The sequence below is a fragment of the Camelus bactrianus genome, chromosome 30, assembly GCF_048773025.1.
Source record: "Camelus bactrianus isolate YW-2024 breed Bactrian camel chromosome 30, ASM4877302v1, whole genome shotgun sequence".
NCBI lineage: Eukaryota > Metazoa > Chordata > Mammalia > Artiodactyla > Camelidae > Camelus > Camelus bactrianus.
The window spans coordinates 21,344,639-21,488,817 of NC_133568.1; the positions used below are offsets into that span (position 1 = coordinate 21,344,639).

A 144,179-nucleotide genomic window follows, 5' to 3' on the forward strand; every position below is an offset into this window, starting at 1 on the left:
GAATGATTGGATACTTGCCATATCATGAAGATTATGAAAGGCAGGACATGAAATTCATAGATAGCCGGTCCCCAGATTTCCTCAGAGCCATTCCCTGCCCACCAGCACCAATATCAGAAAGCACCATCCTGCAGCAAAAGGCTTGGACTTGAGTCATTCAGAGCAGCCACAGCGCTCAGGCACACGTAACTTTACTTATTAGTGTTTTTACCATGGCGGTAAGTACCTCTCCATGCCGCTGAGTCAGGAGCTTACAATTTTAGAATCATTTGAAATAAATCAGACTGCTAGAAAGAAAGAAGTCTAATTAAAATTAGAAAAAAATTTTTATGATTCTTTGAGCCCTACGTATTATCCTGTCAGGTGTTTGGTACTGTCTGTCCCAGGTGTTACAATGACTGACACTCTGACAGGCTGGAAAAATTATTGGTGAGTTGATCAATATTCAAAGTACTTTTCCACTACTGAAGGATCCCAAATCTGCAATTTCAGCACAAAACGGGTATACCTTCCTGGCCTCCGTCTAACCTCTCAGGGCTGTTCCACGATGAACTACGGCTGTTACACGATGAACTACAACTCTTCCTCGACTTATGATGGGGCTACATCCCAATAAACCCATTGTAAGTTGAAAATATCCATAAGCTGAAAATGCATTTAACACACTTAACTCCTCATGGCTCAGCCTGCCCCACCTTTAACACGCGTAGAACACTCCCATTAGACTACGGTTGGGCACAATCATCTCACACATTTCTGTTGTGAAAGAGCATGGCTGCTGGGTGCAGAGTGGTCGTAAGCATACCAGTTGTTCACTCTCGCGATCACGTGGCTGACTGGGAGCAGCGCTCGCGCCACTGCCCAGCCTCAGGAGAGAGCACTGGACTTCATACATCACTAGCCCAGGAGGAGACCAGAATTCAAAATTCCAAGGACAGTTTCTACTGATTGCATATTACTTTTGCACCATCATAAAGGCAAAAAACCCAATCCTGAGCTGGAACTGTTTGTATTAATAAATAAGTATGTTTGGCATAATTGAATCGAGTGATTTCAAGTGAAACTGTCAGTATTTCAAAAATAACATATAACAGCAGAAATGCAGGACAAATAATACTTACTTTTTAAAGAAAAACAGGAATATTTTAGTTTTTTAAATGGCTCGTGGATATCTGTCATATAATTTAAAACTGATACATATGATTGTTACATATGGATTTATCGACCTATTTGTTTAACAGGTTTCATGTGTGCAAAACTTTCTCGTAAGCAAGTATAAGCAGGAGAAGTTCCAAGTTCTTCTACTGATAAACCACACGTGGCGCTTGCAAACTTTAGTGTCCATCAGAATCACCTGGAAGGCTTGGTGTTTAACCACAGATCTCTGGGCTCAACCCGGGTATCTGACTCAGTAGGTCTGGGGTGAAGCCAGAGACCAGGAACTTGTATTTCCAACAAGGTCCCTGGTGATGCTGCTGGTGGTCCGGAGACCACACTGGGAGAATCGCTGCTGTGAACATGAGCTCCACTTACCGGGGGGCCATCTCTGTTGTTTACGCTGGCACCTCAGTTGACACTCAACAAGCAGGTAAGTGAAAGTACCGCTGAAAGCCATCCAGATACCTGCACACTTTTGTTACAAAGAAGTTTTAATAGGACACCTCAGAGTACAAAATCATCTGTATTTTGGGTGCAAAAACAGTTCACAACAGGCTCAGATGCCTTCATTAAAGCAAAATACTGGTTCTGCCTTATTAACAAAATTTATTGCTACTAGATCTTTTTATTATCATGTTTTCACCATTTTTATGGATTTCGCTACATTTGATTATTGCTCTCCATTTAACTTACATTTCAGAGGATCTGCTTTCCTGCCCCAGCTGGGGGAGGGCCACTGAGACTCCTTGCAGAAACAGCGAGTGCCAGTATTCTCATCATTGCTTTTTCTCTTTTTCCCTTCCTATTAGAACCACTTACTCTGCTTGCAGATCTGTTTCAAGCAACCACAAACAACTTATTCTAGGTAGCATGCAAAATACAGTTTTCCATTCCTGGAATAAGTTCATCTGTAAATTGGCAGAGGCTGCCATTCTTCTGCGCCAGGCTGTGTTTGAAGTCCTATGTGTGAACAGCTCCGTTAATTTCTCCCAGTAACTTTTGTTTAAAAATTTTTTTTGTTGAAGTGTAGTTGACTTACAATAAACTTTTACATACAGCTGTTACTCTGAAGCTGCTTCGTGTCCAATAAGAAAATTTTCCTTTGTCTGTTACTTATGGACATGGAAGGGGAGAGGAGACATATGAATGCTATGTTTGCTGTGCCCTGGTTGACCTATGATCCACTTATTTTATAAATGATAAAGCTGAAGTGATTTTTCTATAATCACAAAGTTAGATCCATGAGGTACTGGGGATAGCAAAATATGACTTACAAATATTAGAAAAAATGATAAAAAAAAATCCAGTGAGTTGAGTTGGAGTTAGAATCCATGTGTTCTGCTTCCTAAGGCAGTACCTTACTTTCCCCTCACTGCTTCATCTAGTATGTTCAGAGATGTGTTTTTTATTCATCACCTACGAATGGAAAGCATACTGTTCATACTACCAGTAGATAATTCTTTCAATGTCCTGGTGGAAGTAAAGAAGTGAGAGGTGAGACCACCTCACAGTGGTGTTTGTCCTTACTCTTTCCACCTCAGAATGAAACGCAGCGGAGGCTGGAGCTCTCTAAGCCAGAAGTGGAACCAGGTACATTAACTCAAGACATGATCTCCAGGCAAACTACTAGAGATACTGGTTTCTACCTTTCTCCACCTCCTCAGTCCTCATGCCATGTTGACGTTGTTGCACAGGCTATGGCAGGCTTCAGGCTTCACACGGGAGTGAGAAGGACTGAAAACAAAGCACAGCCCGGGAGGCTTACGTGAGGAAGGGTGATGTTTTTTCTAGTGATGGGAGGTGTGGTAAGTGAAATACTGAAGATGAGCCCCTAAGACTGCCGTTCCCTACTTACTCAACCAGATGCGAATCTAGGCACTCTTTTGAAGGGAACTTGCAGATGGAATTAAAGTTATAGGCTTTGGATGGGCAGGCTCTAAGTAGGTAGATTCATGTGGTCCTGAAAAGGGGAGAAGTGTCCAGCCGAAGGAAGATGAAGAGGCAGGGAGACATGGCAGAAGGGGAGGGAGGAGAGACCAGAAGTCCTTGATGGAGGGAGACCGTCACAGACCTGTTCTGCAGTGGCCTCCAGAAGCTGAGGACTCCCAGCCAACAGCTAGCAAAGAAACACAGACCTGTCCTGTAAGTGTGAGGAACCGAATTCAGTCAGCAACGTGAATGAGTTTGGAAGTAGATTCTTCTCAGAACCTACCGATAAGAACCCAGCCTGCTGACAGCTCGATTTGGGCTTTGTGAAACTGGGAGTGGAGAAACCAGTTGAGTCAACCTGCTCTTCTTATCAACAGAAATGTGAGTCATTTCAGCAAATATGAGTGTCCTTACATCACTAAGTTTGTGATAACTGGTCCCAACAGCATCAACGGCTAATGGGGGGGGACTGAGTAGGTGTTAGGACTCAACATTCTGCACAGCCCTCGCATTTTATCACAGCCTCTTAGGGCTAGGATCCCTAAGGATCTTTGTATCTCCTATATCTGGTTCAGCCTTTGGCACCTGAAACCGATATAATATAAGCACTAGGATTGCACTTAATTTTTGCTTCTTACCATTTATGAACACTGACATACTTAACATACATTAAACAATCGAAGTCTCATAGGATCCCCTTTGCCGTAGGTATTATCATCATCCTCATTTACAGAAGAGGGGGCTGAGGCAAGGTGAGTTATCCAAGCAGGCTACCTGCAGAGTCTACACTCAAACCACGACGCAGTGTTGCTATTTGCTAAGTGGGTACGTGGACACTCCAGAACATCAGAGAATTTTGGCATTTGCCCCTGTTGAAATTTCCCCCACCTGTTTTGCAGTCACTCATTAGTTGCCCCTATGCAATGCCTCCAAGCTGTAGCTCAAGGATCTGCCATCAATGATAAGCAAGCACTGTATGCCATCACTGGAAAGATGTATCTTTGAAACGTTGACTTATGAGGTATTTTAAGTCTCTCCAAAGTGCTCCAACAAAATTCTTTCACCTCGTCCCTACTTTCCCTGTGGTTCTCCCACGTGTTAAATGTTTCAAAAGTATCAACTGGCATGAGAGGGAGCTGGGGAACCTGTTCTGTTTTCTAGGAGGAGGTGTCTCACCTCCTAGTGTGCACTGACAACAGGGCATATCACTGAATGCTGATGCTGCTTGCAGCTGGGTAACACGCTTGAGGTGTATGTTCTTGTCCTGATTTGCTTTTCTTTCTGCCATCAGAGCAACTTCTCTGTCATCCCGGCCTAGGAGGAAGTATTTATAAGGGCGGAATACAAAAGCAAAAACATTTCCTTGGAAGAATTACTGATCTGTATTATTCTAAGGCCTTATACAACACCAGGAAGGATTTAAGATAGGGTAAGGAAAAAAGAATTTTGTGAGTAGAACAGATGTAGATGAAAATAACAGAAGGTTAACAGGGTTTTCTCTCTGACTCACCTGGGGAGACATTAGAATTATGGAGAGAAAGGGGTCTCTGGTTCTGAGCAACAGGCTCTGCAAGGAGGTGCTGCACCTGGGGAGGAGGGGCTGTAAGGGTCATCGTGGGATGCGTCCTAGCCAGCCCTCCCATGGATGTGACACTCTACGTGTGGCACCGGTACAATGCAGGGTTGCCTCACCTGAATGCAGACTCGCAATTCTATGTTTAAATTTCTGAGGAACTGCTATGCTATGTTCCACAGTGGTTATATGATTTAACATTTGTTTTCTTTTTCAATTTGATGTTTGCTGGGCTGTAAGTTAAGACTTAAATGGGCTTCCCATTTAAGACCATATCTCTAAGTCTAATTCACAATGACAAGCATACAGAAGACACAGTAACATTTGTTGACTACATAAGTAATTAAGTTCCACATGTATAAAATGCGACCTGTCCGACAAAACTGGAGGCATCAGACTTCTTGACTTTAAACTATATTATAAAGCTGTAATAATCAAAACAGTATACACTGCCATAAAAACAGACACATGGACCAGCGGAACAGAACTGAGAGTCAAGAAATAAACCCATGCATATATGGCCGGCTAATGTTTGACAGGGGAGTCAAGAATACTCAGTGAAGAAAGGAAAGTCTCTCCAATAAATGATGTTGGAAAACTGGATATTCACATCTAAAATAATTCAGTTGGACTGCTATCTCACACCACTTCCCAAAATCAACTCAAAATAGATTAAAAAAAAAAAAAAAACCTTAAAGGTAATGCCCGAGACTGTAAAGCTCCTAGAAGACAACATCAGGAGAAGGCTTCTTGGCATTGGTCTTGGGAATAAGTTTTTGACTATGACACCAGAAGCACAAACAACAAAAGCAAAAGTCAACAAGTGAGACTTTATCAAACCAAAAAGCTTTTGCACAACAAAAGAAACTACCAACAAAATGAAAAGGCCACCTCAAAATAGCGGAAAATATTTGTAAACCATACACTTTATAAGGGGTTAATATCCAAAATGTATAAGAAACTTATACAACTCAATACTAAAAAAACCAAACAATCTGATTAAAAATTGGCAAAAGATCGGAATAGACGTTTTTCTAAAGAACACATGCAAATGGCCAACAGGTACATGAAAAGATGCTCAACATCACCAGCCCTCAGGGAAATGCAAATCAAAACCACGGCAAGCAATCACCTCGCACCTGTTAGAACAGCTGCCATAAAAGAGACAAGAGACAACTCTCCGAAATGCACATCATGGTTTCTCTTAGTTCCCAACATTCCTTTTCCCATTCTGTTCACCTAACGCCTCAAAAATAAACGTAAGCCTTGATTCCTGCGTTTCCTTCACATCCCACATTCAAAACTTCAGCAGATTCTTGGTTTAATAGAAAAATAGAATCCAGAATGTACTCACGTTCCCTGACTTGACTGAAGGTGCTTCCCCCAGCAGGACCGGTCACACTGTGAACCGGGAGGCAGAGGCAAGAAGAAATGAAGGGACTTCTGTACCGACATCCCTATGTTGCTGGAAATTTCATCAGGACCTGGACAATAAACAAAAAGAAATATTAGAGGCCTATCCTAAGGGAGCTCGGTTCCATATTCACTCGCAGACCATAATGGAAGGCAGCGCCTCCCCTGCCTGCGTGGCCTCCTTCCGTCCGTGTCTTTATTCCATTTTCCCTTCTTTCCTCTCTCCTACTTTCCCGTTTTCTCTACTTACTCTTAATGTACTCTGCCTTTATGTTATCTTTTAGTTTATTACTTGAATTTTTATAAAAGATATTATCTAAATTGCATAAATCTGCCTGTTCCTGCCAGTTTAGTTCCAATGTTCACAAATCTAAACAACCACATTGTCCTGCGCACGGTCCAAGCAGCTTGTATTTGGTAGCTACACTGCTTCCTTTCTATTTATTTATTTCAAAAATTATTTTTCCCTAAACTCAGGTGAAATAAATGAAGAAGGCCCCCCTCAGTGAGCAGGAGACTGTCAAATATAAACTCCCTTACTGACATTTTCTTCTCCTTTTATTGGGGTAGGATGTGACACAGGTATGAAAAGTAACCATTGCCTAAGTGAACTAATGAGTATATTAATATTTATAAGGTGATCATTAAAGCATTAACTTTAATTTGAATGATAATGCTATGGGCAGACTTGCCACTGTATTCATTTCCATGCTCAGACTCAAATCCTGTAAAAAACATTGCCCAAACTAACCCCGTCTTCAACTGAATATGATGAACAAAGAACTTCGCTAATCACTGCTGGAACATGATCTTGAATTGATTGCACTGTGGGAAGACAGTCTCGCTTTTATATATTATCACTGTTTGTTTAATACCTAGGGCTTTAGAAAAGAGAGAGAGACAAAAATTAGAGAAATATACACTGTACCTTCACCATAGCACACTTGTTGGAAATCCTCATCCCAGAAAACGTTTCAAATAATGAAGAAAAGTGAGTCTTTGGTGATATAGGGCAGTTCATTTTAGAAATACATGACAGAAGGGTTGAAATAACTTGAAGTGTTATTTAATTATTGGTTCACTGAAATTATGTATTACAATAATAGCTGTTGCATGTAGTGTCGTTATTTTAAATTACTGGTGGTATAAACACATTTTTATGAGTCCATAAAAAAGTAAATTCCTTGTACCAGGGGTTATTAAAACTAGTACTATGCTGTACTTCTTACATATTTGTGAACTGCATTGGGAAACAATTGTAATTGTGTGTATTTATTCAAAGTAATTTTTTTTTACAATTTTTGTGGTATTTGGCTATAAACTCTTTTCTTGGTCAGTTATTTTGATAAGAGTACTGTGCATCTGAGATCCAAGCATACAGCCTTTTGTACATATTATGCATCATAAAAATCAAGATGATGATTTCTAACTTGTTTATAGTTGTGAAAATTAAATGCTTACGAATATATAAAGTGTCTTAATAGGGCTTGGAACCTAGAGGTTGCAAACAAATATTGCCCACTGTCACCACCATTGCCATCATCTTCAGTATGATTACTCTTAGCAGCATTATATTCTATATAAATATTTGTTTATTTCATACTTGTACTTAAATTTTTTTTTTTCTGTTTTAGCCTGCAATTACAATTTACTCAAAGCTACTTTAAGGCAGAAGTCATCTATTTTGCATTTTTAACTGGAACCTAAGACTGTGCTGAGTGCACTGAAAGTGTTCAACTTAATTCGGTTCATCAGACATTCATAAAATGTTAGATTTGCCCCTCGTGTGTTTAAAAGCAGGCCTAAGCTTCATTTGGCAGCCCCAGGCTACACAATATCCTCTTTTCTGTTTTGTCAATGTGATCACTGATTAAAGTGTGCAGAATAAGGAAGCATGGATAAAGCCAATTCTGTCCTTTTGAACATCTCTGATTCTCCTTCCAACTTAACCTTTTGCTCTTTTTTGACTGTCTCAGAGCCCAGTGCTATGTTTCGGACCCTTGCTTTTCTCTGATTCTCTTCCTAGGCTTCAATAAAGTTCTGGAAATGTCCTGATATGCAGACTTTCTAAATTAAATTGAGCTTCACTGTAACTCAGCAATTGTAATAACAAAATGGTAGAAAGAGTTTCTTTTCCATCACCCTTTCCCTTCAAGGTCTAGGAAAGCACGATGTATAAGAGAAGAATTTAGATAGATATCCACAAGCATTTTCATTTAGGCACTGTGAATGTTGAATAGTGGGGGCGTTGCAATAATGATAATATTGTCTATTAATTACTGATCATTTGCCAGGCATTTTGAGTATATTATGCATATTATCTACTTCATTCACATAACAACTTGTAAGATGGATGTTATTCAGTTCAGAGAGGTTGAACCACTTGCCCAAAGTCATATGACTAATTAAGAGGTAGAGTTGGGATTTACAGCACAAGTTATTGTAATTTCAGAGTTTATTTTCTTTCTACTCTGCTGTGTTACACATCTATTTTGGGTTGTTATCTGTTTTAATTCTTTTATACCTTTATATGCCTCTAATTTTATAATTTTAATTGCACTTCCAATCACAAACTTGATGGCTGGTTTTAACTTCTTTTTTTTTTTTTAAATTAAGACTTTAGTTTTTTCAGAACAGTTTAAGGTTCACAGAAAAATTGAGGGAAAGTACAGAGAACTTTCCAAATACCCCCTTGTCCCACACATATGACCTTCTCCATTACCAGAGGTGTGTATCTGTTACAATTGATGGATAGACTTTGACACATCAGAATCAACCAGAGTCCACAGTTTATATTAATTTTGCTTCATTTTGAAATTGGGAAGAATCATTGTGGTCTTCTTCCCCTTCATTTTTCTATTCTATCTTCATTTTTCTCTATTTTCTTTTTTCTTTTCTGTCTTCATTTTTTCTATCTATCCATCATCATCTATCTACCTGCCTGCTATTGTCATCTATCTATAATTTTCTTTATGTTGTCTTATGAAAATGAACACCCCTCTTCACTTCTAAAGCTAACCCTTTAGTTTTGACTTTTGTCTATATATGGCCTTACCAGCCTTGGACTTTGTCCTCCATAAACAGAAGGCATTCTAGTTTCCTCCTCTGTATGAATGAATGGCACATCTGACTCTCCCACCCTGCATGAGAGGATGTGAATGACACCGCTCCAGTGCTGTCCTTGACTCTAACCTACGTTTGATTGTTCTTTTAACAACAAGTGTGTCTGAAGATTCTCAGTCCACGACTTATGCTCCATACTTCATTTCAGACTTTCTACCAGGCCCCTCCAACCAAATGTCTCAAATTCAACTTACGCTCTTCAATTTATGCTAATTCCCCTATGTCCCAAATCAGGTAATGTCATTCTTCCCAGTAACTTTTGAGTCATCTTGCCCTTTCTTCCTTAGATGCATTAATTCAGCTCACATCAAACCCAAATAATTTTGCTTTTAAAATGTCTCTATCTCTTCCTCTTAATTTCTATAATTATTTACCTAACTCAGGATTTTATCACAACTTGGAAAAATCCTTTAAATGACCTTCATACTGAGCTCTCTGCCCTCCTCTTCACATTTCACAGATAGGATCTACTCATTCTGCTGCTAACATCTAGCTCCAGTTTCTTGTTCCTGTTTCATCTATTGACCATTTCTTGATTTCCCTCTACCTTTTTCTTTCTACACTAAACTTTATAATTTGCTCGTTAAATATCTTAGATTCATGTATTTCTTTTTCCATTGTGATGTTCATCTTTTTTCTACAGTGGTTGAAACTGTCAGTCATTCTTCAACGTTTATGTCAAGTAATGCCTCAGTAAATTATTTCCTCATCTGCCAAGTAGAATTCATGTTCTACTTGTTCAAATTCTACACTCCTCTCCACCATGATTCTGCAGCAATTTGCACATAGACTCTAATACTATAGCAATGTTTTGCTACCATTTTATTTGCAAACATATATTATAAGCTCTATAAAGTCTAAAATTAATCATAGTCTACTCATTTTCTTTCCCAAGAACATAAACACAAGTTAAAGTACATCCTTGATACTCAATAATTGCTGGGAACTTATCTAAAAGGCCTGATCCTGGGAATCAATCACCTCATAGGTAACTTTTTTACTATAAGAATTTTTTATAGTGATATTTGCTCACTGCCTTCTCTCACTCACTTTCTACTCTGATGCACACATAGGAGAAATCACAGGCTTTAAGTGCATTTAAATGCCACCGGTATAATTTATAGCCAGTGATGTTGGGCCTAATTATTTAGCTATTTTTGCCTGATGATTTCTTCATTCGAAAGCTGGACATTTCATTGTTCTGAGGATTAAATGAGATGACATATGTGAGCTGTTTTACAGGACCTAAAACATATGCCATACTTTGTACTCATAACTATCCTTCTTCTTTGCCTCTCCTTACTCATCCAGAATTCAGTTCCCTATCATTATGATACACTGAAGCTTCCCTAACATTCTCCCAGTCAGAAATTCTGATTTTGTGTCTTGATTTTCCAATATTTTATATATGATCATTTAAAAATTTGATTCTGGTCTTTTGGAAGGCATATTCCATGAATTACTCATATATTTTCAAAGCACTCTGACTAGCGCTCTATATGTGCTGGTAATCAGCCACATTTTCATGACTGATCAGCATTATTGGAAGATGACATCATGTGCCAGCCCTTCTGGGGACAGCGGAAGCGACTACAGTGCATGAGGCCTGAGTCTCCACTTCCCCTAAAATTCTTACACTAAACCCTAATGCCGAAAATTTATGCTCCTGGCTTAGCCAGTTTAGAGAAACAAAGAGGAAGCAGTAGACTGAAGAAAACTGCATTAAAAAAAAAATTGTATCCCATTAACAGCGTGTATTGAACATTTATTCTTAAAAAATGTATTGAAAACAGATTAGATTTTACTCTTTAATTATTTTTAATAAGATATCTATTTCATTTTGAAACATCTATATCAATCCTGAATAGTAATATTTACATACTATATATGTATAATAACATACTCAGTAGTAATAGTGTAAGCAATTCTTGTTTATCTACTTACTCTTATTAAAGAAATAAACTTTCACGTTATTAGAGGAACACATTCTGGGGATCTAATGCATAGCATAGTGACTGTAGTTAACAACACTGTATTGTATTCTTGAAAGTTGCTAAGAGAGTAGATCTTAAATGTTCTCAATGAAACACCATCAACAACAGCATGGTACCTATGTGAGGTGATGGAGGTGTTAACTGACCTTACTGTGGTAATCATTTTGCAATATATACATATATCAAATCATCACATTGTACACTTTAAACATAAATAATGTTATACATCAATTGTATTTCAATAAAGCTGGAAAAAACTAAAAAAATATGTAAGAAATAAAAGGAAATTTAAATCTAAGACAAGTGTCAGAGGAGGCTGTCTTAAAAATGCTGTAATGCATAAGTTTGAAGGAAAGTCAGAGTAATGGATTAGAATATACTGGACAATTGTGCTTTCTGATTTAACCAGAAGATAAATTCTGAAGTATGACCTTTCATGACAACGATGGCTATAGTTCATGAAGAGTTCACCAGGTATTTTAACTCACCTCCACATTGAATCCTACTGTAAAGCCCATAAGTCAGGCGCTGTCATCATTCTCTCTGTATAGACCAGGCATCGTCAGCCTAAATAATCTGCCCAAAGTCACAAAGCCAGCAAGTGGTCATGCAGTTCCTTGAACTCAGGTTGACCTCAAAGGACAGGCTCACAGCAGCTCTGTGCTCTTCTTACTCTGACTTAAATTTGAGCTGACCTGAGAACGCTCAGTAGCCTTCTGACCTTCCTATCTATAACTCACCTACCATAGTTTTAGATAATAAAAGGCAATTTAAAAACAAAGACTAGATTGCCACAAGTGCCAGATTTGTAAACTTGCTTCTTTATCAAAGTGAAGCCAATGAGGGTTTCAAAGAATGAAACTTGAAACAATGCTGGAGATGACGGTTAGACTCACAGTTTACTCCACCATCTAATTTAGAATGCAGCAGAAATGTCACCCCTGACAGTTGAGGCTGAAAAGGCCATAGATGTCATAGAGCCCAGCCCCCTAATTTTATAGAAGAGAAAATTGAGGCCCACGGAGGTTAAGTGACTTGCCTAAATGACTTGCAATGAACAATAGCAAGAAAAATTACTATTGCAAATACGTAGTATTTCAGGTTTATTATGGGTTTTCGTGGGTTTGCTTGGGAATATAACTATTGTTTATATCATTGTTTTTGCAGGCAAGTAAGTGGTAAGAAGTTCAAAAAAAAAAAAACCATACAACCTCACTCACTAAGATGTAATATAAGAACTAAGTAGCTGAGGCAGGATTAGAAAGGTAGGTAGAAAAGAATTGGGGAGATTGAGGAATGTGAGAGAGAAAGGAAATATATGATTACAACTGCCAGATACAAGTGCCATAGCTTGTGCTAAACCCATAGTTTTTTTTAATAACTGAATAAGTACGTTTTTAATTAAATTGCCTGAACTTGACACAGCTCTTGGGAGAACAATACAACACTGCAAAAAAAAAAAAAAATATATATATATATATATATGGCATGGTGTTCCTGTGAACATTCTAGACTTTTTGCAGCAACAGAAACTGTAAGCCCAAATTAATATTTTAACTCATTTCAAAATTTGATTTGTAGTGCTTACCATATACAAAGTGCTCATGCATCTGGCTGTATATTGTATCATATACTCTATTTTGAGTCTTCACATTTTCTTCATACATTGCCCTACTAATTTAAAACATCATATAAAATTTCATACACAACTTCCCTTGAACAAGTTTATTTTTAGCTAAGGAACAAGGAAATTAATTATTTGGGTAGTTGCTGCTCTTAGCACTTAAAGCATTAACGGGAGGAAGGCGAGAACCACAGGAGAACAAAACCACTGGAGCACACCCAGGAGTGTACGTTGATGTGGTGAGTCTTCATAATCCAGGAAGAGGATGGGAATGGCCCAAGGAGCCTGCCTGCACCTTGACCTCCTCTCCTACAAAGTCACAGGCAGGAAAGGCTCTGCTACTGCCTTTGCAGGATTGGTAATGACTCCTTCATCCGCCTTCCCTGCTGCAGGTAACGGCTCACCTATGCAATTACCTTCTTTTGTCTTCTCAGAGTTCAAGATAAATTATTTCAACCTCTTTGCAGGGGGCATTTGAAACCAAAGTTATTTTTAGGGAGAAATACCTTTTTTTCATGTAAGATGCAGAAGCTGTTGCTCCTCAGGCAGCTGAAGGAAAAGGAAAGTCATTTCAAGTCCTTTTAAAAGGTAGATCCTGATGTTTAGCTTGAGATCAAAGAGAAACTCAGGAAAGGAGGGGAAGCAGAGGACAGAACAGAATATACAGCACTAGACCCTTTGAAGGCACTGCCATTACATTTATGATCTTTGAACTCAGCAACTTATTACATGAGGATGAGCTGAATCCCTTGAAATTGAAGCTAATAAGCAGATAGCTTGAGCAGTGAGTGCTAACTTTAGAAACAAGAAAGAAGGCTACATTCTTGAACACGATTAATGCAGACAGACTTCTGCTTCTACCTGTAAACACACCGAAAGAGATGAAAGCGTTTTCTGGTATTTTTGCAGTCAAAATCATGGCTTTTGGCGGAACATCGTGCAATTCTTCCAGCCCTCATGGAGCCTTTTTGGCACAGCATTCTGTTAAACACTCACCTCTGGACTCCAGCTACCTGGATTTGACTTCCAGTATCTCTACTTATTAGCTGTGAAAGCTTGAGCAACTTGTTTAACTTAAAATTTACTTGTGGATACAAAAGGAAGGTTAATAGGATTAGGGCTGATTTTGAAAGGTTGCTCCTAGGATTAAATGAGATAAATGTCTGCCATATCGTAAGTTCTCGATAGATATTAGGTATTATTCACCACATTCTGCGGCAAGATGATTTTCCTGTTGAATGACTTCATTTTTCAACAGTGTCACAGACAAAGTTGCCCTTGTTTCATTACCCAAACATATTTAGCTGAAAGTATAGTTTAAACTATAATTTTGCACAAAATTACTTACAAGGGTGGTGTACACCCAACAGACATGCTGGTAGCTAAGCCTTGACACACCACGGACGGCTCTTGTGCCGAGAGGAAACTGATTCTTCCTCTCTCTGCTTCCTCTAACTCTTAAGAGGTAAGACAAAAGACCAGAGGGGTTTTGGCATAAAGGCAGGTTACCTGGGGCTTGTCCTTATTCCTCATCAGTCAGTGAGACCGCTGTAAGGTTTCTCAGTACCAGGTATTGATCTCAATTACATCCCGATTGTCTCCTAAATTTATCCTACCTGAAGCGATGGAGACTGGAAATCCATCACATTTTATTGCCCCGACTACAGGGACACCCACAAGATACAATTTCAAAGCAATAGGCACAATGTCAGGTATTTCATAGCGCAGTTTTATTCCACAGGGAAAGGAACGACTGTGAGAACAAGCACTTACTGCATTCCTTCCTGTCTCTACGTCACCTTTGCCACGGTTGATACATATTTATCAGCTGCTAATGTGAAAAAATGCATGTTTTTTCCTCCTTTATTTTCTCTTTAAGTGGTTCTGCCAACACGATAAGACACTGATGAGATTCTTAAACATGGTGGTGAGTATTTACAGAAAAAGGAAGGATTCAGGGCTGTAATTAACCATGTATTAAGAGGAAACAATGATAGTTTCATCGTGTTTTTATGTATTTTAACAAATTCTGATTGAAACCTGTGGTAATAGTATGATTTATCCAATTTGTTTGCCATCTGTTAAACATGTATGCTAGGACTTTGATTTGGATACAAAGTTAAGCTTGATATGTCATTACAGTAACAGTGCTTTTAAAGGTCTCAAAATTCAAATAATATTGCCTGCAAAATAATCTTCTTAGATATGATATGATACATTTTGATCCATGCCCTTTAAGTTTTATTCTAGATTAATGTTTTTATGTACCATGTTAAAGTTATTTGTTTTCAAGTGAGCCTTAATTGGACTAAAATTTCTTTTATTCATTTAGAGTCTCTAATCTTTAGCTTACATTTGACTTTTGGTTATGTTCATAAGTCACATTCAATGTCTGGGGATGAAGATTTTTCTACCACTGTAGGTACACAAAATAATGTGCTATAGAGCCTGAAAGCAATTCTGAGAGAGACAGGCCATTAATTTTTTGGTCAATGGTGACACTACTGAAATAACAGATTATCTTCTGAAGGTGACTACTGTGTCAAAGGGGTCAAAAGTCACTTGAGCACATATGTTTCAGAAGAGTTGTTAAAAATATCAGTGTCAGAGCACCTAGACCTCTCAAGCTCCCTTTAAAACATAATAATCTGTTTCTAAAATGGGACAGACCTCTGAGTTCTAACAAAAAGTAAAATTATGATTGTTCAGGCACTAAACTGCTAGTGAAAATGGTACTCTCATTAACAGTCCAAGATGTAAAAAAAAATTTTGAGTGTTTCAGTGCTAAACAGACAAAATGTTTGCTGAGCGCCAAAATATCAAGAACTCTATATTAGGTACTATTTCTGGGAAGGAAAGACAATAATTCTTTGGGGAAAGCAACTTTGATTTTCCAAAGTTACTTCCTTCTCCCCTAAACTCAAATTACTCCTTGTATGAACTTCTGTTTTGCCACTTATCTCAAAGTATTTAAATTCTGCATATAGGTTTCTGCCTCTCCCACTAGACCCTGGGCTCTGTTAGATCAGGGATCCTATCCCATTCATTGTGGTGTCTGCAGGATCTTATGCAATGCTCACCCATAGTGTAACCTTCCGAAGTACTCGATAAATGAGTGAATGCATGATTCACTGAAAGCAAGATATTTGAGCCAATATATCTTTTACCTTCAAAGAGAGGAATGTAATAAAAATAGATCCCAGATGGAATATGGAAAACAGAATTCTAGCATTTTCTTTGTCATGAATCTGTATGTCACTAAGTTCTTTGAAATTGAAAGACCCACATCTGTGATAAAAAGCGATCTATCTCTGAGATGAAGCAATCCCTGTAAAGCGCACAGGGACTCTGCGAGGGGAAATACTGTATATAAAACCTTTGGGGACTTCTGATCTCAGTTTTGACATGTAGAAGCCTTGGAAGTCACCACTTGTATCCTTAAAACAAGTAAAAGCTAAATAAAGTGAAAAATCAATGGCTCTTCTTACTCTGTCAGAGAACTAAGATAACTAAGGTTACAGCATAAGACGCCACCTCAAAATCTGGGGTGACGGGTGAAGGCAGAAAGTCAAAGCCAAAATCTGCTGGGGGCTGAGTGTCCACTAGCTGGAGGTGAAAAACCTCAGAGGAGGGGACTGGAGGCTTGGGGAGCCTGAACAGTTTCATGGGCTTTGCCTCCAGGAATTCCACCAGGTTCTAACCCCAAAGATCCCAACCCCAAAGATCCCAGTTGTTGCCTCATGGACCTCATGGGAGGAGTGGGAGAGAAACCACTGTAAAGTACACCCCAAATCTTCCACAACAAAGGCTTGCTTTCTGGGGGAAAAGACTTAACCAGGGCATTACCCCAGCTGGGGAAGGGCATCCTCCCCAGTTTGGACACTTCCTGCTTTCCTGCCTAAGACAGAAAGAGCCCCTCCACTAGAGAAATGCTTGTGGAAGTCACAAGTTTGAGACAAAGGGCCCTTGAAAACTGAAATGTAATCACTAGATTATAGATAACTTGCCTTCTCTCACACGTTACTGCCCAACAAACAGGGCTCAAGAATAAGTGTGCATTAGAGCAAGACACAGACTCTAAGGAGGAGCATGTAGAGAAACCCAACGTTGAGAGGAGACAAGGGAATATACTCTGAAGAGAACAATCATAACAATCATAACAATTACAGGAGTTGGGAACTCCTGCAAACAGTAAACACAACCCAGTTCCCAGCCAGACTGACACAGAGCCTCACACTCCAGGTCTATTCACCCCACCGCATATTACTCAACATAAAATAATTAGCTTTCAATAAAAAAACTACAAAGAATGTCAAAAGGCAAAAATATACTCTGAAGAGACAAAAGAAATAGCAGAAACAGACTCAGACACAACATAGAATTGAAACTATCAGAGAGATATTTTAAAATCACTATGATTAGTATGTTAAGAACTGTACTGGAAAACATATACAGCATTAAGAAATGTGTAACATAAGCAGAGGAAGTGAAGCTCTAAGAATCAAAAGTAAATGCTAGAAATAAAACATACTGCAATAAAAATGAATAAAGCCTCCAATGGGTGCATCAGTAGACTCAATATGGCCAAGGGGAAAAAAAAAAAAACCAGTGAGCTTAAAAATATGTAAATAGAAATGTCTCACTTGAAATACATGGGCAGTGGCAGGGAGAAATCAAAATAAAACTATTTAAAAACTACAGAGCTATTTCAAAAGGCGTAACTGTGGTTAACTGGAATATCAGAGGGAGAAGAAAAATGGAAAGGTGAAGAAAAAATTATTTGAAGTAGTAATAGCTGAGATTATTGCAAAATTAATGACAGAGACCAAAACAAGAGATCCAGGAAGCTCAGAGAACACGCAGAAGACTAATACCAGAAACTACACCTACGCATCTCATGTTCAAACTACAGAAAACCAAAAACAAAATGTTGAAAGAAGCCAGAGTGGAGTAGGGAGTGGAAAAACTTACTTTAGAGAAAGAAGTAAGTATAAGAATTACAGAGGTCTTTTCATCAGAAACTGTGCAAGCAAAAAAATAACAAAAACAAAAACAAAACTACGGAGTGAAATATTTAAAGAGTTGAAACAGCAACGATAACAAAACCCCACTAACCTGAAGTTATTTATACAGTGAGATTATCTGTCAAAAGAGAGCTAAAAACTTCTCAGAAAAAGAAAATCTCAGGGAGTTCATCACCAGACCTGCCTTGCAAGATACTTTAAAATACATTTTTCCAGGAGAAGAAAATGATATAGGCATAAACTCAGATTTTATAAAAGAAAGTGTTGAAAAGGGATAAATGATAGCATAAATAAAAATAAAACTGTTTTGTTTTTCATTCTTCATTGAGGTAAAGAATAACTGTTTAAAGTAATAATAGTAACAATATATTGGGTGATGAAAACATGGATAAGTGAAATGAGTAACAGCGATGTCATAAGGAGTCGGAAGGAAAAATCAGGAATGCCCAGCTACAGGGCACCTGTACTTCCCTAGAAGCGGTACAGTGTTATCTTAAAGTAGAGTTACATTGGTTAAAAATGTGTATTGGAAACTCTGAAGTGACAACTAAAAACATTTCTTAGAAGTATAATGTACAGCATGGGAATAGAGTTAATAATAATGTCATATCTATGTATGGTGACAGATGGTCACTAGGCTTATTGTGGTGATCATTTTGTAACGTATAGAAATATCAAATCACTATGTTGTGCACCAGGAACTAACGTGGTGCTTTACGTCAATTATACTTCAACAAACAAACTTACAGAAAAAGAGATCAGATTTATGGTTTCCAGAGGCAGAGGGTGGAGGGTGCTTGGATGAAAGTGATCAAAAGGTACAAACTTCCAGTTAGAAGATAAATAAGTATGAGCAATGTGATATACAACATGATTAATATAATTAAAACTGTTGTATGTTACATTTGAAAGTTAAGAGAATAAATTCTGAGTAGATGTCCACCAAACTTATTGTGGTAATCATTTACGAGGTGTATAAGTCAAATCACCCTGCTGTACACCTTGAATTTATACAGTGCTCTGTGTCAACTGTATCTCAATAAAACTAGAAGAAAAACAGTGTAACTGATACGCCACAGAGCAATTAAAATGGAAACATATAAAATGCTCAACTAAAACCACAGAAAGCAGAAAAAGAGGGGAGAAACCAAGAATGGATGCAACAAATAGAAAAATGGCTACAAATATAGTTGATATGAATCCAACAATACTAATAATCCAACTATATACTACTATAATAATAACATATGTATTCCATTCACTAAATGTGATCAATTAAAAGAGAGATTATCAGAGTGGATAAAAACACAACAAAAAACAAGACCCAAGTATATTCTGTCTACAAAAAAAAACCTATTTTAAGTATAAAACTCAGATAAAAGTAAAGTATGGAGAAATGTATACACTGCTCATACTAATTAAAAGAAAGCTGGACTAACTGTATTAAGACAAAGTAGACTTCAGAACAAGAAAAGTTATTAGGGATAAAAGAGAAATTACTTAATGATAAAGGGGTCGATTTTCTGAGAAGACAAAAGAATCCTAAAGTGTATGCACTTAATAACACAGTATCAAAATACATGAGAAAAAAGTAGTAAAACTGAAAGGAGAAACAGAAAAATCCACTCTTACGGTCAGAAATTTCAACACACCTCTCAGTAATCAACAGATCAAGCAGGCAAAAAACGCAGAAAGAATAAAGTTGATTTGAGCAGCACCATCAATCACCTTGATCCAGTTAACATTTATAAATTACTCCATCAAAAAAAAAAAAAAGCAGAATATATATTATTTCCAAGATCACAAGGAGCATTCACCAAAATAAGCAGACTAAAAGGATGAACATTTGCCTACACAGAGCTTACATTTCTCTAGGAAAAGAGAAACATAAGACAAAGTCAAAAGTATATAATCAAATGGCACTATAAGGGGACACTGAGTGGGATGATAAAGTGGAAAATAACTGCACAGGAGGAGAGACAGATCTGTGAATAGGACAGTCAGAAAGGCATTCTGTCAAGTGTCCTCCACTTGAGAGGAGACCAGAATGGAGTGCAGGAAGTAGCCACCTCAGGGGAGCAGTATTTCAGGGAGCCAGAAAAGAGAGTGCAAAAGGGCCCCAGGAAGTGTGAGCTTGCTGTCTCTGAGGAACAGCAAGCTGGCCAGTGAGGCTGGATCTGTATCAAGTGAAAAAAAAAACGGAGTTTCCAAGGAGAGGATCACTTGCATCCATCTTTTTAAACCATAGCGGGTATTTATTCCCACTGAGATGGGAAGGCTCTGGGGATGTGATCAGATGAGAGACGTGGTCTGACTTATAATTCTGGCTGCGGAGTGGCGAACAGGCTGTGGGGAAGGGAACTAGCAAGAGCGGAAGGAGGGAAAATCATTAGGAAGTCACTGCAATTTGGGCGGGTGGTAATGGCAACCTGGGTTACAGCCTTAGTGTAGGAGGAAGTAGAAAGTGGTTACATCAGGATATATTCTGAAGGTAAAGGTGGCGGTGCTTGCTGATGGATAAGATGTGAGATATGAAAAAAAAAAAAAGAGTCAAGGGTGACAAGGATTTTGCATATGTATTGGTGTATATTTGAATATGTATAACTTTTTATACATATCAGTAAATCTGAACATTTAATCCCTAATACAGCAGTGGTAAACACGTGGGAGATCTTTTAGCTCCCTGAGGACTGGAAATGGATCTGCAGTGTCCACCACTGCAACCCCACATCTCAGAACAGTGCCCAGGACATAGCAACCATTACAGAAATTGGTTAAAAAAATTAATGGAAATCAGTGATAAGAAAAGAGTAGTCTTAATGTCTGGGTTGAATAACACATGACTCCTTCAGACTAAAAGGGCTTGATTTGAAGTTTGGAGGCATTCTGAGAAGATAATTTACTAATGAGTAGTCTCCCCAAATCTCTGGCTAATTACCATGGATTTATGAAGGCACTGGAAAAGTGTAGCTTGCTCACTGCTTCCAACCACTAGCGACTGTAATAAACGGAATACCAAAACATGCTATATGTGTGAAATATGCATGATCGAATTTTAGTTTAAATTTTGGTTTTGGAGCTTTTGCTTTCTTCAGAGGGCTTAAATGAGCACAATTAACATAACATTAACTTTTTATCAGCACAGACTTCAGTTTTATATTACTCTGACCTTAGTCTTCAAATCCCACTACTAGTTTCCAACTGCCCCCCCCCCCTTTTTTTTATTAATAATGACCTTTGGAGCTCTCTTGTCATCTCCCTGTCTACCCATTTCTCTCATTCCATTTCCATCTATTCTGCTCTCCATTTGCCTTTTCTGTTTGTTTTTCACTCCCCTTAATATCCATGTCCGCACATCTAGTATTTGTTTTTAATGGTTTTCTTTTTGTTCCTCAGGTTTTTATTCAGTCTTCCCAATATGTAGTTTTACCTACATTAGTTGCAAATCCCTAACTCAATTTTTAGAATCGGATGGTATCATCCAGCAAATAACTTGAGATGGAGATAATGAAATGTATATACACTTGCAAACCTTTTTCTTCTCTCTTAATGCAGGCATTATTGCTTTTATGTTTATGTTTCACATGAATCTTGAGTTGTTAATTCCAAGAACATAAAGAAAAGGATTCATTCTGTCCTTGCAGCCCAGGGTTGTGGAAGTGTGAAGGCCAAGGGGATGAGCTGCTCAGATCTTTGACTGCACTGAGTGTAAATGACACAGGGCTGCAGCATCACTGATTTCAGTGGTGGCTTTAGTCTACAGACCAGGGTCTACAGCAGGGGAGGCAGTCACAGAGCTGGGCTGGATGCCCTCCCCCAGAAGGTGACTGAGACCAGTGCTTCTGGTAGAAGCACTTAACCACCAGAAGCCAGGAGGCCACAGTTACCTGACAAAGTAGGAGGGGCAGCCAGGGTGTGTGACCTGCATGGAGTTGTGTTCATACTTAATGGATTGTGGTGCCCTTTGGGGTAAAATACACAGGCAGGAAATTATCACAGGTGCTGCTTAATATTTTTTAAACAAACAAAAATCAAGAATGGAGGAGCAGGGGGCTGAGCTTGGTCATTCCAATTCAAAAATTTAAAAGCCCCCTTCTCAACCCACAGACCTTAACGCTTCTTAATCAACAGATTCAGAATCCATTGCCAGAAGATTCAAGACCATAGTAAGTGATAATTCTTCCAGTTTTCTGAAAAGGCAGTAAAACGATTTACTCAGTGGAGAAAGGGGACTAACCAGCTAATACGGGTGTTTTGATGACAACTGGTTACAAAATCTGGTTACAAGGTCTGGGACCTGGAGTCCCAGAGCATCATCACAAACCCCCTTCTGTTACTGCCTAAGGGTACATTGTTAATGTTCACTGACCCTGGGCCCAGTACGTCCACAAACCCATCAGTGGTCATTTCTCGAGTCCCTGAGAGTGTAATTGGAACTGATATACTTGGCATTCGGTGTGGCCACTATATTAGGTCTCTCTACTGTCAGATAAGAGTTATTAGAGCGGAAAGGCCAAGTGGAAATGTCTGAACCTGAATAATCCCACTCACCTTCCAACTTCCACTCAAGCAAGATAGTAAATTAAAAAAAAAAAAAGCAAAAAACCCCAATATTGTATCCATGGAGATTAGCCACCATTAAAGCGTAACTGATGCAAGGGTGTTGGTTCCTATGATATCTTCATTTAACTTGCCACTCTGACCCCAGACACTGAATAGACCCTGGGGAACAACTGCAGGCCACTACAGGCTTGACCCAACCCAAGGCCAGGTCACAGCTGCTTTGCCAGATGCAGTGTCATTGCTGGAGAAGACGGAAGAGGCCTCAGATATGGTCTGTGGCCACTGCTTTAGTGAACATCTGAAGGTACCTAATCTCACTGAATGCCGAAATGGCCTTATCACGGCTCAGCTGAAAGACTAACTCAGAGGCAACACTGTGGAAAAATGGATCCCATCCTTCAGGATGTGGCGTATATATCAAACCCAAGATTTCTACGTGGTGCGATGTTCTCCATGGAATCCAGTGACCTTGGGATGGAAGCAGTTCTCACAGCCTGGGTTGGAGGTCCTGGTCCCCCAAAAGGGTGGACTCCTTCTATATCAGTCTTCTTGGATTTCCATACAAAAAGACCACAGCCCGGGTGGCTCAGACAACAGAAACTTAGTGTCTCACTGTTCTGGAGGCTGGAAGTCTGAGACCATGGTGTCTGGGCTGGTTTCTGTTGAAGCTTCTCTTCTTGGTTTATAGGTGCCCGCCTTCTTAGATCCTCACACGGCCTCTTCTGTTTGTGTGTGTAGAAACAGAGCTCTCCCTGGTGTCTCCTCCTTTCTCATGAGGACACCAGTCCTACCAGATTAGGATCCTATTCTTATGACCTCATCTAACCTTCATTACCTCCTCACAGGCCGTATCTCCATATATAGCACAATCGGAGATTAAAGCTTCAACCTATTAATTTCGGGGGAGCACAATTCCATCCATAATGCCTGCCACAGGACACATCAAAGTTCCTACTGCACTACAAGCTGTAGTTGCCCACAGGACACTTTAGATTCATTGCGTCCAAGAAGAGGGGTCATCCAAACGACAGAAGGAACTGATCCCAATCAACAGGAGGAGGAAAGGCTTTTAAACAAAGTGAAGAGGTTGGAATACAAGCTGAACCCAGGTGATCCACCTTTGCTCCTACCAGTGTGCCCTTGCCCCAGCATGACTATGATTAGACCCTAGGCAAAGAGGCGTGTGCTTACCAGCACGTTCATTTCAGATGCAAAATACCAGATGTCAAATCTTTTTGCAAAACTCACAGTCCTCACATTTACAAGGGTGTTCACTGCAGCATCATCTTTGGTGGCAAGGACTGGGAAGCAACGTGGGATTACATCCTTGCTAAGAGAAGAGCTGGGAAAAATGTGTTGGGTGTACCCTATGGAGCACTGCACAACTAGAAGGAGCAGAGAATAAGCTGAACACATAGACAGGCCTTAAAGTGTGGCATTTATATAAGAAAGTAGAGAAAACAATATATTCAATAGAATAGTAATAATGAAAACTAAAAACATCTACCTACTCAAAGAGAATGCACATTTTAGAAGATGTACAAATATACATACACACACACCCCACATTCGAATGGTGGTCTGTTGTTTAGGAGATTGAGAGGGGGACAAGTGTGTGTTTAGGGATAAAAGGAAGAAAAAAACAAGTGATACAGGGAAACTGAAACACTATTCATGCCTATCAACTACATTCTAGCAACCACATCGTTAGGTATCCAACACTCCCCGTAAATGCTGCTTCTAAAGCATCCTTTATTCCAATACTTGCAACATTTGTGTTCATGGTGGATTGAGCTGCCTGGCAATCCCAGACATCTCAACACATTTTCCGGATGAATAGCTGGATGTAGGCGATGACTCTCTACATCCTGCTTCACCAACTGCTTATCATCCACTTTCACTGCATTTGTACAGATTGTTCAGCTGACACTTGGCTTTAGTTTTCTGCTCACAACTCTCCCATTCCCTTTCCCAGTAACTTTCCCAGTTCTTATCTAGTTGTAAAGAATGCATAGTTATACGTAAGGTCAAAAGTTATCACCAGTCACTAGTCATCACGTAGTTTATATAGGAGATAGGCTTTAAATGTTTATAAGAAAAACTCATTAAGAGAAAGTAATATTGCTGTTCTGCAAAATATACCACATAAACATTACACCCAAATTACTAATTTTGCCAAAATTTGAATATCCTAGTCCCCACTTTAAACACCCCATTGGACTGAACAATTTTGCACTAGGATTTCCCCAGGACACAAGAAGCTATTGTTACCAAGTATGACTTGGGGACTCTGGATTTGAGATGCTCCCTGTTTACATATTGTTCAGTTGCAAAAACATAATATGACCTCTACGATAATGTATCCTTTAGGATAAAATAACCAGTTCAATACTCCACCTTTAGCTAATTTACAATGCCCTATGAGGCTTAACGAGGCTGCTGTCTTTTTTCCTTGCATGAACATGAGAATTCACGTTCTGCACTGAAACAAAATTTTTCATTGAATACATTTAACAACAGAGGAATAACTCAAGGAATCACACAACTATTGGACCAAGTTAGCTGGATAAATAAAAAGAGTACAAGAGAACAAAGCAAACGGTGCCTCAGTAGGAAAAATAAAAACAGAAAAAATAATAATCTGACGGGAACTATTACCTCAAAATTTAATATGCTAATCAGGGGAGTCAAACAGTTCTTCTCCCTAAGCTCAAGCAACTTTTCATCAAGGTGAATTTAGCTTTACTCTGTGTTTTCAAGTTAAAACAAAAAGTTAATTTGGACTTGGTGAGATGAAAATTCAGGGTTATATGAAAACCTCAAAAGAACTGGCCCATTTTGTCCTCAGGTTTCCTTTCTGTTTTTTAAATCAGATTTTTACTGGTTCTTGATCTGCCAAAGTTGCCCATTTCTTACAAGTTCTTTAGTAATACTCAGTTTAGAACAAAGTTAATTCAATAGTCAGAAAATAATGAAAAGAAATCTTTCCTCTTCTATATTAGAAACGGCTTCACAGCAGACAGAGCAGCATGAGACAATGAACAATGGATTATCAATCAGGGACTTCCACAGTTCTGAATTCAACTTAGGCTGAAATTAACAACATGGACTTGGGCAAGTGCTAATGCTCTGAGCCTCAGTTTCTACACCTGTTAAGCAGCCACAGTGGCCTAGGTCAGAGGCCCTCAACCTGAGGTCCACGATACCTCACCGCAGTCCAAGGTAACCCTTGGGGGTGAGGTGAGGAGAAGGGGAATGTGATCCTAGACATAAAATTATAACTGCTCAATATTAATGAACTTCCATCTGAAGTTTAGCATTTATTTCAATTCTGAATAGAGACAATAAACCACAGAGATATTAGCAGTATCTGTGATTTTTATCAATAACAGAAGCCACAGATATTTTCCTATCACATTAATATATTATAGATCTTTCAAAACATCACTTAAGCTCATTACTGCTTCAAAATTATAGTAGTATTTAGACTTACTGGTATATCTTGTCATTTATGTATCAGTAAAGATAAATTATCATCTATTTACACACATATTAATAATTCCACATATTTTACATTATACATTTAAAAACATTAAGCATACTAAAGATGTCCATAAACTGCAAAAGAGGTCCAGTAAAGATGGGAAACCCCTAGGCTAGCTGAAGACAATAATCCCTTTTACCTCTGACATGTCCTTTTAAATCCCATAAAATGACACTCTGTTTCTCCAAGACTGAAGAAAAATAACCAGAAATAATTAACGTTCTATATTTTATGGATACCTTATGTGACCTCCTCTGGTCAGGTGATGAATATGAATTCTTCCCCTAATTCAATTCTCTTTTTCGGTTCTGGCTTTTTGCTGACAAAATACAACCAAGAATCAGCAGTTAAATGAAAGTCAAATTGTAGGCATTATGTGAATGGCCCAGTAAGGAGACATTTACATCCAAAACAAGTCTCCCCTATAAACACTTGATTGAAGAGAGTGTCTCAAATGGGCCTCCTTCTGTTCTTTTCCCACCACATCAGTCAGTCAAAGAATAGAGGTAACAGTGAGCATCACTGTGGTTAACACACCAGGATCAGGAGAACTTCTTCCCTTGACCTTAGAGGGTAAAAGATAAGGTCAGGCATCATGTTATACCTTAGCAGAGTCAAAGAGGTGGGTTTTAGACTGATCGTTGATTTTAAAATACAATGACAATGCCCACTAGTAATATAGCCAAATAATAGTCTATGTATTACAATATATAGAGAGTGCCTGCTATGTGCCTGGCACAGTTTCAAGTACTTGCCATCTACTGACTCATGAAGTCCTTACAACAAACCTACAGAATGGTACAACGTTGAATCTTACTTTGCTGTAAAGAAAAGTGAGATATAGAGACATAAGGCAAATTATTCAGGTTCACAAAACAGTAAGCAGCAGAACTGGGGATTAAGCTCAGGTCTGCTGGTCTGGCCAGTGACTCCAACACATTGAGTCCATGCTCTCATCAATCAAGCTGGTTCCCTGGAGTGGGGACGGAGTGGCAAGGAACATAGAAACTCACTCCACCAAATTCTTCCAAGTTGTTTTAATTGTTTCTACCATTGTATTTGGTAGGAATATGCAAACTGTGGGCTTTCAACATGAGTAGAAAGATAACTCTCATGGCTCAGAGATCTAAATGTAAGACACAAAAGTATAAAACTCCTAGAAGATAACACAGAAGAAAGCCTAGACAACCTTGAGTATGGTGGTGCCTTTTCAGATATAATACCAAAGACACAGTCCATAAAAGAAATAGTGGGTAGGCTGGGCTTCATTAAAATTAAAACCTGTGATCTGCAAATAAATAATATCAAGAGAATCAGAAGACAAGCCAATGGACTGGGAGAAAATATCTGCCAAAGGTTTCTGATAAAGGGCTTGATCTAAAATACACAAAGAACTCAAAAACTCAACAATAAGAAGGCAAACAAGTCAATCTATAAATGGGCTGAAGACCTGAACAGACATCTCCCAAAAGAAGATATACAGATGGCAAATAAGTACATGAGAAGATACTCCACACTGCATGTTATCAGGTAAACACAAATTAAAACAACAGTGAGACACCACTACACACTTAGCAGATTGGCCAAAAAACCCTGAACACTGGCAGCACCAAACGCTGGCGAGGATACGGAGCAACAGGGAAACTCCCCCAGCGCTCGTGGGCATGCAAAATGGTGTTCCTACTTTGGAAGACAGCTTGGCAGTTTCTTAAGAAACTTAACAGTTTTACCATACAATCCAGCAATGGTACTCCTTGGTGGACATTTACCTGAAGAAGCTGAAAACCTGCACATGGATGTTTACAGCAGGTTTATTCATAATTGCCAAAACTTGGAAGCCAACATGAAGTCCTTCAGTAAGTGAACAGATAAATAAACTGTGGTGCATTCAGGCAGTATAATATTAGTCAGTGCTAAAGAAAATGTGCTATCAAACCACAAAAAGTCATGAAGAAACCTTACGTGCATATTGTTAATTGCAAGAAGCCAGTCTGAAATGGCTACTTACTGTATGATTTCAGCTGCATACATTTTGGAAAAGGCAAAGCTATGGAGGCAATAAAAAGATCAGTAGATGGTACATGTGGGTGTGGTGGAGAGATAAATAGGAGAGAAAATACTCTGTGTAATAATTTAATGATGGATATGAGTCATACATTTGTCCAAATCCATAGAATGTACAACATCCAGAGTGAAATCTAAGGTAATGATGTGTCAATGCCAGTTCATCCCTGGTTAAAAAAAAAATTTGTTTTTTCCAAGTACCATTCTGGAGAGTGATGTTGATAATGGAGGAGACTATGCATATGCGCAGTCAGGGACTTTAGGGAAATCTCAGTACTGTCTTCTCTCAATTTTGTTGTTAACCTAAAACCTGCTCTAAAAAAATAAAGTCTGAAAAACAAACAAACAAATGGTAAGAATGATAACCTTCTCTTCCCATCAGACACAATTAGGAGAGATTTCTATAGCAGGATACCTAAGGAATTCTACTACTCAGTAGTTTCAGCATAAAGCAGACATCTGAAGTCACTATAATATTCTGGACCATGGTCCTTATTTTTCCAATATTGACATTATCTATACTATTAGCTTAAAAAATAAATACAGCGTTGTCACTAAGTGCATATTGGTTGAGGTCAGCTGAACAGGCAAAAGACAACAGAGCACTATTCACTATTTATGCAATGTCTCTAAGACTTGGTTTCTTTATTGTTAAATGGGTGTATTAATGCCTAATTTGAGGATTTTTATAAGAATTAAGCCAAACAAAGCATGTTTAGTGATGATCAGAGTATTTGAATGTTAACAGAAATGTGATGTTAACATTATTATCAATATTATATTAAATAATTATCCTTCTGCAAGAATTGGTTGGGGCTTGATTTCGGTTTGTTTTTGCTTTTGCTTTTCCTTTGTTGACGGCATGAGAAGCATTCGATTTTAAGTTGCTTCTGCTTATTTGTACTAGCCAACTGCCCAAGAAATGGACTTGGCCCCATCAACCTGATCCATGGAGTCCTCATTTAACTCAGGTAACAGTTAGAGTGGATACTATAATTTTTAGTGAAATGGTGCTGTGTCCTGAGGAAGGTGGAAGACAAAATATCCAGTATCTAAGGGGGACAGTTAGAATAGTAACATCATTTCTGTAATATGACCTGTCTGGTGGAGGAGATGAATAGCAAATTGTTAGCTCCTTTTTTAACACCTAAGCCTGTTCCTTCTTCAGCCCGAATCCATCATCAGTGAATAGTCTCATCATTTTCAACTAATGGGGTAAGAATGAAAGGGAGCATATTTTCAAGGTTTTCCAACTGTTAAAATACAAACATTGAGATCACAGGGATTAAAACGGCTACATTTGCAAGAACGGTTTATCTGATGGATTAAGCAAAATGGGAGATGTTTGTCTAGAAAACAAGCTGCTGATTCTTCCAAGAAGAGGCTCTCGGCAACCTGCCCTCACCCTGTTTTGCTCTGAGTTACTAACGCTTTCTGCTTAGTCTCTACCTTATGCTGACTAACTGAGAAAAGCCTGGCCTTTCCTCTAAACCCAAAGCCAAGTTCTGATGCTCAAAATGAAAGACACTTTGTAGAAAGCAACAAATAACACATAACCCACTTCTTCATTTGGATCAGTTAAAGCAGTTTTTAAATTCTCACCATAGGCCAAGCAGATTTTATAAATAGATATAAATTAGGTAACATATTTCAGAGTAATAGGAGCTAGAAAATCTAAGATCTCTGGAAAACAAAACTTCATGGAGGACATGAATATCACTTCAGAGTAGAAACAAATGAACAAAAACAAACAAAAGACCAAAAAAAAAAAAAAAAAAAAAACCCCAAAAACCCACATCCCCAAACAGTATTATTTCACATTTCTAGGATCAATATTAGGTATATTATCCTCTCTGCCATGAATGTAATTTTGAATAAATCCATCTGAACATTTCAAAGTAGAGATTGTTCTAAAGAAACGGTCTACGCATCGGAAGGGGAGACCTGCAAGCGGCTCTCGTGCTGTGCGTGCTGCGGGGCCGTCTGTGAGCTCTGGAGCGTGCGGCTCTGTGTTTGCTGCAGACAGATTGCGACAGTCTGACTCCGAGGGCGCTTACATCAGGGCCATCATTTTTGATGTAGATTGGTAATTGCCCAGCATGCTGTCTTGAATTCCATCTCAAGCTGTTTATATTCCTTTTCACTAATTCCACCCAATGTTTTCATAGCTTCAGTCACATTAACAGTGGAGAGGCAGCTAGAATGCCAAAGTATATTTTGAGTTATTAAATTGATTTATATCTTCTTTATTGCCTAACAATTATTAAGGCTAGAGAGAAGAAGAATCCATAAATTCGGGATTAGAGCATGTTCTTGTGCCCAAAAGGAAAGGTTTACAGTTGATCTCATCCTCAGATAAGTTTTGGAGGTTGTCTTGATCCTGTTATAGGTTATCTCATTTCTTCATTTCCTCAATTATTCAATCAACAAACATTTATTGTATTCTGTGAACCAAACATTGAAGATTTAGGGGCACAAAAATGCAATAAGCATGATCTCTCTTCTCAGGGAACTTTTAATATTCTGGGGAAATGCCTGAGCAAATCAGCAAGTAGAATTTGGTGTGACAAGTTCTAGAGGGAGATAACTACGAATAACTCTGGAACAAAGCATTTTATCTTATATAGGCATACCCAGAAGACATCACAGGTTTGGCTCCAGACCACTGAAATAAAGGGAGTCACTTGAATTTTTTGGTTTCCTGGTGCATGTAAAAGCTATGTTTACACTATATTGTAGTTTATTAAGTATATAATAGCATTGTGTCTAATTAAAAATAATTTATTGTTAAAAAATTCCAAGACAATTATAATAGTAATATCAAAAATCACTGATCATAGATCACCATAACAAATGTAGAAGTTTGCAATATTGCAAGAATTAGCAAAATGTGACACAGAGACATGAAATGAGCAAATGCTGTTGGATGAGTGTGCTAACAGACTTGCTAGACTCAGGGTTGCCACAAACCTTCAATTTGTTAAAAAAAAAAAAAGCAGTATATTCAAGGCACCATAAAGTGAAGCACAAGAAAACAAGTAAGCCTGTAGACTGCTGATCAGTCACTGACTATCCCGTAAGCTCTGGTCAAAACGAAATGAGCTTGATATGTTATCAATAGTGTAATTTGAGTGTTTTATCATCACAGCCCTAGAAAGGGCACATGAAATTCTTCCACCTGTACTGCCTTCCTCATCTCTCCTTACCCATCCCCACTTCTTCCTTTGGTCAACTCCAGACCCCTCAAGTCTGTACAAACCCAAGCAGTCAGATGTAAGGTCCTTTCTTGTTACCAAGCTAATACTGCAAGACTGTGTGATGCAGACAGGTATTCAAATTACTTTTGTCTCTACTCCTTAAATTTATTTATAGAAAAACATACACTTTTTAATGTAAACTTGATACGTAAAAGAAAAATTAAGGCTGAAAAATGACAGGACATTAACTGGAGTTGCAGAGTAATTAGTGTGTCCTGGGGGGAAAAATGGCAAGCATGAACTTTCACTAGTTCCCTATCTTAGTCAAAACGAGTCCTGCTTCTGTACTTACTCTAAACCCTATCCTTTTGAATGGTACATCACGTTACATATGTAGAAGCCTGTCTTAGCTGGGGGGGGGGGGGTTATAACAAACTACCGTAGACTAGGTGGCTTGAATAACAGAAATCTATTTCGGACATTTCTGGAGGATGGGGAGGTCCCAGATCAGGTTCTGGTGATGGTCCTTTTTCTGGTTTGCAGACAGCTGTCTTCTCTTGTTGTGTCCTCACACAGCAGAGACAGAGAGAGAAACATAGGTCTCTCCTTATAAGGGCACTAATCCCATCATGAGGGCTCCAACCATATGACCTACTTACCCCCTAAGGACCCTGTGTCCAAATGCCATCACATTGAGGATTAGGGTTTCAGCACTGAATTTGGGGGAACATAAACTTTCAATTTACAGCAGAGTCCTTTCATAAGAAAAAAAAATATATGCAACTTGATTTCCCTGCAGTATAGCCTGGAAAGTTCAGTCACACATAGGGATCTGTTAAATAAGTCCTTTTGTACACAGCCATTCTCAGAAGAGCTACTGGTAAAGTACAGTTTTCACTTTCAAACACTAATAAACATGACGGCACCTAATTGCAGACTAGCAAAAACATCCAGTAATTTTCTTTAGCAATACTGTGTTGGATAGCCAACCTGGAAATAATCAATTGCATCATTCTAAGTCATGTTTATAAGCATTGATGTCCACTGCAAGCCTACAAGTGTTATATTTTTCCTTCTGACTTTCCACTTTAAACTACATAGCTGAAGTCTGAATTTTGTTAACCTAACTACTATATATTTTAAATAACAGTAATTTCGTTTGGGAAGTACAATCTTAACATTCCAGGAATTTCAGTATTTTTATAATTTGAACATGCTTTTATCTTAATAAAATGGTAATTAGGAATTAAAATATTGGCTCTGATTTTTACAGATAAAGCTCAGTTGTACACTATCTAGATCTAAAGATCTGATTTGTTCTACGTAACAGATGAGTTGGGTTGCACAATTAAGTTAAAATAAAGGGATGCATAATCAGCAGCTTGGTAAAATATATAAATGAATCAACTCAATAGCTAATATGTTTTGTAATTATAATGCTTTTACATAATTAATATTGATCTTTAAGAAAGGGTTCTCTTATAATGTTATGTTTTGGATGGTTTTGTCCCCCCAAATTCATATGTTGAAATTCTAACCTCCAAAGATCTTTAGGACGTAGGGTCTCTGGCAGATGCTTAAGTCATGAAGTTGGGGCCCTCATGAGGGAGATTAGTGCCTATAAAAGAGGATCTAGAGATCCCTAATTCCTTCCACCCTCAAGCTCAAAGGCACTAGGCACTGGCTAGGAGCTAGGAAGAGGGCTTTTAACAGAACTGGACCATTCTGGTGCCTTGATCTTGGAATTACCAGTCTCCAGAATCATGAGAAATAAATGACTACTGTATATAATATCTGCTGTTTCCCAGTCTGCGGTATTTTGTCATAGTAGCCCAAATGGACTGAGACACATGTAAAATTAGCCCATCTTTTATTCACCAATTTTCAACGGTAAGACAATTAATGCAATTAATGTTGAGTGTGTGGCTGCTTTGATTCCCATTTTCTTCTACCTGTTCCTTACCTGCACTGAAAACAAAGAATCAGCTCCAACTGTATAATGTCAGCTCTCCTTTCCACACTCTAATGACCACAAACTTAGTTTCATTAAGATATTATTTAAATTTATAATTTTAATTTAATAGGTACTATTTTAATTTAAACATCTCATGACCTCAAATTCATAATAATGGAAAAGACACAAAAGTAACCTGTTTTTAAAGAACTTTCTCATCTTTCCAAATTATCAATATCCATAATTTCTAATGTAGCATTTCATTGAGACACTGAGTATATGTATGTAGGTAAAGATACAGTCTTAGAATGTGTGTTTGTATTTCTAATTCACAATGGTGTGAGTTTTTTGGAGTGTTTTCCATTCTTTCCTCAGCCTACAAAAGAGCAAAAAGAATGGGACGGCGTACTGAAGATCTCAGTGCACAGAAGACATCAACATTTATCTAAAACACAGGAAGTGGATAGACACCTGCCAAAGGATAACAGAAAGCAGAGGCAATGATTCAGAATAAACAGAAAGCTTCAGTGAAGGATTTAATTGAGCAGCCTACAGAACATTTCAGAGGCTCTAAGTCTAGAGTCAATTAACTGACTCCCAAGGACAGAAGTAAAAGCAAGAATTCAGCAGGTGTGATCGTTGAAATAGTCTGTATAGAACAGCTGTGTTGGTAGGCTTTCCACGCCTTTCTTCCTTTTTCCCCACTCCTTAATCACCATATACATTAAGCCCTGATAACATTGTAAAAAAATTGCTACAGGGAGAGCCTAAATACTGCTCTGCTCTAAAGAAAACCAGGGCTCCACTGGTGATATGACTGATACCAGGGACAAGGAAGGGAATGATGAGTTGTGCCAGGAAAAAAGTGCTTAAAAAAGAGGAAGAAAAAGGACATAAGGGTATATCCAAACACACTGAAACCAGCCAGCATAAAAAATTTCCAACTGACCAAATCTATAGAAAAAATGAACATTCAATGAATACTAACAGTAGTGTATTCATTTATATGTATTAAATGTACAATTCCTCTAATAAAATTCCATAATTCGACTGATAACAAAACAAGTAGCCAAGCAAGCAAACCAATAAACAGATGCAGAAGACATGACAGATTTAGACGCATCATTTTACAGCCATTATGAAAATAATTATTCCAGGCAAGGATCATTGATGGATGCTAAAATCATTGAATACAATTTAATGAGGAACAAGATACTTATTTAATTCAACAATATATCTCCTTATGCTATTTAGTACCTGCAAGTTGAAGACACTTTCAAGAAAAAAAAAAAAAAACCTTAACCAAAGGATTGAAGGTACCATTATCTATAATGGGTCAAAGCAGTGCCTTCTGTTGTGATGCACTAAGAAAGAAAAGATGTCACCTGAATGTATTCCTACAAAATATACATGACCTGAATGTAATCATGAGGATGCATCAGACAAATTCAATTTGAGAGACATTCTAAAGAACAACTGTTTGTGCAATCTTCAAAACTGTCAGCAAAAGGCAAAGGAAGGTTAAAGGGCTTGTCCAAATTCAAGGAGAATTAGATTTTGAAGCACGCCTGTGGCAGGCATATCTTAGAAGACATTATTGGGAAAATTGTCAGAATTCAAATATAGACTCTGTATTAGAAAACAGCATATTGATGTTAAATTTCCCAAATTTGATTATTTTAAAGCAAGAATGTTCTTTTAGAAACATTAGAAAATATACTGGAACACTGAGGGTAAAAACACATGATGTCTGTAACTCACTCATTTTGGTTATATCTATGTACGTATTTATCTATCTTTTATTTGTAGATAGATATACTAATATATACATTAGCATATGTGTATATAAATGTATATGAATGAGAGCATGAGCACAAGAAGGAGAGAAAGCAAGTGCATCAAAGTATTACTAATTGGTGAGCTGAAGTAAAGGGTATCTAAAATTTTTTGTATCATCCTTGAAACTCTTCCATAAAATTGAAACTGTTTCAAAGAAAAAAAAACAGGCTTAATTAATTTCCCTAAAAGTGTGAAAACACCAGATAAAGTAATTACATTAAACAAGACAAAAAATGGAAAGAAAGGGAAAGGAGGAGCAGGCAGCGTAAGGATACTAAATTATCTTCCATGACAGGGGCATTGCCATTGATAACCCAGCACAGAGAGGTACAAGCAGAACCCAGTGGGAAAACTACCAACAGGAGGTTCTGAGAAATGGGACTTTACATGGGGAAGGTCAGAGCAGAGACTGTGGCTTCTCCTTTTAATTCCTTTGTACTACATTTAGTCAGTAATATTAAAATCATGTTCATGTACTAAATTGATAAAAAAAAATAGCCAAAAAAAAAATCACCAGTATCGGCACTGGCATAAGGTAATATAAACTTTTAGTTTATCTCTATATTTGGATTTTGAATACTTTGATAGAGCTTTAAGGACCATTTTCTTTTCTTTGTAACCAGTTTTCACATCATGTTGAGAATGGAATCATTTAATTCTAAAGCAAGCAATTACTGAGAAAAGGTATGAAATAATCTCTGACATTTAAATCAATAACGTGAGTGCCTTGAGAATTCCTCGAGGTATAAAATGGATGTGGGAGATGAAATCTTGGGGGATTTGTGATGAGTAGGTAATGTCTCAGTATCAGAAGAGTACCATTTGAGATCTTTCTTATTTTTCTAGATCAAGTTAATTACTATAGTACTAATGAAGAATTGTATGTCTTCAGCCCTGCCTATAGAGGGCTCTTTCTTCTTGGAGTTGATAGGCAACCAAGCACTTTCCATTATATAACAATACAGTGGGCAGGACAGGGACCTCCCTGCAATCTCCTCAGCCTTCCATCGTTGAAAAGGGAGTCATACATTTTAATGCCAAGACAACCAGTCAGTTCCACCAAAAAATCAGTTTTGAGTGGAGGAAATTCAGTCAGATAGACAATTTGATGTAATTGGGTCTTACTGTTTTGGAGATTTTGTTGCTCAATCAATCAGAGATAATCTTGGGCAGAACTGTAAAGTCAGTAAAATTAATTTCTGTATTTTTTATGATCCTTTTCCTTCTCTCCTAAAGCAACTTCCCCCACCCCTACCCTGAGTCCAAGCACAGCCTATCCAACTCTCTGTCTCTCTTACTTCGTCTTTGTTTGTCTAAGTCATTCATCACTGGTCAACTCTATTCTTCTTCTTGTTTGTTTGTTTGTTTAACACAACCACCATTTATTTGCTTGCAATTCTGCAGTGTGGGTTGGAATCAGCTGGGTGATGACTCCTGTTGGTCTTGCCTGGGGTCATCCATGTGGTTACAGGCATCTGGAGGCTTGACAGCTGGACAGTCTCACTCACATTTTTGTTGGTTACCTGGGGCTCTTGGCTGGGATACTTTAGTTTTCTTCCACGTAGCCCCTCAAGCAGGACAGAATGAATTACTAACATGGTGGTGGGAGCACTCGAGAGGGCTTGGTGTAATGGGAAAGCACTTAGCAAGCCTCTGCTTGTGTCATATTTAGTGGCTTCCCATTGGCCAAAGAAAGGGATGTGCCAAGCCCAGAGTTAGTGTACAAGGGACTACAAAGAGTAGAAGGCACTAAGGGACATCAATTTAACCATCTTCCATGCTACCCCAGTACAATTAGAACCACAGCCATGTTTTGCATTTTGTTGCTGGTCTCATATACTTTTGACATGTAAGCTCATGTAAGTTCCTGACTTAAAAAAAAAATCCTGGCAAGCTGAGTGCTGAGAGGATATGTGCATCCATGCCCACCCCTACTGCAACACAAGTGCTTCACCTATGATTCTCAATAGCTTTATCTTACTAAATAAAACATCTCCTCTCTGCTCTAGTTTTTCCTACTTCTGCCACCAAATACTTTGATTTATGTAATAAATGCTTTATGTGAAAGGCCCTGGAGCTATGTCTCTGCACAAGAAAGGCAGAGTTCTGCCTTCACGCACTGAGTGCCTCGTGGAGAAGATGAGCATCCAGTAACCAACCCAAATGCAATGTTTCCTCTGGAAGGGGAAGTGCAGGTGCTGAGAGGGCCACAGCAGAGGTACCCACCTGACCTGCAGAATAAGGGAACGAAAGCCTGGAGCAGGAGAAGAAGTAGGTAAAGCCAAGAAGAGTTATAGGTGGGAGGGGGATAACATTCTAAGTACAAAGAAAGGTAGCTTGTGAAGGAAATAAAAAGGGCCCCCAAATGTTTGTGATATACAAGGGAAGCATGTTTGAAAAAAGGCAAGCAGGAGCAAAGCTGTGTACCATGTAGAGACCTCACATACCATGTGAAGAAACTGATGCTCATCCTGGGGAAGAGTCCATTGCCACTAGGCTCTCTCGCCCTTCCATCCAGCCAGGGCTCTTTATCTCAGCCGTGTTTCTTCTCCTGCCCTCCCCCAAACATTTAAAGAGTGTGCTTACATCTCATATGTCTCCTTCCAATGTAGATATGCAGGATTTTTATTTAAATAATATATTATTGTTTAAAAACAATAATATTCAGTAGTTTTTTTTCCCCTGGAAAAAAAAATAAAAACAGAAAAGCAAGAAAATAGGAAGCAGCTGAATTTGTTAATCATGGATGCTGAGGGAGAGACAGATGGGATGCTAGAGGACAGGAAACCCAAAAAGGTCTTCATTCAAGGTTATGTGCTTGTTCCGAGCACAGACCTCCAGCCTGGAGGGGTCCTGGTCCTGGACTGTTTTCACTGTGTGCACACAGTGTGAGGAACATGTGTGAGGAGAGCGAGCCCCATCCAGACAGTAAGAGGAAAATTACCCAATGTAAAGTCTGATTAGAAATAAAAAATAAGAAGAAAACATTTAGTAAACATGTGCAAACATCCTTAAACGGTATAAAAATGATAATTATAAGCATCCATGGAAATGCTATTTTATCCTTAATTTTTTTGCATAATAAAATATAAAACATGGAAACAGGTTGCATTTTTGGAGTCAAACTAGTAAAACTCACTCCTAGGTGAAGAGTTGAGCTGATGATAGAAATAAATAATGATACTGTGACTACATGACTAGACCGTGATATCACCAGAGCACAACAGGAAATTTGGGCTCCATCTCAAGGCCTGACGACTAAAGATTTCGATAACAAAAAAAATCTCAAACAGAATTTGTATTGCCTGGAAAATAGATTACACTGAAAGAGGAGTTTGCTAGGTTATAGGAAAGCAGCAGAGAGAAAATGGGTCAATATACCATTTTAGCTAATTGAAAAAAACCCCTGAGTTTGGTAAATTGTGAATATTTTGGTTCCTGAGAGGAGATGGTTTTTTTTTTTAAATGGATGAAATATTTAATTCCCTCCATCCCTCTCTCTGTTTCAGTTTACTGAAAGATTATTTGTATCCAAAGAAGATTTGTTTATTCTGAGCGTTTATATACTACTTCTTGAGTACATCTGACTTTCTTCTCTGAACTTCAAAAATTAAGAGGACTCCCTAGTTCTGAAGTAACCCTCAGATCATTAAAGCACCCTCACTGGCACTAATAAAGCAAAGTCTCTTTTGACATAAAAGCACTGAATAAATAATTCTGTGATACTTTAATTCAACGATGGTTGCTTGGATGTTGTCATTCTCCAATGTGAATTAATTTTTAACATAAGGCATCTTAAAAGTTGGTCTCAACATTGTTTCCTCCCTTGTTATTTTTGATGGGTTTGTAAAACTACCTTCTTCCAAAATCTAACAGTGAATGAGTCCATTTTCTGAAGTGCAGGGAAAAAAAAAGTTTCTTCCCTTTTACGTTGTTTTTAACATACACAACTTCTTTCTGTAGTCTAGTGTACATATATTTTTCCATGTTTTCTTCCTGAAATCACTAATATGTGTTGGAGCTAGAAGATACCATGACAGAAAAAGGAAAGGGCAACAGTATCTAGATGATTTTGTATTAAAGTGTAACACACTGATATTTTAGAAAAAACTTTGATAATTTTATTTTTTTATTTTCATATTATGTATATTCTAGCATGATAAATGATAAAATATGTCTAAATACGTCTAGAAGTATGTTTCAATTCTGTAAGTCATGGCAAAATATTTATATATATGTATATGCATATACATATATAGAAGTAATTATTTTTAGAAAAATTATAGTCACCTTCATTTATTGTTAAGTAAATAGTACGATTTTTACTTAAAAAATAGAAAAATATGAAAAAGCTTAAATTGGTCTTATTTTATAAAGTCAATTTTCAAACACAGTATATTTTAAAATATCTTTTTATCTTTTTCAAATTGGTTGGGATACACACTAGAAGAGAGTACTATCTGGAGAAAAATGTAAATTTTGTAAATATGTCATTTTATACAAATGTATTAAATATTTTATTCTATTTTGTGTCTGCTGGCAATAGATATAAGTAATATTAACAAAATGAGACTTTAATAAATCTTACAGTCTGTAGCTTGGGACCCTCAAAGCTGTAAAAGAAAATATCTCCATGTTTTTTGTGTCTATTCTATGATCCTTGTGGTTCAATAAGATGCTTGTTTCTAAGCAGCAGTGTTAAACAGAGTAAGAGTAATTATTATTGACACATAATGTAATTACCAATAATGTATTGGGTTCAAATGAAGAGGAACATTTTAATCTTCACATGAAGCAATTGATGTGTTTAGCTCTCATTTGTGTTAATGGCAAGTATTCCCATGAATCTCAGTGTCAGCAGAAAAGAAATACACTCTAAAGAACCCTCATCAGAAATTCAAGCTGTTTTATTTAGCAGAAAGGAGAACAGAGCTCCCCGAGAAAGCTCTATTTTTTAAATGAAAAGCGATTTCTTCTCTATCAAGCATAACCAAAGGCTCCCTTCCTCTCCAAAATGTCCTGTGTACTATTTTCCACTAAAGAGGACTTGATTCCTTTTGGGTTTCCTGTTATAAGAAGTGAAGCTTTTCTCTGAAGAAATAAATCATTTGAGCAGAATCGTTGCCAAAAACGTGCTTGTTGAAGATTCCACAAAAATGGAATCTTCTACATTTAAAACTGAAGAAATGAATAGAAAATTATCTTTAGATTCTAGTTTCTTTATTTCCCTCCATGTTTGTTTTCTGGTGGAAATAAAAGAGTAATTATTTTTCCAATATTCATATTAGGACATGAGAGCAAAGACATTAGAATAAAACCATAGCTTTCCAGATGTCCCCCCTTGGTATAATTTTCCTGAAATCAAAATTTTACTCAAGTTATATTCTATTTTAAAAGCAAATCATCAATTTTCTAAGCCATATCTGAACTGACTTAATGACTAATTCAAGCAAATATTTAAAATAAAACAGCTTGATTCATTTTAATTATTTACAACATTTTGAATAATATTCAAATATAAAACACCACCAAAAAAATTCCTTTTTTGAGACCCTTCAGGGAACCATTTTATGAATAGATTAAAATTATTTGTAATGAATATGTTGTTTGCCTGTAAGTAAAATAATACTTCTAAACTATCCCCAAAGATCTGTGAAATAAATTGTGGTACATTTAGACAACAAAATACTGAAGAACATATTGTAAAAGAATATTTAATATCTTGAGAAAATATTTATGTTCTTTATTAGACTAGCAGAATACAAATTAATATGTAAAATAGATTTGAAATATGTAGCATCAAGTATACATAGTTATATAATTAGTTTTATCTTTGAAAAGGGGGGAGTTTGAAATATAATAAACTATTAAAGGTGTCTATGATGGCATGGTCAGTTCACAGGGGATTTCTATTTTTGTCTGCATGTATTTCTGTACTGTACAAACCTTATACAATTAATAGAAGCTGCTACTGTAATCATCAAAAGAATGCTTTTAAATAATTTCTTGTAGGTAACATATACCCTCTGCAATATTTCCTATATATGTAATATGGTTGATTATATTTTTGTCAGATATAGTACACAGATGAACTTCTGTGTATATTAATCCCTACTGAAATGATCACATGTCAATTAATAACCCTCAAATGGCAATATTATTGCTTCCCTTTTGAATTAAAAACTTTCCCATTAATATAACATAATTATTTTATATAAAATTAGATATAAGAATCCCCAAATATTTTGAGAGAAGTATAAATATAACCCTTCAAACTCTCTAAAATAAGACATAGTGCTCACCTGTTTATTAAGAATTGTAAATGGAAGGACAGAGATTAACTGATTTCTTCTAAGATAAGCTAGTGAATTTGACTTGCAAGGATATCTTGTTTTCCTTCCATTTGAGAGATGTTTCAAACTGATTAGTGAAACTACGATATCGAAATAACAGCTTCTGTCAAAAAGCTTAGTGAATCCTGTTTTTAAAGACTTCAGCTATGGATCTTTATAAATTTTGCCAGTCTGTTCTGAGAGAATGATACCAGAGCAGAAAAGTAATAATTAGAAGAGACTTTTTGAATTTGGTTGGCCAGGTTGAGGACCCCAGGTACTTAAAATATGGAATATTATACTTTTCCAGCAATTTGTTAAGCACTTCTTTGGAAGACATGGAAAGGTAAAAATATAAACTTAAGTTTGTAATGTCTACCAGCCAGAGGCAAACCTTCTTACCCAAGAAAACAGAAAGATTGGAAAGTAAGAGGTTAAAATTCTCAATGTAATTACATGATAGCAAAAAGAAATGTCGGGCCATAAAATTTTTAAGTGGCTCTAATAATGCTATCTGAACAACATGTAACTAAATTCTATCATTTTTCCCAAGGAAAAGACTGTGATTCTAGATCATGTAAGGGTGTGATGAGAAGGAAAACTTTACACAAAGCCAAATTCATTAATCGTAAGGTTTGATAAAAGGTAGAGTTGTGTAGGAAACACTTTCATAGAACAAGATACCTAAAAGACCTTCACGAATTTTAGACGTGATGTGATACTGTGGAAAACATACTGGATCAGAAATTAAAAGATGGAATCTTTCAGCTACTAATTAGATGGACGTATCTACAATATTTTTGGACCTAATTTTTTTTTCTTTATCTGTGAAATAGGGCTTAGAAGAACTATTTCCATTCAAGATTTACATATTGTATGAAATAATTATTGTCCTTTATTTTCCTACATATAACTGGGAAGAGTTTTTGCCCATGTTGATAAGTCTATTTGGGATATATTTTAGATTTTCTTCCCTTAAAAATCCACTGTGGCATGTAATACAAGGTAAAATTGATCTTCAGTTCAATGTAACAACATAGAATAATTTCCCACTCTTAATGCTATATGGGATAGGCGAAGACCAATGTAGTGAACCATGAATTTCCTACAAGATAGACGAGGTGTTGTATCACTTAATGAAAAAAAATTGTTTTTTGTGTAGGGCACAATTTCAAAAGACCAGGAAATTATCAGACAATTAATATAGGAAGAAGCCACAGTTATAATAGTAATAGCAATGAGGGATAATATTTTCTTCATAGGAGAAAATATCCATTAATTTTCTCCAGGCACCATGAGTTATGTTCATTTCAGGTTGCCTTTTACAAACCACACAATATGCGAGGCTTTGGCAACACAACAATGATTTTACAGACAAAGAGGAAGTCATCCAGTTACAAAAGGTGCAGACTATGTGCATTTTTCTCTTCTATCAAAGCGCCTCTAATATGAGCAAAGAAAATGAGATTAAAGGCAATGATGGATGACAAGTTTGAACACGTTTTTACAGAAAGGAGTCAGATACAGAAGAAGTCACTGACTGCATACAGCAGGCGGCTACAGAGGGGCTATGTTAGTGAGAATCAGCAACGTGCCAGATTGAGGACCCCAGGTACGGTGGAGGTCAAGGATGAACTCTAAGAATGGAAACAGGAAGATTCTGAGAAAGTCCACATACTAGCTAGCCAAGCCCCAATCCAGGAATAAACACTGCACACACGTACACAATATCACAGAGTGCGAAGTATTCTCTGTAGCCTCTCCAAATAAAAGGCGCTCTTGGACTGGCAGCACACAGCTGGTCGCCTTTAGGCGAAAGTGACTAGTGTACAAGGCTGATCCGCATACAAGATTTCAATCAGCTTTTTTAGTCTTGTTCTTATACAGGCATAGATAGCCAAAAACTATCAGATGTTTGAAGAATCTTCTACAATGAAAGAGAAAAGCAAAACCAGCCAACCAACCAACCCACCAAACCAACCACACAAACAGAGACCAAGGTTTGTGGAAAAAAGGTAATTTAGGGAACAGACTAAAACCTTTAAATATATTTAATTAGTACCTTCAGATAAACAAAGATATTATATCCCTGAAATCAGGGTAAAAAGGAACAACCGACAACAAAATAGATAACTATTAGAAAATTTAAAAGATAAAAAAAAATTTGAAAAGAATTCAATAAGAGGTTTTAAATATTGGAAAGATGGAACTCAAGCACATGGGTAATATTTAACAGAGATAAATCTTCAACTACAAGAAAAGAAATTCAGGAGACACTATCTGAATCTTATGAACAAAGAAACGTCAGAATATGCATATTATTTAGAACAACCAAAAGAGTTGACCGTGTTGCCTCTGGGTGTCAGACGTGGGCATTAGGAAGGATAGAGAAAGGAAACTACTATTTTTTTTAAGTGAAACATTTAGTCCTTTAGAAATATATTTACATTATTAGACAAAAGTGAACTTCCAGTAAAATAAGCAAATTTAAAAATGTATTAATATGTTTAGCATAAATTGATGATTCAGGACATACACTGGAGGGGGAAAGAACAGAAGGGCACTCTAAGGACATGGAAATTTCTACAGTGGTAGAAGATATATTATTGAAAATAACTGCAAAAAAAGACAGTGACAGTACAATTTGCGTTTAGCTCCTGCACACCTCTTTTATTATGAGGGCGCTCATTGCCTTTGACTTGCGTTAACATCTCACTCTGGAGGTGGCATCACTTTTCTTGATGTCCTTTACCAGCTCTTTATTCTATTCTCTACCCAAACTTGAATAGTAACATCTCTCAAATTTTACTATTAAACATTTTTCCCTTTTCATTCCAAGCCCTCTTCTGAGGTGGCCTCACCCACATTTAGAGCATTGAGCAACAGCTGTGATGCTAACTGACAGAATGACAGATCTGGTTCAAGTCTCTCTTCTGGGTTCTGAACTTTTACATCCAACCGTATACTAGACATCATTATTTGGATGTCTTCAAGGTGCCTCAGATACCTCAGAATCATTATATACAAAACTGAACTCATGGTATTCACCTCACCAACACATCTTCCTCAAATGTTTTGATTATTAGTGAATAGCAAACTTAACTACAGTGCAGTTCAAACCAGAAGCCTGGGAACTCTCTTTGCCAAGTCATCCTCCCTCTCATTATCAATGTGTCATCAAGGTCTGTTGATTTTCACTTTTAAAGATCTCTTCAGTGGATCTATCTTCCCTATATAAACTAGCCCTATCTTACTTCAAGCATGGCCAAATTTAAAAAACTGAGTGTTTTACTTAATGAAAAAATATTGAATAGAATAAGGGTAATGGATAAGGATGGTGATTAGTTCATCTGGGAGTCAGAGGAAAGTGGACAGGCCTTGGAATCCCTGCTGAGGAGAGTACACTAAATGTTACATCAAGTCTGAAGCAATCATGTGTTTCAGAAGCATTTCTCGCATATATTCTTCAGGTTGTTTGCAGGATCTTCCACAATATTTGTCCTCAAACTAACATTACATGTTAATAAAATCCTTTATAATTTGCTGAAAGTAGTTGTAATAACACAAGAAGTCATGTAAGCAGACATCTGATACCTACACTGGTTTTTGATGATGATAATGATGACAGAATATAGAATACCCATTCCTGAAATGCTAAAATACATTTCCCATTTAGCTCACGACTCTATGTGTAGAAGGAAATTAGCTTTCACAAGTAAATCTTGTCATTCTTCAATTTTTTAAAGGTGGGAGACTCTTTCTCTGCAAAACAGAAATTCAGTGCTCCCAGGCAGAATTGCCAGAGTATCTCATTTTCATGGAGACTCCTAAGTCTCTGACATAGAAAAATTTCCAACATAGTCCAATCAGTAGACACTCAACTAGTTCTACTTGTCTGAAATTAAAATGTGGCAGGACAGAAGAACAAAAGTTCTTGGGAAACTTGTCACTTTCACCATCTTCCTTGCATGCAATCTACTCCCCCAAGAACTGAGAAGCAGAACTCATAGCAGTAGCAGGATGAAAAGACAGCTCAAAGGAAGGAAAAAAATCAATGGGGAAAAAAAAAAATCAATGTGAAAGTTGTAAAAGGTATACCAATTAGCTCTCTAATATATGGCCTTTTGAAGTGCCAAAGAGGATTTTTAAGTGCTACTTTTTATTTTTATTCGAATAGACTCACTGCTAATGGCACGGAAGCAATCATGCGAAACCTAACTCAAAAAAGAGCCTTCAGAAGATAAAGGAGTATTTATAGTCCATATGATGGGTCCTTTATATTCACACCCAGTTTCTCTTGCTTCCTGTGGGCCAGCTTTCAATGCATGTGGACATACGATTCTCTGTTTTAATCTCTTGAATAGGGCAAAAGGCCAGAATGGATTCCATTATTTGTACCATTCCCCGATACTCTGGAATACATTCATATTCTCTTACTGAAACATCATTAAGGAGTTAAATTTTTAAAAAAGAGTACTTTGGGTCATAGACATAATAAGAATGAAATTTTATTATTATTTAAATGCCACTTGAGTTCTCTCATTTCTGATGAAGAGTATAATAAAAATACTGAAGAAGATAGTGTTTCTTATTCATTGTAAACCATTCACTCCCCTAATTAAACCATTACTTACAAAGATGAGAATGATGTAAAAATTGTACTTGGCATAAAAAATCATGATCAGTGTCTAAGTAATAGCCTGTACTTACATAGTCCTTACCAGAGCCCAACACTGTTCTAAGTGCTTGTTACCCTGTCAATTCCTCGAATCTTTACAACTACCCAATGAGGCAGGAGCATCATTACTGCCCCCATTTACAGATGAGGAAACAGTCATAGAGGGAGTAAGTAATTAGCCCAGGGTCATATGAGCAATTCAACAATGTTTCACACAAGCTGTTTGGCTCTGTGCTCTGAAACACTCCGTTGCTTTTCAATAAAATGTCTTTGATTGCTAAAGGTCATAGGAATTTATTTTATTTAGGGTAGAATCATTAAAGTGGCACACTAACAACAACTTACCTTAAAAGCCTGTGGATTCTAAACCAGTGAGTTGGAAATAATAGAAATGATCAAAAAAAAAAAAATTCTCTTTGTGCTGTTTATCCCTGTATCACAGAAGCGACAGGCAAAGAGCAGACATTAAATGACTATGTGTTGAAGAGTTAATTTAATGGGTCAGCCCTGCTACATGCCATAAATGCAGTAAGGGGTTATTCTGTCCTTCTTCAGCATTCTCCTGCTGTCCCTGAGACTGTGCAGTCTCACAGCACAGCAGACTTCTCATGAAGAGCCATGCAAGGAAGCAGACAATGGTGTGAACTAACTAAAGTGCTCCAAAAAAAAACCCTGACAACTCAGAATTCTATATCCAGTAAAATTTTCTTTCAAAAGTGAAAGAGAAATACTTTCACAGGCAAACAGAAACTGAGGGAGTTCATCACAGTGCGTCTGCCTTGCGAGAAACGTTTTTTAAAACGTTTGTTGGGCAGGTGACGTCTGTCAGAAACTATAAGCTACATAAAGAAAAACGGAGCTATCAGAGAAGGAGTAAAAGAAGGGAAATAAAATATCTTATTTTTCTTATTCTAAATTGATCTAAATGGTGGCTGTTTGTCTATAGTAATAACAATATATGGATGATTACATTGTATGGATAATTGAAATGAATGGCATATATAAAAAGTGGTGACAGGGAAGATGGGAGAGCTGGGGATTCTCTGTTAGAAGGTACATGGACTACACATGAAGCAATATGGTATTCTGAAATGTAGACTTAGATTAGTTTAAAATGTATATTGCAAACTTAAAATTTTTTTAAAGTGTACTTGATATGCCAGTTATTGATAAAATGAAAACAAACAAATGCTCAATTAAAACCAAAGAACTCAGAAAAAGAATGAGGCTAGGATGGAGAAGCAAATACAAATGTAAGGAACAGAAAGAGTTACAAACATGGTAGTTATAAATCCAGCCCTATCAATAATTACATTATGAATTTCACAATATACATATAAAAGACAGGCTGTAAGAGTGAATAAATAAAGAATACCCAAGTTTATGCTGTATACAAGGACTTATTTTAAATAAGAAATAGATAGGTTCAAAATAAAGGAAGGGAGAAAGTTATGCTATGCTAATAGTAATCAAAAGAAAATGGAAGCAGCCACATTACTTTCAGATAACGAGAACTTCAGAACAAAAACATTATCATTCATGTACCCAACAAGAGTGCCAAAATACATGAGGCTAAAATGTATAGAAACGAAAATAGAAGCAGATAAAAATTATAGCTCAACTTCAACATACCTTTCTTAGTAATATAAATATAAAAATAGTGAAGGTAGAAAATCAGTAAGGTATAGATGGCTTGAATAGCATAAGTTCAACTTACTTAAATGAAATTTATAAAATATTATAACTAACAGCAAAAGAATATATTTTCTCAAGTTCACATGAAACACTCACCAAGACAGACCACAATGGAATTAAACTAGTAATCAATAACAGATATTTGGAAAAAATTCCAAATATTAGGAAATTAAAAACATTTTTAAGTAACACATGGGTCGTGAGGAAGTCTCAAGATAAATTAAAAAATACTATGAACTAATGAAAATAGAAATAAAACATAAAAATTTGTGGAATGCAGTGAAAGCAATGCTTGGCAGGGTGGGGGGGGTGGATTTATAGCATTAAATGCATACAGTAGCAAAGAAATGATCTAAAATCAATAACTGAGCAAGCCACCACCTAAAGAAACTAGGAAAAGAACAATTTAAGCATCCATCAAGTAGAAGAAAATAAGTAATAAGATTAGAGTGAAAATCAATAAAATTAAAGTCAGGAAAATAAAAGAATTTTTTTCAGCTAGTTCCTTGAAAAGACCAATAAAATTGTAAACCTATAGTCAGAGTAACCCTCACTCCCGCCGCCAAAAGAGCAAAATTTAGAACTTAACAATATCAGAAGTGAAGGAGGGTCATCACGATTGGGCCCATGAACATTAAAAGGATAATAAATTAATACTATGTACAACTGTCTGCACACAAATTTGATAACAGAAAGTACCAAAGCTCACACAAGGAGAAACAGATAATCCGTATAGCTCTTTTTCTCTTAAAGAACTTGGATCAATATTTAATAAACTTCCACTAAAGAAAACACTAGGCCCAGATACTTCCACTTCTGCTGCATACAGAAATTGTGCCAAATTCACGGTTTCTTCCAGAAAACAGAAGAGGGGACGCTTACCCATCTGATGAGGCCAGCATTATCCTATTACAAGAGCTAGACAGAGACGTTACAAGAAAGGAAATCTACAGATCAGTATTTCTCATAAACATCAGTACAAAACTTCTAAACAAAATGTTAGTATAATGAATCCAACCATATACGAAAAGAATTATGGATCACGATCAAGTGGGTTTTATTCCAGGTATGAAAAACAGGCTCAAATTAAAAACCAGTGTAAGTCACCATGTCTATGGTAACTAAGAACTATTTTGCATGGTTGAGAAAAACATTAGGCTGATACTAACTGAGACAGATTCTACAGTATTTGTCCAAATTCTTAGGGCATTAAAACCAAGAAATTTCTGAGAAATTGACACAGTAAAGAGAAGCCTGAAGGAACGTAATAAATAAATGTAATGTGGTATCTTGGATGGCATCCTAGGAAAAACCAAGATAACTGAAATACAGTATGGCCTTTAGTTAGCAATAATGTATCATTATTGGTTCATTAATTGTGACAAAAGTCCCATTCTAATACAATCTTTCAACAACAGGGGAAAGAGTACGGAGTTTATAGGAACTCTCTGTACTACTTTCACAATTTTTCTCTAAATCTAAAGCTATTCTAAAATACTTAAATTATTATTATTATACAAAACACTGGAGGGAAACTGTGTTATATTTTAGTAGAGGCTGCATCTTCAAAAATGAACATGTATGAATGCTATAATTAGAAAAGGCCACTTAAGAAAGATAATTACCTAGAAAGAGTGTATATTATGGTAGGCATACAGTCACATCCATGTCACCTTTGGCGTCTAACTACTATATTTTTCTTAAATAGGACCATTCAACAGTATATTAGTTGAGAATATTAAAAATTAATACTATTTTTAAAAGAAAGAAAATTAGTAATTATGTAAGTATTCCTCAGACCATTTAAATGAGATCCTCAGATTTCTACTGACCCCCACGATGAGTCTTGGCACTTGTTCCCTCTTGAATTCCCTGCACAGCAGTAGAACAGAAATAACAACTTTAATTAAGATCACATCACTCTTTTTTTGAGTTAATATTTTATTGTCCTTCCCTTTAATAAGCCTATCCTAGAGTTACAGTTTCATTTTAATGGGCAGAGGAAAAGAAGAGAAGGAACCTAACTTCTACAGCAATTAGACTTAATACATAATAAGAGAATTATTAGTAGCAGCCAGATCCCTGTTTCTGTATTTTACATAATTTCATACCCCTGGGAACTCAAGCCTTTCCAGACCTATGGCACACGTATTGGTTCCTTACATTTAATCTTTTACAATCTACGTGTCATTAGCCAGATACCTGGTTATCACAGCAAAAGGGCTAAACGCACAGTAACAAAAAGCAGAAAGTAGCAGGAAATAAGGCCCATCTAAAGTGTCCCATGCAGTGGTTATTCCAGATTTTCCTCTTTGTAACTATCGGACAAGTCATCTTATTCCACTGAGTCTATGTTTACACCTCAGTAAAAAGGACACAGTCATTGTGCCTAACTTGTATGCCTATGCGTGAATTAAATTACAAAATGTATGTAAAGCTCTTAGTATGTATGTTTTCCAAAAATGTCACATACTAGCATTTCTTTAGATTTATCAAGACTAACTACTAGAAGAATACTGAGGAAAAAAACACAAATTGGGGACCAAAATAAGGAGTACCAATTCAAAATATTAAAAAAAATTACATGAGAAACTGAAAAACATTAGCTTCGAGAAGGGTTTCACACAGTCATTTCGTAGTGCGAGGCTGCAATCTGGTTCACTGCAATCTGGTTCTCATCGTCCATCTTTTTGAAGCAAGTTTTTAATGAGTAAAAATACAGACTATTTTAGAAATTCTGCAAAATGTGAAATAACATGGAGGAAACAAAACGGGCACCACCCATACTCATATTACTCGAGATACCCATTTATAAAAGTCTGTATGAACCAGAATGCTTAAGTATAAACCAATCCCCAAACCTCAGCTACATAATGGAATATAGAGTCATTACCCACTCGGGCTACATGCCCTTGGGGAGTAGGGTCCTCACCTGCGATCAGTTAAGCCAAGTGCGTTAGGATACCTACTTGCAAGGGAATAAGTCAGGCAATCCCCCCAAAGGCTGGGAAAAACGAAAATATTTGGTAAATATTTCTAATGATATCATTTGGTATAAATCTTTCAAATGATTTTCCATTTCATGTGTATTTGCATATATATTTATTTTGATCTCTATTTAAGCAAAGTGGAGACGATACATTATAAACACATTTTTAGTTTCCATTTTTCACTGAACAATTTATTTATTTCAATTTCCTATGTCAGTAAATTTTACATGAAAAAAATGATTTTCATTAAATTCCATCATATGGATATTATGTAATACAGTTGGATTTTGCAATATTATTAGACATCTAGTTTTCTTTCAATGGCTTCTATTTTGAACAACCCATGATGAAAATTCTCATAAATAGCCCTGCATATTCTTCTACTTCCTAGACAAATAATGACTAGGTCAAAATTATGAACATTTTAAAGACTCTGGATATAATTTTTCAAACTGTTTTCCAGAATGGCTATCAGCACTAAGTGGAAATACATACTAAGTGCAATCTCATCAGTATTAACAATAAGAGGTTAAAATCTTTGCAGATTTGATGGTAGGAAATGTTGAATCATTATTTTAGCTTAATTCAACTCATGTTTATTGAGATTTACTAATTGCCAGATGCTCTTTTAGTCACTGGAGATACAGGAATGCACAACATGAGTAGCTTTCATGAACTTGCAGTCTAGTTGGGATAAAAAACTACAAACAAGAAAAAAGTACATTTACTGTATTTTTACATCATATAATATAAATAGACTACATACATAGCATTTTACATAATATATAACATCTATTGTATCTACTATATGTATATATGTCATCCGGGGGTTAAGAGTACTATGCAGACAACCAGGTTTATTTTATGAAGATTGATCAGAGAAAACCTCTCTGATAAGGTGACATGTGAAGAATGACCAATGACCAGAAGGTAATGAGAAGGGAGGCATGCAGGTAGTTTCCAGGATCTGAGTCCTCCAAGCAGAATAAGCATCAAGTACAAAGTCTCTGAGATGTGAAACGCTTGGGAAGTAGAAAGAAGAGCAAGGAAACTCCTCTAATGAGAGTGAGGAAGGGGACTATGTCTTACGGGGCCCAAGAGGTGGTGGAGGGGAGGGGTACTCCTTGAAGATCACCTATAGCCCCACAGGCTATGACAGGGACTTCAAATTTTATTAAGGAGGGACCCAGCAGAAGGAGCAGTGGTATGACAAGGTCTGAGTTTCATTTCTTTTTATTTTTAGTGACAGTGGAGAATTCTTCATAAGCCTACTGTATACATTAATTTTAAATATTTATAAGCAATTTATATGGGCCATTAACTATTTTCATCACTTTTGCAATTTTTCCCCATTTTTATATTGAGTTTTAATTTTCCAATTTGTATGAATGAAAATCTATACTTTTTTCATTTTGATTATTTATAATTCTTTTGTTTCAATATAATTTAATTATGTGCTTTTTAAAGATTTTTATAAAATAGAAAAGTTTTTATCTTCATTTAATTCCAATCGACGTCCTTTCTTTATAGTTCAGAATCAGAACACTATAAAGAAGATAAAAATAACTCAAAATCGTACTTCAAAATAATAACCAAGAAGATTTTAACAGATAGCTTTTGATAAGTATTGTTTCTGAATTTTTCTTTTTAAACTGATTTTTCTCTCCATTCTATCAGTGGGACCACATGTTAGTAACTGGGAGCCATCTGGTAGTACAAGTCTTGCATGTGCAAAGAAGCCATCAGACTATTTGCGAAAGAGTTCAAGTAACTAGATTTTTGTGTTGTTACTAAAAGAAATTATTTGCTTTAGATTGTTGTAGAACAGTTGGAAATATTACAAATTAATGTCTGTTTGAGCAATTATTACTATTATTGTAAACATTGTTTCATTCTTTTGATTTCTAAGAACCTACCAATTTGAAAGAAAATTCAATTGATTGTTTAATTCGGAAAAAACTGAATCTTTCTTCCCAGGATCATGCTGTTATATCTCTCTACTTACTCAAACCTCCTTTGCTATTCCCCAGGGAGATTTTGTTCTTTTGTTCACATCCATTTTTCATATTTCACTTTACATTTATTTTTAAGTAGCACATGTACATGTATTAGTGAATGTGTATTTTATTTTAAATGGTAAATATTTTCAATTGAGACTTTTTATTTTTAATTTTACATTTTAGCACATCATCACCAATTTTTATAAATTATACACAAGCAGTTCATATACTTCATTTTTTTTTTATGATAAAGGGGTTGAAAAAATACATATCAAATACCTTGATATTATTTAGATACCTTACAGCAATTAACATGTTTTGAATCTCAGACTACACTAAGTGGTGGATACTCTTCTGAAGAGGACACATAAAACAAACATGTAAAATATTACATAAAAATTTAAGGAGTTGCTGGCTCCTCTAAAAGAAAATCATGGATTCCTTTATGTCTACTGGCCACTGTTACGAACCTCTGCTCCAAATCTTACTTCTTTACATGGTACCTAATTAAGCAGTCAAATCCAGAAAAAAGATAAACATTAAAATTTTTAATTATGATTAAAAGTTATCAGACTTTTAGTACCTCTAATAATTGAGGCATATATAAGTAGATAGTACATTGTGCACTGAATAAAAACTTTAAAAAATTAAGTCTGCCATATTGTGCCTTCTCCAGCACCAGCACCTGGTGTTAATATACATTACCCCTTTGTTCTATTTAGAATAATCTTATATTCATTTATGTGTGCTAATTTTGTTTCTCGTTTTCCCTAATTTTTAATGAATTTGAATAGTGTTTTACTTGATTTTGTGGCATAGTTTCTGCATAATCACAGGATGTGCAAATAATTTAATTGGCTCATTTCTAGCATGTAATTCTTTGATTTCTGCACTTTCATCTCATTGCATTGAATTATATTTACATAATATTATTAAGTAATTATGATAAAACTAGGTATTTATTTAACTGTTCTGATTTTAATGAATTTGCCTTATTGTTTACCAGAGGTTTAATGGTAATTGTCACTTTGAAATAGGTATTCTTTATTTTGCTAAAGTTCGTATTACACATTTATATGATTATATGATTTTTAAAATTAGGAGTAGTTCACTAACCTCTTTTATCAATTTGTTTAGTTTGCTTTTCTCTATCTGTTTTTTCAAATCCTCAGCTCTGAGTGTATTACTGTGGTTTGACTTTTCGATTTAGAGAAAAAGAAGCTCTATTCTTTCTCTTCCTCTGCCTCCTTTCCACAAATATACAACCACCACTGCTACCAAACAGAAACAAAACCAACTAAATGCACTCCCATTATCAGTAATTCCTGCTTCCCTCAATTCGGTATCAATCATGCTACATCCGTACATTGCTCAGAAACAACAGTGCAGGTGACATCGTTGATATTACATATGAATGAAGGAGCGATTTGATTGAGAGCATAAGGTTATGTTTGCTAACCCACAAAACTCTTCCTGATGGAGACCTGATGCAGCACAGGAGAAAACAATGGAGTCTCCTGATATTTCTCAAAGATGCAGGACAATTTTCCCTGACTGCCAAAATAGCCTTTAGTTTACCCTGCTCTTAATAAACTCTTCTGTATGAAAGGCACATCTAGTTGGGGGAATGCACAAGGCAGATAATGAACTCTCCAGATGTTTGGGTTTGAAGGCTGCTCTTTGTCTTATTGCTTGTTTTGAATGTAGTACTCTTATGTTTTAAATATTTATGATAAAATTATCATTTAGAAGACTAGGTTTAAGAAAAACTGATTTCTTCAGGCATATAGTGAAGTTGTTTTTTTTTTTATCATTTTAACAGTGCAGAATGTGACCAGCGTCACTTTTAAGATTACAGTTTACACCCTTTCCAAAAAAAGAAATAACATAAAATATGACATTTGATACAAAAGGATAGTTACTAGATTATCAGCTTCTTGTTGGTAAAAACTTGACTATACTTTTTTCCCATCATGCTTAACATAGCTTTTCCATTTGGTAGAAAATCAATTTGTAATTATTATCCTTCTGCTTAATACTAGTGTATTCTAGAAGCAATGAACTATTAGTTTAACCACTGTTTGGCTTCCCTTTTGGTACCCTGTACAGATCAGCAGTAAAATACAAAAGGATATTGCTCTGTAAACTAAAGTGTGTACAGATTTATTATTAATTATTGTTGGGTTCACTGTTACTTAGTTACCTGAAAGTGTCTGCTATATTTTTTTGAATGACTGGTGTCTATGTCTCAGAGAACAAAATATGTTGAGATTTCTGCCCCACTCTTGATTCCTTCTGAGATAAAAAGCCAACGTTGCTTACAGTCCATCAAGATAATACCTGCTTGACTCAGCCCAGGCAGGTGAGAGAGCAGACAAGCCACTGAGTACTGAGGGTTTTAAAAGCAGGATGCAGACAGATATTAGAGCTGCATTACCCTGAAGTTTATAAGCTATGGGAAAGAATCAATCAGAATTTAGGATTTTATTTCAAAATTTCATCCAGCTTAGATTGTCTGTAATGGAGTCTGAACATCTCTCGAAATAGCTTGCCCTGCTGTTCCACAAAGTGTCTGAGCACTGATGTTATGGGTGAAAGTAATTCTTACAGTGATATTACAGCATGTGGACATCTTATCCAACAAGTGTATACAACTAGCTTCAGCCCATCATCCTCATAGACTCTGGCCCTTTTTGTTATGTGTCAGGTTAGTCCCTCTGCAGTCTAATTGCTCAAATAAGGAAAGGGAAGTGAGAACCTCAGAGCTGAAATTTAAATCCAGGCCTGTTTGATGCTAAGCCCGTCAGTTTTCTAGTATTTCCTGCTATGCAGAGAAACCTGAACTCTATTTGTTAATCTGAACAACTTTTTTTCCCCAAGAATTTTTCTTTTTACTAGAGTGTTTTTTTTAAAAAAAACTGGGATTGATAAAAAAATATTTTCTCTTCTCATTTCTTTCTGCCACTGTCCAGGCTCTGATGAACACAGTAATCAACATAAAGTTACCCACAGAGTGGCAGAAAAGTGTGTAAATAACACAGAGCCCTGAGTACCTGCCAGTGAACACCTAAGAGGTAGACCTTCACTTGGCAATATTCCAGGTTATCCCTGATAATTGTTCCTTACCCATCCTACAGTAGTAGCAGTGATGAATGAAATAGTACAGACCATTACACTCTTAGCAAGCATTGAAATTGTAAAAATTAAAGTTTTCAGAATATTATCTTTTCTTAGAAATTAATCCTTACTATTGTTACTATAACTCCAATGCACTGAATGCCCCTTGGGTGCCAACTCTTTATAACCCATAAAAACAAAACCAGAAGTGGGTTTTATCATCCCCAGTGTCCAGATGACAGAACTGAAGTGCAGAGAGGTCAAACCCCTTTGCCACCAGATATTACTAGTTTGGTGTCTTGACACACATTCAAATCCAGATCGGCCTACTGTCATGGCCTGTACTCTTCCCGCTTTACCCGGCTGCCTATTGAACCAAACAATAAAATTCAGGCATCAGGAAGCTAATCATTTAGGCAGCCACCGAAAACATAAATACGTTTTATTTGCACTTTGTAGTGTCTTACACGTATAATCTCACTTAATTCTCTAACCTACAGTGGCTAAAGCTAAGACTATAAGGAGGAAAAGTACAGAAAGATGGTGTAAAAAGAAAGTGCCAGCTTTGTACGGAATCACTAAGGGAAAGAAGGGTCACGCTGCCAGCTGTTGCTGTGCTGTCTGTCATCAGGTTTTGTAATATGGTGTAAACACTAGGGTCTGTGACACTGAACAAGGAGGGAATAGCTTATTACCTCCAAAAATAGCACAAATGCCAAGCAACTTTAACTGGCTTAGCCTCAGGAAATTCCTCCATTCTCTAAGAATGTAAGGTCACACTAAATTATTTAGAAACTTAAGGCTTGAGTGTATCAAAAAACTAAGCCTCTGTGCATTATTTTGATGACAGTTGAGTAAAGATTTTCTTGTTCTTGTGTCATGTTTTCTATAGAGTCCTTATATTAAATTAGTTGCTTTTATAAAAAAATAAACATAATATTCTTATTAAATGAAAAGATGAACTATAGATATACTACTGAAAAACCTACTTGGCATATTCCTCTGAATTCAAAATAAAGAAGCTATCTCCCAGGCAAGGTTGTCTACGAAATGTCATTCCATAGGGAAGACTTGAAATTAAATTATAAATCCCCAAACAGAGATTTTATTAGAGTGGAAAACTTGGCAGAATCTTAACTACAGAAGCAGAATGTGGCAAAGGCTAGGATAAACCTAGCTCTGTAAGATTCTGAAACAATTAGTGTAACAGAGGAAAGAAAATATTAATTCAGGATAATGCTATGTTTGTTCATATGGCTTTCTCACTAAAATGACTACAGTTTCCTTTCATAAAATTAATTCTGATAATTGATAATTCTCTTTGAGATCCTGTATATTTCAAAACAACTCTGAAGAAAGTTTGTGAATTGGGAAAACTCTTCTGTTTAAAATAAAGGCTGTTTGCTTTTATCGAGAAAAAAAAAATCTCCAAAACTTAGACTTGACAAATTCTGACGTTTTCTTCAAAAGGAGGGAGAGGTGTTTATGCAATATTCATTTCCCCACTTCTGTTATCCAGACGCCTCCTACCTAAATTGACTGTAACTTATCTGTCAAAGCAGTGTTTTTCAGACTTCAGCAGTGGGATTCTATGTTCAAGGAAAGTTGCGTATAGAGACCTGATACATAAAATGAATGGAAGGGCAGCCAGATAGTTGACGAGTGGGAGTTGGGATTAGCAGCAAAGTCCTCCTCTGATGGTTTCCAGCCCTTTCTCCTCAGCAGTCCCAGGAGCCTCCAAGAAGACTGTGAGAATAAAGCCTCCAACCATAACTGGATTTGACCTGTTTAAGCTCCATTCCATTTCTTATCTGTCCTGAAATGGCTTTCATGTTTCCAAACTCCTGACATTTATTAATCTTCAGGAATAACCAAAAACATACTAATAAGCAATAAATCTTTTTTTTTCTGTTATAGGGTGAACTAGAAGTTCTAAAGTTTTCTGGTAAAGATATAATACTAATAGTATGTATTAACATTATGTACAAATACTCCAGCAAGATGATATATTTCAATACTTGATCAGTCAGGGTTCTCTAGAGAAACAAAATCAAGAAGTTTTGTGTGTGTGTGCGTGTGTGTTCAGAGATTTATTTTAAGGAACTGACTGATGTGATTGCTGTAGCTGGCAAGTCTGAAAACTGCAGAGCAGGGCTGCAGACTGGAGGAAATGAGGCTGCAGTCTTTAAGTAAGAATTTCTTCTTTTTTGGGACATTTTAGTTTTCTTTTCTCTTAAAGCATTCAACTTATTAGATGAGGTGCACCCATATCATGGAGGATAATCTTCTTTACTTAAATTTAATTTATTGTAAATTTTACCACATCTACAAAACACCATCCCAGAAATATTGAGATTAGTGTTTAAATAACGAGGTATGACAGCCTAGACAACCCAGCACAGGAAAATAACCATCACAAATAAAATGTAAAATGATTTCTCCTTTCAACATTTCAAGCAGAAATTCAAATGTCCTATTATATATTTGATAATAGGAAGCTTTAAAGAAAATACTAACACAAAATTAATGCTAAATAAAATTATCTAACAATTTAAAGAAAATATGACAATTATTTAATACTTAAAATTTACTGCACTTAACTTGAAAAGTTAAAGTACAAAAAAAATTGGAATTGCTCTATTGGATAGTTGCTTTTTGTTTCACGACAAAAATTACAGATGAAGAAAATTTTGCTAATAAGTAAAACCACCGTGGCCGGGTACTCTCTCAGGGTTTAATACACTTGAATGACCTACCAGGAGGGCCTGCTGCCGCCCTAATATTCCATTTTTCCTTTCTATTAACCCTACCATTTGTGAGTTACAGAAGAGAAGGACACTCCACTCAGCATCATGTTGTTCTGCCCAGTCTCGCACATCATGACCTTTAAAATGTGAGCCCCGATCACTGTTTATTTGAGGAGAGGACCCCTACACAGTACTCACCCTCTCCACTTCCCTGATGGCAGCGGGTCGGTTTCCACAATGACAGGAGAAAGCTTAAGTGAGGTCAGATTGGGAGTCCACATAAACGAAACCTCACTGAGAAAGAGCAGGCCGATGTAACCAATTTGCCAGTGTCTTACTGGACTCCTTTGGCAGTTGCCCTGAGTCGTTCAGAACACACAGGCCATGCTGCTCGGCATTAACTGAGTCACTGTATTTCAAGGGCAATCTGGCATCCTTGGCAGTAGACCATCGCTCCCAGGCGCTGTGGTGGTCACGCTTCTTCTGCAGCCCATCTGCTCTACCTCCTGAAGGGTCAGTTGTGAGGGCTCGCACCCAGGCTAGGGCATCAGACTTCTGCTTGCCAGGAGGGGTCGATGTCTCAGCAGCTGGGACTTGGAAAACAGTGAGGACTGCCTCAGGCTCTTGCAGGTGAACCTAAATGTCTTTCCACACATCCTGAAAGAATTTATTCATGACAATCAATACCACCACCACCCCAGTCCTGGCTTCCCACTGTCCAAGCCAGAGGGTCAATACCTTTAGAACAGCACGGTGGTCAATGTAAAGGGTTAGTGGCCAGGGCTGCTCTCCCACTCTGTCTACCAGCCCAAAAGCTAGCAGAGCGGTGGACACCTTCTCTAACCTCAGCTCTTCTTCCAACTTCTTAACTTGAGCTTGAGTCTCTCCAAGCTTGAGACAATGGTTTGTCCTGTGTCTTCCCCTCTCTCATGGATCTAAGAAGAGTTGTTGATTTTTCAGCCCGTTCATGGTTTACTTGTCAAAACAGAGTGGAAGGTTCCAAGTTCCTTACGTGTGTCTTGTCAATTCTTCTTTATTTGTATACTAGTTATCAACTGCTATGTAACAAAGAACCCCAAGACAACAAATATTTTTTTCACTGTTTCTGTGGGTCAGGGATTTGGGAGCAGCTTAATTGGCTGGTCCTGTCTCAAGGTCTCTCACAACTGTTGCAGTTAAAATGCGAGTCAGGGCTGAAGCCACGGGAGTCTTGATTGGAGAAAAATCCACTTCCATGCTTGCACATGTGATTGCTGTCAGTCACTTTCTAACCAGAGATCATGAGAGGAAGGTGTCATGACAGGCAATGATTCCAGGGAAAGGTGAAGGCAAAGCAGATGAGGATGGAAAAGTACCTGGATGCCTTGCTAAGCAGCCTGGCTACTGTCCTCCAGTGGAGAACATTTGGAGGTTTTTAAGCAGTGACATGACTTGATGCACTTAGTAAAAATGTTCATAGAAATGGGAAATTAGTAGCTTCATAGTTCAATATCAAAAAGTGGTAAATGGCAGGTGCGGCAAAAGGACCTGAGTCAGACCTTGTGTCAAAAGTTACAGAAGGCTCAACAGAATTCACCCGTCCATCTGCCTGCAGACCTCAGGAGGCTTTGAGCCTCAGCAAGTTATGCGTCATTCTCTCATCTGAATTAGCCTCTGAGCTAGCTTCAGCAGCTGCAGACTGCATCCCTGAGCTGGGCTATGCTATACAGCAAACATCTAAGCACACCTGTTGTTCTGGATGTTTTCTGCAGCTCATGCAATAAAAGGAGCAAATATGTATCAAACACTTACTAGCACCGTGCCTGCCTTAAATGCCTTACATGTATTAACTCCTTGAATCCTCATAAAAGCCCTCTATTACCCAAATTTTGCTGAGGCATCAGACGGTTAAGTGGTCCATGTCTGCACAGATAAGAAGTGGTGGAGCTGAACTGCAAGCCCAGGTAGTGAAGCTAGAGACCGGATCTTAACTCTTGCATTATAGCATTTTCAGGGAAACCGCATAAACACCCAGGCTTGAAATTGTGCTTAGATAAATTAAATCTCCACCGTAGACAGCTCAAGGGAAGTATGCATAAACAAGTTAATCTAGAAGTGTGGTTAAGATATGCCATGATATATTTAATTTTTCTAAAGAACATTTTCCCTTGAATTATGTTGATGCCAACAGGATAAGAAATGGGTTGTCAAAAGCTGCATTTAAAAAGGCAAAGTGCCATTAGGTAAACATCTTAGTATAATACTTATGAACATGTTAAGCAGCCTGTTTTGTTTTTTCCACCTTTGGAATCACTGAACTCCCAAATGTCTTTAATTTCACATTTTCTGTAAGACTATATACCTCTATCTTCTCAAATTAAAACTGTATGATAGCCCACATGATTATTTCATTATTCATTGAGATATAATCTGTATGTTATTATAGATAAATTACACTGCCACATGGGTCTGGCCTAAAAGTAGAAACGACCAATAAAAGTGATAGACTGATACTGATAATCAGTTTTTCTTCTATTATGTATATATCCTAGGCCAAGTGGCTATTATATATTAATCTAAATATAAGTTTGAGTTTATTTTTCTCAAAATGGGAAACTGCTTAACTCATTTAACACACGCATCCTCAACTTGTTAATTTCCAAATTGTATTATTATGGCTATTTCTGACCTACATGCATTTCTACTTAATGAGGGCCTTAGGTGTTAATTTTGATAATTCTCAGCTTGTTGTATGAAGAACAAACTTTGTCTTTAATTAGACTCATACAGAGTTTGCATCATAAAAAGGAAAAACTAAATCTCTTTTGCTTTATTAAATTAGGTGTAAGAACCCTTTCAAATTTATAACCTTATTTTTATACCAGCTTTAACAAGTTTGGGAGATTAAGGGCATTACTTCTTGAGCTAAGTTGGAAAGAATCAGATTATTTTTTTTAGAGTATGTTACAGTGTTCTCCATAACTGCCCAGTATGTCACAAATTACGTTCTTCCACGTTTTATTTTTAGAGTAGAAGAGGGTAATATAAAATTGCCAACCCACTGTAATTCCACTAACTTGCATTTTAACCAAAGTCTACAAAATGCAACTAGGGAAGGCCCCTAAAGATTGCCTAGGCACACATAACGGGCAGCCATGTTTTGCAGCACGCACGCAGCCATCAGGGAAGGGTCCAAGTAAATCACTCTCCCTGTGGCACTGATCAAACTCAGGGTTAACGCTGACTCCCGCAGCTGTAACGCAGGGGCCCTGGGAGCGCCTTACATAATGTAGAGTTTCCTTCTGCAACATTCCCAACAGGTGCTCATCCAGCCTTTCTTCCCAGCTCAGGGCCTCTGCTCTTGCGTGTCTCTCTGCCTCACGGTAACTGTGACCTGACACCTTTATGGAGCTACAGCCTCAACTACCTTTAGGTCTTTGCTCAGAGGCCTCCCCTGATAAGTGAAAGAATGAAAGAAAACCCAAGCAGCTCTGGGGGCGGCACGCTTTTCTGTGGGCAGGGCATTCCACCCTCAGGCAAACACCTGCTGCAGGGAAGACCAGCCGCACTAATCTGCTAGGGCTGCTGTGACAAAATACCACAGGATTAAACAAAAGAAATGTATTTTCTCACAATTCTGGAGGCTGAAAGTCCGAGATCGAGGTGTTGACAGATCTGGTTTCTCCCGAGGCCTCTCTGCTTGACTTGCAGACAGCTGCCTTCTCACTGTGTCCTCACGTGGTCCTTCCTCTGTGAGCACGCGTCCCTGTTGTCACTCCGTGGGTCCACACTTCCTCTCCATATAAGGAGACTAGTCAGATTGGATTAGGGCCACCCTAGAAGTCTCTCTGTAACTTAATTGCTTCTTTAAAGGCCCTATAAAAATACAGTCACATTCTGTGGCTTAACGTGGGTTAACTCTTCAATCCCTATGAATTTTGAGGGGCACGGTTCAATTCATAATATCATTCTTTGCCCAAAGGATGCTTTCTTGATTCCCACAACTCAGCACCCTCTTCTGTCTCAACACTTGTCTTTGCAGCATTATCGCATGCCCTTCACTGCATGACATTTAACTGAATTTATTTCAAAATGCATGCTAATTCACTGTAGCTGATGAGGGATTGTGCCTCTCAGATTTTCCACCACAGTGAGAGTGACTGACTAAGGGCCTCAGCTGCGGTGCTCTCAGTCCTCCACTGCATCTGCACCAAGGTGACACTCCCCTTGGCTGCTCCCAGCCAGTGACCAAATGTGGCAAGGATGCTAAGGCAGGCTCTCCTCTATGAGATACAGTCCTCTTCTGGCAGGGGGTGTTGGCTTGAAGATCTCCCATCAGTCTCATTAAACTGTCTTTGAACTGCACCGCTGTCAAAGACCTCCCTTGCCCTGTCCTTACCAGGGTGAGAGCTACACGGCAGCCTGACGGCTTCCCATTCTCGTTCTCCCTCTAAGGCATTTCCCACAATAACCTCTTGCACATCTAATCATCTCGACATCTTATTCTTGGAGGACCTGGACAAATTACATCCACATGTGTGAATGACAGATGCCTTCTCTCTTCTGAGAACATGACTCAAACAGAGAGAATGAATTCCAGAATGGAAATTCTAGCAGACAAGGGGGAATATATATTTCTGAGAGTCTAAATACTATTGCAATAATGCAAGACTTATGACCAGTAAAACATGAATTTAGTAAACATGTATTTCAGATTTCTGGATAAATCATTAAGTATTTTAAAACAGTTTTAAGTCCCACAAATTTTCATTCTGAACACAGTAACATTTTATTCCTCTTTATACTTATGCTAAATATATGTATTTTTTCTATCAAAATCATCACCAACAGGGGTCCAGAGGAATAAGGCCACATTCTAAGAATAAGACCCTCCCATCTGGGCCTCTATAACTCTATTAGCAGGCATAAAGTCGGACCTATTCCCAAAAAGTCACACCCTAGCTACCACTGTCTACTTTGACACCAGCCAGAACTAATCTCATTAAGGCTATTACCTGTTTATGTCAATCACACAAGGAGTTCCAAGCTTCCAGGCTTTCCCTCACTGCGCACATTTTAATCACTATACATCTCTGCATATCCTTTATTTTTTTTTTAATGTCCTTGTCTTGCATCTTACCTAGCTCCTAAAACCTCTCCAGTGAGCCCTCTGGAATTTATGGCCCATCATAAATAAAACTCCCATGTTCTCTTTTCTAAAAATTACCTTCAACTCCACTCTAAATGGAACTTAAATCTCCCTTAAGGATGCTGCTGCCTCTGCAGGCACTCAGGTGGAAGCTGGTTTAACGTCTCCCTCGGCCTCCATCCCAGTGGGTCTGAATTTGGGTAAATGTTCTTTTTGTTCCTCACTGCCAATTTCAGACTGTAATCTCTCTATGGTCCTAAAACCCTATAACACTGATTATAAGGTCATTTACTCTTTAGACACATATTTCCTCTCACGCACTAAATCTGCCCCAACCACAATGGTCTCCTTAACCTTCTTTAACCTCGCTGAAAAACCCCATTCTCAGAGTCATAGTGCTTTTTACCCCCTTCCCTATAACATGCTCTCAGATATATGTGTTGACTAATTTGGAGTACTCTCTTATTTTCCTGGAAAAAATCTCACCAAATTTTAAAGAAACCTACCCTGTCCACAACATTTAAAATTGCAACCACCTTTCACTACATTTTTAACCAATCTATTGCTTCTTATTTTTCCTTCATGTCACCGTTTTTATCTGCATCTTCCATCAATAATGTAAACTTCAAAGACACAGATATTCTTTCCTGTTGTATAACCAGGGTCTGCTACCCAGCAGGTACTAAATAAATACTTATTGAATGAATACAGTAAATTGAATTTATTGAAGCTATAATCTCTCTCCTCTCCAAAGAAGGGTAATTTAAATATTCTTTTAGGAAAAATAATATTGCTTTCTGTCTTATTCAACATATCTCTATTTCTCCTATGTACTTGATGCACTGCTAATAGTACACACATGATAAAAGCCCAATTTCTTACCTTGAAGAATTCTCTTCCTAACTGTACAAACAGAAATAAATAAATATACATATTTAGTCATGATCATGGGAATAACTATCTATGCATACTCAGGTTTTAATTTCCTCCAGCAATTCTATGGAGAACAGATGTGAGGAGGGCAAAACAAGATGGGGAAAGCAATTAGAAATGTACACAATTGCCCAAGTGAGAGATGAGGGCAACGCGGTGTTAAACTTACCAGTGGAGGTGAAGAGGGGCAGGCAAGTAGAAAACGTTTAAGAGGTAAGATTAGGAAGGAAGATTTTTCATAATATTTAAAGAGCAAGGAAGACACAAAAGACAAAGAGAAGATAACGAAGTCAGTTGATAAAAAATAAGAAATTTTCATTTTGCCTGATTAACGTTGATGCTTATGTGACATAATTAGAAGACTATATCCAGGGGTCTTGCTTTGAATATAAAGGTTGGTAGGGAGGTCTGGGATGGAAAAATAAAATTGAGAGCTCCTAGTAGGTTTGTGGGATACAGTTTAAAACTACAGGGGTAAATGAGATAGTTTAAGATTTATATATAAAGTCAGAATAATAGTGAAACAATAACACTGGGAGCAAGAACTTGGAATACTCATGGAAAGAGGACTCTTTTAACTGAGAGAGAATAAGAGGTCAGAGAGTCCAGCCCCTAACAAAGACAGCAAACTGCATAGTGGGGTATGATGCAAACTGAGAGATTAGAGAATGTCAAGAATGAAAAACAAAACAAACAAACAAAAAACCAGCATTCCCAAAAGCAGCGAAGAAGTTCAGTAAACTCAGAAATGAAACTGGATTCCTAAGTAGGAGACCACCAATGTGCGAAGGGCATCAGAGCACTGAATGTGAGGTGAAGCTGTGAAGGGTGTGGCAACAAAGCTTTTGTTAACTGTAGATGGAAGTAAGAGCTACAAAGTTAACAGCAGCTGGCTGGCAACTGGCCAGCAGGAACTCGAGCACATTTACAGGCTAAGAGGAGGAAGTGGAAAGGAGAGTGTTGAAGAACAACAGAAAGAGTAACTGGCAGAGAGTGAAACATTCTGGATGCAAGGACTGGGGGAGGGCGGGTAAAGGGCTGAACTAGAGGAGCTAAGGACCAAAGGACCAGGAGTGACCTCAGGTATGGATGTAGATTGGCTTGTAGGAAGGGCATTGGATAGCTGATGTAAATTGACACTGATGGTCTCATTTAAAGAAAAAATTAATAAAGGAGATAAGTTTTCTGCTGATAATTGTAGGCAGTGTTTGAATACTAAGTAAGTAAAACATCTGTGAAAGCTTGGGATATTCATGGAAGGGAATGTGAGAGAAAGTAATCAGAATGAAGCCATAAATTTCTTGGGGAAACAACCTGTATGTCATATCCTCTAATGATCCTCAGCCATTCCCATCTGCAGATGACAGGGCAGGCGTTGCTCCAGACTCAGAGTTTTACTAGGAAAGTGCAGTAAAATAAGAACTGCAATGTGATTGAGAGACCTGAGAGGAAAGAAGTTGAATCAATCAGCTGTGTGCTCCAGGTGGGACTGGGAGGAAGGAGAGGGCCGCAGGAGTTGGCAGATTGCAAAAGGACAAGGGGATCAACAATCTCTAAGTTTCTTGCAACCATAAAGTAGAAATGGTATGTGCTAAATCATGGGAGAATTGGAAGGATAAGAATGTGAGATCTGAGAGAGGGTTACTGGAGTAGAATTTCTTGGATAAATTTGTTTCAGATGATTTCACATTCAAGGAACTGTCTGATAAGAAAAGGGGTAAATTTTATGAGACTTAAGGATGTCCATGAATTTTATGATAGGTAGAATTCTGGAATCAAATGAGAATCTAGAAATGTTCTAGCTGAATCTCTAGACAGGGAATCTGAGAGGTAACTTATTTGCAGTCACACAGCTACTTAGGAGAAGAACCTGGATCAGAGTAAGTTCCTTCTGATGAATAGGGTGGATATTTGTTTTAATATCGCCTCTTGCTGTCTAATACTGGGGAGTATGTTGATATCTTCTGATTCTTTCTACACAGGAATTTAGGAGTCAAGTGCAAGAGGTAAGTGGTAGAGTCTTTGTAAACAGTATGTCTTAGGAAAAATAAGGAATGGTAAGAAATGAAACCATTTTTCTTACGCTCGTGAATTCATTCTACATTTCTCATAAATAAAAATTCTACACCTGAAATATAAAAATACCTACACATAAAAATATATACACCTTATAGAGGAATTGTAAGGCTGTTTAGAGACTTGGATGGAATTTATCTTTGTCTTTTATTACTTTCAAATACTAGTCAAACAGAAAAACCTGGTAAGTGTTATTATTAAAAAAGGAAAACATCTTACATTTACATATTGAGTTGTATGTATTTGCATAGTGTTGCTGTAAATATTTTCTCCGTGTCTCCTGTGTTGACTCAAAGTTATTGTACAATTCCAGAGTTGATGTGATGGTGTGCTGATTATTTGTAAAAAGAAAAATCTACTTTAGAGGCAGCGTTAACAAGCAATGCTGTGCATGCACTTGCACTCCCTATTAGCACTTTGGCAATAGGTGCCTTGTCTCTGTGGAGACCAGGGAACAGGTGTCACAAGTCACTGAGCTGACTCACGATGGGTTTTTAGTTAGCTTTCAAGAGATAAGTAAAGTTACCTCCTCACCTCATAAAGAAGGTAATTCTTAAGCACATGCAAAATGACTGCGACTAATTCTGTATAATCAATTGTCACATGAAGTGAGTTCAGCACATTTTGACTCTCTGTAGGGAGGGAGGTGCTCTTTTATAGTAATAGTATGAATAATGTAATGGAATCTACTGAGTAATAAATTTTGGCTGATACAGTTAAACTCTAATCCCATGTCTATTATATATTCAGTCGTAAGTAGCTTTAAGCTCCATGTTTGAAAACACAATAGATAATAAGCCTAACTCATGGAAATATTTGTAACACTATGTATTACATTTTTAAGTGATATATTCACTTATTAGGTATTTAAGGCATATAAATTAACGGAAATATTTGAGGTAGGTGATGTTCAGCTCGATGTGAGACTTAGAATTTGGAAAGTATATTTCAGGTAAAGAGAGCATGAGGATACAAAAGACAGAAGTATATTTGGGGAATAACAACTAATTTTGAATTTATGAAGCATAGAAGTCGGGATGGAGACAAAGCTAAAACTAAGCTGGAGGTAGGCAGGGGTTTGGTCCTGAAGCAACAGTTGATTAGGTCTAAAACCAGAACAGAAGCCAACCAAAGTCAAGGGAAAACACGAATATCACTATGCTCAAAAGTTGAGCTAAATACTGTGTGTAATTCACAATCGTATTTTCTTTAAATATCATGGGAACCAAGGTGAAAGTATTTCCTTACACACTATGATTAAATTACTGTCATTTTCCAACAATGAAGGTACTTACATTTATCTCAAGAGACATGCTTCCTGAAATGAAATTGTGTGGCTTCTTCTCAGCTCTTAACCTACTTGATTACTGTTCAGTATTTTATACTATTAGACATCACCATTGAAACTCTCTCCCATTTGCTTACGCAAAAATGTACTATCTAATCATGTCTTCAATGCCTCCTTTCAGCATGTGTTTCCAGCCGAATCTAATATTACTCCTGCCCCTTCTTGAATTATATTCACTAAGTTAGTCTATTAACTGCTCCAGTAACCTCCCTCTGGGTTACCTTGACTGCCCTGTCTTACACACACACCTATTTTCATAGGGATGACTTTTCCCCTTTTTCTCCACTTGTCAAACCCTACTGAGGTCAAGTCCCAGGAAAATGCCTCTCTTTATATGAAGTTCTAATTAACAAGGAAGAATCAGTCTTTCTTTTTCTTCCCACAGATATGTGCAACCCTTTATTTCAATACTAGGATTGTTACCCTCTTTCTTAAATTAATATATACCGCCCAAACCATGTACACAAGATATAAGTTATTAAAAGAGGTCAGGACCTGGCCACTGTTGTTTTCTCTCATCATAAGCATAAAGTATTTAACACATTAGACTCATCCATACTGATATATTCTATTTTATACTAAAATACCATGATCCTGTTTATCTGTTACTCTGATGTGGTTACGCAGTTGACCCTTTCTCTATTCTTTTACCCTTGACTATCCAGTTAGGTCTTTATGGTCAGGGGTCATATCTTCAAGTCCTTCAGCCTCCACCCAGGGCACTGGTTATCTGAGTTAGGAGACTGTAAGTAAGTGTTCAATAAATGTCTGTTGAATGAATGAATGAATGAATGAATGAGTGAAGTATGAGATGGAGTCAGTGAATAAATGATAAAGATTTAGTAGAAACATACATTCACTGACCCAGGAATCAAGCTCCTGGGCATATATTCAGAAGGAACCCTACTTCAAAATGACACCTGCACCCCAATGTTCATAGCAGCATTATTTACAATAGCCAAGACATGGAAACAGCCTAAATGTCCATCAACAGATGACTGGATAAAGAAGATGTGGTATATTTATACAATGGAATACTATTCAGCCATAAAATCCAACAACATAATGCCATTTGCAGCAACATGGATGTTCCTGGAGAATGTTCCTGGAAAATGTCATTCTAAGTGAAGTAAGCCAGAAAGAGAAAGAAAAATACCATATGAGATTGCTTATATGTGGAATCTAAAACAAAACAAAACAAAACATAAATACAAATCAGAAACACACTCATAGACGTAGAATACAAACTTGTGGTTGCCAAGTGGGTTGGGGGTGGGAAGGGACAGATTGGGATTTCAAAATGTAGAATAGATAAACAAGATTATACTGTACAGCACAGGGAAATATATACAAGATCTTATGGTACCTCACAGAGAAAAAAATGTGACAATGAATATATACATGTTCATGTATAACTGAAAAATTGTGCTCTACACTAGAATTTGACACATTATAAAATGATTATAACTCAATAAAAAATGTTAAAAAAAAAAAAAAGAAAGAAACATACATTCATTGACATCATCCTGAGAAGTACAGAGTATAGGCCACTTCTCAGGTTTAATTTTTTCCCCACTATGCAGTTTCATTTCTGATCAGAGGGGTCTGTTATTGTTAAGGAACGGACCTGCCAGAGTAAATCCTGCCCTCTCTATACAATAAAGGGAAGGAGGGGGAAGTTCTTCTATGGATAAATTATTTAGTATTCAATAATTTTACTAAGTACAAGTATGGCAATATAAACGTTTTAAAGCAGCAAGGAAACCTCAAGATTATTTACAACTCATCCTTCATATAGAAGAGGCTTCTTAGAATGAAAAAGGTCAAGCTACTTGCCTGAGTTTCAAAGTAACTTGCAGGAGAATTGAGACAAAGTCATGGGTTCCTAACTCATCATCCTGTGCTCTTTCCATTAAAACTACATTTACTTCAAGGCATTAGTAATGAAGTAAGTTAATGTTGCTTAATTTGTATATTTCATGAATAAATGATTAAATCTTTGGTATGTTATTACTGTACACAATTACCAAGGATCTTTACAAGGATCTATTATTTAACTTTGTGATTTTTATGATACACCCCTTTTTTCTTGATACAACTGAGCTTAAAATAACATTTTTGCAACAAACTTTCTGATCTGCCCCCACAGCGTTTAAAAGGCAGTAAAATGTAAAGTAAAATTTCAAAGTAGATACTCTCTCAATTCCCAAAGCAACAACTTAAAAAACGAAAACAACGTAAGCCACGGGAGCAGCCTCTAAGAGGCCTGTGCTTTGTGGCCCTGGTCTGCACTCTCAGGTCCCTAGAGGGAGGAAAGCCATTTGCATTAGTGCTGCTGGGGTGAAGCAGTCCCTGAGAGTAAATTAGAGGACTGCTCTGGATGTTGCTCTCTGCTCTTTTCAGCCCCTATGGGACTTCCTAGCACACTTGAAGCGGAAGGAATCAATTCAACTTTTGTGCTTGTAGAACAGATTCAAAGATAAGAACTTGCGTAAAAGCATTTTGGTTTCACTTTGCTGGAATTTGTTGTTACACTGAACGGTGCTGTGTTCGTTTGCTAGGGCCATCATGACAAAGCACCACAGACGGGGGCCCATGGACTGGCTCTGCTGGTAGCAATGGGGCAGGGGAACTTGGGACTTCAGAGTTCTCAGCCTCATATGTGTCCACCCAAAGCTATTCACCCCAAGGCTCAGGCAGCCATCCCTTCCCACTGGTGTCCTGCCCTCAGAGGAAGGGAGCCAGGGCAGTAATGACCATGCAGGTGCTAGGTAATTAAAATATGTCAGGCTGGATCTAATGGGTCTGTGGTCTTGGCCAAATCCTAAAAATAGCCCTCTTCCTAATCTCTGCATACCAACAATCCCAGGACTAAAAGAATTTCCTTCTCCTTTCCCCCAAAGTCAGCCACTTCCCTGCTTCTGAATGAGTGGCAGTTGTTCTCAGGAAATAACTTGTCTTTATACGCTCCATCCAGGAAAGTCCATTTTCCTTTGCAAACCTGACACATTCCTATGAGAATCCTTTATTGGAGGAGAGAAAGCACAGCTGGCAGAGCTAGGTGACCTGAGCACTCCTGGACAAAATCAAGACGGAAAGTGACAACTACCTGTAAAACAACATTCTGCTGCGTGGGGAGAGGTCACCTCAGGCACCCCAGAACCTGGGTGAAAAAGTATGTTTCCAGGAAAATCCATCTTGTTATTAATTTTTGAGAAGAAACTATAATAACATATACAATGTTCATGCAATTGGACAAAATCATTCTGATTTTCCATCAAAGGCACTAGAATCTGAACCTATTTAAAAACAGATGAGTTAGCCTGCCAGTGAATCCTGGGCGCACAGAGCAATTGACAGGCTTCGTGCTTGGACTGTTCTTTCTGCAGATTTGATCAAATGGCATTAATGTGATTTGAACTCTGAAATTCTAGCCAGAGCCTGGAAAGTCTTTTGCTCAATTCCCCTGCTACCTGAAATCACTGAGTTTAAAATGCCTCCAGTTCTAATCCATTAAAGTTAACAACTTTCAGAGCCATTAGTGGTAACAACTTCCTCCTTCACAGTTTCTCATAGTGACCCCCCTGTGAAGAATTTATGCGAAAAGTAGATCAAGGGAAAATAAACAAATTCAAACCTTGTAGCACACTGACACGAGAGAGGAGGACACGGTCAAGGCTTGCGAGCTGTGAGACTTTGGACATTTCTGTGCCCCAGTGTCCGTGTCCCTAGAATGATGCTGGGAACACTACCTTCCTCACATGTAGCAAGTGTGAAGCTCCTAGCCTGACACAAAGTGAAAACTTAGCTATTTTTATTGAATCTTTAAGTTTTAATTAATCCATAGACTCCAAGCCAAATTGTATTCACTTTGATGAAATGAAGAAATGAGAATCCTTGCATCTCTCAGCTGGCAAATAGCGTTGCTATAGGTTTGTTAATTACAAGAGCAGATCACCTAGCAATTACAACCCACAGCCTCTTTCAGATCATCTCCGAGTCACTTTGGAATGGCAGAATCCAGAGAAAATGGAACAGTGGCCCAAAAAAGAGCACATGAGATTTAGGAGGGTCAGTCAGAAAGGACGTGCCCGATAATTTTGAGAATCTAAACAGGAACCGGAGCAGAAGTAAATAAGGGAACCAGATGTGGCACAGGCTTACTGAATGCAAAGCAAGGTAAAAATAAAAGGTGAAAAAAGGTGTTTCTCTGGCAAAAATTCAGATGAGTTAGGTTGCCTGCCAGAGCCATGCCTCCCTGGGGGTGGCTTTTTGGTGCTCACTCACGGAACAGCACCTATTAGGCAACAGATAGGCTCACCTCACCTTTTTCCTCCGGATAGCATACGGGCCATACTGTTTTCCCAGTTCTAGAAAATAAGTCATTACGTAAGATTTCTTCGTGTGTAACATTCATTTTAACACTTTGTTTTGAAATAATTTAGGCTTACTGGAGAGGTGCAATTTTAATAGATCATTCACCCAGCTTCCCCTAATGCTAATTTACATGACTACAGTGCAATTACTGAAACCTCAAAATTAACAATGCAATACTATTAACTAACCCACAGGGCTGAATAAATTTTGCCAGTTTTCCCATGATCAGTATGGCAAACTCCAGAAAATTTAGCATATTTGTGTGTGTTTGTTTTGGCCACAGAGAGAGGGGTAGTGAGTCCTCTGATTTTTGGTTCCATTTTTGTCTTTCAGGATCTGACTTTTCTCTTCTTTACCCAATTTTTAAAAAGGGGCTTCTTCCTTTCTGCCACCTTTTGCTCCCCCAGCACCAAGCATTTTGAATACGGCTCTTTCAAACCACGTGTACTATTAAACGCCTCCTCTTTGACTACAGTTTATTTCACTTGGTTGTGTATGTTCAGACTTTGGGGCAGATTTAGCATTTCTGGCAGTGGTTTTAGATCACTCCTTGCCCCATCAATATTTTCCCTCTTCTCTCTTCCCTACAGTTTTTCTCCATTTGTCTTTCTTCTTGGTAAAGCCTGGCAGTGAGGTGGGGATGGGTGTGAGCGAGCGAGCGAGAGAGAGGGACAGAGAGAGAGAGAGAACGCTAGGATTAAGGGATATTTCTTTCTTTTGTGGGGGAGGTTCTTTTTTAATTACAGTTACTTAAAGACTAATCTGCCTTAAGTTATGCTAAGGAACTGGCCTTGTATAGAAAAAAGTTTTCCCTCCCTGGTGTCCTGTATTTTTCTCCAGTTACCCTTAACTTCTCAGTATTTTTTTTTTTTTTTTTAAATAAAGGCACAGATGGAAACTGGAAAGTATCCCAAGGGGTCCTGTGGTCTAAGCTCCTATCTTAAGCGATGTTTACCTCCTTCATGTGTAGGACATGGACTTAATGAAAGAAAAGTCCCGTTAAAAACAAACTTATACAATCTCCTACCCCATTATCAAAAAATCCATACCACATGGAATCTTATTAAATTATTTCATCATGTAGATTCCAGCAATTTAAGGACTATATTTAAAAATGTGGGCAAATGTAATAAATAGTATGTCATGGTTACAAGCTAGTTAATTACTAATTAAAATGCAATGATTAAGTTCGTTTTTGTTAAGTTACAGGCAAAGGAAAATAATGTTATTCATTATATTTTAAAGATGTAATAACTTTAATAAATGAAATTTTCTTTTGAATTCTTCATTGCTTACTAGCTAAACAAAGTTTCATTTGAGTATTTCTTAACAGAGAGGATACTTAAGTATTATGGACTGACTGTGTCTATTCAAAATGCATATATTGAAATCCTACAATGTGATGGGCTTAGGTGGTGGGGCTTTTGGGAGTTGATTAGGTCATGAGGGTGGGGCCCTCATGAATGGGATTAGTGCCCTCATAAAAGAGAGTCCAGAGAGCTCTTTCCTCTTCCTCAATAGAACATATAAGGAGAAATCAGCAGTCTGCAACCCAGATGAAGGGCTCACCAGAAACCACACATGATGGCACCATGATCTCAGACTTCCAGCCTCCAGAAGTGTAAGGAATAAATTTCTGTTCTGGTTTTTTTTTTCAGCCACCCAGTCTATTATAATTTGTTATAGCAGCCTGACCTGACTAAGACATCTAGTTTGCTGCAAATAGTAATTGGAGTTGAAAGTCAAAGTTCCAAGACTTCTGTTCGTATACACCCCATATCCACAATTTTTTTGTCAGATTATTTTTAATGTTTTCCATAGTGACCAACAAGAGTTATGGCCTCACCATTTTTCTGCTAATAGTTCAAGTAGTGTTAGGAGAACGCTTGCATAAGTGGATTGTGTACACCCCTCCACTGTGGGTGATTTTGATCATCAGCTCAATGAGTGCTATGGCTGACCTGCCCTTTGACATCATTAATTTTCAAATCACGCCTACTGCACCATGAGGATGACGAAAGCCTCAGAAGCTTGGGGCCAGACTGCGCATGACTGGAGGGCCATAAACACGTCATATTAATGATTCCACAGTCTGTCAAGCAAAGACCTTCATGTTCACTTTGCCAACTATTTCACATGAAACGGGATGAAAAGGATCACAAGATCTTAAACCAAGGTCATTATTAAGATCTTGATCTTAACCACTTTATAGATTTCTTTTTTGTTCCTAGTGTTACTGTGTCTTTTCAAATAAAAGCTTCTCCCGTTTGTGTGTTCTATACAACTTTCCCTCAAACTCTCTCTTTTTAAGCTACTGGAAAGAGGTTCTCAATACATCCCTACTCCTCTTTCAACTTATATCAATATTTAAAGAAGCAAATGTCTTTTAGCTTTTTAGACTGAAAGTGAAATGATATCAATTGTTGGCCTATGAACTGTTTCCTTGTGTACTTACAGAGTTTTGATGTAAGAAGGAATTGAAGTCTCAATTTCAAAAGTTTTCCTCATGGGTTAGCTTCTAACCTCCAGATTCTTGAATTTCACTGCTTCATATACTAACTTTTTTGGTGGTTTACTCTAGATTTCTCATCACTGGGGTCCCATTCTTAGTCTCAGAGTCACACTTCCCTTATTATTTTTTCTGATCTTACACCACATTGCCTCTTTAGCTTGTGTCTTGTCACTGTTATGCCAGAATCTATATCCTTGTTTCAAGATGAAGTTTCAGCTAAGAGTTCTGTATGGTCTAGAAAACTACATGAAATCTGCATTTGTTTATTCATTTATTAACACAGCTTTATTAATCAAAATGATGTGGCATCCACTCTGACAGAAACTGAAGATGCGGTCGTAACTGCTTCTCTAAAGAAACTCAATCTGGCAGAGATGAGCAGAAATATTAGAAAACTACAGGGAGTGGCATCATTGAGGGATGGGCTAGGTGGCGTGCAATGGCAAAGAAAGCAAAACAGAAAGATAACCCTCAGTTAGACGGGGGTGAAGTCAGCTGAACAATGAGAAAGCTTACAGGGGAGGCGGCTTTTGAACTGAGTCATGAAAAATTAGAAGTTTAGTAAGAAAGTCCCTTTTCCCATCTACTAATTCTTTACTCAGCAAAGATCTCCCATTTAAAAATGTCATTTTTTTTATCCTTTATGTGTTTTTCCTGTTACCACCCTATTTCACTTTTTCTCATCAGGACTCACCTTTTTGGGAAAATAGTTTCTATCTCCTCTTCCTATTTTCTTAACCAATCACTCATCCATCACAGCTATCCAGACTGTGCTCCAGCCACTGCACAAAAAAACTATCTGTCAGTTCTCACAGAAGACATCCTAATTGCCAAATTCAAGAACAACATTTCTTTCCTCTATTATTTGACCTTCCAGTATCATTTGGCAAAGGTTATCACTTCCTTTCTTGAAACTGTCATCTGTTCACTTTCTTGCTATCACTTTCTCTAATTTTTCCCATTTCTGGAGGGTCATGTGAAAGCTTCCCTTAGGTAATTTCTCTTCCTCCTCATACTACTTAAAGATGCCTGAGAATATAGAGCTGTGGAGTTACCTTGATTAGTCTTATATTTTAATAACAGCTAAGTATATGATTCAGATCTATACAGCTGAGGACTGGACCTGCTCTTCTTTGGTCTAGAGAGCCAGTCCATAGAGGCATCATCATTCTGACATCAGTTGGTCCACACGTACTGTCTGTAAGGGATCCACTCCATGAAAGCTTCTAAGATAAAGAAAATGTGTACATTACTAGTTAACAAATTATATGCCAATATTAATTAGGGGGTATATTTGCTTTTCTTCTTCTCCTGTTAGTATTCTTGGCTGCCTCATTGGTTTGGCAAAGGTAATTTTATTTTGGCTTATATATCTACACTCACTTTTATTTAATCCATTAGCTCTATAGTTTTTTTCTCTTGGCAATATTTCCAGCAGTAACTGTAAACTCAATTTCTGTACAACCCCCAATTATGTATTATTCACTTCTTGTGTGTCACTAAGAATGATGTTGAATTGGAACAGAATGATGATCCGCCCTACTAGGATCTCATTAGATACTCTTCCCAAATGTATGGTGAGCTATTTATTCAGTCCCATGACCAGCATCCTCTTACCTACATTTCATCAATAACTACTTTAACCAGGCTATCATTATTTCCCCATTTCCTAAATTCCTTTTCTTCATTTTTTTCCTTCAAAAAATAGAGCCAGATATAACCCATTATCAATGGCTCATCGATTTTTATGTCCTTTCCTATTTGTTAGAGGCTTTTATTTTCTCTGCCCTCTTCTTTTTCTTTCAACATTTAAAAACCTTAACTCACTGACTCAGTCTGTGTGTTTCCCTCTGCCAGTCTTCCTCACTCAAAGTTTCCTTTCCCAGATTCTGTTTTCCATTTTCAGCAGACTTTTGTTTGCTCATATATCTAGTAAGTTCCATGGTAGACATTAAACTGTCTGAAGGTAAGGAAAGTATGTTTTGCGTGCTTTTAAAATGAGTGCTTTATAAATTATGCCTTTTTGAGGTGATAATGTGTGATAATCACAAACATCTTTCATGAAATTTTCCCTCCATGTTGTTTGGCTTTTGGTAGCTCCTATTTTCAAAGACATTAGCAAACTCCTGTGAAATGGAAGGGGTTGGAAGAGCTGAGAATCTTTAGCTGTAGGAGCCCCATTTTCAGAACTTTGCTTTTTCTTTTCATCTTGCTGTTGCAACAAAGATTGTAGCCATTGATAATCACACATCTAAGTTTTGTGGAAAATATTCTCCACAAAACCAACTCCATCTGCTGAGTTTCAAATACTATATAATTTTCATTTTGTCTATTTAAATATTTTAATACTAATCTCTTATTTTTTATGTGCTTAGGAACTTTTAAAGTGAAGGGCACTACTGTACACATTAAATAAAGTAACATTGACAGGGAACTCCCTGAAAGGATGGTGTAGAAATATCTGGATTCTCCAATTAATTATTGCATGCCTCTAAATTTGTCTAAGAAAAAGTTAATGAAGCCTTTCTTACAATATAGAGATATGAAAGGAGGAACCAAATCATATAGCTCTATAAAGACTACACTCACAAGTTTGACTTTCAATTAAATGACAGTGTTCTTACATTTTATTTGTTTCTACTACATCAGAGACACTTTTCAATTTCTCTATTTTCCTATACTCCTAACCATTACATAGGCCTTATTTATTATAAATACTATACCTGCTTTTTCCATATTAAAAATCTGAAAATAATTGTGAGTTAATGTTATCAACTGCATTTTTTTTTTCCTCTTTGAACACTCTCTTTATGGTTCTCAGTATTTGTTGGTTACTTTTATTGTGTTACTCTTCAATGGCACTTAGGAAAGTCCCATCCTACACACAGAAGTTAGTAAGACACAGTTTTACTAAGAAGGAAATGTGACTATGTATGTGGAAATTTGGAAAATTAAGTCAAGTCCAGGCCTAATAAACTCACTCCCATACATTTCATCTCTATTACCCCCAATTTTGAATTTTCACATACTTTTTTTTTTTCATTTTGGAAATCTATTTCTTCTGGAATTATCTTTCCATTCCTTTGATGCTTATCACCTTTGAAATCTAATGAGAAAGTTACTGATACTGGAATTTCTATCCCACAGTAGCAGTCGAAAATTAAAGGAAATGTATTCAATAATTATTTTCAGATATTGAACAACAGAGAGAACAGGACTGTGCTAAATAAAATTTTACCAGATTTAATTTGACCTAATAGCCCTATGAGGAGGCAGGTCAGGCAATCATCAAATTATAGTAACATAAATAGATGGTATACATATTATAAACACTGGCATTTTAAAATTTATTTAATAAATACTTACTGAATACCTACTATGTACCAGATGTCTATGAAAGAGAGTAAACATTTTTAAATGTTTTTAATTAATATATGAATATTTTAATTACTTACAATTTTCAAAAAAATTAAAATGATGTAAATTATTTTAGTATCCTTTCTCTTCCCCTGTCTCTTAAAGCCACTCTCCACCTTGGAGGAAACCAGTAATAAAATTTTCTTTTATATTATTCCAGCCTTTTTCTGTGGTTTTATTATCATATAAACAATATTTGCATTCATTTACATTTATACTGGATTTTATACACATACACACATATGCATATATAAATGAAATTAAATAAAATCACATTTTATTTTGTTTCACTTTCTGAGAATTGCATTTTTTTCTACTTAAAATATGTCCTTGCAGTATTTCCATGTCAAGACATAGTCCAACATTATTTTAAACTTATTATTAACATCTTCATGATAGCCTTCAGTGTGAGCACGTTAGACTGTTTCCTTCACTACTAGGTACGGTGCTGCAACGCATGTGCTCATGATCCGGTTACTACAACTCTCAATTTAATGACTCCTGGGTGTGACCAGTGTGACTGGCAGGACACACAAACCCCCCTGCGCGCTGAAGAAGGCTCTGAGAAAATACTACAAATACTTCCCGCAAACAGAGTCTAAGTACTGCAAGCCCACACCAGAACCACCAAGCTAGCTGTAAAAACATCACTCCCCAAAACGCAGCTAGCTGTAAATACTACTTTCTCTCTTTTTCAATCTGCCCAGAAACCTTGACCTGAACCACCATCTATAGTAAGTCAGCTTCTGCATCATGGTTCCCCTGCCTTTTATACGTGGTTTAATGTTTTAATGCTTACTGACCACAGTACCCACTCTTCTTCTTTTTCAGACAATTCTTTCCTTTTCCTTCTCCTAAACTGTTGCATTGTTAAGGGTGGGCCCTCTGTCTTGTTTATCTTAGCTTCTCAAACACTTAGAATAGTGCCTGGGCATAGTGGTACTCACGGAAGGTTGTTGAATGAATGCATATTATATACTATGTATCAATTCTTTAAAGCATTTTTGTGAAGAGGAATGTAGCCCAACTTTAATGTCATGCAAAGCCATAATAATTTGGTTCATCAACATCTGACTATCCCATCAAACTTTCTGAAAGTTGGTAAAAACCTGAATCAAATTCATTGCTTTACTTTTTCCCAGGAATAAATACACTGCTACATTTTTGTAAAACAAACTGTGTGCTATGAATGGAAAGGAGAGATTTTGTAGTTTTCCAAAGTTAGGATTGACATTTAGATGCCTTTGATCTATTGAGCATCTGACACACTGCATTCAAACTTCAGCTCTACTCTTTCTAAGGCCACCTTAGCCTCACTGAGCCACGATTTTCTCCTCTTGAAAATAAATATAACGGTGGTTACCTAGCATGAGTAATGTGTGTTTTAAATAAAACACAGCCTGTTGTATGTCATGCACCACAGTTTCAGAAAACTAAAGAGTGCAATATTAATATTAACAATGCTATTAATTAATAACAGTGTATAGCTTAATGGATACTAGTAATGATTATTAAGAATAAGAATAATAACACTTATTAAGCATTTATTATATATCAGGAGCTATTCTATGTTCTTTGTATATGTTAGCTTATTCTGTCTTTACTGTAACACTTTAAGGTGGGCACCATTATGCCCTTATTATAAAGATGAGAGAACCAGGTCTCAGAGAAGTAAGTAAGTTGACCAACATTACACAGTACGTAGAGAAACCAGGCTTCAAATTCAAGAATCAGCTGCTAGTGATACCAGGGATGACACAGAAGTAGTGATTGCCACCTCTGTGTGAATACTTCCATTTATTTCCCTTCACGTTTAAAGTTGATTCAGTTAGAAGAGTTCTAGTTACCTCCTTGTTTTCAGGAAAAAAAATATCAAAGCCATTAAAGAAAGAGATACCCTGAACTTTTTCTTAACATACCTACCAACTAAAGTACGTGTAAAATGATTTCCATATTTTCCTTCCAGGAAGGACTTGATTCTCATCTCCTGCGAGTTCTGTTTCCAGCCTGCAGCTGAAAACCCCTCCAGAGTCAGCCTCAGCTGAAGTGCGCCCTCACCAAGGCCCCGCCTTTGCCAGGGCAGCACAAACTGATCATTGTAGGATTGTTGCTCTAGCTCCAGCGCTCCCTATGGCATCAGCCATGGGCCGTCATTAAACCTGCATGACAGCTCTCCTTCCCTTTCTATCCAATAATGCTCCTTTCCTCTCTTTTCCAAACCTGTAGGATCCTACAAGCACTCTTAATAAACACCCTACACACTGAACATTTAACAGTGTCAGCCATGCCTTTTGAAACAACCTGTCCCCTTGTCTTTGAAGTCAATACAGTCTCCTGATTTTCTTCACAGCCTCGTGTTACTTCACCCAACTCTTAAATGCTGTTCTATATTAGGATTTGTCCAAGGTTCACACCTACACGTGATCTCGCTAGGCATGAAGGATTGAATCTCATTTTTATGGTTTCAATTACCATCCACATGCTGATAAGTCACAAAACTACATCTCCAAGCCAACACTTTCCTTCTGTGATCAACAACCACAAACAGGACTCTTGACTGGCCTTATAACTGAATGTCCCACAGAGGACTACCGCTCTTATTTATGCCCCCAACGTCCAGTGAATCACTAAGTCTTGTTGATTCTACTTCAAAACATTTTTGTATTCTAACATCTTTTGGGGAGGGTGGTCAGGATTCCCTTCTCTGATGCTCTAGTGCAGGCTATAATTCTATCTTACTCCTGGTATTCTCTCCATTTTCATTCATCTCCTGTCCTCCCCGTTTATTTAGATCAGAGACTAGCAAACATTTCTGGTAAAGGGTCAGACAGGAACTATTTTAGGTTCTATGAGTCATACAGTCACTGTTGGAACTACTCAATTCTGCCAGGGCAGCATCAAAGCAGCCAAAAATAAATGGAAAGTGAATAGTCATGAATGTATCTCAATAAAACAGTATTGGGGGAAAAAAAAAAAAAAAACAGGGTGTAGGCTAGACTGTGTTTGCCAGTGCCTGCGCCGAATTGCTATTCTTCCCAAACCTTTTTCCTAACTTATCCTCTGTCTTTAGATCTCAACTTAGATACTGCTTCCCTCTGGCAATCTCAGCCTCTGCTCCCTCTTTGCATGTGCTCCCAACACTTTATCTCTCCCATCATATTTTACTTCAGTTAGGTATTTAACTGTCTGTTGCCCCATTAGCTTACAAACTCCAGAAGAGTAGCAAACCAACCCATGTTGCTCACATTTGAATGCCTAGGATTTGTAGCATTTGGCCCAAGGTAGGCAGTAATAGGTAGATCTGAACGAATGAAAGCATACTGAAAAATACAGATTTAGGAATAAGCTACATGTACTTAGGGGGAGCAGTTTTTGGGTATGAGTAGCCATTTGGATGTGAAATATGATCATACGTTCCTAGAACATCTATAGAATCAGTAAATTATTTTGAAAACATATGAGTTTCCACAAACTCAAGGCTTCTAAGGTTGGAAACCACCTTAGGAATTATATACTCCAAGGGTAAACTGGACTCCAACTTGATTTCATTTCCACGGGATTCAAACGTGTCATGCACTCACATCAGTGCAGCACAGTTAGTGAGTTTTCAGTGTAGGTGGGAAGCAGTTTGGTGAGTGTAAAGGAAACTGGTCCCAGGAACTGCCTACCTGGCCCAATTTGGACTCAACCTAAGTACACTCTCTCATGCGCACTTTCTCACAGCCAGACGCCTTATTTCAATTACTCTCACAGGCAATTTTTTTCCTGCCTCTGAATCTTTTCATCTGCTAGGATTTCTCCCTTAAGCAACTCTCCCTCTGTTCTTCATCTGGCTTCTCCCTTCTCAACCTTCAAGTTTCAGAGGGGCTTTTTCTGGTTAACTAATTACATACATGCTGAACCTCTCACCTCTGTAAACCCCTTTCACTGCACCAGAGTCATTTCCTTCTTAGAACTAATTTTAAGTTGTTAACTGTTAACTGTCCATGTATTTATTTGCTCAATGAAAGGTAATATGAGTTATGCTGGGTTCAAATCCCAGTTCACCAGCTACTGGAAATTGGCAATGCTCCTGGAAATTTACATGCCCCAGATTTCCTGTGAGATGGTAATGATGCTACTTACTACACAGGTTTATGTGAGAATTGGACGAATTAAAGTCTTTTGAAATTCTTCTGGAAAATAACTCAATACAGATTAGCTATATAAAACAATAATAATGACTGATTATTATTATTATTAGTTATATCATCAATGGCTATTGTATTACAAATAATAATTGACAAACATTAGCTGTTATTAATTATTTATTATTTATCTCCCTCACTAGACTACGTGATCCATTAGACAAGGGATTTTGTTCAAAACTATACACCTAGTGACTGGTACTGCAGTGACGGTTGAGTGAAAAAGGCAGTCTCAGCAGCCTTCTCTCCCCTGCTCACAGTGAAAATCCTTAAGCTAGCGAGTGTCCAGGGCTAGATCCGAAAGCAGAGGCCTACAGAGAGATACATCTTGTTCAAGTCACCTGTTCAGCAGGTAGAAGAGAGAACTGAACTTGAGAAATTTATCTCGTCCAGGGCTGCTCTGTGCTAGGTTTTATTTCACCAATTGCTAAATATTTAGGAGGTTTTTGACTGCCACACAAGACTTCCCATCTCTGTACCATTTTATATTGGCAAAGCAACTGTGTACAGAAAGTCTTCATTTCACATATTGGGTCCACTCCAAAGTCCGTTCCTATGTCCATATTCATAAGTACAACTTTCCCTGGAGATCTGCTGGGGATTGGTTCCAGAACCTCCCACCACAGATACCAAAATCCTCAGATGTTTAAGTCTCTTATATAAAATGGGGTATATTATACACTCAGCCTCTGTATCCGTGGGTTTTGCATCCACAGATTCGACAAACCACTGATCAATTTGGGTGGGTTGTATGGGAGGATGAGGAACCCAAAGATACAGAGGGTCGACTGCACAAAGTGGCATTAGATTAGCTACCACTAGTGACCTCTATCTGAGGTCAGCTGCCACTAGTTTCCTCTGGTGTGTACACTGTATATCTATAAAATTTCACAGATAGTATTTAAAATTAAAAGTGAAGAAGAAACCAGTGACACCCAGTCACGGAAAGTAGGAACTACATAGTTCATGTAAAACTAATAAAAGCATCTCTAGTCCTAGAGGACGAATATTCCAAACTACATTGCTTACATTTGAATGATAAATACAAATTTAAAATATTCTACCGATGCTAAAACACGTACTTAATTCCTAAGAAAATTATTTTGAAAATACTGCACAGATACCAAAGGAAAAGTAGTTTATCTATTTTGGAAAATAAGGCTGTTACATTTACTTTCAAGTATCCTGGAAAACAAACATTCAAGGTTACAACTTATAATGTATTTTTACAGTAACAATATTTCCCATTAAACACAACACAATAAATCTTTTTAAGGCTTTTTTGGATGTATTTTCCTCTGAGCTGTATTTAGCCTTGAACAAGGCATCCTGATGAAAAAACCTTCCTAGAAACTGATGTTGAAAAACAAGAGCTTATGAAATCCCATTTTATCTACAAAGAGACAGCAATGAAAAGGGGGGAAAACTTATTACAACCAATGAAAAATTGTTACTCCTTTGCTACTAAAAATTCCTTTTATTGTATTAACACACTGTCAGAACACATAAACCTATTTCGTATAGCAATCAATTCTAAAACAATTACAAAGCTTGCAACACAGCTCTGGAAAAGATCTTTGAGTTATCCTAGATGAAAAACTCTCTGAAAATAACAGAACAATATTTTGAAGGAAGGAACTTAAGAATTATTTTTCCTATGGAAAATTATTTTAAAAATAAATATTTGGTTTTTTTAATTAGCAAACCAGAGAAGACTAATACACATAAGAACAGAATTCACCTTTAGTGTTTGGTATCCAGAGGTAATTCCTGTATGCAAGTGGGTATATAATTATTTGTTCTTTCCTTCTGCGTATGTGTTTTTTCTTTTTTTTTTTCATCCAAAAGGGAATGCTACTAATTCTAATGGGTTAAGATTTTGAAAAAGTTTGAGAATGTTTTCCTTCCCTCTCTTATAACAAAGCTAGGAGTATGTTATCCTCATAAAGAAACTCCTTTGTCAACATGGTGGCTGAAAAGTAGAGTGGCACTAGCTGAAAAAGAGATGAGTAAAACCCCTTCTATTTCCGTCTTCTATACATAATTTGGAAAAAAAAATAGAAGTGTAAAAAAGTTATCATGAACACTGTTAGGGGAGCACAGACGCGTCTGACATTAGGCTTGCACGTGCAGACAAACTAGGGATTAGAAATCCAAGCCTGCTCCTTAGGATGGTGGGAGACATCAACAGAACCAAAAAAAAAAAAAAAAAATTAAATTAAAAGGAGCAGAAGAAATGAGCTTTCCTTTAGAGGCCACTAAAATGGAAGACAGCACCAGGATGTAGACTAGATGACCCTCCCTAGAATGATGAGATACTTAAGCCCTTCTGAGAATTTAGATTAGTCCCAGTAGAGAAGCTGAGTTGAAGAAACTTGAAATGACTGAATACCAATCACAAAGAGACTGAGACTGCCTTCAGACAGAACTCAGTTTCTACGAATCAGGGAGTTAAGTTTTGGGGTAACAATGAATAGAGGTTTGGTGAAGTATTTTTTGTGTACTTCTGGGTAAACAGACTTCACTGCACATCCAAGATGGAAGAATTTTATGATTGCATATTTTAACCTACTACATTTACATTCATTTTTGTAACTTACTTCATTTCAAATATATTTTAAACAACCTTTCACAGCAGCAAATATATTGCTACCAAATAACTGAATACCCATGTAATTTTTCATAGCATGAACTTATTACATTTCAAAAATTTCTTATTTGTGGATATGCTTTGTTTCTCCCTTCTTTGCTTTATATACATGTACATAAATTATTTTCATGTTTTCCCTTAGATTAAATGTCTAACTCTGTAACTGCTAGGTTTCATGGTAGGTATCTCGAGTTTTTGATATGGTATGTCAAATGTTTCTCTAGAAATATTGCACCAGTATGCATGGCTGAACAATATTTGTAATGGACCTTTCCACTATATCTGGAGACCAACAAATAAAAGAATATTTGGAAATCTGATAAACATTTCATGTTATCTCAGGTTTCTAGTCATTTTCATTATAAGTGGATTTAAATATTTTTTCAGGTAATTAGCTGTTTATTTTTCATTTGTCTATTTTTCAAATGATACATATTTATCTCATTGATTTTATATAAAATTTTTATATAGTCTGCATGCAAATTCTTTGGTATATGTCATAAATACTTCCGATCTACGGCTTGTCTTTAATTGAAATGTGGACGGTTTATAATATTCTGATAATTTCTGACGTACAGCATAGTGTTTCGGTTATACATATACAAATATATATATTCCTTTTCATATTTTTTCCATTATAAGCTATTTCAAGGTATTGAATATAGTTCCTGAAATGTTTGCTATCTTGATTGTAGTGGTTTCATACACTATACACAAACATACTAATAGAATTGTACAATTTTCTGTACTTCAGTTATGCTTTATTAAAACTGTTTTTAAAACTCACCCAGAGGAGCAGGACGCGGGGACTCAGGGGTGCAGTCGGGCCTCCATCGGGCCTCCAAAATCCCAGCATTCCTCTCGCGCCACCACCAAGATGGCGGCGCGCAGGTTGCGGTCCTTTTCCTCAGGCAGGTGGTTTCGTGTCCCCAGCCTTTCAGGAGTCCTGCCCCCGGGGCTGCGCTGAGGCCCGCTCTGGCGCTCAGGAGGTGCAGGAGGCTCGGGGGCGGTTCAAACAGTTCCTCCCCGAGAGCGGTACGCAGAGCTCCCAGAGCCCGTCCCCCGGGGCAAGGCGGGCAGAGTTCCCAGATCACCTTCCGTGGCCTCAGACCACCGCCGGCTTGTTGCCTCAGGTGGGACCTGGGCTGGCGCTGCTGCTTGCGCTTCACGACCAGCGAATGGGCGCCGAGCTGACGGCGCTTGTGGGGGTGCTCCGCGGCGCGCCTGGGAGGCCCGCGCGGCCGGCGTGACCTGAGGGCGCGAGGCGCGGTGCCCAGAGCGCGGGAAGCTGCGAGAGCCGCGCGCCGGGGGCTCCAGGCCCGGGCGGCTACTCACCCGCAGCTCTTCGCTGCCGGGCGGGCCTCGTGCGGCTTCTTCTCGGTGCCGGGCAGCTCGGCCAGGTGCCTGAGCAGCCCGCACGGCACCGCCCGCTGGCGGCGCGCGGACGCTTGCGCAGGAGCGTCCAGCCCAGACTCACGGGCCCGGAGGTCGTGAGCTTGGACGAGTTCCTGTACCGGGTGCTCAGGCCTATGATTTCTACTACCTGCTCCAGCTTTATGGGTGTCGGATCCAGCTGCGCGGATCTGATCAGCCGGGCAATATCATGTCCAGATACCAGCTCATCTTTAAATTGCCTGGAGAAGACGTATTTGGGATCACTGTTCCCCTGACTACAACTAGATCAAAACTGGGAGAGTCTGCTGGCAGTGCCTTTTGGCTAAACAGAGTTAAGACATTTCTCCTTGAATTGTATCAGTTCTTTGTCAGGCAGCAAGATGATTTCAGTAGAAAAATACCTGAAGCTCTTCACTTTTCTGCCCATTCCAGAGATGGACCTAATGATGTAGCTGCATGTCAAAGAGCCAGGAAAATCGGCGTCCTCAGAAACGACTTGCTGCAGACATAACAAAGTTGATTTATGGAGAAGAAGGGCTGGATTCTGCTTTAAAAATGTACACAAGCCGTTTGTCATAGTAGCATACGTGCACTGGAGGTCATGTCTGATCAAGAGTTAAAAGTTGTTTAAAGAAGCTTCATTTTCTGAATTAGTCTTTAACCTTGGAACAAGTGTCCTAGATACATACTGCAAAGCAAATGCCATTCCAGATGGTCCTCGAGGGTATTGGGTAACAGAAAGTGGAGTCGGTATTAATCACAGAGAAGTAACAAATTCTGAGACTGATTTAATTGTTGGACCACGTATTCTTAAGAATGGACTTTCATTCTTAACGATGGAAAGGAATTTCTACACTATAAAATCGCTTCAGCCGTGAGGAAAAATCCTGGTGGTTCAAACATCCATAATTTGTTCTCAAGATATAGAAAAGAACTTGAACCTTCACTTATGCAAATCAGAACAAAGAGTGGAGTAGACTCTAGGCTTCACACTGTAAGTAATTTAATTATTTATGTAGGTTGGTTAATAAATAAGGTGTTTGTGTGATGATGAAATATTTTATTTCCTGATCTGCGAACATTGATGACCATAGAAAACCATGATTTCCTGGGTTAGTTTTTTTAAAAAATTGTACTTCATGAAAAAAGGTAAATGCTGCCTTTCCTCTCCTACCCTTCTTGCTCTATTTTTTTGGAGTTGAGGAGGAAAAATGAATAAGAGATCGTGTAAAGAATTGTGGATACTTTATACCAGGTATATATCTCACTGATCACAGCGTTATATTGTTGTTCTAAAATCAAAAGCGCCTTTAGGAATGGGAAGTGTCCACTTTAAGAATGCGAAATGTAGTATTGGAAACATAAATTTCTGATTTCTTCATTATTTAGGAAGTAAATATAGTTCTCCTTAAAAAGAAGAAAAGCATCAGATGAAACCATAGTTGTCATAAGAAATTACAGTAGAAATAATTTATTTTCAAAGAGAAGAACAAAAATCAGTACTTGACTTTTCAGAAAGCTTCTAATTCAGTTTTCCAGGCCCTGGCCTACATTTCAGTATAATTAAATTTATTCGTAGCCTTAAAAAAAGTAAAGTACCCAGTGGAAACTCCTGAACTACAAAATCCATCTGATGAAATTAACAGCTTGGATACAACAGGTTAAAGGATTCAAGAATTTGAAGGCAAATTGATGTAAGTTATTCGAACTGAGTCATATAAAGTAATCAAACAAACAAAATGACAGTAATCTCAGGTGTGGGACAGTATGAAGCTAGCTAATGTATATGTAATTGGAGTTTCAAAAGAAGAGGGGAAAAAGAAACAATTCAGGGATCAGAGGAAAACAATAACAAAATTCCTTGTTTCAGTTGTTAAGTATTGCAAAGAGAAAACTTCAGTATTAAAGTTAGTGAGTCTAATCAGTCAGTGTAGTAAGTATTAGAACTAACATATCGCCTGCCTAGAGTGCTCTGCTACCACACCTAACTCATCTTCAAACGCAGCTCCCGTCTGACTACCCCCAGTGGTTTTCTGATCTCCACTCCTCCCTTAGACATTGGTGCCTCAGTCATTCCTTTGCATTCCTTAATTTTACAGTATTATACTTTTATCATTGGGCATTTAATAATTTAGTTACTGTTTTGTTTATACTCTTGTCTGTCTCTGCCGCTATAAAACTAACCAGGGCAGGCCCAATGTCTTATTTAAGTTTATTTATCTAATATCTAGTAGTATGAGCGCACCTGATTACTCTTCAGTGATTATTCATCAAGTGAAACAAAGAATATGAGATACAAAAATTTAAAACACAAAGAAGGAAACTGCCTAGAACTTATTACTATAAACCCTAAATAGATATGAGAAACTCCTCTGTAAAGGAGAACAGGGCAAATTATTATGTATATTTTGTTAATAATTCCTGCGGTCCCTTAAAATTGATTTAAAAATCCATGGAAAACACTCCCACATTTTGAGCTGGTGGAGCTTGGCTTGTGACTCTGAACAAATGAGTTTCTTAGTTTTTGTGTCGAAACATGTCTTTCCTTGGAGTTCATCTCCTTTTTCCTGTCTGATGAGAAGTTAAATTGATTGGCATGGGCCTTTCATCTATTCGGTTAACTTTAATCTGTTTTGGGGTTAAACTGTTTCGTCTTCTCATTTAAAAATAATGTAAAAGCGATTGTCTCTGGCCGGCAGCGGTGTAGCTGCCCCACGGGGGTTCCTCGCTGACCTGCAGAGGATGTAGTCTCCTCAGAGGAGTCTCCGCTGGGGCATGGAAATCTTGTGAATGCCAAGTGATCTTCGGAGAGTTTCCTCGGGGAGAGAGGGACATGGTTCAAATGCCTTTTTTCATCTTTTAGGGAATTTGTATATCATATCCTTATAAAAGTTTCATTGCAAAAGGTGAAACCAGAATTTTGTTTTGGTAACATCCCATCTCTTGCTTCCTGTGTTAAGTAACTCACTACTCCACATTTCATCCATGCCTAAGTTCCTATATGATTAGAAAAGGAGCGGGTGGAAAAAGGCCTGTCGGGAGGGATGCTCAGTGTCAGGTGGAGTGGACTACGTGTTGTTTAACGTTCTTACATCGGTAAGACTGTGTGATGCTCAGGAATCAGGAGTCTCGATGAAATGTGTCATCAAATAATAGTGATGATGGAACAATAATTTTTAGAGAGTGCTACTATCTAATATACAGTGGCTAGACTCTTCAGAATTCTTTTAAATTCTAGCAAAATGTATGCTTATAACACTTTTTTTTCCCCTTCAACATGGTACTTGTGGCATGTATGTTTACTCTCTGGAGTTTCCATGGAGACTTGAGACTATGGTTTATTTTTGCTTTGTTTCTGTATTTACATATTTTTTTTCTTTTAGTAATTTTGGTTCTCCCAGTGAACAAATGTGCTCATGTTCTTCAAAGGACAAAAATTTGGAGTGATTGTCTTCCTTTCTTGCCATTATCGATCTGTTCAAGTACGTTGAATATATCCATCACCTTTCTTATCATGTGAACATTGCATGGGAGGATATAATTTATTATATATTAAAGATTTTCAGGCACTTCTTCGCATTATATTGCTTAGAATCATAAAATCTAAAAGCTAGGATGATTGATCTGATCGTATAATTTTATGTGTTCAGGAACTGAGAGGGAGAGAACTGAAACAACTTGGATTGGATCTTACACCAGTTTGCAGCAGTCCTAAGAGCAGCAAATTCCCTCTTCACGTCTCCCCTGCCATCTCAGACAAGTTTGGTTTTCCCCTGTAGCCTTTTGAATCAGAGAAGACACTGTCTCTATTACCCCATTCACAGAATTGTTCAGATGAGTAGAAAGCTTTCTCGGCCATGGGTGAGCTCAGCTTCCTTGTCGCTAAGAGATCCGCTTTTGCAAACTGTGAATCACAGGGGCTGCATCCACAGAGAGCACCTGGCTCCCTGTCTGTGCTGTGGCACCTTCGCCCCACCTCCAGTTGTAGTTCTAGTTAGAGCAACAGTTTTTGACTTTTAAAGGGCACCGTGTTCTATACAGTAACTTATTTTCCTCCTGGACAGAAGTCCCTTTTTGGACTCCCTGTGCTCTAACAACATGTAAGCACCTATTTTATGTTCTCTTTTGTCAAGTTGTGACTAGAATCTAAAACATTACTTATTCTTTCCTATAGTAAGCCCATCACTGTGGGGAAGACATACACAATTCATTTTTATCTCCCTTTGGAAATATACACACTAGCCAACCAGCAGTTATTACAATCTCACAACTGTGAGTTTCCAGACAACCTCCCTGTGACATAGGTCATTTTGCTATTGGACACTGTGCATTATCATCATAATCATTTGTACTCTAAAAGAAAAATGCATTAAGTATAATATAGCCCAAATAGGGTCCAGAGTTTCTGCTCTGGGAACCTGTGTTTTAATGAATGCTGCTATTTAACTGAAAACATACTATGCTGCAAGGTCTTCCAACTTTGCTGTAAAATAGGTTGATGACAATGTTATTTTTCATAATAAGTTGAGGAAAGAATAAGCAGAGAGACTGAGCAAGTTTCATTGAACAGTGTAGTTTGTCTCGTTTAGAGTCTAGTTTAGGGGTTCCTTTCATGTTTTCTTAAGGCATATGTAAATAAAGTGTTACCATTTGTCTAAATGAGATTGACAAATGTAACAATTTTTTCCATCATGTATTGCTCTAAATCTACCCATACTCATCATTATTTGCACTAATACAATGGTGGATTCTCAGAAAAGCAATTCATTTGTGCATTTCGATGTGTTTGGAGCAAGGTTGGGGTTTGAAAATGTTGTGTGTTTGGTGATATCACTTGAAGAGTGGATGGGTTCTCAAGGCCTGTGCTGCCAGTTGGCTCTCTTCCAATGAAATCTTCAAGGGAGCTTTATAAAAGGAGCAAGAGTGAGTGAGAATCAACATGTATTTTATTGTCAGCTAATTAGGTACTGAATTCTAGTGAGCAGCTTGAGGCCGTTAGGTTGGAGGCCTACATGGGCTGCTCTTTCCCTTAAGGTTTAAATCTCAATTTTGAAAAAGTACGGCCCCCGGGTTGCCTGCCCCGTCTTAGGACCTGAAGGACTTTCCAGCATGCTTAAGTGTTCAAATGGAGAAGACACATAACCAAAAATATGTTTCTTAGGATGCTAGATGTGGGTCAGCTTATCTCTCCATTTTCTACAGGAGAGAAGAGGAAAGAGAACATGGTTTTTGTAGTAAGGCCTTCCTGTGTCTTCTCGTCATGTAAAAGTCGACAGTAGGTGGGTCATATCTTGGTAGGAGAAATTCAGATGGTTCTACATTTGGGTACGTGTGCCTTCAAATAATATTCCACATTCTGAAAATTTAGCTTAATGTTCTCTCCATTTTAAGAAAATGCAGGAGAAGAATGCGGAGTGGCAGAAGCTGATGGAGAGATATTTTTCTCCAGTAAAAGAGCCTCCCCTTTCCTCCTGCAGAAACAAACTCTGACTACCATTATACTGATATTCGAAGGAAGCACTTTGCTATTCCTTCTTTAGAAACATGGTGGTATAGTCAAGTTCTGCATTTTGTAGAATGTGCTTTGCTCATTAATGGGAGCTAGCTTTTGGAGATTTCTAAAATTGCATAAGTATTTGAGTGTTTCCAAAATTTTTCTTTTCACATCTTTCCTTTGCAATTTACTTTTGTTTCTCTCAATTCTCTATTACTTTTCTACATCACTAACAAACTCAAATATCTGGAAGAAGTCAAAATACAACTCTTCCAGTCAAAAATGCTAAATCTCATGGGAAAAGATCACTCCCTTCTATTGTACTAACTGAAGTGCCTCTCAGACCTTTACATATATATTGTTTTATCTCAGTTTACACACGTCTAACACTCAAGATTATATAAGTTCTCATATTGTAGGAGATTAGGAAGAACAAATAAGAAAGGTGAGGCATACAAGCTACTCACTGAGAAGAGCAGTGAATAGCTTGATAGCCAGAAGATAAATCTACAAAAAGCACATGTAAGAATCCTAGAAATCATGGGGTTCAAGTCAGTTACTATAGGAATAAACCAACCTGAGGGGCAGTTGACTCCAAATTATCAGGGAGTGTTTGATACACTCAATATTTTGTCTTTAAAAAAAAAATCTGTAAAATATAAACTGTAAGTAATCATTTAATTTTATCTCTGTCTTAGAAATCACCTGTATATAGAACCATATACCAATATTAAAGATAAAATTATTACTGTATTACAAGTGCGTATTTCATGAGATAAGGCTGAGTTATATGTACCATGTGTGGCTAACTCTTTATTCATCATCCTAGGTATGTGAGGAGTTGTATGGGAGAATACAAAAAGAGCTTCAGCTGATAATGAAGATAAGGGCCTAAAGTCTAATAAGCCTATATTCAAATCCTGGCTTTGATACTTAACTCTCCTGCACCTCAGTTTCTTCACCTAATACCATTTTTTGCCAGGATTTCATGCTTGTCCCCATCACTTAGAGTTATTTTGATCATTAAGTGATAATTAGTAGAGGCTATTTGGACTGCCCACTGAGCAATCCAGAGTAGAGCAATAATAAATAATATGTATTGCCTTTTCAATTTATCCCTATATCAGTGATGTAGGCCTTGAGAAATAAGCACTTAGAACTAGTCTCCTAAAAATAGACCTATTGATTAGAGTGTTGTGGATTGAGAAACTAACTGTTCTTCCCCTAATGCCCTCTAGTTTTGAACCTATGGCTGGGTTCAAAAGCGTAATCTCATGGTAATGGTACCAGCACTGTCCAAGATGGAGGTGGCCGAGGATAGATGCAAACTGGGTGACTCTTCTATGCTTGAAAAATGCATGTTTCCCCAGTACAGTCACTTATCTGAGCAAAGAGTCAGGTTGAACCACAAAACATCATCCAGGCAGAAAGTATGTGCACGAGGGCAGCCCCACATCATGGCTAGGACACAGTTCTCTTAGCACTTTTCCACTGACTATATAGGCTACACTCCTAAACAACCAAAGGTTGTTCCATCATAAATGATGTCTCTGAGGACAAGTCATTGAAAACCAAAGCATTTTTCTCCATTTAACTGCTTTACTTTGGTTAATGCAACAATATTAGAAACACTAGGAATTTAAAGCATTATTGCTGTCAGTTGACTGTTGATTCTTAGCAGTGCAAGGTTGTCAGTCTTCATTTTTTTTGGTCTCTGTAACTCAGAGTTCTTATCTTCCATAAACACTTTGCACTTGTTCTTGTTTTTTTTTTTCCACACATATTAAAGTGTGAAAATGACAGATAATTTTTCAAATTTGCCAAAGTTCAGTTATAAATATTAGATCATTTGTGTTTGACTATTAAATGTTTAATATTCTCCTTGTTTCTTGCTACAGCATCAGGATGGACTGGAGAATTTAGTGTGCACAATTATACTCATTATGTGATTTTGCTTCTTAAAGACCCGGTTTTCTAAAATAGAATCTTGGTTCAGAGGATTTCAGTCACATACTAATATATTGTTTTACATCCTGGAGATGTTTACAGAACATTTAACATTCCCAAATAGCTATCAGTGTGTGTGTTTAACTTTCAGTCACTGTTGGCAAAGTGAGTTTTTCATTTGCCAAGTTAAGATGTCCTATTCTTAAACAAACACCTTTATCTCAGTAGTGGGACGATGAGAGCTGATAAATTCAATCATACAGGATCCTGGTTGCAGAATACCAAAGTCAAAAAGCTAATTAAGTCATCTAAGGACACTTGTGATAGCAAGGGGAAAACAGACTCTAGGATAAGCACATTGCAGATTCCAGAAAAAAATTCCTGCTTCACAAAAGTGCCATTAAGATAAATGCTATTAAAATATTAAGAATAAATTTGTGCCAACACTACACTTGGGATTGAAACCTTGTGTTTCTTAAATCTACAGGGACAACACCACAGTGAAGGAAGGTCATGTATGAACCTCAAGAACAAGAGATTCTCAGTCTTACTCTTTTCGCTGTCAATTTTTATAATGCATATCATTGTGGAAAAATTAGAATTAAAAGAAGAAAAAAGAAAGAAAAGACTATATACTTCTACAATCCAGGGATGCCCCTTGTTGACATTTTGGCAGGTGCAGTGCTATTTAGGTGCTTATTTTTCATGTATCATTTATTTTTTTTTAAATTTGACATCTTTAGGATTTTGTAAATACTTCATAATCTTTTACTTTATATTATTTCCACTGGTTTACTATTATAAACTATTAGAACCCTGGTGCACACATTTAAGTTCACACTATTTCTAGAATTAGAATTAATGGATAAAAGAATATTAATATCTCAGGTTTTTCAGCACATGTTGGACTTTGTCTCTGGATGCTTTCACTGTATCACAAATTTTTATTAGTTGTTTTCATTTTCATTTTGTTCAGAATATTTTTTTAAATTTCTCTTGAGATTTCTTCTTGTCCCATGTGTTATTTATAAGTTTGTTGTTTTGTCCCGAAGTATTTTTGGATTTTTTATCTTTCTTTCTCTTACTGATTTCTAGTTTAATTCCAACTGGAAGCAGACATTTTATGATTTCTATTTTTTAAAACTTGTTCAGATGTGTTTTATGATCCAGTATGTGGTCTGTCTTGGTGAATGTTCCAAAATATGTATACCATTTGCATCCCCACCAGCACTGTGTGAATGTTATTTCATATCCTCACCAACTCTAGGTTTTAGTTTGATGTATTTTGGTGTGTACTTAAAGCAATGTTACTGTGGCCTTAATTTGTATGCTTGTCTTAGGTTGAGTTTCTGTTTGAAAGCAGAGCCTAAGAAAATAACTCATATGCAGGATGCAATCCCAGGAAGCAGGAATGAAGGACCTTGGGGAGTGATTGAAAAATGAAAAATTGTGTAAGTTTGTTATATAATCACCACGGTGGGCAACTAGGGCTTGTCCAGGACCTTCTGCAAAGTGTACAGGATGCCACTCAGTACTGTCTGCTCAAGGATCAGTTAGGAGGAGGATTATGCATTGCCTCTAGTCCTCTGCTACAGAGTTACTCCAGCCTCCTTGTACTTGCGCACTTGCCCAGCAGGCTTTTATTAGCTTTCTTGACATTGGAGAAGCCCTGGAGCAGACAGAAATACATGACACATTCTTAAGGCAAGATGCTGTCTGAGCAAGGCTGAAAGACATGGATGACATTAGCGATAAAATAGAAAGGTAGAGGGAGGAGCACAGTGGCCTCTACTGCAATTTAAATGGTAACTAGTGAGTAAAGCGAGTTTTGTGTTTATTGGCCATTTAAACTTGTCTTCTAAAAAGTGATACATGAAGCTTCTTGTATGTTGTTTTATGAAATCATTTCTGAGTGTTTTACATTTAATTTGTAGAAATGTTTTCTATATTACAGTTACAAGTGCTTTACCACTTGTGTGTCTTGCAGATGTCATCTCCTCCTTTCACCATGCCTTTCTGCTTTTTTAACATAAGCTTTCTGAACAGAAGACCTTTTTTCAATGTAGTCTAATTATCAAGCTTTGTATTTGTAGTTAGTTTTTTCATGTCCCACTTAAAGAATCTTTTCCTATCAAAAACTCTTGGAAACATATTATTAATAGAAAATTTTTCTTTGTCTTTCATGGTTAGCTCTACAATCTACTTGTATTGATTTTTATATATGATATACCATAGATTAATACATATAATTCATGTATTACATATGTAATGCATACTTGTTTTCTGCCCAGACTCCTCCTTTATCCTTCTACAGGGATGTCTTCTATAGCCCCATCCCCATACCAATGGTAACCTTGAAAGTAGTAATTTTCTTATAAGACCCATATTTCCTTGCCACAGTTGTTTGGACCAGTTATGGAGGCTTGTTATAAATTAGCCTTTTTTTTTTTTTCCTGGTAGTGGATTCTGCAAAGAGAAAAGATTGGATTCTACTAGTGGCTTTGTTTTCCTCTGTATTTAAGAGATAATAAGGAGAAAAGTCAATGGAGGAGGGGTGTAGGGGAGAGAGAGAGCAGGGGAAAGAGAAGGAAGGGAGGGAGGAAGGAAGGAAGGAAGGAAGAAAGGAAGGAAGGAAGGAAGGGAAAATACTGAAAACATTCTAATCCTTAGTTTCTTATATTTCTAAGGCAACCATCCTGCCTTTTTTTACACCTCATTCCTCAATTTGGTCAATCAATGAACCCCCTTTTCACCTACACTGGAGTCAGATTCCTCTCACTCAACAAGAGTAAAATCTCTGTGTTTCTGTGTTTGTTTCTGTATTTATATAGAGTCTATTACTCCAAGAACTAGAAGTAAACACACTGTTCATGACACATTAATATTTTAAATTTATGCTTTATAGCCAGTGTCCTTCCAGCACGGCTTTTATAATCTAATTTCAATCAATTGTGTATGAGTAACTTTGGTTTTCATTATACAGTTTTCAGCCATGCACATTATTAGCTTTGTTCCTCTTTTACTTTTTCTAAAACTATTATTCCCACTTATCTCTATGATTGTTGAAACATTAGCTGTTGGTTCAGTAAACATAGGGAGAACAGATGAGTCTTGGGGAAAAAGACAAATCAGTGCCTAGAATTCAAGAATTATAAGATTAGGGAGGGTCTTTTTATTCCACAATTATTTTAACTTTCTTCTCTGGCTTAAGTACTGAGATTTGAAAGTCTTGGGCCTAAAAGTGAATGGAGGAGAATAACTAGAACTGGCTGGGACTGACGGGTGTAACTGTGCTTGTGTTCAGTGCTCCTGGGAGCATAACTAGAGAAGTATAGGGAACATTATACTCCCTCACAGTCACCAGTGCACAGCTACTTTTTAAAAGTTTAAGTAACACTTAATAGATTTACAATTTTATAATACTTATTTCATATCGAGGTTTTAAAATAACTCCTATCTCCCATCTGATATATCTCCTCTATACTCTAGACTATAATTTTGGGAGGACCTAAAATATATTTTACATGTCTAATTTTAATAAATGAACAGAATGTAGAGGAGTGAGTTGGCCTCATCATAGGCCCTAATAATGAAAACATCTACAACAATAGCAAGCAGTAATTGAGTTCCTACGTGTTTAAATGGGCCACACAATTTACATTTGATAATTATATTGCTTTTCACAATAGAACTAGGAAGTAAGTACTATTAACTTATTCCCATTTTGCAAAATTCTTTTTTTTTCTTCTGTCCAGAATTCTAGACTAACTTCATAGAAGGAAAGTATTAACTTTTGAATAGTTCCACTGGCTGTTTACATGAGCTAACCTGACATAATTATAGGGAATCAGAGGGAAGTGTACTCTTGTCTGAGAATGGAAGGATGAAGATGTGAACTCCCATATGAGATATGAGAAGGCAAACTCTCTGACAAGCCTGGAAGTGTCATAGGAGGGAGGCACACTAAGAACAAAATGCCTTGAGATGGAGAACAGATCTGGGCAGGTGTCTCAGTCAGTGTAGAAGAGAGACATCTGATAAGGTAGAAAAGGAAATTATTTCTCATGAATGTGATATTCAGCAGGTAGATAATCCCGAGTTGAAAACCGTAGGTCTTCTAATTAGTTAAGAATTTTTGCACAAGTTGATTTTCTTTGCTTCTAAATTGATTCATCTTTGAAATGAAGATAGTGATACATATCGATTTAACTTAATGGGGGAAAACATAAGAACATACACATATAATTTAGTCATTTATAAATACAAAGCAATGTGGAACTAACTAAATGATCTTCACTAGTTAATTAGAAGATGTTTCCTACTTTGGTATTCTGTAGCTATGGATAATTAACAATTTCTGACAAGCAGTTCATCTAAACAATACGATTCAATGGCTGTTAATTGAATTATGTCTATGTGTTTGTTGCTTCCTTTTGTTTGTCTGCATCAATTTAAGTTTACAATAATAGATGCATTAAAACTGCTGCCACCCTATGTCTGCTGGTTAAAGGTTTAATTAAGTCAGGTTGAATACAATTCAATTAATGCTTTTTATCTGGCTGCTGTTTGTTTGCTTGTAGACATTTTTGCTAATGCTTATAATGAAATTGGATACTGCCCGTAGGTTTCAGGTGTGGTGATAGCAGTCAGAATGCCTAGGCCCCCAGGTCTACTTCTGTCAATTAATGATACCTCACTAAGGCTTACACTTAGGGCTATGGTGAAAAATTAGAGTGATACAAAAACCAAACCAAAACAAAACAAAACAAAAAATGCATGCAGCTATCAGCTTCCAAAAAATAGTATTTCATACATAACCTGCCTTTGTGTTGGAAATATGAGAGGGAACACAAAAATCTCACAGTTTGTCTTTGAGATCTGAAGACTCAGGGTGGCTTATTATGGAATGGGATGGGTTCTATGCAGTTTTTATAGATTCTCCAAAGTTCTAGAATTGAGGTAGGGGCAATTTATCAGCTTTTTATCATTTATCAAGAATGAAACCATCACTATGTACATTTTCTTCCCATTTGAAATATTGAGTTGGTATCAGTAGAGGAAAGAAAACCCAGTAATGACTTGGTCTTTTTATTTCTTTAGAGTGAATCTTTGGGTAGGCACAATAAATTGTTTCACAACATAATTCATTGGGGGCACTTGAGTTTCAGTTTGTATTATATATTCATAGCTTTTTGTGGCAGCCATAGGCCATGAGTCTTAGTCATGACATGATGAGTCTATAGGGAGAAGGAGGCAGTTTGTGTTACAGATGCCCTTAAGAGAGTTCCCAGCTGTGTACTCTGCTTTTAAAATGGATGCAAAATTAAACGTAACATAATGACTTCTGTTGGAGTCAATGAGAATTAGTCTTCAGCTGTACAGGTGCTACAGGATAAAATGACTTATTTAAACACTCATAAGAGATTTCTGCAAAGATGGAGAATTGTGAAAATGAACACGAAAGTTTATGTCTCTCAATCTTTTTTCATCCTTGAAATGAATATGTAAACTTCTGAAAAAGAAAGAGAAACTCTCACCTGAAGTCAGAATAAATCAGAGGAATTAATGCTTCTCCAAAATTGTTAAATTCTAAAAGGAAGTTTCGGACTCTTACAAGTAGATTAGATGCTATTTATAGAAATCTAACTTAGGAGAATCTTTCCTCAAGACGTATGTTGTTATGTGTAGAGAAGGGTAACTCCTACATTGTTCCGCCCGAGGACGGGGTTGCTAGATGTTGTGGCATGGATAGTATCTACAGATACTGCTTCAGAAGGGTCCTCTGCTGGAGGGCTTGCAGCTGTATCAGGGTCGAAAATGGCATTGATTCTATCAAGTCTTGGTCTTCTCATAGTAGGCACTCTTTCATCGTAGCCATTCAAGCTAGAGCAGCGATAGGAACGATCCTAGGAAGTATTCTTCTCAAGAACTTCAGCAGAATAAAGACTAGAGAAGAAAAAGCACTGCCTAGTGTTATCTTAATCTTTGCTTCCTGGAAATTACCCCACTCATGGTGGAAACATCAGCTTATGAAATGTGAAGAGTGCAACATCGAGCAACCATACTCAATACCAGTGTTTTTACAGTTCCAAACTTAAGGTGCCACACCGCTCTTAGTTCATGTGAGATTATGAACCTCTACAAACGCTCTGTCTTCTAACTATGTGACTGACCATTTCTGTATTTGTAAGCCCACGCAGCTTTCTCTTGGGCTGCAAAGGTTGTTGGGCTCAGTGGTTCCGAATACCAAATCCAGCAGGAGCAGGTGGATATCTGGAGGTAGGACTCAGAGCAGCCTTCCCAAATGTTGATTCTCCAAGGCTCTGTAAAACGTAGAAGAAAACTAGGGCAGCATGCTGTGTGCTTACATCCAGATAAACAATGAGGTTCCTGATCTCACGTTAGAAAGGATTCTGGCCAGGAATCCCTAATTGGAGCATAAGTTATGTCAATATCCTGGACAGACATGCCTGGAACTTACGAGAGGAACTGATGTTGTTGGGAGCTCAGCAGAAGCCTGTTTTTATGAGAAGACACTCACAGTGATCTTGCCCCAGTCTGGATTTATTTGCCCTCCTGATTATCCTTAACTCGAGATACCACTTCAGTCTTTCCTGCTTCCCCTGTTTCCTGGATGAGAGGCCCAGAAATGCCTTGGGTCATTTGAAGGTCATGAAGACTCACCCTACATTGTGACCTTATCTCTTAGAAAGATCTGTGACTCGGTGGTCCTGGTGGCAATGTTTGGGTTTTGATGGGAACCACAGCAGTTCCTGATTCCAGATTCAATGTGATAGAACATATAGAACCTTTGCCTATCAAAGGTGAATTCCAGGAGTCAAGAAATTTAGTCTGGAATAGGGGTTCTCTCTCTGGGGAAAATTTGGACCAAAGAAAGACAAGTAATAGAAAGGAAACTGGAAGGTAAGGTCTTTCACTTTTTCTCTTGCTTATGGATTGTTTTAAGACACAGCAGTTCCACAGTTTCTTTAAAGAAATCTTGAATAATTTAGATATTGTGGCCATTTTGGCTACGTATAACTTTGCATTTATGCATCTTTTCTGCTCACACCCTACTTTCCTTCCTCCCTTATTCTTGTTTTTTTTTTTTTTTCCCAGTTGAACCCCACCCTCAGTAAAGCATTACCATCTGAGTTTTGCCTCAGGCTCTGTTTTCTGGTGAATCAGGTCTAAAATAGAAATTTCCCGAAGAAGGATACAATCAAATGGACAAAAATAACATAGTAATTAGAGCTTAGTTTTAAAGGAAAAAAGTATGATTTTAGAATAGCATCAGTTGCTTGCCAGTTTTGACTCTACTGTACATGTTTGCCATATCTGAGAGAAAGAATGGAGTGGTGGGACAAGGGTCTGGATGAAAAAATGAATAAAAACACCCATTATTACTTTAAAAACTATGGACACTGTGGCATAAATAAGCAGCACTGTTTTTGAACCCATGTGCACATTATAATTTTAACTATATAGTTACTCTAAAATAGTTGGATTCCATTCCATAAAGCATACTCCAGGCCAGTTGGCTTCACTGGAGAATTCTACCAAGCACTTTCAGAAGACATAATATTTCTACACGAACTCTTCTGAAAACTGAAAAGGAGGGAATTTTCTGATTATGGACAAATTTTTTGGTTTTGGACAATGTTCACTTAACACTTACCTGAGTGACAGACAGAAGAAAGGGAGCAGGCCTTTGTACTCCTGCATCAGCCAAGCATCGGATGAGGGCTCTGCCTGGAGGAGAATTACAGCCTCAAGCAAAGCAGGCTCCTTTGGCTAAGGGCGATCCCCAGGAAGGAGCTGGGCTTTGAGCACACACTGCCCAGCGTTCCTAGCAGCTCAGTGAATGACCGTTTTAGCCCTGACGCTTGGTATCTGCATGGTACACCACAGTACCCACTACAGACCTACTTCCCCCTATTAATACATGGTTTATTCTGATTTAGACTGAAGATCCTAGCAGAAAAAAAACATTCCTCCAGTAGTTCTAGGTTTCCACCACATCATACAATCAGTAGTGGTCAGTAAGACTTGTCAGTACCTGTTAGCAGGAGGTGAGACCCTGTAGGAAGGAGGGGTACCCGCTGAACTTGGCTGAGGCGATTTGTCTCGTTGGAAGCAGCAGAGCAGCAGACCCTGGCAGGATATGGATGCCGGCCAGTAAACGGTGGAACCCCGTACAGATTCAGTATTGCCTATCCTAAGACAGCAGAAGTGGATTTCCCTGGAGGAAGTCTATAGAAAGAAGAAATACGTAGTAAATGCTACTCAGTAGTTAACATGCTTTGTTTACAAGAATTCGTGCCACAGCTTTAAAGCACCTCTAGTTTTTGTTTGTTTGTGTGTGTGTATTTATTTAATTATTTAAAGCCTTTAACTGAGACTTAACGAATACGTTCCTGGAGTTCAGTTTTTGTTTCACATCAGACCACTATGTGGCTCCATTCTAGGAGGTCCTGCTCCCATTTTTCCTTTTTGTTTTTGACCTTTGAAATGATCCACAGTGACTTGACCCTCACTGGCATGCTGCTACAAAGCTGTTTTCCACTGTCACCAGGCCTTAAAGAGGCCATATTTCCTTTTAACAGGCACCCAACCAAAATACCTAGAGCATCACTTTTTACAGATCTATTCCCAAGACAGCAAATAGCAGTTATTTGTATTATTCAAACAGATTAATTCTTGTTCATTTCCAGAAGAAATTTAATTACTTTGTAGATAGTGTACTTAGATTTTCTAATGAGGGTACTCCAAATTGAGATGAAGGAGTTTTTGCTGTAAAAGAGTATATTCTTTCCTGAAAAACAACAACAACAACAAAAAACAACCATTCTGTAATAACTAGTCTCATGGGGAAAAATAGATTTGGGCCAGAGCACTCAAAATCTATGCAGATTTATATCCGAAATTTTATTGAAAGCAATTGTCAATTCATCAACAGATAACTCAAAAGAGTCTAGCCAGGCACTTCAGTGTGCCTGAATGCCGCTTCAGGGACCTTAAAATGCATTAAAAATAGTGTCAAAATGGTAGCTTCTGAGCTCTGAGAGTATGCAGATGGATACTGAGCTCTGCGCACAGGAGGAGGCACCAGCTGCCAGAGATGACAGCAGGGTGTGCTATGTGAGGGCAGGGCCTCTCTGCAGCCAGCGGCGTTCTGCTCTGCAGCGGCCACACGCAGGGTACTGTCTTTTCCTGGAGAAGGTTAAACTTCTGTGCAAACTATTCTAAATTCTGATTGCATGTGGACCAACCCAGCTCTCAAGCTGACAAAATCATCCCATTTAACAATCACGTAAGAGCTAATTCATGTCATAGGAACGTGTTTTATCCGAACAGAATATAGTTCCAAATATAACATACTCAATTTACATTTCTCGTGGGTTCTGTATTAAGCATGGTTGGGCCTGAGTGACCCTGACCACAAGCTTACAAGCCTTTGTGAGGCAGATTCTGCATGCACCATATTTACCTGCAGGAATAACACAGAGCATCATGTTTTGAACTTAAGCAGATGCTTAAAAATGCTTTGTTGGATGATTGTTTTGGTAGAAAAAATTTTTATAGTTAAAAAAACTAGTATATCCTATTTGCATGCTTGCTGTTTTTTTTTTTTCACGTACATTAATCCAGTGAACTAGGACATGTTTATTATTTGATTTTTACATACGTTAGTATCAAATCTCAGGGAATTCAATTACTAAAACTAGTATTAAGCATTCAAGTGGGGAGTAAAAACTCCCACAATATATCCTTTTTCTGTACCATTTTGCCTTTCATGATGTAAATTCCAGATCATTTAAGGCTTAAATGCATGTAAGTAAAAGCGGATAGGATGCTAAGGAAATAAATTACAGAAGATACACGCTACCTGAAACTTAAAAATGGATAAAGTGCATGAAGTACGTAAAACTAATGTGAAACTGAAAAAAAAAATATGGGAAAATCACTAGATTTAATGGCTTATTAAACCTGAATTGTTCTTTAAATATCTGCTGCCCAAAGTGGTCCTTTATCAGTTGTCTTCTTAATTATAGCCTATTTTAAATGTCTGAGAAAGACTTTGGAAAATAATTCATGTACAATGAATAATTTATGTACAATGGAAACATCACCCTCAAACGCACACACACCAACACCATATATAACAGTAAAACACTGTAACATATAACATATAATTAACAATCCAACTGCTTAAAATGCAGGATGATATTCAATTAAATGATTTAGGCACGGCTGCATAGCTAGCCTGCCTGTAGTTCTCAGGATGTGGGAGCTCATTGTCAATTACTTTGAATCTGAATTCACAGTATTTACTATCTTGAGTATCATCACATGATTTTACTGCATTTGTATACTATTTGGTTCTTAACACAATTTGTAATAGTGAATATAGTATAACATCCTTCTTTTTTAATTAAATAATGTATGTTTAAGTAAAGAATTAGAATAGCTATCTTACTAATATACAGGAAATGTTTTCAATCCTTGTTCATCTTTGCAGACATGGTGCAAACATAAAATTTTTGGTTATATATTCAGATGGAAAGCATTCATACATAATTTATAGAAGAACATTCATAGCTGACAACATAGTTGTAACTGATATGTCCTGTTAAATATTAAAGATTTAAGATAGGATCAGATACTTGGGTAACAGAGTAAGTAAATTGTCAAACATGAAACGTCTTTTTCCAACAAAATAAGATTTCATTCTTATAATTATTTGTAAGAACACACTGACCTCAGTGGTAGATATTTTCCTTTATTATGTTAAATATTTTAAAAATCTATGCTTTCTGAAAAATAGTAAGTTTTACAAAACTATACATTTCTATTTGCTGTCCCTACCCCAGTAGATGAGAAGTGGATTTTTGTAGGCTGAGGTGAAGACAATATCAATTTTATTGTTTATTGTATAGATGGACTTTTCAGAAAAAATAATCTGCATTTGATTTGAGCTTCATTTATTCTATTTTTACTGTTCCATTTAAAACTACTTAGAATTATATCCAAGTAGAATTAATATCTATTCACATCTATGTTATTTTTAATTCTATGCTAGTGTTTGTGCTTGGAAGGATTAAATAATGAAGACAATTCTCAATATATAAACTAAAAGTAAAATGGGTTAACCTGTCAAAGTGATCAAAACCGTAGCTTTATTGTTTCCTCAAATCAATGTAATTAACAAAACAATTTCCAGGAGGGGTTGAATCTATATGAAGTATTAATTTGGTAAAAAGTACTGTCTTTGATACTAAAGATAGAATTTCAAATTGATGAAACTAAAACATTTACATGAGAATCAGAATGCTTACGTTTTTAAAAACTCTTAATGCACGTTAGTCTTCTAACTCATTAATTTTCAAGTTTCTCCCAGCTAGTTATTTTGAAATTTATGGAAATAACTTTGCAAATTTAGTTTCCTTAAGGAGCTATCTAATTTATAAGAAATAATCTAAACTCTATGATAAATATAATGAATTAGCTTGGAGATAAGGCAAATTTTGAATGAACTATCCTTATATGGATCATAGTGAAAGATCAGAACATAGACAAACATTATATGTTCAAGACGCACAGACTCTGAGTATAGTTAAATGGCAAAGTTTCTGAATTTGTTTTCTTGTCTGGAAAATTGAGACAAAAATGATCAGATGATTAAAGGAGAAAATTCAGGTTTTGAGAACTTTGAAAATATATGAATTTATCAAAATATTTTCAGTGTATAATTCTTAGGTGAAAACTCAGGATTATTTTCAGGATTATTCTGATTCTTACAATCCAGGATACATTAAATATTGGGATGAAAAATATCTATATGCACAGTTCAGAAATACGAAGGGATTCCCAATTAATTTATCTTCTTATAATTTGTCATAATGACAATACATTGACATCTCAGATACCACAGTATCATTTAACTCCTGAAAGATAAGAATATAGAAGTTGTTGAGCACTCCATAATTACTGAAGAATGAAATTACGTGAAGAAATTACATGAAATGTTTAGCTAAATCATTTGTTTTTATGGTTTTGTTATTGTTCAAAAGACAATAATTTATAAAAGTTAAATTTTGTGATGATTTATTTTCATCTTTAATAAACTTAATAACAGATGATCCTGCTCAAATACAGCCAAGACAGATTATCTATAGTTAGAAGTCTAAAACATAATACTAGATTTTGGACATATCTAATAGCCAGACTTAGTATCTTTAAAACAATCAAGAAAACTTTAAAAATCCTTGTTCTTTTTATCAGTGTTTGAGTTGTGAGCATTTGCTTCTAAATGAAAAATACATCTACACTTAAAGGTTAATATTAACATCCATGACTTTACACAAATCTATGATAATGAATATTTTATGGTAATTTATGTCTATTGATAAAAGCAAAATTAAATAGATTAGATGTGCTGTTAGATTTTTATTAAAATTTTAAGGCAATAATTAAAAAAGTGATTACTAGCACCCAAAGTCTCACCAAATTAAAATAATAACCCTGGACTCATTGAAGGTAAAGTATTTATAAGCTATTGATATATATTAGTTGGAGGTCATACCAGAGAGAAGATGTGAACTAAAATTTTTAGTGAGTATTTGAAATGAAATAGTGACACTAGGTCTGTAAAGTTGCAGACACCAGCATCTGTCCAAATCCAGATATACTGCTGGCCATTTTGTGTCTCAGAACAGTGGATGCATAAGAAAATTTAGAGTTTACTAGGGCAACCTAGTAAATTTTGGTATGGGAAATACTTAACTGAGCATCTGATGACTGATTGATCCTACCTTGCAGGTTCAAAAATGTCTGTGGTATAGAAAGAGATCTGCACTCATGTTGGTACAGAGACCAGACCGAGACTTCATCCCAACCACATCCCATCTGACCTAACAGATGACATCAGTACTTTCAGTGCTGTTGAAACAGTATGATTTCAGTAGCTTCTTAACTGGCTTAGAATGCTATGACAAACACCATAGACAGGGTGGCTTAAAAAACAGATTTTTATCTCTCACATTTCTGGAGCCTGAGTATGTTCATGAAGTCAAACTATGAAGTATTTTCAGAGAGAGAGTGGATTAATTGTATCAAATGTTGCTGTAGGTCAAGTAAGACTAGAACTGAGATTTGACCATTCAATTAAGCAACAATGCTTAGTGGTGCCTTGTCAATAGTAATATTAATAGAATAGTGAGGGGGAAGCTATTAAAGGAAGTTAAGAATGAAAGAATGGGCAGAGACGCTCAGATATGGTTATGCAGAGAACTCTTTAAGGAAGTTTTACTAAAAAGGAATACAGTAAAATATTGGAATGGCTGTAAAGAGAAGAAGAGCAAGAAGAGATCTTTTTTTATGGGAGAGATGACACATTTTATACATGCTAATGAGAATGACATAGAAGAGAATAGAAATGTCAGGATGTGGGAGAGAGTAGAGTGAATTATTGGATGAATACTGAGTTAGCAAGATGGAAGCATCGAGTGCCAAATAGGGATTTGATTGATGTGAGATGGAAAAATGGGCATTTCATCTATAGTAACAGGAGTGAAGATAGAGCATGTGAGGACAGCTGATAGTGAACATTGTGGTGGGAGTTTATGGAAGTCCTCTTCTGATTGCTTAATTTTATAGAAAAGTAGCAACTGTGTCATCCTATGAATATGACATCATGGGAATGCGATGGGTATTTGAGAAGCAAAAAGAAAAGTATGAAATGTTTATCAAGGAGATTGGGTGAATTAATAGGCTAGGAAAATAGTATAATCCTTGGTCATTAAGATTTGACCTTCTAGATTTAAATGACACCATTCAAAATGGACTTGTTTTGTTCCCTAGCCATGTTTAGCTACACAGAGGTTTGTGCATAATAACAGTAGAGGTGAAAAAAATACTAGGGTTATGGATTTGTCAAAGAATTGTCATTTCTAGAAGTTCAGAAAAGCCAATGAGAAACGAGATAGAAATTTGTGCAAAGGACTGACTTTAATGTTTGCCCATAGAATTTATTCTTCATGAGGTTGGAAAATAAACATCAGATGTGTAAGGTACAAAGGCAAGAAAGACAAGCTGACTCTAAATTTTTGGCTTGGGTAAATTTGAAGAAATGTTAGAGTTGGAGTATGTGAGGAAATGAACTAGAAAGTCAGCAGGAGATGGTCAGAGTTTAGAATGCTTTAAATTGATATTTCAGAAAGTTTAAACAGAATGACAAATTTTAGCACAGAATCTCTCAGCCTCAGCAATATTGTTATTTTGGATTGGATAATTTTCTGTGTGTGTATGAAGGCTACCATGTGCAGTGTAAAATATTTAGCAGGATGTCTGGACCCTACTTACTGATGCCAGTAGCTCCCCTCCCTCCCTGACCTAGTTTGTCACCACCAACAGTGTATCCAGATACGGCCAAACAGTTCCTGGAGAGGCAAATGCAAGACTGGGGATCGTGCCTGACTCATGTAAGAGGATCCCCCCTTGACCCCTCTCCATGGATAGTAGGAAAAATAGGGAAGCTACATCTTTCTCTGAGTGATGTTTATCTCAATTCCTATTCCAGAGGTGAGAGGTAGTCTAGGGAGGCTGGGTCTTAACCCCAAAGTTTTGCACTTACTGGGAGGACTGATCTTGAGCTGGCCCCATTCAATGCAGGAATCCAAGAGGAGACCAGCTCAGTGTGGTAGAATCTGATTGGACTGTTAATGATAGTGGAGTGGAATCTATATGTATGTTGGAGAGAGTCACTTGAAAGAAAGGGTACTGAGCAGATTAGAGGAGCATTTTCGGTCTAAGTTGGCTGCTGAGTACTTGAGATGTGTGTGTATGTCTGTGGGTATACACATGTGTATATATTTATGTTTATGTGTGTATATATGTATATATATATTTATATAGAGAGATAAATAGATTGTAGGTATATTAAACATACATTTGAAATATATACACACATATACATACATACATATACTTGTTACTTATTTAGAAAGGGAGAATGAATACAAATTTCAAGAAATTTGAGTTTATAAGTAGATTAGCCTTATGAATTTTTCTGCTAGACTTTATTTAAAATATTGCATTATTTAATTACTTTTTAATTATCTCCAGGATTGGATTGGTATTTCTAGTATTCCTTTGCCTGTGACTCTATACCAGGCCTGTAAGTGAGGTTACAGTTGCTTACATATTTAGGGGTATTTAGAACACAACAATACTATGGGACTAGAAGAATGTTAGGCTAGGTGACTGCCTTACAATGATTTAGTGTTTTTTATTTTATGTGTGTTTGTCTTAATCCCACTTTTTTTAGGGCATGAATTCGGCAGTGTATCTAAGGAGTCATTCTCAAGTTAATCCATATCACATCTAGTGTAAACCGAAGTTAACTCTTCTGAAGCTTTTTCCATAACCAATGTCTTTATTACCAAATGAACCTTTTTTAAAAAAAAAAAGCTTTTGTGGAGATTTTGATTAAGAAGCATGTTGTGGGATTTAGGTAGATGCAGACTGAGGTTACATCATGTTTGAAGAGATACTGTGACATTTAATGATACTACATAGACTGGTATTGTCCAAGATTTTAATCTTTAACTGGTATATTTTTACTGAATATGTGGCAGTGGATGCCTTTGTCTGGGTTTTAGCCTCATATCCTGAAAATTTGATTTCTCACAGGCATGACAAGTGTGTCAAAGGTCAAGACATTTATTATGCTTACTAATGTTTTCACTATCAATAACTAAGAACTGTATCAAAACAAACAAAAAAGAAATCGACTGTAATTAGCATAGTATCATATTTTAAAGCTAGATTACCTTCTAGAACATACAGATATCACATCCAAGTAGTTATTTTCCTCATTTCTTCATAGCACTTACCCTTTCTTTCCAGTTTATGGTCATCATTTAGAAGATCCTGGGAGTATGTATCACTCTCATGTACTGGTAGATACATCTTCAGTGAGTTTGCTTTTTGTTTAGACAAGGTAAATCCTGGGTTTCTTTTCGTTTGTTCCTTCCTTTTTCTCTCCCTCTCTAATGATCTGACGTTTGAATTATTAAACAGCTTTCCAGCTATTGAATTGCTGCTTTGATTTTTTAAGTGTATCTTTTCTGAATGGCAGGACAGGGGTCCTAATAATCAGATTTATCCTGTTACGCTTCTTCAATGATCGGAATCAAGAGAAAGAACACACCCAATGTGTTCTTTGCCGAGTGAGATCCAGGCACCATATTCTCCCAGTTAGAGCAGGGCTTTTCCCCTGTGTGACCACCTCTTTCCCTTTTCAGTCATTCGAAGCCTGGAGCTCTTGGGAATACTCTGCTGAATGGCATAGGACTATTAGATCCTAAGCGCTTTCTAAAGTTGTAAGATTTAGAAAGACCCTACTTTTATTAGAAGGTGACTTAAAGAAAAAAACCTTTTTAACAGGAAATATTTTAAATGGACTCATTTTGTTATTTTTTCAAAGGCGTGAAGATCCTTGAGAAACATAGTGCTTCTCCAGAGTGTCCCTTTCGTCCCCCTGGGGAGTTCCACAGTAGTCACTGTTTGGGGTTAAGGTAGTTTACCTACCTATGGGATTGCAAAGATGAATTGGAGGAGCTGTCTATGAAGTCTTTAAAAGCTTAACTCAAATTCTGTCACTTAATCCATGGCCTTATGGACTGAAATGTGATGTGCAAATGGCCAAAACTAAGAAAGGCCTTGGTAACAGAGTACTCACAGCCTGCAGAGGTCACCTCTCAAAGCGACTGAAGCATGGTCAGCATTACTGGGGTGAGCAGGTCGTGGGTTAAGGAGGAACATGCACCAAAGAAAGGGAGAGGAGTCACCGAAAGGGAATGGAGAAAGTCTGACGTCAAAACACTTCATGAATTTAGGTTCTCACCGCCGAAGAACATAGACCGCATGCACTCGCGAGGGTGGGCTTGGTTCCTCTGACTGACCATGCTTAAGGGAGTCTGAGGGCCACTAGGGACCCAGAGATATAAGGCCATCAGTTTGGTAAACAGAATGTTTCCCTTTCTACTTACTATCACATGCCTGAACTCAGGGCCACTCTGCTGTGTACTCTTGGGAAGAACAACACAGAAATATTTTTAATTTTTTTCTCTCCTTAAAAGAAAATAGAAGGATAGAGAAATAGACAGGTAAATGCATAGATATTAAACTTGAGGTACTGCAAGTTGCAGCCTTAATGAGTTCTTTCTGTGTGATGTCTCCTGTCCCCTCTCCCAAAACACAATGTTGCACTTGAAGCAGTCAGGTTTTCCTTCAGGTTGATGAGCTGTCTCCTCCCCCACATCTTCTGAGTAGCAGTGCAGAGCGTGGTACCAGGTGCAACGCAGTCGGCCTTGGGCCATTTACAGGGGCTTGTTTGTCAAAGTTCACAGCTTAGCAACGTTTACTGCTACTCTAACTTTCTCTGCAATATTATGGTTGTAATTATTTGGTGTTATTCTGGGAGTTAATTGCCAGGAAACAAAATTAAGGGAGCATGTCTGATCCTTTCCCTCCTCTGAGACTACTGAAAAAAGAATTGAAAAGAGGTGAGCCTTAATATCAATCCAGCATGGACCATTTCTCTTGTCATTGGTCTCATTGAAGGAGCTCACTTCAGGAAAGTCACAAAGAGGTCAGAAGATTTTAAACAGCCAACTTAGAACTGCATTACAACTTCCAAGGACTTTCAACAGTTTGGTATGGGTATGCTGCAAACCTAGCTCATATCTCTATCATGAGACTGCAGAATAAAGTCCTGGTTTTCACTGTGCTAATAGAGCAGCTGTTGGAGAAAGATTTAAATGAAGCATTTTAGTAACAATTATCTCTTAAAACCATTGTATATTAAATTATTATAAAAAAGATTTTAATCATTTGAGATCATTGAATGACATCATTGATAAAATTTAACCAAATGGTGATTCAGACTGAAGAATGTGTGAAATACATTTTTGGGTGGTTGAGCCTGAGAGGGGATCATGGCAAAACAGGACATTAAATGCAGAAAGGTTTACGTTATCACTAGTATATTCATCAGCCTGGGGTTACTCAGAGTTTACTGAGAAACGGGGGGAGAGTGCTGCATCAGCTCGCTTTCCCCTTTTAAGGGAGAGACTTGTTTCCTTATTGTCTAAAGTAGCAATCCGCGGTGCTGCTTGGATCTGTTTGGTCTTGACCCTTCCCTCCCCATCATGAGAGAGGGCACTTTCCATGCAGCCTGTGGCAGAGCTGTGCTCTTGCCCACGCTCACGTCCCTTTTCCTCCTTCGGCTTTGTGTCTGTCGTGGCCTGAGCTTCTCTTAGTAACCGAACATTCACTTCACATTCAGACAGTTAGAGAGGAAACTATTTGTCTTAATTGCTGAGCCTCCAACAGATGTTTTGTTAATAGTGCTAAGATATCCTCATCGAAACTATTGCTTTAAGATGGGAAAACACTGCCTGGTGCTAACATTTGAATAGCTATAACTTTAAAAATGTTCACATTCTACTTTGAAGGGCAAATACATTTCAAATTAAGGCATCACTGCTTAATATAGCAATATATCATGAACTCACAATTTATTTTAAAATGTTTTGCACATTGATAAAATTTGTCACATGTCAAACTAGTACTACTGGGAAAAATTCTGTTAAGACATGATTTTTAAACACTGAGATTTTTATGGGGAATAGAATCATGTCTTATAATATAAATAGACTTTAGGACAGTCTCAAATTTCTTCAACTAGTAAATGCTTTTCTTCAGGCTATAATGTAAATTTTAGGGGGTACAAAATTTGCATGGAATTCACTAACTTTTACAAACGAAATATTTAAGAACACATTGAGTTTTGTTATGTTTTAAAGCTACTAACAGTACAACTTCTATATAAAGTCCTCCTCTCAAAAACACTTTGTTATTTTCCTCTTTTAACCATCAAATAGTTAAGAGCATCTTGTGGAAGGCACTGCATCACCACATTCCTGATCATGAGGGTAAGTTTTCATTTCCAAATACTTGAAATGATTCCTCCTCTGCTTAGGCAAGGACATAAGCTTAGCAAGGTGAGACTTTATGATTAGCCTGAAACGTTTTAAATCAATTTTTTTTTTACTTCCACCTTTGAGTAGAGGCTAATATATATAAACTGGTTACCTCCAATAATTTATTCACCAATAACCCTCATCACTTTGTATGTTGACCTTTGCTTATTTAGCAATAATAAGAATATTTTGCCAAATTATATTTGCTCACCCTGTTTCAAAGAAGACATCTATGAATCTGGGGGCAACTCTTCATCACCTTCATGAAGCAGTAGAATCAGCAAAGAAAGGAGAAAGAGGCCGAAGACAGGAACTTCTCTCTCATTTATCAGTATAGATCTGGCATTCAGTAGAACTGCACTCGGGTTTGGGGCTTGGGTTATAATCTGATGTGCCCTAACACATCGTCCAGTTTCTATAAGATTAATTTTCCTGATCTGTGAAATGTCATGAATAAAAAAAATTGGGAAGACTTAAGAAGTTAATTTGTAAAAATGATATCCAAGCTCTAGATTATTATATATAGATTATATATTATATATATTATATATATATATATATATATATATATATATAAGTATTAGCTATCATTATTTCTCCCGTAGCTAGTATTACTAATCACTTCTAATTGGAATGAGTCCTAAGTATAGTGTATGTGTCTTCTGTGTTAATTGTTCAATTACTAGGAGTAGACTGGTCATTTTTGGCTTGGTCCTGTATTATCAAATGAGACACCTAATAGCCCTGTATGATAACCATTCTTTCTCAGCATAGATATGCCTTGAATAAGATATTCTGCCTATAAGACTAAGACAGATTAACCAAATCATGTGGTAGCATATGTCAGTAAAGCTGTGATACAGTTGAGAAAGTAGATTCTTTTTTAATTTTTTGAGATTTATATATATATATATATATATATATATATATACACACATACTTATTACTTTAATTCTTTGAAGTCTTGCTGAAGAATTAGTTGACATCTATTATATAAGAAAATTGTATAAGAAAAAACAAATTCATTTATTTGTATAAATATTGACCAGGGTAAAATTTCCTTTGGATAAAGTTCTATTGACATATGATTGAAGGGTGTCCAGGAGAGAGAACAGCAGCCATAGGTAAGTTTAAAGGGAATGATGATAAAATTATGGTCCAGGGCTAAAACACTAGAATGGCTAAAATAAATAGTAACAACACTAAATGCTTGCAAAAATGCAAAGATGTCTGTGAATAGTTGGGAGCATGGACGGTTCGATGCCCTGTGGATTTTGTGATAAAATGCTCACTATTATCACATTGCAAATATTTTGTCATGCCAGACACATGATAGAGATTAGTTTCATAACACCGTAACTGGCAAGTGTCAACTGGAGTGCGACACTGCTGGTAATACTGAGGGGGGGGGGGTCTTAAGTGTGGGGTAGTAAGGCTGCCAGGACCAGGCAGGAGCAGTACCTCACTCGGTGCGGCCTCCCTCATGTGAGACAAGGGAGTCAGCCCTTTCCATGAGTCATTCGTCTGGCGTAGAGCAGTATCTCTGCATCAGAGGCAGTCTGTGGTGGAGGCTGTGTTGCTATGTTCAGGCAGAAATGGTTGTATTTTGTGTGATGCAGGCTCCCACAGCAGCTTGACTTCAGTTGGTCCCATCAGATAAAGGGCATTTAACTTGGGCATTTGCAAGAAGAATCCAGATGGTTTGATCAGTAGCTGTGATTAGTTTCTGTAGTTCAAAGCCCCAAAGAGAGAGTATTAATCTGCCAGTCTGTAGTTTTCCAAGTGGCCGACCAAATTCTAGGCCATTGACGATTACCTGGGCTTCAGTGAAATTGTAGCACAGTTTATCAAGGTGAGTATTGGCCCAAGATGTAAAAATGACCATGAGTTTTATCCACTGAGCAGAGCGACCACACCATTTTCTATTCTTCACTGCTAGCTCTGAGGTTGAACAGATGCAGAGAAGCCCAGTGGACGCCATCAGTTTTCAGCTCAGCCAAACCATCAATGAACCAGGCCCAGACATTTAGGGGAACTTCTGTGAATCAGTGGACCCAGCGTCTTTCCTATAAAGCATTGGTGTGGGGAATGAAATTGCTCCCAAGGTGGTTGTTGCTATTTTTCAAGTAAAATTGAGAGATGGTGGCCAAGGCCAAGCCAGCACCATTGTTGAATGTAACATTTCCAGTTGTCGAGTGAGGCTTGTTGGGTCCTTTCCACCTTGTTAGTTGTTTAGGCCAAGTTAACCCTCACTGAAGTCAGGCATTCAGCTTCAACAAGAACCCAGTGGCAAGCTAATAACCACCTTTCAAAAGGAGTAATCCTGGAAGTCCACTCATGGATGCAATGAGGCCAAAATCCAGGAGTTGCCTCAACGTTAAGGCTGTATCGTTTTGACTAAAACCCAATTGGCAGTCATCAAGCACAGAGACTCACAGTTCAAAGAGGCCATTAGTGCTGTGGAGGCATGAAGACAGAGATTGTGCCATAATTTCCTGGATCACTTCAGATGCAGGCTGTTGGTTTGGGTCTACACAAAGGATGCTGTTTTGCACATTGTTCAATACGAAACCCCAAGGAGAATGTCAGCATTAAGCACATATTGTCTCTGGTACCCAGAGTGTAAGAATATGCTGGGCCTACTATATGGCGGTAGGGGGCTGATGAGACAGCAGTTTGTCCTTGAGGGATTAAGTAGTCCACATAGTCCCAAGACGTTCAAGTTGGCAGGCAGGTACCTGCTGTCTGTCAGGGTTTATTAGCTGCTCTTGCAGTCGGTAGCGTAATAACACAGGACTGTTGAGATCAGATTCTGGCTTGCCAGCCAACAAGATGCCATGTGCATGGTGGAAGTTTTGAACATTGAGGAGAGGCACTTGTGATGAATCCTACCCAACCACTGGTTGCAAATGAAAGGGGGGTTTAGGGAAGCGATTTCCCGTTGCGTTTTTCCTAGACATTTCTTGATCTGGAGAATCTTCCTGTGACTTACATGCTGGGGAAGTACTTGCACATAACATCAAGGCCTACTCTACTTTCAGATGGAGAAACAATATTCCACTACATCCCACCACACAGTCACCTTAGCTTTTCTTCCTACTGTGCTCAAATCCTATTAGTTGAATCTGGATGCCTTTTCCATCCATGGTCTGGAAAGAGCTGTAACAGTTTGATTTTCTTTCCTCCTGCAAATCCCTCAGCATGCTTAGAAGGGTGCATATAATCTTGGATCCCTCTAAGGGTAATGGAGATATTGGCCTCTCTTCTTGTCATCTTTATTTCCCTTGGGTCAGGGCAGAGGGCCTGGGAGGAATTGGTGACACACAGGAAGAGAGTGGTACCATGCCATTGCAGGGGTTCACATTTACTTTTTATTTTGTGCAGCATGCTGACAGCTCATGACTCAACCAGACTTCTAGGATTTGAGCCTGCTCAATGCTCTGCATAGTACAGTAAGATCTTCCTGGCTGACACCATCTGTTTCAGCCTTCAAAGCCCTTGGCCCAATATTTACATACCCATTGTTTTTTGGAAGGGATCATGGGGTTTTCACCTTAGGACTGACTCAGGCTTGGGTCACATGAGGTGACTTTGTTTGAGGAGTTCACCTACGTCTAAAGTATCTGCTGCTCCCTTGTGAAGATAACATTGCTTAAATTCTCTCCCTAGGCTAGAGATGTTTTCCAAGATGCTAAGGCTGACTTCAAGAATTTATCTAGATTTATTTGGGTCAGTTTCTCCTTCTACAGTGGGTCACCTTCATTAGTATCGAAAACTCAGTCCCAAGTAGTAAGAACCCCTGAATATTAGTCAGTGCCTCATCTGTGGTTTCCTGTGGAGTTAATCTGTCTTAGGGAAATCTCCCAGATAGGGGCAAAGCTCCCTTATAGCAGGACCTGCTGCAAAAAGCTCAGACTATTTATTGTCGTCTCCGAATGGAACTAACATTGCCATAGTAGACACGGTGGGTACAGGAGCCGGACAGCAACTCAGCTGTTCTCAGTCTTCATTAACAGCATCCTGTGTTCTGTCTCCTCATCTCACCAGTGACCGAGACGGAAATCTGATGATTCACAAGGTCTCTGTTCACAGTTGTCACACATTCCCCGTTTTATGCTCAGTGTGGAGGCACATTTTTGTAACTATTGTCCAAAAGCAGGAAGAACCTGCCGCTCATCCAGGACACACTGTAGGACTAATTATTACAGCTGGTGATGAAAAGGCAGCTTTTTCTTAACTGCCAGAGGCATTAAGTAATTTGCATCCATCCCCACAATCCCAGGAAATTTAAATTAGATAGCAGGCACCTGAATTTTGCCTGGGTTTATTAGCCAACAGGACAGCCTAGGGAAGAAGTCCCGCACCCAGAGGAGAGTTAGCCATCACTGGGTCACAGCTCGGGCAGCTCTCTGTACTCTGCCCGTAACCACCTCCCTAGCTGCCCCTCCTTTAACTGGCGATAAAATAGAGAACCATTTATTTCTCACTAGACTACACAGTTCTGTCAAAATGTTTGCTTCCAGTTCCTAAGAGCTTCCCTCAAATCTCATTAATTGGCCTACAAGGTCCTATACCTCCTTTTTCAGAAAACCATGTGACTCTAATAATTTCATCTTCAGCATTAAATCTGTCAAGAAAATGGAAAGGTTTATGATTTTCTTCTAATTTCAAGCACGCAGTTAGTGTACTCCAGTTTCGTTGATGGCAATAGAAGACCCAAACCCCAGGTGAGAAAAGAAAGACGAGTTGTTACCCTTCGCCGTAATCGTAGTGAGAGCGTGGGCGTGTCTGTGCCAGTTCCTCAGCCTCAGTTCCCTCAGGGTATTAAGATAAAGACCAGAGGATGCTTTCACTAAACTGCATTACAGGGGAGGAACCCTGAGGTTTGGGGTTTCTAATCTTTTCTTAATAGCGTAAGTATGAGTGCCCTTAGCTCTGGAGGGAGAGATGGTCTTTATTACACTAGAGAGTAAGACTGTATGTATCCTTTGCCACAGAAGGGTCTACTGGCTCTATTTCTGAAAGCTGTTCGCGCTACCAGCAGCCTTGTAAAGACAGTCTGGAGTGCCTGGCTCGTGCAGAACGTAAGAGACCCGTGGAACACTGCCTTCCAACGTTGGATAATTCAATTAAAAACCAAGTCATGTGAATTTGGTAAGATGAAGTGATGCTTCTGGTAGGGGTCATCAGCAAAGCAGATGTCAAGCTCTCATTTTAACAAAATGTGTTAGTTTGATCACCTTTCATTGTCTCCTTCCAGCTTCTAGGTTTCAGTAGTAGCTCAAAACCTATTGGTTTCACAGACACATTTTGTCTCAGATTAACTGGCCTCTACTTCAGGTCCTCAGCTCTCACAGAAGAGCATTTTGGGAGCCTGGAGTTTTCATAATTTGAGTTCAAATGGCCCCAATATTGGGGGAACTCTTTAAAGATAAAATGTCCCTTTTAGAAGCATGCATAGCAAGGGCATATTAATAATAACTCAAAAGTCAGGGAAGTGAAATACTTAGTTTATATGCAAACAATAGTAAAAAAAAAAAGCATTGTTTTCTTTTAAATCTCTGCCTATGCTATACTGTGGCATATTCATAAAGAAATTTTATTCTAACAAGCTAATCAGATTGTATTTTCTGTGAAAATCTGTTCCACTAGAATGATTATATATGACAGGAAATGTCTCTTTAAGATGCTTATGCTTAATATGACTCAAAGCCTTAAATCCTCAACTTGAGAGAGAACAGTGTATTTGGGCCTCATGCCCCATTTCCTCCTTCATTAATTTTTGCTAAGGGGGGTTTCTGACATGAAGGAGAGAAGTCCTAGGGCTGTGCACAATGCTTTGGCCATATTGTAATACAGAGCTGCCAGATGCTTCCCCTCCAAAGGAGGGAGGAAGGTCAATGGGTAAGTGTGCTTGTTGTGAAGCATTTTTACTGACTGCATTATACCTGCCATGTCAGCAGTCCCCAGACTCACCTCGGAGGTTCAGCAGAGGGAGGATAAAGGAAAGGTGAATTTCAGGCGGTAATTTAGTGCAAAAAAATAGCACTCGGGGAATAATGGTGGTGCTGAGAACTCTTTATGTCCTTATAAAAAGGTCATTACTTAGTGGGTATCTGTCTCTCCCCTCCTTTTTCTCTCTTCCTCTCTCTCTTTTTTTTTTTTTTTTTTTGATATCCCTCCAGAAGGAACAAAAGATGTGTTTTAGATGCACAAGATACATTTTCCTCCTATTTATGATTCTCCTTGATACCTCTAAATATCCTGTTTTCTCTCCAGCTAATTCAGGAAACTTGTTTCCTTGATGTTAAAGAAATACTATAGAGAATGCATGTGTGTTTATGTGCACTTGTCTGTGTGTGTGCGCACATATGTGTTTGTGTGGATGTGTTTGTGTGCATATTCGTGATCAGAAAGAAAGCTTGGGAGCACTTGGGGAGTTTGATTTTTCTGTATTTTTTGTTTATAGTGATTGGAATTCCAATAATTGTCTTACATTCCTTCTTTCTGTCTCTTGGGCTCTGGAATATTCTCTCATCTTCATTGCTGTGCTCTCTATGGTTTATGGCCTGGATTTAGCTGAGATCAAGAGACTGGGCATTAATTATGAAGCAGAGGATGTGCTTGTAGATAGAGAACCAATTAAAGTGAGTTTAGTAAGGTTAAATAATGTTCAAGGTAGTCTTTTTCTCTTACCTTTTTTCTATTTTTTCCTTTTCCCCATATATGGAATACAAGTATGCATTACTACAGTGTAGTTCATATTTATATTATTTTGTAAGCATTTACTTTTGCCATTAAAATTATTGATAAATCTAAGGTCTGTATAATATTGAACTTTTTGAATATATTGTAATTTATTTAAACATTTCCACATTATGGGATGTGTACTTTATTTTACTGAAGGCTTCTGAGAAAAGCAAACAATGAGATATAGGACATATTAATAGCTTTTGTTTGTTTAAATGAAGACAATTATTTTTCCCTCTTATTAATCTAGGAAAATTGTCCCAAAGAATGATAATGAATAATAAAGAAGAGTGAATATGTGTACAGACTGTTGAGAACTATTTAGATTTTAAATCACACTAAATTTATGATTGGTGAGATTTGCGTGGACTGGGTCTTAGGGAGAACTTTTTAAATTAAGAAGTCAGAGAAAACTATGAATTTTTTTAATCATTAGTTCATAGATAAACTTTGAAGTAGGAAAATATATAGCAAAACAGCTAGTAGAAGTTTATCTCTTTGGCTTCTAGGGAATCAGTGCTTTCCCTCAACATATTTCATGACTGGGAGAGTCATAAAGGACCAAGACACAAAACAAAACTTCTACTCTTCTTTATTTGCCTGGTTCACAGTGTTTCAAGAGAAATACTAAATGAACTTGGGGCAGGTGTGTCATCTATAGAACCTCATCCAAGTCACAACAAAGGGACATTCTAAGGTGCTGGGCTTTTGTTTCTACATGCTGTTTAATTTCGTCTTCAATAACATGGTGGCTTTCTGCTTGAATGATCTCAGTTTACTAGATTTGTTCACATGAACCTTTCCTGGGTTGTCAAGGAACTCTTTGCCCGCTACTGCTGGCACACTACTGCTTGGACAGTATGAACCATAATGAGCAATTGGTATTCTCCCCGGATATGTGGATAAAAATGACTTCTGTGATCAAAAGGTTGAAGGCCTGGGAAAATCTTTTCATTTGGAGGGCTAGAGAGCCACTCTTTAAGAAAACAAATCAATTATTTCCAAATAAATGCAAGACAAACTTGGCATTGCTATCTTATTTGTGGAGAAGGTAGGATTTATTTGTTAATGTACATAGGTCAGCCATTTCTTTTAGAATTGTCCCACTGGAGGGATAAACGTTCTTTGATTTGTGACATTATTTGAGATGTCAGTTGGATCAACCTTTTAATCCATGCATTGTTTGTTTGCAATTTTAATATGCTTTTTAAAAAAATTAGAGGTATGGCAGTAGATAATTTAATCTATATAAAGAACTCCTGTTTGGTGATTAGCATCCATCTCCTTGAAAAATTAACACTTCCACCGAAAGGACCAATCCGATCCTGCTCAGTTCTGTGTTGGTGGTTATGAATATTAAAAGAAACATATTTTAAGAACATATCTGTAGTCTCAGTCACCAGGGAATATTGTTTCTGGATTAGTTAATTCAAGGTACCTTTTTCTATGTAGGTTTTTCCCTAGTCCAGTTTCCAGGGATATTTGTGAATATTGAACATAAATAAGGATTCCTTACAATATTTCTCTATTGCACAAATACATTCTGAAACTAATTTATAAAATTTAATAATTTGTTCTTTTTCCAAAACCTAAGGGTGCTATGGAGAAAATGATAATAGGGTGTAGGAATGCCTTTTTAAAAATATATAGTAAAACCCATGGTACAGATATTATCTTTAACAATAAGATCAGCTTGGAGATTTGATGGAAATAGAGTCAGAAAAAAATATCTTCAACTCTCTTCAAAGAAGACCTCTGGAACCTGCACAATTCACAATTGTAGGAAATTTTTCGTCAATGAGAATTAGCAATCTTTTGTTTTCTTTAAGAAGACTGGATGTTGAGTGCATGAAATAAAGAATCTTTTAATATCTTGAATTCAGGTAGATTTAGTGACAATAGCTTGCTTTAGAACTTTCCTTAATCAGAATGCTGTTATTATTGAAAATAAATTACTGTGATGCCATTAGGGCACTCCTACTCGTAATTACTGCAGATGTAGGGACTTCAGGGGTCTCCTCTGCTGGAGTCATGTGTCCTCTTTGGTCTCTGAGGCATTTTTTCTGTGCCCTCCTTCAATTACTTCAGGTGTTCTTTCTGAGGACTTTGAAGATTTTGATGTGCTTCACCTGTTAACAGCTAGGGGACTTAAGTAAAATGCATATTTGCAGTGGGATTTGGGTAGGGGTTCAGATTAGAATTCAGGACAACTGGGGCGGGCACAGGGGGCACAATCTGCGTTTTAAATAAGCAACCCTCTTGATTCTGATGTAGGTAGTTCACAGACCACTTTTGAGAAACAGAGTTTTATCTTATGTTAGGTCTATATTTTATCTTTCCAATTAGTATTACCAGGTTCTTGACGGTCCTGTGTGAAGAATTCAGGGCATTGTCCATGGTTGGCATTGAGAATACACTTCTTAAATGAATTACAGTGAGATCTATCTTTGCCAGTAGCCTCGCTTGGTGCCTATTCATGCACTGTGGGTTCTTCTTAATTAAGTATCTTCCTGTCTTCTTGCCTGCCTGCCTGCCTACCTGCCTCTGTAGAGTTAGCAAGACTAACTGGAAAGCCAGGAAAACTGTATAGAAATAGTAATTCCTTCCATAGTCAATTTCTACATAGTTATTGGAAGTTTACCCATTCCGGTGTCACTCTGTCTTCTCTGTCATCTTCCAGTTCAGAGCAATTATTTAGGGAGATGGTTTCTGTCTTGATAGGTAATATGCAAATGCCATAACATCTATGAAAAATTAAGTGAGAGGACAAAGGTAAATTGAATAACTTAGAGATGCTATTAGTTTGTCTGATTAGAAAGTCCCAGATTAGCTCTGCAGTCTGGGTGTTGAATGTAGGTTTTAAAGAATAAAAATGAGTTACAATACACTTGATGCAAGCTAAAATAAATACAAACAATGGCATGTATGATTAAAAAAAAACACTGCATATGAACCATATTCTGAAAATATGGCAGTACAGTTAACTTAATACATTGAATTTCTCCCATATCCCAAGGAAAGACAAAATCCAATACAATATTTTTTTTACCTACAAAGAAAATAAAAGCAGTGAAACTTAATTCAAATTAAACTGAGCCTTTGTGAAATGCCTAGGCATGCAATACTGGAGCCCTGTTCCAAAACCTTTTTAAGAATAAAAATGGATGCTTATTTGTATTATAAATTGTAGTTTTTATTCTTGAATTCACATAAAACTTTATACAAAATATTCTTTTTGAGTTCTGTAAATATCAGTGTTACTTGAAATTAAAATTACTGGATGTTCAATTATTTAGAACTCCAAAATCTAAACAGTTTTGTGAGGAATATTCTAAAATATCCAAATAATATAAGTCAATAGCATTTAAACCAGTTCTTATACAGATTTGGGTGAACATGTAAAATGTCAAAAAGTTAACACTTTTGGCTGAAAATGTTTTGATGACTTCTCATTGTTTTTAAGATACTGTCCAAAACTTTCAACAAGGCTTTCAAGAAATTTAGACAATTGGCTGCAGCCTCACTGCTCACGTCTCAGCCCTTCCCCTCTTGACATCTTCCCACTCCTAGCCATTCTAACTTTCCCTCATTTCACCAAAAGAGCCATTCTCTTTGCCTTAGAGCCTTTGCCTGTTAATTTCTTCTGCTTGGAATAACAGTTCTTAACTCCTGCTCATTCCTCTCTGCTACAGGATTCAGCTGCCTCCATCCTTCTGTGCTCAACCCCTGTACTTGCCCTCTTCCCTAACCCCTCTGTTGTGAACTTTGATCTGCTTTGACTAATGAGCTTTATCATACATCCTTCTAATTATCTGCTCAATTGCCTGTCTCCTTAGCCATGAAATTTCAGAGCAGATTTTCTACTGCTCTTCTTCATTATTGTAAATGTAACACAGTGTTTCACATGTAGAAGGTGCTCAAAATGTATTTAATGGGTGAATAAAGAAATTAGACATTTGAGTTACCCAAAACTGTGTATTCAATACAGTGTATACAGCCTACCTTAACTCAGAAGTCCTATACCATCCCTGGCAGATGGTCATGCTGCCTGTACTCAGATAATTCCAGCAATAGTTAATTATTTTCAGATACTAGAATTCTATTTTTTCCCCTACAGAAACTTCCTTTTTCTATACCCTCTGAGTTGTGAGACAATATTTTTCACCTCCTAAACTATCTTGAGTATATCTGTTTTTTCAGGTTTCCTGCGTGACTTATGACATAATCTTCTCACCTGTATTCCCTGCACTTACAATCCACTGATACTTCACTCCACATTCAAGGCAATTTTTCTAAAATGGCAATTAATCCTATTATCTCTTTGCTTAATTAAAAATATTTCCCAGTATTTGGATAGTATTTTATAGAACTTATTTGCACACCTTCTTACACTTTTTGCCAGGCTGCATAACCTACCATCTCTACTTCTATTTTATTTAATATTTTTCTTCAGCGCAACACCCCTTTTTAACTTAAACTCGTGTAAAACGAAATTTTCTGTAACTCCTATAGGTGGAAAACATTTTCACTTACATTAACAAAATGCAGCACTTAAAAGAAAAGCAATGTAAACTTGACAATATTCTTAAATTCTAGCTGGGGAATGCTGTTCGTTGATAACACATAGGTGGAGATTGCTCCTTATTAAAAAAATAAATAAAGCAAATGCTACTGAGGTGTCACCAAGCATGTTACTAATAAACAAGAACATTTATTTTAAGATAATTAAGAAAATCAAAAGAGAATTGAGGAGAGGATAACTTTAGTGTAGCGATTTAACATTATTTGATGTTCTGACCTAATACTGTCAATTAATATGGCCTCCATCTTCAATAGTAGTTTCCCCACACTGTAGGTGTTGGCCTTTTCGTCTATGCCTTCACTGCACAACTTCTTTGCATTCCATGGAAGACCCTTGACGATCTAAATCTAAATCTCACCTATCGTTGGAGCTTTGTGTCTCTGCATTCTTTCCCATGTGCTCGGTATGCCTGCCATGCTGAACTACTGCTAATCTCCCAAACCAGTGTTTCTCAGTCTGGACGCCACTGACATCTTGATTCAGACAATTCTCTGAGGAGATTGTTGTGGGAATTGTAGGTTGTCATATCTCAAATCATATACCAAATTTAACTCAAAGTGGACCTAAACGTGAAAGCTGAAACTATAAAACTTTCAGAAAAAGCACGAGAAAAAAAAAATCTTTGGACCTTGTGGCAAAGATTTCCTAGACACAACACCAAGTCACAACCCATAAAAGAAAAAAAAATGATAAGTTAAACTTCCTCAAACTTTAAAAATTCTCATCTTAGAAAGACACTGTTAAGAGAATGAAAAACATGTCACAGACTGGGAGAAAATATTTGCAAAGTATAAATTTGATAAAGGAATTATATACAGAATATATAAATAAACTTCAAAACCCACTAAGAATCAAACAATCTGATTTTTTTTAAAGGCAATATATTTGAAAAAAAAACACTTTGCCAGAGAAGGTATATAGATGGCAGATAAACTAATAAAAATTGGAAATGCTAATTAAAGCCATATTCTGGCACAACAGGGATGCCTGTTGGAATGGCTCTAATTAAATATATCATACCAAGTGTTGGTGAGGGTGTGGAGGAACTGGAACTCTCATGCACTGCTAGTGGGAATGCAAAAAGTTAAAATTACTTTGGAAAACAGTTTGTCAGTTTCTTAAAATTTAACCATATAGCTACTGTATAATCCAGCTATTCCTAGGTATTTAACCAACAGAAATGAAATCATAAGTCCATACAAAGACTTGTACAAAAATGTTCATAAGTGCTTTATTTGTTATAGCCACACTCAGACTAGAAACAACCCAAATGTCTATCAACAGGTGAAAGGATAAACAAAGGTGATTAAGAAACCATATAGATATGTCTAAAATAATTATTTTAAGCAAAAAAAAAAAAATAGAACCATGAAACATGCAAAATAGATATATTCAACCTTGATATTTTTTCCAAATTTTAGTCAAATAGAAAACATAGCTGTATGCATTTTGTCCCAATGAATGCATATTTGACAAGATAGGAAGGTATAACGTATTTTATTCAACAGTTTGTTGCATGTTTAATAATTTTAAAGCTAACGGATTGTTGAATAAAATATGTTCTGGATGTTTTCTCTCCTTAAGTGCTGTTTTAGCCCATTCCCTCTTTTCCTGTTTGCCCTGACTTAGTGATTCTCTTTCTGGAATTTCCTTCTTGGCTAACCCTGGCTTTTATATCAGCCCATAGAATTCTTTGTACTGCTGTAGCTTCTCTGATAAATTTCTCAGGAATGTGTTCCAGAGCCAGACCTCTTTATTTCCTTGGTAACAGTTTGTTGTGAGGGGTGGGGAATGAATGATGGGAAGATGTGGGATTGTCCTCCAAAATTCCCAGTTAATGAAAGCAGACATGTCCATCCCCATATGTATGTATGTGTGTGTGTGTGTGTGTGTGTGTGTGTGTGTGTGTGTGTGTGTGTGTGTGTGTGTGCATATGTATGTATATGTATAGCAGTGCTTTAAATAATAAAGGATTTTCTTTCACACACACACAGACCCATGGCTGGTCAGCAAGGATGGATCTGCTCCATGCAGTCCCTCAGGGATCCAAGCTCAAAGAGCACGATCATGACACTTATAATTCCAAAGGGAAGTTCCTACAGGTTCTTGCATAGGCAATTAAATGTATTGGCCTTAACAGGCACTTTGATATGGCTAACAACTCTTTGGACAGAAGGAGCCACATGGCTCACACACCCACAAGGGAGACAGGAAGATGGAGAGACAGGAATATTCAGGAAAACAGCAGTAATAACTACCACGGATACAAACAAACTTTTAGGTGTCTCACAATTTTTCCTTTCAGGATTACTTAATCCCCTGGGAACCCTGTTGCTTGCCTAGGTACAAGGACAGGGTTCCTCTACTATTTTTTGTTCCCCAAAGCCCTAGGTTGTCTCCAAAGTTAGGGTGCTTCAGAAGATACCTGAGATGCAAATTAACTAGGACTGTGAAATTTTAAGAAGTGTAAGATATTTCAGACATGTTCTGTTCATTTTATTTCCTTTTTTGGAAGGAGGGGAATGAAAAGAATTACACATCAACATGGTTTTTAAAATTATGTGTGCTCTTTAGTTTGATTATTTCTTAGAAATACTTCAATTTTTTATGTTACATAATTGAAAATTGTGGCAAGATGTATTTCTGGCTCTTCTGAGGGCAGTGGAATTCCATCTGAGTATTTGTAGTGTGTCTTCTGATGTCTTAATTTAAACATTATGATTTGAAAAGATTTTTAGTTTGCATCTCACTCCAGCTAATATGGTGTAATTTTTATATAAGTTTACTATTACAGTCATGAGGCAGGACAGGACAGTTCCCAAAGACTCAGCTATTCCTCTGCAGTCTAGGTCCAGTGGCTTGCCCCATGGAGCACCCCAGCCCAACGAGCAAGGAGGCCCCTGTGCAGCTGGCCAAGGGGACCCAGCTGCTGCCCACCCTCAGTGCGGGAAGGTGTAGTTTTAAAGGATGCAGTTTGGGACTGATAATCCTTAATGTAATTCACTTTCTATTTATTTACATTTAAGTGTTTATTTCTGCTAGTGAGATCCAAAAGTATGAACAAAATAGAGCTACTTTTTAAAAAAATGGGCATTGATTTCCTTGACAGCATTTGGTAGCATTGCCATAGAGCTAAGCATAAAAAGTTAAAAGATGTTTTTGATAAAATAAAAAGTAAACAAACAGAAATGCTCATCACTTTAATTTTTTGTAGGAAGGTGAGGAATATCAAGGTCATAGTAAAGCAAGAGGGAGTGCTGATAAAAGATGCCAACATCTCGTACTAACATTAATCAGCGTCCATTATAGGCTTGGGCACTGAGTAGGCACCCTGCGTTCACTCCTCACCTCGTTTAACCTTCACAGCTGCTCAGGGAAGCAGGCATCTATTATCTCCACCGCACAAGTGAGGAGACGGAGGCCCATGAAGGACGTAGTTATCCACAGTCGCAGATTGGAAGAAACCCAGATGGACTGGACCCCTGAGCTTTGCTTTTTTTCCCCCTCTTGGATTATTCCCAGTCTCAGACATTTAACTGGGAGGTCTATTCCCACCTTACCTGAAACCAGAGTGAAATAATAAGCTCTACGAAAGGCCGCAAGAGTAGATTCTGTGGGGTAATTGTAAGACCAGCATCATCGGGACTGCGGGGCCAGGGGCTAAACGGCTCAGACTGGTGACTAGCTCGACAGCTAGTGCTGTCACAGTGGTAGGTGCCCTCCAAAGGAAGGATGTAACCACTGGATGTTGATGTGCTCGTGGCACAAACTGGGCCATTCAAAGTGCCAAGGATGTTATATCCACTCAGTGACCTGGGTTAGCAATGTTACAGCCATGGTGAACAGTCTGTGTTTGTGCCGTATGTGTTTGTAGCATCACCATCTGAAACTGTGTAAGTATCTCAGAGGGTCTGCTCACAGCAATGTTGCGGGGGGGCGGGGTTCCCCTCTTAGCAAATACAACAGATTTGCAGACCATAAATGGACATTAATCTGAGATATTTGGTCAAAACAGTGATTAGAGAATATAAAAGCCCTCCTTAATTCTTGCTGAGAATGTGTTTCTTACGAAAATTGAAGTAGGGAGCTAGTTAGGAAGTGAAAGACATGGATTCGCTACAGAAAGTGTTTATTTTACTAAGAACAGTTTTTTCTTTTCTCCCAAATTATGAAGCATAAGAATTTTAATTTTTCCTACAGATCATCATCTTATGAAACGCCTAAGCCACATTTTTCTTATTCTGTGCATATTTACTTTCCGTGCAGAAATAGCCATAAAAATTTCTGTAACAGAATATCTGTTTTCTGAGGTGCTCAGTGGGAACAGTGGAGAAGACCAAGGTGGATTATTCAAGGATGAAGATTCAGTCTTTCCCCTTTTCTTAAATCTTTTCTTGCCTTTTGTCCATTTCAGTATTCATTAACACCTACATTAAAGACTAGGAAGGCAAAAGGAGATAAAAGGAAATTCTTCACTTTCGGATGTTGTTAATCTTTCAGGTTATTAATATTTCATTAATGATACCTCTGATCAAAACCATGTTTAACCTTTCCCTTTGCTGGGAAGCTGCTGGTTTTTTGCTGTTTGTCAGGTATATTTCTCTTCTACAATAACTTGCAGTTGGTTGCTGTATTTCAGAATTAAAATAATTTTACAGGTTCCTATGTCAAATGTTATTTCTTTCTTAATATGCGTGTCACACTGATTATTTGTGGTCTGCTATTATTTATGCTAATAATTTGTTATTATCATATTATTTTTATGTATGTTTCAGGTAACTATGTGAGATATCTCTATTTTTTTAAAAAAGTGTTTTTTTTTCCTTTGGATGACATGCCTTGAACTCCTTCTACTAGTTGATAGAAATATAATACCGTCAGTTATTTGGCACTAAAACAAAAGAAAAGGTATAACATTTAATAAAAAAGATATAGTGAGCCAGCGATAGGTATGTTTAATCTTAGTCAGAAGTTTCTGGACCTGTATGGAAGAAATTCTTTTGGCTGTGTTTTATGTTTCTGTGAATTAGGGGCTGCCTTTCACAGGCTTCTCCTCACCCATTGTCCTTTCTAAAACGTGCTATTCTCACTTTTCTAATTAAGTAACATGTGGCAGAAGCGGAATACAATATATTACTGATGATGATTTGGCAAAATAATTAATAATTATAATGAATATTTTACTGCCAGTGCCAAACACTGAGTTATTTGCAATGAATGCATTATTTAGTTCTCACAAGTGATATATGAGATTCGTATCATTATTGTTTGCATTTCATAGACGAGACAACTGAAGGTTAAGAGAATTTAATTAATCACATGGTGAGTGGTGGGTTCAGAATTTAATCCTAGGCAGTCAGATTTCTGAGCACGTGCTCATAGCCACTATGCCAAGGAGCCTGAGATGTGTACTGAAGATGGCCAAGGCATCCTACGCGGAAGTTATGACCCGATGAAATAGTGGAGTTAAGGCACCTAACTTTAATAAGATTGTCTGAACACTTTTGCTAAAACCACAACAGCAGTTGGCACAGAATAGGAAAGACAAAGAACAAGGGTTTAGCAGTATTTAAGCAACATTTTAAAGAGATGATACTCTGATTCTACACGACTGGAGGAAGCAAAGCCTTCTTTGGACTAAATGTGCCTAGAATAGAAAGTGACCTTTCTTCAGCCTACCAGATACTCAGTGTCCTTCTACAGAGAACGTCTAATTTCCTGCTTTTCAAGACACCTTTCATATGCAATTTGGTCTACCAAATCGAATGTGCTGCAGAGTAGCGACCTATGTAGTATGTAGACAGGTACTTTTGGATGAAAATAAATTGACATGCTGGCTTACCAATGATCCTATTGTATTTTTAATTGTGCCCCTATGGAAAGTATGAACTCAAGTTTCTGGATCTGAGCAGAGTTGTTCAGGTTCTGATGCCTGGTAACTAAATTGCAGTCCTTCCTACTTGTGAAACCGTTGCCACTTGGCTTTTGATGTTTCTGTAGGCTGTAGGTGCAATCAAAAGTGTTTCTAATCTTGTAAAAACAAACAAACAAACAAAGCCAGCACTTGGAACATACAATTTTGGTTTAGAGACTTGTTCCAGTCTTGAGTGGGGCTCCAGAGATCATCCCATATTCCCCAAGTCTGCTTTTCTACCCACACATTTCAATTTAAGCCTCTTATTGGAATGCCCTTTGCCAACTCTTTTGAGCAACTTTAATCATTTTCATAAAAGAAGCTGGCTACCAGATGGTATTCTGGCCTAGAGCAGTGGTTCTTAAACTTGGCTACAATTTAAAATAGCACCAAGGAGTTTTTAATAATACTGATGCCCAGGCCACGTCTCAAATTGATTCAGTCAGTATCCCTGGTTTAGAACCCATGATTTTTAAAAGTCCCAGGTAATTCCAATATACAGCCAAGTGTGAGACATACAGATTAGACTGAACAGATACAAATATATCTAAATTTAACAGTTATTAGTAACAGCTTTCCTCTCTTAATACAGTAAAAAATTAAAACCAACTCATCTTTATTAATTTTAATTTACTCTCTTAAGAGGTTAAGATGTGAAATAAAACATAATAAAAATAGAGCTATAGATTTTCTAATCCTAGTATTTTTGTTCATTTGGCTTTTTATTTATTATATTCAGTTGTGAATTTGGTTTTGAGAAACAAAGCTGAATAGACTTATAGTAAAGTAAGGGATCAATCTTCCTGTTGAAGCTCTGGCATAAGCCTTTTTTAATAATCTGAAAAACCCATAATAGTACCACTTTAATCTGTAGTCCTAATTTATGGCTACATTTTCATAACAGGTTAGTGAAATTGTAAAGCCGTTCATACATTTCTGTTTATACACATACATTTCTGTTTTCTATTAATTATTAATAGAAATTGTTATTAAATTAATTGTTTTGATGCATTTTCTGTTTTCTGGTATTATTTTTATAGAATAATCAGGGCAACCACTTTGCAGAATTCCAGGTAACATTGTTCATATCATTGACTAGATGAATGGTGCCTTAAGCAAAGGGAAGGCTCTATAGATGGTGTGAGGATAAGTAATCATTATTTTGGTTTTGTTAGGCTTTAAGATCTTGAAAAACATGCTGATGCACCCTTTTGTAGGTTTTCTTCTCCCTCTTAATTTAAAATCACACACACACACACACACGTCCAGTTAAGAAGTCTAAGAATAATAATTGATAGTCGGTCAGTGACTGCCTCCAGTTCACCGCCCAAGTTATCTTACTTTGGGTACTTAGACCTCAACTCTATGAAATACCTCCTCTCGAGGTCCACATGAACTCTTTATCAGCTGAGACGTTAACTTTTACATTCTCATATTTCATGAATTCTTCACAAGACTTGCCCATGTTGGCCATCCCTTTCCTGAATGTGTACAGCACTGTCCTTTCTTTCTTCTCGTCTGAAAATGCTGTCTCCTTAACTTCTTTTTCTCCTTCTTTACTTGCTCCACACACACAATGATCCCTAGTTTACCCTTCTTTCATGAAGGTTTTATCCACCTAATTGAATGCAGAAAATTGCTGTGTAGGAGACCTAAAATCTCTTTTCCTAACTCCAGTGTTCCTCTGAAAATTCACGCCTACATTTACAACTGCTTCGTGAAAGCCAGCATATACAGAGCTCTTCTGTCTTCTCTGCACCTAAACGTATCTGAGAACCATTTATTGAGTTGAGCATAGAGTACGTCAAATGCACTGACTTCATTTTCTTCTGTTACCAGCCTGTGGCTGTATTAAGATCCGGTGGAAAGAAGAGTAAACTGAGAATTGATGAGCCCAGCCCCATCCCAGTCACCTGTACGGTATAACTGTGCACATATCTAACCTCTCTAAGTTTTCTTTTTCTGATATGAAAACTGTGGTTGATTGGCAAAAGGAACTCTGAATGAGTAGCTCTACTCTTGAACCTCCTAGTATTATTTCAGAGAATTAATGATTATTTCCTCGCTTTGAATTCATCTTATATTATCTTTTCTATCCTATTTAGGCATCTCTATTTGTCTCAATAAACTTGTGGGATTGTGACATCTAGCTTCTCCTCAAACTTCCTTTCATGGCAGCAGATTGATTGGACCTTGGGCCAAAAGACACACACTCCAAGAGTTCTGAGAAGTATTTTGTTCATTTCCTTACTTGAAAAGTGCTCCTAGAGTTGCCTTCTTTACTGGCTTTCCCAGGAAATGCCCCTCATAATGACGAGGCTGAGCCGGACCCGTGAGTCTTCAGCTAGTCTGCACTCGTAGAACTGTTGCCTTTCTGCCAGACTGTCCACTGCCCTCTCACGCCTCTTTAATTTGCTAAAGTGTTGGCAGTTAGCACTGATTTGCTTAACAAGGTGCCAAGCCAGCCATGTCAGCCTTTATAAAAAGGAGAAACTCAAACATTGGGAGATCTTTATTTTTCAACTTTTTTGCCTTCTTTTACCAAAATTTGCCACAGGCATTTCGGGCTTGCCTCATAAATTGTATGTGAGATTATGTAAGAAATCAGATAACCAGATAACAAATGAGAATCACATGAACATTGGGGAGGAATTATTAACCTGAAAAAATTGACAGTTATGCACTATCAGTGTTCTCAAGTGTTTAAAAGAACAAAACGAACTTTATAACTCTGAAAGGAATACACTGCAACATGCTTTTTATCCTCAAATAATTAAATTCCTTCTGTTAATCGCCTTAGGCTGGTGGTTACTGGCTTCCGAATTGTAAATATATTTCTCCCTGGCCAATCACCCACCTACCACATGACATTATCCTTTATTTAATATTTACTTAGTGAGCCTCAGTTATGTGCAAAGCAATATATTTCCAGGAAATTCTCTGGGTTTGCCCCTTTTCTTAGCCAATTTCTTTTGCTTCCTTTGTAGATCTGGGCAGACACGTAATCTTTAAATTAGTTGACAAAGGGCCTTTGGACTTGCTATATTGAAGAAAGGCTACTTTCTGTTTATGAATGGGTGGTTTGGATAAGAAGAGGCTACCTTGTTTCAGGAGCGAGGGAGATCAGCTGTTGACCAGTCGTGCTCAGGTGCTCACCAGGCAGCACTCACGGCCCCATAGACTAAATTATGTTAATGATTCATAAACAGTGTTAATGAGGACTTACTAAACAAAAAGACAAAAAGAAATATTCCCTGCCTTTCGATGGACTGACCATTTAGTGTTTACTGTGGAGAGGAAGTCATTGAACAATTAGGCTCCTTGTTCCAAACTCAACAGCCAGAAATCTCTCTTCTTGTTTGCTGTTTGTTTTACTGATATAAAAAGATTTAGCTCAGGAAGATTAAGTATTGGAGAAATAGAGTAATTAAAAAATGTTATGTTTATACTAAGAATATTGAAAAGAGATAAAACTAGCAAAATTGATGAATGGACTGTAATGGTAACATGGAGATAAAGAAATTTACCAAATAACTTTTCAAAGCATTAGCCTGGATCGCTGGATTTCATTTTTGTCTCTTTTTGCTCACCACCTTTTCTACCTCCTATATACCTACCTGCCATTGCTCAGCCCAGGTGTGTAGATACCCTGCCTTGTACCTCAGGTGGCAAAAGGCTCATACTTGGGTAGGAAAGAGGAGAAAATGGTAATTTTGATCGCTCTGTTATGCAGTTTATATAATAAGGATTCATCTACAAATATAATCACAAAATAATTGATACCAAGCTCTTACAAAAGCCAGAAGGAAAAAGTAACACATTGAAAATCTTGACGGCTCTACAGCCAAATCACTGATCTTGATAATTTAAATCATAGCCTTAGATCAAGCTAGGGTTCAGTAACTGAGTTGATCAGAACTCCCTTCACTAGAGTATGTTTTAATGTTATCCCCTAAGCTTTTATTGAAGGACACTACCCCTCAACAACTGTATGGCAATCAGGAGTATACCTGCCATAAAAGTGTTAAGGGCTCTGTCCTCTGTGTCCTTTCTTGTCTTCTTTATAAAGTCAGGGACGCTGAGCAGGAAAGCACAAAGAGAACCCATGCTTCCTAGAGGAACTGACTTTCTGTCTCCTGTCCGATTATGCAAGTAATCATCTTTCTTTTCACTTTGGCTGCCAAAAAGATCAGGATAAAATTTGAAACTGCAATATAGCAATTAGGTTTGACCTTTTTGTCTGCATTTTTAAAGTCTTCTCTTCTCTGCTTTTGATTTTTCTTTTTCTACTTTGTCATTATCTTCTTGAAAGTGTTTGAGTGATATAATCTATGAGGTAGGCAGTGTCGTTATCGCCATTGTCCTAAGAGAAAGTTTTTGCTATATGTTTGTTAAGTAACTTTTCCAAGATTTCACCGTTAAGCTAAGACTTAAACATAGCTATTTTCATACACAGTTGCCTTCCCATCACATGAAGTCACATGAAGCCACGTGAAGCCAGGGGTTCTCAGGCGGAAGCGGCAAGAGAAGGTGATGTTGCTTTCCTTGAGATGTTTGACAATGTTTAGAAATAATTTCTAAGTTATTTCTAAATTATTCTAATTGTCTAATTATTCTAATTGTCACAAACATGGGGAGGAGGATTGATACCGGCATCTAATGGGCGATTCTACAATATACAGGTCAAATCTCCCGTCACCCTCACTATAAATAATTATCCAACTCAAAATGTCAATAGGGCTAAGGTTGAGAGACCCTGCATTAAGACTGAACTATCTTTAATAGTATTTTTAAAGTAACTTTCGTGTAAGTTGCCTTGTCTTCTTTCTCTTTCATAATTATACTTTCAACACCTTTGCCAATTGTCTACATTTAAAAAAATATTTTGCAATGTACTAACTCTTTTGTTACTTAATTTGATGGTGTTTTGCACTTTTCATTTTCTTTAATTCTACTTCACGATTTACTTTATACATTATTTAACAAGAAAATGCATTTATAAGAGAGGAATATAAAGTATTTTGGCTCCTGAAATTGAGAATAATATCTTTAGTGATGGGAATTGCACAAAGGCCTTCTTGTTCTGTAATTTAGTAGAGCAGGATACTGTTTCTTTAGCAGGACTCCCAGCTACTTGATTGTGATCTTCTAGTTAAGCTCATCTTTTTCAATGTCTAATCTCCAAGAGAATTGCTTTTACTTTGTTACCTTATATAGAACACAGATTATTGAAAATGACTTCCAATCTAATTTTCTTTTTTTCTCACAAGAAGTTATCTTCCTGAAAGAAGTCTAAGTCTTTTGGAAAAAATACCCTCCTCTCTGTGCTCTACAAAAAAAGGAGAGAAGGATGTGTTGTGTTGAAACTAAATAAACTAAAGCATAGAAAAAAAAATTTTTAAAGGTCCTGGTTCAGTGAGAACACAGAATAAAGAGATCCACCTTTGGAGTCATTATCTGGAAAGTGCTCTTTGCAAAGTGATTTTTAAGCTGAGAACTAAGAATAGAGTAAGAGTTGTAAGTCTTGTACTGAAGGGTGACAGGAAATGCATTGTAGGCACTCCCAAGAATGCGAAAGTGAAGACCTTGAGAGGAGAAAGCACTTGGTGAAATTAAGGAATGGAAAGATGGTTATTGTGGCTGGAACTTAGTGAAGAAGCAACAGGATTTGATTTGACAGAACTTGGTGATGGAGTATTGTGGTGGCAAAGGAAAGAGACATTTCAGCAATGACTTCCCAAGGTCCAAGTGCAGTGACTGGCCGATAATAGTGACACCTATTGAGATGGCAAAGACTAGAGAGAGATTTACCCGAGAAGATGAAGTGGTCAGTTTGGGGTATGGCTTTGTTATGTTTGTTCACCTATGTTCTTTCTCTTTCTCTTTTCTGTGCTTTTTTCTTTTTCTTTTTCTTCTCCTTTTAGTTATCACGTGGATAATTCAAATAGGAAATTAAATATATGGGTCTGAAGTTCAAATGAGTCCACTGGACTACAGTTTAAGTTTGGACTTCTTGACACATAGATTCCGTTATAGCCTTGGGAATGGTAAAATCAGCTGGAAAAAAAGTTTCCAAAAGAATACTGACAGCTCAGAATGGTGCCTCGGGGAATTTTTACATTTACAGCTCAAACATAGGATAAAAAAGAGAAAGGGAAATAAGAGGATAACCAGAAAGTGCATTATCTGGTGATCATGCTACTGAAGCCAGTATCAGGGGGTGAGTGATTAAATAGAATACATTTGAATAACATAAAACTTTATTATGTAAGTCTCATCCTACAAACAAAGCATCAAACTCTGTTTTGGATGGTAAACTATTTTCAAGTTTTAAAAATAATGATACGTATTCATCTTACTGGTAATAAATTGGTAGGGAGTATAAAGATGGAAATATAAAGCTGGACTGGGAGAGAAAGGACAAGTAGATTGCTGCTTAAATAGTAATCTGGCAAAATATATCAGTGAACACTTACAAACTGGAAGGAAATTCTAGTAAGATGTTCATCATAGGCTACCTCACTATTTATTCACATTTCTTGATGAATGGAAAGGTTATACATTGAAAAATACATATCCGTGTCATTTACGTGTACATTTATTACTTAAAATATCATAGTTAAACCCACACTTTCTGTTATCTGGGATTTTCAACCCTTAATAGCTCTCTGATATCAAACTAGCCATCCCATATCAATCCTGACTGATGCTTTGATGTTTTTTTGAAATATACATGGTTTGTCTGGAACTGTACTTCAAAGAGAAATCAATCTTTTAGTAGAAAAGAGATTTTTCCACTGTTTAGAGATAAGTATGTGAAAGTCCTCAACTAGTATAGATAAAACAAAACAAAACAAAACAAAAGCACCTCCCAAAGTGCCAGGCGCAAGCTACCTAAAATTCAGAGGTCTAAATCCTAGTCAGCTTCCAAAGGATGATATTTCTTTGCTCACACTGTTTGAAAATTTTCAGTCTTGGTTTGAGAAGAAAGAAGTAAGGCGGGGTTTCCTGAGTTTTCTGTTGCGTTATGATTTCTGATTATACTGAAAAGATTTGAGAACAAAAGCTCAAGCATTTGAAAGTCCTTGTAGTTTCGCACTTAACAAGGTTCATGACCAGGTAAAATGAGGGTAGAATGATGAGTAGAAACTAAGATTTTAGGAAATGTTTATTTCCACCCATTTTCTCAAGTTCATATAGTGGTCAGTTCTAGCTTGGAATGTTTTCCTCTGTTCTTACTTGCAAGGCCATCATTATTTCAGTCCCTCAACAAAAACTAAAAATGCTTTTGAGATATTATGTCCTGAATATCAGAGCAAACAAAACATCTTACTATTTAGGCAAAAAATGCTTAGACATCATAGAGTATAAAGAATCAATTATTCTTTTCAGGCAAAACTACGTAAAATTTTTTAAACTAACATTTTGAGAGTGACTCAGATAGTGTATATATATATATATATTTTTTTTTTTTCTATCAGGCAGGCAGGATGATCAGATAAATTATTTAATCATTCAGTCATCATCTTAATACACTCTCTTATATCAACAGTTATTTCCACTACTTTAAAAAATTCTCATATGTTGAAATAGTTTAAAATATAGCCATAAAATTCCCCCAGTTAAGTCTTGTGGAGGTTTAATAAGTATATTTTGACTTCAACTTAATAGCATAGCTGTATCATCAGAAGAGTAACTATACTCTAGAAAGTAAAATTGTTCTTAAAGAACATGGGCTGAACATATTCATTTTTGCAGGTCTATTCCAGGTGTAATATTTGAAATACAGAGTAAAACTTAGAATAAAAATGCCTACACAGGCCTAAATTGTCCCTGCCCATTTCATTATTTAAGTCCAGAAAAGAATTGCAAAATGGAGAACATAACTGTCGTGAAAATTATGTGGAAAATGTGGGGATGTACATACAAATATCATTCTAATAGTAAAAATATGGGTAGTGTATGTTGGTTGCTGTTTACTCTCTGTCAGGAAACCCAAATTAGAATGGCTGTCTTCCTTTTATACTGCTCACTACAGAAATTAGCCAGATGCACCTTGTTGGTTACACTAAGGAGATCAAATCATTGATGCATTGTGGTGACATTAGTTAAGTCTCCAAAATCATTATTTAAAACTCACATGCCTCAGATTTTTCCATTTAATGCAAGTGTGGACTTTGACTGTGGATCCTTGAGATCATCCTATAGAAGTAAAATGATCCTGTTCTCTGTGTACATACATATTCACTTTTAAATGCAGGCATGAGAGCACAGCAGCCACACCTGACATTAGCAACACAGTTCCTCCGAGCCGTGACGCCAGAGGAGGTTAAATGATGTTTGGAAAATAGAAGTCTTCATTCACAGGATTTCTTTGGACTTTGGGAAGATCCTCTGAATATTTTGGGAATAAAATAAAATATTTTCTTTGGAGATACACACACGCACACGCACACACACATTAATTATAATTTTTTCATTGGAATACCCTGAAATTCAATATATTTTAAATCTTAGCCTGAACTGAAGATTGAGAGTGAAAAGTTAAATGAAAGTCAACTTCGCTCTATGGTCAAAACTCTATTTTTTTCTATAAGAGAACAATTAAGAACTGATCATATGGAAGGAAAAGCATGAATGAAAGGGCGTAACAGTCCATTGCTTTTGAAGAATAGAGTGTAAAAATATTTGGGGCCCTGCCAACCTCCTACTTAAAGACAAAATTAGTTATGCCAAACAAATATCTAACTTTCTCCTGTGACAATTTTCTTTATGGGGAAGTGACCTGACAGCATGGATGTTTAAAATGGGCTCTCCCATTTGACTGTTTTATTTATGATGCAACAGAGTACACATCTTTAAATTTAATGCCTTCTGAATTGAAACAACAAAGGCAGATCTATAAAAGGAATGTCTGTACAGGCCAAAGACACTGAGTTAATGAGATATTATTTTACCACTCTATAAGAAATGTGAACTACATTGACACCATGGAGAAGAGTGAAAAGTAAAAGAATGTTGAAATAAAAATGAATCAAATTGAATTTACCTCTTTCCCAGCCCCAGAGATAATAACTACAAAATTGCATTACTACTTCCAAACATCTGGCCCTGAAATACTTCTTGGGCGCCTGGAGTAGTAAAGATCTGGTGTCAGGTTTTTGTCTTCAGTCAATTCATTAAGCGGCGAGGGGCCTAGAATATTAGATCACATTAGTCTCATAAAATTGCCACCAGTGTTAAACAATACGTGTGTTTGGATAGGGAAGCACCTTTCTTTCTTTCTGCTAGAAAACAAAGCATTTTCCTTTTAGAGTGAGTCTTTGTATTTTAGCAGAGCCAAGACATGGGTTCTATTTATCAAGCTATATTTTACGTAGGATTTAAAAATATAATGAAATGAAACACTTTACTTTTAGTAATAAATTTGCTTATATAAGTTAGAAAGAAATGAAGAGGAATGAAACATATTTACTCCAGACAGAGATAATGCTTTCGTGAGAGTATAGATTAAGAATTCTTGTTTAAGAAGATGAACTAACAACCTATTCCTGGCTACAAAGATAATGCCTCATTATATGCAGAAAATGCATGTAAAGGTAAAGGAGAGATGCCTTTTTTCCCCATCTTGTAGTACCATATCTTGTTTATGTGGCCAGTACCTTTAGAATTCTTCTGATATAAAGGGAAAGCCTGATGTCAATATAATGCTTGGTTCAATATCAAAAAGTTAAATATGAGCATGTATTCTTCAACTCTGTGAATACGAAGATGTAATTTGACTATTAGGAAGTAAATGATTAAGCAGTAGGCCTGTAATCCATTATCTCTTTCCTGGCCCAGTTCTTAAAGCAGGTGGTTCCCAGAGGCTAATAGTCTATGCTCCAGGATTAAACTAAGTGCGTTCACTGATTACCTCAGCTGTGTCTGCCATGGTACGACTTCAGGAAGTGCAATAGGCCAAAGGGGTATTGCATAATATTATAGACCTACAAGCAAACTGATTTTCAATCCCAATTTCCAAATAGAATCAGGACAATTTACATTCTCATGTAATGGGATACAGTATACATTTACTATTTTGCCACAGGATATTTTAAATTCACCAGCCCATTCCCATAATCTAGTGAAATGGGACTAGAACTTAACAACCATTATGAGAAACTTAGTGAAATACATTTTGATGTCATGAGAATTGCCTTCTCAGAGAAAGGAGGGCAAAGAAGTTAAAAACATAGTTACTGGTAAGACAAAGAGGGTCTGATGGATAAATCTACCTAAAATTCAAAGCAGAGATGATCCTTTGAAATTTGTGAGAATGATGTGGGCTGCTGAAATTGGGAGCATTCCTCAAAAGGTGAAAAATAAGTTGCTGCACATCACAGACCTGGCCAACCAACCAGATGCTCAGAGACCAGGGGGTTATTTTCCTCATCTAGAAATCTTTTGCTTTCTCCAATCATGTTACTATATTGCCAGACAAATAAGCCTTAAATAACTAGCTAATAAAGAATACCCTTAAATGAAACCCTTATTGATGGAAATTGCCGTGTGAACTTAGACAAAGAATAAAGTGGCTCATGTAGATGCCCACAAAGTAAGTGTAGCTGAGGGCACAGGGGAGCAGAAGTACTAGGGCAGGTGCCTCAGTCTGATCTCAGAGTTGGTTACCTGATTCCTTGAAATCAGCAGGTTTGGCGGGTGCTTGGCCACGCCCTGGAGAGCAGAGTCATAGAGAATTTTTGTCATACGTGATGAAATGGCTGAAGTGATAAGAAACTGCATCCAACGGCAATAGTAAAGAAATCACTTAGAAACGGCTGTAAGTAAAATTCCCCAAGGACCAGAGTCTGCACACAACTTGCAAGTGGATTATATTGGAGCTCTGTCAGGGACTCCAGGAAGCTGCAAACGGGTGTTAACTAGGATTGACACCTGTTACGCTGTCAGATTCATTTGTCCCGTAACAGAAGCAACTTTGAAGAACACAGTGAGAGGCTGGGACAGCTGATTCTCTATCATTCAGCCAACACAGACAATACTTCTGATCGAGCTGGGCCTTTTGCTCCTACTGACATGCAGGGTGGGCGAAGAACACTGCATGGTCACGCCTCCTTCCCTGTCCTCCTTCAGGCAAAATGGGCCATCAAAACATGCAGGAGTCAAAACATCTGGTGAAAACGTTCTTAAGGATTGGCCCAGTTGTTTAAATACAGCGTGTCTCAGATTGATTATGGGGGGACTACTCTACCGGGAAGTTTTCTAAGATCCAGAGATGGCAGGATATAGGGGAGAATACAGATAAAACAGCTGCATGTATTGCTGACTTACCAGTTTTACTTTCATTTTACCCGACACAATGTTCTCAAAACATGGGGTAAATGATTGTCTTGTGTAAACAACACCATATACAACACCATTGTGTCTGACACTGAGCTTTGCTCAAGGTATGCTGGGTTGTCGTAAGTCCATCCCGCTCCGGATAGCCAGATCAGTGCTGTGACTGTGGCCCCTCCTGTGAGCATTGCTATTCTTTATCTGCCATGTCCGAGGATGTCTGTCTGGAGTTTGAACTAAGAAGAACTACTAGTAGGACTGCTGTTATAAGATATTAGGTAAAACAGTGTATCTGAATGGGTAACCGCAACTATGGGAGGAAAGGGTGTGGGTCAAAACAGGTAATAAATAAAAATAGGTTTAGGGATATACCAGATGGAAAGGCCTTTCATCAGTGGACCACATCCTACTGTTCCTGTGAAAGCACCTTAGGGCAAGAGAATGATGCCCTTGCTTAGATCTGGTGCTGAGGAATCGGCAATGTTGGAAGAAACCTCCAGAGCTGTTTTCTCTGGAGACTGGAAATTGAATTTCTGCTGCTTTATAGGCTCCAAATAAATGCTTCATCTGGATAACTTGAAAAACAGAAGTGGCACAGCACTCACAATGACCCGGTTTACAAGGAGCTGACCAACTAAATGAATGTAGTACCTAATAATGAGTGACTGTTAGCTTTCCGGGTGATTTCTAAAGAACAACAGAAGCTGGGTATCAGTGAAGTAATATTGTAAAATGCCTGGGGGAAAAAAGCCACTTCTAATTGTAAATGCAGAAAACATGTTTTAAAAGAACAAAGGTTTTATATACATATATATAGGTATTTTTAGATAAAAAAAGAGATATTGCTACCAACTGATCTTTACTAAGTACACTTAGTAAAAATTAAAATTAAAAATAAAAATTAAGAACTAAAAAAAATGTGTGTCCTTCAGAAAGAAGGAAAATTGTCCAAAGTCTAGGATGGAATGATGAGCATTGAAATTGGCAAATGTTTGGATAAACCTAAGCAAACATTGACTGTATAATATAAAAATTAATATTGATGCCTGCTTCAGGGGACAAAAAGCATTATAGAACCGTAAACTTGCACAATCATAATACATAAGTTGGAAAAGGTTGATCAAAATTTATTATTCCAAGACTCTTATATTGTTAAGGGATAGTATATTTATGAAAATACTGTTGGTTATACAACTTAGAATTTACAGATAACCTTTAAAACAATCAAAATAGAGATTACAAGCTGCAAAAGAGTGAAGTAAAAAATGTAAAACAAAAATAGTGAAAATAGACAAATTATTAGAATGGTTATGTCTGGATGGTGTTATTAGGAGTAAATGTTTTAATACATTTGATCATTTTGATGTATGATTCAAATTTTATGCTTAGAATATATTCCTTATATGGTAAATATATATATATTTATATATATATTAAAACTTTTTGAGGATTTGTATGTTCTAGGTAGTGAATGAACTTTACTTCAGGGATTTAAGATTTTAAATCAATTTGTCAGTCATATTTTCACATCACAGAGAAGCTACTTAATTTTAAACACAAAACTTATCAAATATGTCAATCAACATTTTTAAGAGTCTGTGTTTTAAAATGAGAAGGATTTTTTCCATTTAAAAATTGGACCCTGTAGATGAGAGGACTTTCTAAATAGTGTTATAAATGGAATGGATATCCATTCAAAACTTTTACTCCTAATATATTTAGTTCACTTATATTACCAGTCTTTTGTTTCTCCTTTATGGACTTAAGGGCAAGCTTTATTGCAAGCATTTTTGTTTCCATTTTTGTTTATTTGTTTGGACGCTACAGTGAATCAAACTATTACATATGGAATGGAATCTGATGAGTCTCTATTTTTTCTAACTATATTTCTATTTATTTCTGTGTTTCAGTTTATATTTCTGACTATATTTTAACCTGTTACATCATCTAATTCTGTGCTTAGAGAAAATATTCATGACTGCTGACAAACCACTGACTTACCTGTTACAATGGGGTTTTTCCCTAAAATAAAACAATTTTGATGACCTCATTCCTGTGTCTTTAGAGCATCTCTTCTTCCCAACCTGAATATTGGCTTCTCTTGTTTCCTGTGGTATTTCCTGTGATTGGAAAGTCTAGCACCAGAGAGCAACAGTGTTTGTATGACACTGCTCTAAGGGGATTCTCTTGCTTTAGTATTTTATTTCGTATTAATGAAAAAGAAATCATACCAATGAAATAGTTCAGATCAATGTGCTATTCTGTTATAGTCTATCCACCTCACATTCCAAAATGAAGATTTTAAAGTTTGACACTGATTGTCACTGCACTGTTGGAATGAATATTCCATGGGCTTTCATCATATACACTCACTCAGTGTTTACCGTGTACTGTATGTGATCATGCCTAAATTATGCACTAGGATTAAAAAAATAGTAATTCCTTTGGAAGCACAGGCCATAACTCTGTCAAGTAAGGTGACAGAAATGTAAATTAATAGACGAATTATGTGTAATGTTTACTTT

At 37.3% G+C, this 144,179-nt stretch overlaps 1 pseudogene; it reads left to right on the forward strand.

The window, feature by feature from the left end:
* Positions 1–86,434: 86,434 nt before the first annotated feature.
* Positions 86,435–87,459, forward strand: LOC105062757 (tyrosine--tRNA ligase, mitochondrial pseudogene; annotated as a pseudogene).
* The last annotated feature ends 56,720 nt before the right edge of the window (positions 87,460–144,179 follow it).